The 144,179-nt window shown below is 39.0% G+C and overlaps 1 protein-coding gene, 2 long non-coding RNA genes and 1 pseudogene across 5 annotated transcripts in view; 1 reads left to right on the top strand and 3 right to left on the bottom strand.

The window, feature by feature from the left end:
• The first annotated feature begins 35,633 nt into the window (after window positions 1-35,633).
• On the top strand, window positions 35,634-104,534 carry LOC131278167 (uncharacterized). Of its 2 annotated transcripts, XR_011648935.1 has the most exons (4): window positions 35,634-35,900; window positions 41,036-41,199; window positions 69,574-69,688; window positions 103,865-104,534. It is a non-coding gene; the product is annotated as an uncharacterized lncRNA (long non-coding RNA). The 2 variants fall into 2 exon arrangements; XR_011648936.1 differs by lacking the exon at window positions 41,036-41,199.
• LOC101419432 (alcohol dehydrogenase S chain-like) lies at window positions 57,917-69,211 on the bottom strand (annotated as a pseudogene).
• Window positions 104,535-106,491: 1,957 nt separating the features above from the next.
• Window positions 106,492-116,071, bottom strand: LOC131278170 (uncharacterized). The gene is made up of 4 exons (XR_009185422.2): window positions 115,398-116,071; window positions 112,263-113,456; window positions 112,090-112,146; window positions 106,492-107,589 (listed from the first exon to the last, which is right to left on the bottom strand). It is a non-coding gene; the product is annotated as an uncharacterized lncRNA (long non-coding RNA).
• A 22,866-nt stretch (window positions 116,072-138,937) lies between these two features.
• LOC101415436 (all-trans-retinol dehydrogenase [NAD(+)] ADH1B-like) overlaps window positions 138,938-144,179 on the bottom strand; it is an 11,654-nt gene continuing 6,412 nt past the window's right edge. The window contains exons 6-10 of one of the 2 annotated variants that reach the window (XM_071215511.1): window positions 144,165-144,179; window positions 141,479-141,614; window positions 140,721-140,859; window positions 140,462-140,514; window positions 138,938-139,104 (exon numbers count right to left, since the gene is read on the bottom strand). The exon at window positions 144,165-144,179 is cut by the window's right edge and continues 246 nt beyond it. In XM_071215511.1, the coding sequence (XP_071071612.1) occupies window positions 139,088-139,104; window positions 140,462-140,514; window positions 140,721-140,859; window positions 141,479-141,614; window positions 144,165-144,179 (360 nt within the window). In that variant the 3' untranslated portion in view covers window positions 138,938-139,087. The remainder of the gene's footprint in view (window positions 139,105-140,461; window positions 140,515-140,720; window positions 140,860-141,478; window positions 141,615-144,164) is intronic. The other variant, XM_058295039.1, reaches the window with a different exon arrangement.

Below are 144,179 nucleotides of genomic sequence, written 5' to 3'. Positions count from 1 at the left end.
ATGATATTAATATAGCTATTTTTTGCCTTTTTTTGGTTATTGTTTGCCCGTAAGATTGTTTTCCATTCATTCACTTTCAATCTTCTTGAATCCCTGGGTTTATGATGTGTTTCTTGTAGACGGCATATCGATGGGTCAAATTTTTATCCAATCTTCCAGTCTTTGTCTCATAACAGCTGTGTTTATTTCCTTGACATTCAGTGTTATTACTTTCAATGAATTATTTATATTAGCCATAGTTTCTTGGGATTTATGTTTCTCATATGTTTTTTGATTTTTCCTCTTTTTTTCATTGTTTTAGTTGTTCTTACACTCTCCTCCAACTCTGCTCTCTTGTGTTTTTCTTTCTTCCTGCAGAACTCCCTTTAGTATTTCCTGAAGGGCAGGTTTCTTGTTGGCATACTCTCTTAGTTTCTGTTTATCTGTAACTATTTTGAACTCGCCATCATTTTTAAATGCTAGCTTTCCTGGATAGAGTAGTTTTGGTTGGAAATTCTTTTATTTTAGTACCTTGACTATGTCTTACCACTGCCTTCTTGCCTCCATGGTTTCAGATGAGAAATCAGCACTTAATCTTATGGAGCCTCCTTTGTATGTGATGGTTCTCTTTTCTCTTGCTGCTTTTAGTATTTTCTCTTTGTCTTGCACATTGGATAATTTGACAAGTATATGTCTTGGGGTAGGCCTGTTGGGATTTATGCTATTTGGTGTACATTGTGCTTTCTGGACATGTACATGCATGTCCCTCAATAAGTTTGGGAAGTTTTCAGCCATTATTTCTTCCAACACCCCTTCTGTCCCCTTTCCCTACTGTTCTCCTTCTCAGACACCTATAAAGCATATGTTTGTGCATTTTGTGTTGTTGTTCAGGTCCCTAAGTCCCTGCTGGATTTTTTCTATGTTTTTATCTATCAATTCTCCTATCTGTTTGATTTCTCATGTACTGTCTTCCACATCACTAATTCTTTCCTCTGCCTTTGCAAATATGCTGTTACTTGCTGAGAGTGTATTTTTGATTTCTTGGATTGTCCTGTTGATCCCCATCATATCCAGTAACTTTTTGGTGAATAATTACAGTTTCTTCTGAATGCTCTCCAAGTGTTTTCTTAATATGCTTAATCTCTTTGTTCACTTCATTGAATGTCCATGATACATGTTTTCAGATCTTTAACTAGTTGTTTGAAGTTCCACTCCACTTCCAGGTTTTTTGTTTGTTCATTGGATTGGACCATGCTTTCCTGATTATTGGTATCATCTGTTGTTGTTGTTTTTTTTTTTTGCGGTCTGGTCATCATGTTATCTTCTCGAGTTTATTCAGTTGATAAGCTTCTTCATCTTGGGGTTTAATTAGTTGTTGTTTGCATATGTGTGTGAAGTATTCTCTTTGTCACTTTGTTCTTCTTATTCTATTTCCTTGTTGTTGGCTAAGTTCCCTTAAAGGAAAATATTAGGTTCAGATATGGCAGTAGGGGTAAGGAAAGAAAAATACAATAGTATTATTGATAGTGAATGCTATCATAAGAACCATGTGAGATCTAGGAGAAGGAATATTGAACTCATATAAGTTGTGTAGAATTATAAAAGTAAAAAAGTACATTTTACTTTTATGTATAAAAGATAATAAACTGAACATGGGAAGGAATATAGCTTGAATTAAAAGGCCAGTGTGGTCATGAGAGAGGGAAAGGGAAAAGAATTGACAATAATATAAAGTCTGAATAAATGACAGAAAACAAAATAGAGGTATTAGAGATAAAAAGACAGGAATATTGGGGGCTAAACAAAGAGAGGTGGAAATGAAGAGAAACAATAAATGATGGAGGATAGAAATATGTAAAGGAAAGGGGATAGCATTGGTACAAAAATTAGTATATACAAAAATAGGAAATTGAGGATGAGGAAGTACAGCAAATAAGAAATGTTGCCAGCAGCACCTAATATAAAAAAATATAAAATAAGGGGGGGAAAAAAAGGAAAAAGAAAGTAAAAAAAAAAAAAGCTAGTAAGGAAAAGAAAAAGGAAAAAAGAAAAAACATGCCATGAGAGGATAAAGAGGATGGAAAAACAGGAAAACCAACCAACAAAAAAGACCAAACAAGGCCTCCATTAAGGAATCCTCTCTGCAGTTGAATAAACTGCTTAGGAGTCTGATCTTTCCCCTTTCTGCCTTCCTCATTTCCATCTCTCCCAGGGCAGGAAGAATGCTATGTGAGAGCTCCTGTAGGAGATTCAAATGGGTCCCTGTTGAGCCAACTCACCTCAGAATATAATGTCTCTTAATTTCTTGAGAGACAGCACCCACCCCTTGCAGGAACCCTAAATATGCTATTGGAAGACTGCAAAGCACATCCTACTATCCCTCTCCCTTAAGTGTGCTATGTGGCGGTGGGGATTAGTGAGTTTCTGACTCCACCTTCTTCCAGATCAAGTTTCCTATCCTGGGCGTTTAGGTAAATTGGACTCTCTCAGTAGATTCACCTCTCCTCTCTTCAAAGGCTCTCCCCAAGTCAGCTGATATACTCCTCCAAACTCACTAAAATGGGGGGACCAGAAAATTGAACCTGTACACCTTGGGCCAATCTGCACCTCCCACCTAAACCTTCCTACTCCTGGAGTTAGTCCAACAATGGAGGGGTATGGTAATGCCAGATTTCTGGGAGTGTTGGGATTGGGAAACAGAGGTCTGGAAGATGTGGACTTGGGATACATAGGGCTGTGAAATGTGGGTTGTGGGGGTTCAGGGAACACAGGCTTGGGATTCATGCATTTGGGGAACATGGGGCTTGGGTCAGCTGCCCTGTGACTGGCAGTTCTCGGGAACACTCTGGCCCTTAGCCCTGGGGGGAATAGATTTACCTTCCCATGGCTTCCAAGTTCAGTGTTAGAAACCCACACTTTTACCTGGGACAAGCAATATTTTGTTGCAGTCTCTCCCGATCGACGTCCAGACACCTCCTCTGTGTGGTCTTTATATCTTGTCCAAACAGAACTGCAGCAAATTGCCTAGTCTTTATATCTTCCACAGAAACTAATTCTATTTCTAATAATCATAATGTGAAGAGCGGTATCACAGGAGAAAAGGACATGTTTCCTTTAAAGTTTTAAAAATTATTTACAATTGTTTTCCAGAAAAGCATCATTCATATTTCCACTAGCAGTATAAGCTAATAGGTGAGTAGTAATACCTCATTTGGCTTTATTTTCTTTCACTGACCATTAACAAGGAGACTTATCAACTTTTCATATACTTGTTGTCCATTTTCATTTCCTCTGCTATGATCTTCCATCATTGCCCTGTTTCCTATTCAGTTTTCTTTTTCTTATCAAGATATTAATTCTTTTTTTAAAATATATTTTTAATTTATTTTTAAACAATATTTAGATTTCATAAAATGCTATGTAAATAAGTATAAAGGCAGGGGGTGGGGCAAGATGGTGGCTGAGTGAGCTTACCTGATATCTCCTGCAAAGAATCGGCTGGGCAGTGTTGGAGGTTCTTCGGGACCAGGCTGTTTCAGGATTTTTGCAGGATGGGAGGTGTCTGGACATTGATTTGGTGGGAAGGTAACAGAGAAAATACATCTATAAAATATAATTGAGACTCTTTACACGGAGGTCCGGGCTGTGCGTGGAATGCTCCCTCCTAGGGTGGGCAGAGCTGGGGCACTGGGAGCCGCTGCGGTGTTTTTTTTTTTTTTTTTTGGAAGCTCTGCAGTACTGGGGAATTCATAAGCCCTGAGTGGCCTATAGGGGGGTTAATAGGACAGGAGGCGCTTGCAGACTGATTTGGGGAGACAAACGGGAGTTTTATTGCAAAGTGGGGGAATTTTTGATTGCGGACACAAACAATAGTGCTTCTGCTTAGAGCCCCGCCCCACTCAAACCCAGCTGCTGATCTACAGTAGTGGACTTAAATTGATAGCAATGAAGAGATGCCACCAGGGTCTGGCAGGGTGGGAGATGTTTGGAAGCCAATTAGGGGAATATTTTGCGAAGCATGCAAATTTCGGGTTTGAACTCTGTTATTAGCATTTCTGGCTGGAGCCCCACCCCCGGCCTGGCTATTGATCTGCATCATTAAATTGGCTGCAGTGTAGAGGCACCCCCAGGTGGCTGTTCTGGGGGATCACAGGGTGGGAGGGGTCCTGAAGTCTAATTGGTGATACATCCACAGAATAGACCCCAGTGAGTGAGTGAATTGTGGGGTACAGACACACAGGATAGAGCTTGCGGATGTGACCTCACCCATAGGGCTGGCACCCAGCTGAGGGGATCCCTGAAGGCTGTGATGCACTGCGGTGCTCCCAGCCTCCCTGTTAACTGGACTTGAGGTTGCCAGGTCTGAGTCCCCTAAACCCTGGTGGCCCACACCCCAGAGACTCACACCTCTTGAGTCTTCAATATCTCAGACTTTCCATCCCTGAATCCATCATGCCCTGAGGTCCATCTGAGGTCCTTGAATGTCCTAGCCCTCAAAGTTTGCATTTTTTCTTTTTTGTTTTGTTTTTATTTTTATTGTATTTTATTTTATTTTTTTAATGTCCTGATTGCTAACATTGCATTATCCTCTAGTCTTTTCTCCCAGCGTATCCCCCAAAGTCTTTTTTTCAGTTATTTAGGTTTTTTAAAAATTGTTATTGTGGCTTTTGTGGTTGGTGTATATCTTTTTTTCTTTTCCCTACCTGTTCCCCGCCCTTTACCCACCCCCTTTTTCTTTCTTTCTTTCTTCTCTTTTTTTTTTTCTCTCTCTCTTGTCCCTCATTTTCTTCTTATTTTATTTTATCTTAACTATGCAATAGGTGCTGCAGGGAACACCTTGCATTTGCTGGGTTTCCTCATCTTCCACTGCCTCATATCTGTGTGAATAGATTTTGGCTACCTACACTATCCCCTTTCCACTACATCTTGATATCCTCCATCATCTACTGTCTCTCCTATATTCCACCTCCCTTTCTTTGATCCACAAAGTGTCTAACTCTTAATTTTTAATACCTTTGTTTTGTTTTCTGTCTTTTATCCACTCTTGAAACTATTGCCTTTCTTTTCTCTTTCCCTCTCTCACGAAAAGAATAGCTTTTTAATTCATACCATATTTCTCCCATATTCAGTCGACTACCTCATTATAGGTACTCTACCTACTGCTATAACTCTAAACAACTTACATGATTCTAACATCCATCCTCCCAGATCTCATATTGTTGCTCTGTTAACATATATCATTAATAATACTTTACACTTTTTCCTTGCTTACACAATTGCCTTTCCCTGGCCCTAATACTTTCCTTTAAAGTGAACTCAACCAGCAATAAGAAATTAGAATAAGAAGAACAAAGTGACAAAGAGAACATATAACACTTACGCAAAAACAACAGCTAATTAATCTCCAAGACTAGACAAAGAAGCTAAGGAACTGATAAACCCATCAAGATAAAATGATGACCAGACAGCAACAAAAATCTACAAACCAAACCAGTAACCAGGAAAACATGGCTGAATCCATTGAACAAACTGAAAATCAGGAAGGGGAGCAGAACTTCGTACAAATAATGAAAGATCTTAGAACATTTATCACCGACAGATTTAATGAAGTAAAGGAAGAGGTTAAAAACATGAAGACAACACTTGGAGGGGAAATTGCAGACATACACAAAAACATAACAGATATGATGGGAATGAACACCACAGTTCAAGAAATCAAAAATACGCTTGTGGCAAATATCAGCAGACTAGAAGAGGCAGAGCAGGGAATTAGTGATGTGGAAGACAGTACATCGGAAATCAAACAGATAGTAGAATTGGTCGATAAAAAGATAGAAAAAATCCAGTTAGGACTAAGGGACCTGAATGACAATGCAAAACGTTCAAACATACATATTATAGGCACCCCAGAAGGAGAAGAGAAGGGAAAGGGGTCAGAAGGAGTGTTGCAGGAAATAATGGCTGAAAATTTCCCAAATCTACTGAAAGAGACAGATGTACATATCCAAGAAGCACAGTGCACCCCACTCATCATAAACCCCAACAGGCCCACCCCAAGACATATACTTGTCAAATTATCCAATGCTCAAGACAAAGAGAAAATTCTAAAAGCAGCAAGAGAAAAGAAAATCATCACATACAAGGGAAGCTCCATAGATTAAGTGCTGATTTCTCATCTGAAACCATGGAGGCAAGAAGGCAGTGGTATGATATAGTCAAGGTACTAAAGGAAAAATATTTCCAAGCAAGAATACTCTATCCAGCTAAACTAGCATTCAAAAATGATGGAGAGTTCAAAATATTCGCAGATAAACAGAAACTGAAAGAGTATGCCAACAAGAAACCTCCCCTTCAAGAAATTCTAAAGGGAGTTCTGCAGGAAGAAAGGAAAAAGCAGGACAGGCAGAGTTGGAGGAGAGTGTAAGAACAACAAAAAAGACAAAAAGAGAAGGAAAAAAAGCAAACAAAATATGAGAAACACAAATCCAATCAAAATGTGACTAACACAAATAATTCCTTGAAAGTAATAACACTGAATGTCAACGGATTAAACTCACCTATCAAAAGATTCAGACTGGGACATTGGATAAGGAAATATGACCCATCTATATGCTGTCTACAAGAGACACATCTTAGACCCAGAGACTCATGGAGGTTGAAAGTGAATGGCTGGAAAACAATCATACAAGCAAACAATAACCAAAAAAAGGCAGGAGTAGCTATATTAATATCAGACAAAATAGACTTTAAATGCAAAACAATTGTGAAAGACAAAGAAGGATACTACATTTTAGTGAAATGGACAATCAGTCAAGAAGATCGAACAATCATAAATATTTATGCTCCTAACAAGGGTACCTCTAAATATGTGAGGCAAACGCTGGAAAAACTAAGTGAAAGAATAGATGGATCTACAATTATAATGGGGGATTTTAATACACCACTATCAACTCTTGACAGAACATCTCAAAAGAGAATCACTAAAGAAACAAAACATTTGAATAGTATATTAGAGGAGCTGGATCTAATAGACATATATAGATCATTACACCCAAACACAGCAGAATATACATTTTTCTGAAGCGCACATGGATCATTCTCTAAGATAGACCATATGCTAGGCCACAAAGAAAGGCTTAATGAATTCAGAAAGACTGAAATCATACAAAACAATATCTCTGATCACAGTGGAGTCTAGCTGGAAATTTGCAAGGGCCAGAGGCCCAGATTTCACACCACGATTTGGAAATTAAACAGCACACTCTTAGGAAAACAGTGGGTCAAAGTGGAAATCTCAAAAGAAATCAATGACTACCTTGAAACAAATGATAATGATAACACAACATACCAAAATTTATGGGATGCAGCAAAAGCAGTACTGAGAGGGAAATTTATAGCCATAAATTCATATATCAAAAAAGAAGAAAGAGCAAAAATTGAAGAAATAACTGCACATTTGGAGGAATTAGAAAAACAACAACAAAGTAATCCAACAGGAAGAAGAAGGAAGGAAATAACAAAGATAAGAGCAGAACTAAATGAAATAGAAAATAAGAAAGCACTTGAAAAGATAAACAAACCCAAGAGTTGGTTTTTTGAGAAGATCAACAAAATTGACAAACCTTTAGTGAGACTAACAAAGAAAAAAAGAGAGAAGATGCAAATACACAAAAGAAGAAATGAGAAGTGTGATATCACCACTGACCCCACTGAGATAAAGACTATCATATGAGGATACTTTGAAAAACTGTTTTCCAACAAAAATGATAATTGAGAGGAAATGGACAAATTCCTAGGAACACATAAGTAGCCCATATTGACAAAAGAAGAAATTGATGATCTTAACAAACCAATCACAAGTAAAGAGATAGAATTAGTCATTAAAAACCTCCCAACTAAGAAGAGCCCAGGGCCAGATGGCTTTACAGGTGAATTCTACAAAACATTCCAGAAAGGATTAACACCAATCCTGCTGATATTATTCCAAAAAATCAAAACAGAAGGAACATTGCCTAACTCCTTCTATGATGCCAACATTACCCTAGTACCAAACCCAAACAAAGACACCACAAGAAAGGAAAATTACAGACCAATTTCTCTAATGAACCTAGACGCAAAAATACTTAACAAAATACTTGCTAATCGTATTCAACAACACATTAAATGAATTATACACCACGACCAAGTGGGATTTATTCCAGGTATGCAAGGATGGTTCAACATAAGAAAATCAATCAATGTAATACACCATATAAACAGATTGAAGGAAAAAAAATCGCATGATTATATCTATAGATGCAGAAAAAGCATTTGACAAAATACAGCACCCTTTCTTGATAAAAGCACTCCAAAAGATTGGAATACAAGGAAATTTTTTGAACATAATAAAGAGTATATATGAAAAACCTACAGCCAACATTGTTTACAATGGAGAAATCCTAAAATCCTTCCCTCTAAACCCAGGAACAAGCCAAAGATGCCCATTGTCTCCCCTTCTATTTAACATTGTCTTAGAAGTACTTGCTCGAGCACTGAGGCAAGAACCAGATATAAAAGGCATTCAAATTAGAAAGGAAGAAGTCAAAATTTCATTATTTGCAGATGACATGATCCTATACATAGAAAACACTGAGAGGTCTACAACAAAGCTTCTAGAACTCATAAATGAGTTTAGCAAAGTCGCAGGTTATAAGATCAATGCGCAAAAATCAGTAGCATTTCTATACTCCAATAATGAGCAAGATCAGGAGGAAATCAAGAAACAAATACCATTCACAATAGTAAATAAAAAAATCAAATACTTGGGAATAAATTTAACTAAAGAGGTAAAAAACTTATACACGGAGAACTATACAAGACTCTTCAAGGAAATCAAAGAAGACCTAAATAAATTGAAGAATATTCCTTGTTCATGGATAGGAAGACTAAATATTATTAAGATGTCTATCCTACCAAAACTGATCTACACATTCAATGCAATCCCAATAAAAATCAGCACAGCCTTCTTTAAGGAACTAGAAAAACTAACTATGAAATTTATTTGGAAAGGAAAGAGGCCCTGCATACCCAAGGACATATGGAAAAAAGAAAAACGAAATTAGAGGAATCACACTACCTGACTTCAAAACATACTACAAAGCTACAGTAATGAAAACAGCATGGTATTGGCTTAAGGAGAGACACACAGACCAATGGAATTGAATTGAAAGTTCTGATATAGAACCTCATATATATAGCCATATAATATTCGCTAAAGCCACCAAACCCTCTCAACTGGGATAGAATGGCCTATTCAACAAATGGTGTCTGGAGAACTGGATATCCATATGTAGAAGAATGAAAGAGGATTACCATCTCACACCTTATACAAAGATGAACTCAAGATGAATCAAAGACCTAAATATAAGAGCCAAGACCATAAAGACATTGGAAAGCAGTGTAGGGAAGCATCTACAGGACCTTGTAATAGGAAATGGCTTCATGAATATCACACCCAAATCACGAGCAGCAAAAGAACAAATAGATAAATGGGACTTCCTCAAAATTAAAGCCTTCTGCACCTCAAAGGAGTTTGTCAAGAAAGTAAAAAGGGAACCCACACAATGGGAGAAAATATTTGGCAACCATATATCTGATAAGAGACTTGTAACTTGCATATATAAAGAACTCGTATATCTTGAAAATAAAAAGATAAACAACCCATTTAAAAAATGGGAAAAAGTTTTAAACAGACACTTCTCCAAAGAAGAAATACAAATGGCTAAAAAGCACATGAAAAAATGCTCCAAATCTCTAGCTATCAGGGAAATGCAAATCAAGACTACAATGAGATACCATCTTCCTCCCATAAGATTGGCAGCTATGAAAAAAACAGAAGAATACAAATGCTGGAAAGGATGGGAAGAAAGGGGAACTCTCATCCACTGCTGGTGGGAATGCGGAAGGATCCAACCATTCTGGAGGACAGTTTTGTGGTTTCTCAAAAAACTAACCATAGATTTGCCATATGACCCAGCAATACCACTGCTGGGTATATACCCATCAGAACTGAAAACAAGGACACAAACCGATATATGTACACCAATGTTCATAGCAGCATTGTTCACTATCGCCAAAAGTTGGAATCAACCCAAATGCCCATCAATAGATGAGTGGATCAATAAAATGTGGTATATACATACAATGGAATACTACTCGGCTGTAAGAACAAATACACTACATACACACGTGATAACATGGATGAATCTTGAGAACCTTACGTTGAGTGAAGCAACCCAGGCATTGAAGGACAAATATTGCATGACCTCAATGATATGAAATAAGCAAGCTGCCTCAGAGAGCTAGAGACTGGAAGATAGGCTTACAGGAAATCGGGGGGTGGAGGAAGGATGTGAGCTGATGTCTGCAGGGGTGGAATCTATGATGAGCTGGCGGTAAGTATGAGCACAAAGAAGAGATAAAATGGGGGCAAGGAGTTGCCTTTGGGTGGGGCTTTGCGGGTTTGAGGGTGGCTGTGGATGGGCGGATGGGTAACATTGCCCAAAAAATTGGGGGGAGGGAGGGGCAACATACGAACATAGGAGAGTGTCAGGTGTTGATTGAGAGTAAAATGCTCAGAAAATCGTATCAAAATTTAATTAGGAGGGTTACCTGTTTAGGATGCTCAGAGGGGATGGTCTGACAGGGGACAGACTCCTGGAGAATGTCTGAATGCTCATTTTGCCTGGGTGGGTTGTACCATTGTGTAGAGACCCAAGTAGTGAGAGTTGGGGTGGACCCACATCCTGGGGAGGACTAATGCCATCAAATAGAGGGAACTGTATCTCTCAAGAGAAAGGGTGACTCCCAGGGCATTAGGGCAGTTGAGCAAGTCAGGCCCTGAACACTGTTGCAAGTATCTCTGGATTTGGCTCCTCAGGAAATGGAGATTGGCTGTCACTGTGGGCCCCAAGGGCAGGGGAAAATGGATGTTGAATGGATGGAACAAAGGTAAATGTGGGGGTAAGAGAGGAGTTTTGCGAGAGTACACAAGGATGGATATAAAACATGTAATATTACACCAAAAACATATAGGGTATGACAGACTAATAATGTAAACCATAATGTAAAATATAGGATAACTAAAAATTTAGAAAACTGTATATCCTAAAGTATGGACCACAATGTAAGCACAGATGTCACCTTGTTTGAAAGCTATTGTCTCAGAGTCTGTTCATCAGTTTAAGTAAATATGACATGAATAAGTTATAAGATTATCGCTGTGGAAGGGAAAAGGTTTTATGGTGGATGTGTGGGAGTACTGTGTATTGTATAGATGAATTAATGTGATCTAAGGCTCTTGTGAAGAGAAGCTCAAAAAGAAAAGAAAAGAAAAGATAGGATGTAGAATTTTTCCAAATCAATACGTATTCTAGATCTAACCTTTAAACTCATTGCTATATTACATTTTACTAGTAAGGGAACCTGATATTATATTGGGCTTCACTTTTCAGGAAGTTTTGGATCACAGAGTGGTTCAGCAATGGCCGTAGAGGAATACTGGTATGGGATCTCATGGACAGGCGATATATGGTTGACAGGGAGTTATACAGGGCATATGTCCAAGGTGCATGGTAATGTTTGGATATACTCATAGTGGAAACAATTAAAAACAACAGCTGGGGGGGTACTGGGTCCCGGCCGGGGGTGCTCTGTCGTGGTCCCTAGGGGTGCAGCAGCAGTCCCCCAGGTGCAACGTTAAGAACCAGGAAGGAATGAGGGTCCAACAGTGATCCCCTGATACTAATGACTATGCTTGTGAGCCTATATGCCTGAAATAAGAACAAGGCCTAGAGCAGCACTGTGCCTGGGAGTTTCCTCCTGACAGCCTCCGTGTTACTCAAATGTGGCCAGTCTCGAAGCCAAACTCAGCATGTAGATGCAGTGCATTCCCCCCAGCGTGGGACATGACATGATGAGCCTCCCTGGCACTGAGGGATCACTACCAAATACCAGCTGATGATGCAACTAGAAAATGTCCTTGAATTAAAGGTTCAACATGGACCAACAGAATGTCCCTGTCTATATATAATAACAAGACTTTAAAATGCTGTTTGACCTAATGTAAGGGGGACATGGAAAGGATAAATGAGTTTATATGGCTATGAGTCTCTAAAAAAGAGTCTGGAGGTTGTCAGAAGGATTGCCCTTATGCACACCTGAGCAGAGTCTCAGAGACAAATAAAGTAGATACAACCCCAGGCATTGGTTCTTTTGAGGGCTAAAGAGACCCATGAGTTTTATGGTCATGGCAGATGGGGTTCACTGCCATGTCAGTTGGCCCTTCTTTGGAGCTGGTGTTTCTGCATGATGGAATTGGACTCAGAGGGGATCTCTTCTCACAAGACTTGCATGCTACTTTATTGGAATTATAGTTGGTGCTGGGGTTTAAGATATATCTAGGGGTTTTGAATCTCTGGACTGACAATATGATAGCCATGCCCTGAACCTCAACAGACTTCAGCTCCTACACTCTGATTTATTGGACTTACCCCACTCAGCTAACATGGAGTTGAAGAATGTCAACCACCACACCATGGAGCCTAGAGTGCCTACAACTGAAAGCAGGAGGATTGCATCAGTATCCATGTGGAATCTAAGCCCCCTCTTGACATAGAAGTGCAATGGACACAACCAATCCAATGTCCACAGAGAAAATGTGGCATTGGTGTGGGAAAAGTGGCCATGGTGGCTGCTGGGTGTGGGGAATGGGAGGAATGGGAGGAAGAGTTGAGATGGGGAGGGGTTTTCGGGACCTGGAGTTGTGCTGGGTGGTGCTTCACGGACAATTACGGGACATTGTAGATCCCCCCAGGGCCCACTGGATGGAACGTGGGAGAGTATGGGCTATGATGTGGACCATTGACCATGAGGTGCAGCGTTGCCCAGAGATGTACTTAGCAAATGCAATGGATGTGTCATGATGATGGGAGAGAGTGTTACTGTGGGGTGAGTGGGGGGTGGGGGTGGTGGGGTTTAATGGGACTTCATATTTTTTGAATGTAATATTAAAAAAAAAAATGAATAAAAAAAAAAAGAAAAAAATTAGTATAAAGGATTCCCATATGCCCCACACCCGCATTTCCCACCTTTCCCCACAATAGCTTGTTTCATTAGTGTCGTACATTCATTGCAATGGACGAACACATTTTGGATCATTGCTACTAATCATGGATTATACTTTACTTTGTAGTTTATACTCTCTCTCACTCAACCTGTAGGTAATAGCAGGATACATAATGGTATGTCATTTCAATACAATTCAGGACAGTTCCAAATCCTGCTAATGCCCATACATTATGTCTCTTTTTCCTTCCCCATGACTTCAGCATCTCCAGTGACCACATGTCCACATCAATGATATAATAATTTCTTCCATTGCTAGATCATGATAAGTCTATGGTAGAATACCAATAAGTCCACACTAGTTCATATTTTATTCCCAAATCCGAGGATTCCGGGATGGTGATGGCCACTCCACCTCTTTGTCTAAGAATATGTTGTTTAACCTGCATATTTTATATCTATTCTGATCCTCTGCCCCTTATAAATTTCCAGCTTGTTGTGGTCAGAGAAATTACTTTGCATAATTTCAAACTTTCTAATCTTTTCGAGACTTGTTTTTAACCTTAGCATGTTGTCTATCCAGGAGAATAATCCATGTGCACTCAAGAAGAATGTATATCCTGATGTATTTGTGGGTAAAGTTGTGTATATGTCTATTAGGTCTAGATCCTCTAATATATTATTCAATGTCTTTGTTTCTTTATTGACCCCCTGTTGAGAGGTCCTGTCTGATGATAATGATAATAGTATATTAAAATCTCCCACTCTAATTATAGCTGTATCTATTACGCCACTTAGTTTTTTCAATGTTTGTCTAATGTATTTTAGGGTTTCCCTGTTTTGGTGCATAAATGTTATGATTATTTTTCTTTTTGATAGATTAGGTGTTTTATTAATTTATAGTGTCCTTATTTTACTCTTACAGTAGTTTTGTACTTAAAGTCTATTTTGTCTGATGTATAGCTGTATCTATCCTTTTCAAAAATTGTTTGCATGCATTATCTTTTACTCAAAAGATGATTTCCATACATTCACTTGCAACCTCTTTGCATCCCTGGGTCTAAAGTGAGTTTCTTTAGACAGCATATAGAAGGGTTATATTTCCTTATCCATTCTTCCAATCTGTCTTTTCATTTGAGAGTTTAGGTTATTAATATTCTCTATTATTACTATAAAGGCAGTACTCCACTAGCCATTCTTTGGCTTTAGGATTATATATGTCTTATTTTGTTTTTATTTCTCTTTTTATCTCTTTATTTATTCTTACTAATATTCTTCATTCTTACACTAGCTTCCAGTCCTCATTCTTCTTTTTTGCTTTCAAATGCAGAACTCCCTTTAGTAGTTCTTGAACAGCAGGTTTTTTGTTGATAAACTCTTTTTAATAAATTTTTTTGAATTTTCATTTGTCTTTTTTTAAAGATACATAGATTACAATACATGTAACATTTAAAAATATAAGAGTTTCCCATATACCCCACACCCCTCCGCACCCTTCCCATGTCAACAGCCTCTTTCATCATTGTGGCACATCCATTGATTTTGGTGAATACATTTTTTTAAAATAAAGTTTTTGACATCTCTCTTAGTGAAACTCTTCCTGCAGAAGACCTCAGGACAAGGATTCTTTTTTTTAAAATTTATTTATTTATTTCTCTCTCCTTCCCCCCCACCCCCAGTTGTCTGTTCTCTGTGTCTATTTGCTGCGTGTTCTTCTTTGTCCGTAGCACAGGAATCTGTGTCTCTTTTTGTTGCATCGTCTTGCTGTGTCAGCTCTGTGTGTGTGTGGCACCATTTTTGGGCAGGCTGAATTTTCTTTCACGCTGGGCGGCTATCCTAAAGCATGCATTTGCACGCTGGGCGGCTATCCTAAAGCATGCATTCCTTGCATGTGGGGTTCCCCTACACAGGGGGCACCCTTGTGTGGCATGGGATTCCTTGTGCGGATCAGCACTGCACTTGGGCCAGTTCACTGATGGGTCAAGGTGGCCCGGGGTTTGAACCGCGGACCTCCCATGTTTTAGACGGACGCCCTATCCATTGGACCAAGTCTGCTTCCCGGTGAATACATTTTGGAGCACTGCTACTCCACTTGGATTATAGTTTACATTAGGTTTATCTGTGAATATTTTCACCTCTCCCTCCTTTTTAAATGTCAGCTTCGCTGGATAAAGAATTTTTGGCTATCAATTTTTCTTTTATCTTTCTTTTTAAATTTTATCAGCTTAACTATGCCATGCCACTGTTTCTCACGTCCATGGTTTCAGATGAGAAATCAGAGCCTAATCTTATTGAGTTTTCCTTGTATGTGATAGATCTCTTTTTTCTTGCTGCTGTTAGTATTCTCTGTTTTGTCTTGGTCATTTGACAATTTGATAATTATTACTACATGTCGTAAGGTATACTTGTAAAAATTTATGCTGTTTGGAATGCACTGTGCTTCCTGGACATGGACATCCATGTCCCTCAAAAGAGTTGGGATATTTTCAGCTGAAATTTCCTCCAACATTCCTCTGTTCCCCTTTCCCTTCTCTTCCCTCTCTGGATGCCTTCAACGCCAATGTTTGTGTGTTTCATGTTGTCCTTCAATTCCCTGAGTCTCTGTTGAGTTTTTCTTTTTATATTTGTTTTACCAACTGTGTGATTTCAGATGTACTGTGTTTGATGTCACTAACTTTTCCTATGCCTATTCAAATCTGCTGTTATGAGCTTACAGCATATTTTTCATTTGTTGCGTTGTGCCATTCATCACCATCAGATCTTTAATCTTTTGTGTATGTTCACCATTTTTTTTCTTTATGTTCCCCAGTGTCTTCTTAATATTGTTTATCTTTTCCTTCTGTTTTGTGTTAAGGTTCCTCTTTGACACATAGTTCCCATATTCTATATTCTTCTGGTCTGATGTGTTTTCAGTTTGTATTTGGTCTTTTTGTCTATCTGTTCCTCTTCTTTCTAGATAATGCACAGCACTCTCCTGGGCTGCAGATACAAAAGTAGCTCCCTTAGATAGCTGTTTGCCTTTCAATCATTGTTTTTTTGTGAGAGAATTCAGCCTTGCCTGAAATATTTTGTCCTGAAGGCATTCTCCACCTTTCTCCCCCATGCACACTGAAACATGATATCATTACGGAATATGCATTATTATATTCATAGACAAATAAATGCTTTTTTGGATAAAATTTGGATATGTACTAAACATTTTAAGTTACTACTTTCAGGGTGAATGATATTATTTAAATATCACACTTATATAAGAATTATCTGTTGATCTGTCTGAAGTGCTTTCATTCATAATCAGTATTCTGGATTATTTGATCATATGCCAAAGACCTCAAAGAACAAGCATTGTCAAAACACCAGACATGTCTCTCTCTCTAATTTCTTTGTGTGTGGTTGGTAAGCAACCTTTGGGTTTTGTATACTCCTTACAGCACTGTGCAGAAGGACATCTTGTCTTTAGTCCCAAGTGAATTAATTGAATGAATAAAGATCAGATATATGACCATTAATCCCACCAGAAGAGTTTTTGGCCCAAGCTATAGGGCTCATTCTATTTCTGGCTTATTATTGTCATAATTAACCAGTTTTGATTTCTTTCTTATGCAATGGACCACTTTCAGTATTTTGTGAAGTATATTTTAGACAAAGCATTTATCACACTTCAATGAAATTGTTATTTCAAAAATTTCAAAAAGTCACTTAGATTCCTTTTGTGCAATAATCATTTATTAATGGACTAAATATCAGGTATTTTGCATATAATTAGCAACTACAGTTCCTCCTTCACTCTGATTCTCAGTAATTATTTAATGATTCTGTCAAACGAACTTTCTTTCTGATCTCAGAGCATTTCATATGATTTATAAATTAGCAAAAACTATATCAAAAGTTCCTTTATTTCTCTTGTTTTGTTAATGGACTGTTGCTGAATTAGCAAATTCAGTTAACTAATATCAGAGCTCTTCATGTAAACATCAAGATGAAATTCTTCTCTTCAAACTTTCAAATTTTATTTACTCTGGCTTAGCTTTTTGGTGCTGGGTTGAAGTGGGCACAAGCTTTATGTACTTTATGTATTGTGGTGGAGGGATAGTAAATATAGAAAAACTTTTTTCTAGAGTCAAATTCATTGCTGAGAACCATAAGTATACAGGCTCTTTTGGATATCAGTTACTTTATGATTCCATTATAATTCTTTGACTTTAACCTGCCTCACCTCTTTCCCCAACAATGTTACTGAAAACAGAGATCCAGTTTGTGTATGGAAGTCACCTCAGCTCCCTGCCCTCCATGTCCCCTGGGAATCCTATGACTTTCTGTGAGAACACTCTCAGTGCCCACCTATTCCCCACATTTTCCTGTTCCTTACCATGTGGAGAAGGAGTCTGGGAGCTGGCCGTGGGCCTCTGAGGAAGCAGTGGGATTTAATTCACCAATATTAAAATCCCAAAGTTAGCAACAAAGATTGGAGTACCATGTTGTTATTTGAGGTGTCTTTAGATGTTGAAATTATCCTAAATATCTCCATCAGTGTCTTTGATAAATCAAACTGTTCCCAAAATTTTGTGTCACTTCACAGTTAATGAAGCCCTTCTACTCCCATCATCTGTTTACTGCTCATAAAGGTGAGACATGCTTAGAGCATTAGAATGACTTACTGAAGGCCACACGTAAATAGTAGATCATTTCACACTAATTTTGTAGTCCTCTCCACAATATCAAATAGATAAATGACATGGTACCCAATAACACCTCTTGGGATTACTACTATTCCTTGAAATAGGATACAAATTTCCATGACATATTACAGGAATAGGCAAAGGCATATCAAATTCCCATGATTGGGAAAGCATTAACCAATATGTACCATACGTTTTACCTTTTTGAAATCTTCAACTAATTACAGTGCTATACACTTGATTTAAAATATTGTAGCTAAAAGAAAAGTGGGAAACGGACTTTGGCCCAGTGGTGAGGGCGTCCGTCTACCATATGGGAGGTCCGCAGTTCAAACCCCGGGCCTCCTTGACCCGTGTGGGGCTGGCCATGTGCAGTGCTGATGCGTGCAAGGAGTGCCCTGCCACGCAGGGGTGTCCCCCGCGTGGGGGAGCCCCACGCGCAAAGGAGTGCGCCCGTCAGGAAAGCCGCCCAGCATGAAAAGAAAGAGCAGCCTGCCCAGGAATGGCGCCGCCCACACTTCCCGTGCCGCTGACGACAACAGAAGCGGACAAAGAAACAAGACGCAGCAAATAGACACCAAGAACAGACAACCAGGGGAGGGGGGGAAATTAAATAAATAAATAAATCTTTAAAAAAAAAAAAAAGTATATGCTCACCACATGCAAATAATATAAAACAATAGAAATCAATTCCCTTACCATATGAAAATGAGTAATATTTACAGTGAATTTTTCAGAAATTCACTGTATATAGAAGTCTGGCTATTCTCCACTTATAAAGCAGAGTGTACTGTATCATGCTGTAATTTTCACTCTAGTACTTTGGCTCATTTCAGAGGCAGTCAAATACAGAGAGTGGAAATACAGGTGTAAGTTGCTGACTTCATTCACAATGGCCATCATGTGTGTGCCAGTGGCACAAATCAGGAGTTTCCTTTACACGGGTCTTCTATGATTTAGGGTAACAAAAATACTCTACAAAAAGTGCCTGAAGTAATGAGAAATACCTTTGCTTAAAGGGAAGAAAACACACATAGAATGACTACAAAGGCTAGTTTCCTGACCTCTATCATCCAGGTGATATTCAGCTTTCATCTAGCTTCACTGCATTTTAAACATTTGCCTGCAGAATGATTTCATGGTACACAGGAGATCTTTTAGTGAAAATAAAATGAAACTATTCCATATGATACTCGAAAGCATAAAAGTGTTTTAAAATATATTTTATTTATTAAAATTCACAGTAGTGATTTTATATCAATTTTGTTTCTTACGTGTACTCCTGTTTGTATGTATTGGAAGCTTCTGTAAAGAGCTTGGCCAATGTTGTTGTTTGACTGGTGTCCTTGATGAGGAAATTTAGAGTATGTTGCTAAATGGGACCTTATGGGAACAGAGGCTCAGGCACAGCAGAACCTTCATCCCAACTTTCTGTCTTACACAGCACAAAGGGTGCAGAAGAGCAGCAGAATAGAAGCCATCGTGGCTGGCCTCCTGGGGAAGCCGATGACTTGGGGCAGTGTCAGTGGATGGCAGCTCAGCACGACACACTTCATGTCAGAGGAAAGAGACACCTGTGCTGCCTGAGAGTTGGTATTTATACCCCTGGGGGCAGGGACCCTGGCACTGACCAAATGCATGTATCAAGCAACCTTTGCACAGAGCGAGTTCCAATCCTGATAGAAGCTGGGGTTGGTTGTTCCTGGTTTGGGTTCCATTTTAGGCCAGGCCATTCTTTTAGCCATAACATTTCTCCTGGGCTAGGGAATAAAAAGATATTGAAATATCTGTACACAAGAGAAAAGGAGAGAAGGGTAGGTGAAGTGCTGGTTATGGTCACTTGATGTGTCCCTGACTTCCTCAGCATGAAGGCAGGGAGAAGTCTGAAGTCTTCTGGAAGTGAAGACATATGCATGGTCTCCAAGTGTCAAGATGGCATAGATTCTGAAATAGGAAATATAAGCTATTAATTGTTTTAAGACTAGATAGTCAACACTGTTCCATGTGAGTTTCCAAGGTGGTTTTGTAGTGCCTTAGTGGAACCTGTGTTACTAGCCTCTCCATTCTCATTCCTCTGCATATTAGAAAGGTAAAATAAAATGAATTCATCTTTTCATGGTTCTCTATCTTGTTTTTTTTTTAACTTTAATCTCACTCACCAGATCCTAAATATGACTTCCCTTTAGACTTCATTTTCAATTACTGAGGTGACTTGAAGTTGTGTGTATCTCAGGGAAACATTTTATTAAATCTAATCCATTCCTGTGATTGTGAAACCATTGTAAGCAGGATCTTTGACATGATTCCTTCAGTTAAGGTGTGGCTCAGCCTAATCAGGATGAGACTGAATCCTATTACTGGAGCCCTTTAAAAGCAGAATGAAATTGAGCCATAGAGAGAAAAAGCCACAGGGAGGAGCAGAAGCCAAAATTCAGTGGAATCTGGAAGAGTACAGAAAGGCATGGAGACACCTCCGTGTGCACTGCCATGTGATAGAGGAACTAAGGACCAAGGATCATAGTAGCCTGTCCTAGAATTCCACAGTCTTCAGGGAGAAAACATCCTCTTGATGATTCCTTGATTAAGACTTCTTTTAGTCTTAGTTCCCTGAGCAAATAAATTCCCATGGTTTTCCTGAGTCATTTCACGGTATTTGCTGAAACAGTCAAGAAAACAAAAACAATTCTCATTTTTCAAAAAACTGGGAAAGAAGTGAGATAACTCAGTAGAGAAGCTAGTGCTCTGAGAATACTTTTTCTCATTCCCCAAGAATGTTAGTCAGGATAAGCATCTAGAATAATATGCTGTGCTTGTGGGTGCCTAAGAAATAGTATTTAATTTGAAAACCTTTTGAGAAATATGGGATAGCAGAAAAAGCACTGAATAGGGGGTGGATCCAGAAGTTGTATGCTGGATATGCTGTTACTAGTTCTGCCATTTATACATGTAGGTGACAAAATTCGTCTTATTCTGTGGTTGGAAAAGTTAAAGTTCAGACTTGGCAAATTGAGTTGATATATTCTTAAGTTACATTTTTAAAATACCATTTTGTACCTGCCCCTTTCCAATACTTTTATTGGTGAAAAAAAATTTAAAAGTGCATAAAGAAACAAGAAGTTATTTTTTAAAAATGAAAATCTACTAATATTTGCACAGTAAACAATCCCAATGCAGCACCACCTACTTCCAATAATGCAAATTTAGAGACATCATCAATATGATTTAATTTTTCCAGCCATTAATGAGCTGCCTTCATCAGGAAACCATCCAGAGGCTGCAGGCGGTCCACTGTGTAGCTCTGACCATGATTCTGATGCTCTTTCTTTGCTGCGGAGAGTGTTCTGTCTAGATGGCTAAGTATCTCTGACCATTCAGGTTCACTCCAAGCAACAGCAGAATAGTGGATGTATAAGAATTGTTCTTAGCTTCTTACAATAAGATATTAAATGTTCTACATGCAAGGAGTGAGCTGGTAAGGGAAAAACCTAGACACTCTGATGCTTTTCTCATCCTCCTATCTTCTTTCTCATAGATAGGTGTAATCATTGAGCAACGAAGTTTCCTCTTTATGGAAGCCAACCCACCATTTAAAAGAAACTTAAAATCTACATCTTCCCAGAGCAAAACTAGTCAAATCCTTTATTTATTTTTCAAAAGGTAATGGACGTGGTGTGTATTACTCATCCCTGTGGGGCGGATGTAAAGTACCGGAATCCTGTTGGCTTTAAAAACACTACTTATTTGGGGTAGAAGCGTATAGTCCCAAGGCCCTAAAGAGTCCAAGTCACTGTACCATAAGGTACTTTCTCACCCAAAGTCTGTTGCCACATGTTGATGCAAGAATATGCACAATGACTGATGGGTTCAACCTTCCTCCTTCCTCTTAAGATTCTTAAAGTTTTTATAGCTCCGTGGACTTAGATACAGTCTGGTATAAGGCTTGTCTCTCTCCCTGGGGCTCATTTCTTTCTGAGGTCAGCTTCTCTGTTCTCTTCACAAAGTCAGCTATAGATTATGAGCCTCATCCTTCTTCCTAGGACCTCAGTGGTGTCTAATGAGCTGTCACTATTACTCTGTCTTCTACTCCTGTGTATATACCTCTGGTTCTTGATTGAGTGTCCATTGATTTAGCCTGAGTGGGCAGGGACTCATCCTTGCATGCCCTAATGATATGGTTGAATCAAAGTCCTATCTTGATTTACCAAAGTAAAAGTGAAACTTCTGAATTTAATATAAAAAAAGGGCACCAAATCCAGAGGAAAAGACCAGTTTACAAACATAATCAATATTTCTTTTTGTAATTTATCAATAGTATCAAACTGCCACATGATGGATATTTGTTGGCCATAAAATCAGCCAAAAATTTTGGGGAGAGGATCTTTACCCTGAAAACTGGAACAGAAAAAGACATCATTGTTAGGTTCAGGTAGGTATAAATAGGAGAATTGGAGAAGAGGAAGTTCACTGGAAGTGCTGCATTCTTAAAGCTGCTATACTGGAGTTAATAAAGATAATGTGCTCTCTGTAGTAATTTAAGGCAGATGATGATCCTGCAGGATCAGTAGACTCCTTAGTATCTGCTCTCTCATACAGAAATGACAGTACATATGTTTATGCCCAAACTCATGGAGGCTATTTAACAATTGTGTAAATTTAGAAAATGAGAGCAGACATGATTATCTGGGACATACTAGGTATTTATGAAATTAGCAATATCAAGAGTGGTTTTGCCTAAAGGTCCTAGTTAGTTTATAAGGGCACTATAAAGTCTTGGGATCTTCTCCTGTCTGCATTGGTTCCATATCTGGTTGACTTGGAGCCTACAGACAAAACAAGAATTTTAGTTCATTTTAAACAACACTGCTTTTCTAAACTTGGCCTCATCACTTATAAAAGGGGACAAATCCAGAGGTAAAAAGAATTTGACCCAAAAGCCTAGCTACATACCACCAAAATTTTTCCTTTCCAGATATGTTCTTTCACTAGTAAACTAGGGTTCATTGCGAGGTTTGGGGAAATAGGAAGTACCCCCCTAATGATGTATAAGACATATTCCTCCTGATAGCACGACAAGGTGTACACTTGAAATGAAATTTGTATTTTCCAATGTTAAAGTTAGTTTTCTGATAATTCCCTTTATGATACACAGGTAAAGTTCATGTAATATTAGCTTAGTTAATTGTGAATGTGTGGAGGTTAGCGATTATGACTTTTGCTTCTTTGTTCCCCCCTTGTTGCATGATTAAGAGAGGGATCGGAATGGGGTTGGTTGCTGGTTCCAACACCCCTCACTTATGAAAGCTGAAATCTCAGCAGCCCTTTGTTCTGCACTCGCACGGTAATCCTACCTACCCTATCTGGTTGCAGGACTAGTCTGTCATGATTCATTCTAATCAGCAAATGGCCAGAATTAGAGCTTCTGGACTGCTTTCCTTCCTTGTACACTGCTCAGTTCCACATATCTCCCTCCTAAATCTTTTTTTTACTAATCCAGGGAACCAGTCAACTCTCCTGAAGTCTCCTAGTGAATGTTCTAGTCACAGCAAGAATCCTGATGGCAGAACAACTATCGGCAGCACTACTCCCAGTAACTAACTGTAAGAAGGGCACACAAACCTGCTTTGAGGAGGAGTGACTAATTTTCCCAGGTGCTCAGCTTGTTTACCTTTCTGAGCTCCTCAAGCAAATACTTTGAAATGGGTCAGGTTAAACAATGGGAATGTATTTGTTCATGGTTTTAGGGCAAAAGAAAGTCCAAACTAAGGTGTCATCAGGTGATATCCTCCCCCAAAGATTGGCATTCTGGAGCTGGCTGCCTGTGAATACTGGTACTTAACTTGTCACACGGTAGGGAGTTGGTGGCATTTTCTGGACTCAACCTTCTCTTCTGAGTTCTATTGATTTCAGTTTGTTGATTCCCATGGCTTTCTCTCCCTATGTCGGTATTTCATTCTGCTTATAAAGGACTCCAATAATAGATTAAGATGTATCCTGACTGAAGTGTGCTACAACCTAATTAAAGGTCCTACTTACAATGGATCCACACTCACAATGTTTAGTGGGAAAATGCAATCCACTAAGAGAATGCAACAGTTTCAACCTACTTTCCTTTAGAATCCATCCTCAGAACTCCACTGATAGGGTGTTTACTAATGTCAATCTTGTACTTGTCCTTAGATTCACATACCACCTTGTTATGGGCAAGGTTCATAAATAACAGATCCACTCTAGAAAGTTTGGTTGTAGAAGGATTTTTGATTGATACAGAGAGTTCACAGAGTCATTGAGATGACTGATGAACTGCTTTATAGTCTGAACGTACATGAACAACTTTTAGAATCTATCTGCCAAGAAAACCCCATGTCACTATGGAGAAGCTGCCAAAACATCACAGCTATTGATTCCAGAGCAATACTGATTCTTCTTAGATATGCACCAGCAAGGGAATGTGCCATTCCTGGGGATATAAACCCATTGTAAGTACAATCTATTGATAAGGCTACTTCAGTTAAGGTGTGGCCCATCTTGTTGAGACTTAATCCAACTACTGGAGCCTTTATAAATAAAATTAATACAGAGAGAGTAAGAGAGAAAGACAGAGAAAGATAAAGGCAGAGAGAGAGAGAGACAGAGAGAGAGAGAGAACAGCAGATGCCTGCATGTGCCTTGCCATGTGTAGAGGAACAAAGGATCACCAGCAACCAGTCTTTGGGAAGAAACCATTGTTGTAGAAGATAAGAGAGGTTCAATTATTTATGTATAGAAAGGCCAGGACTCAGGAATGATTTTGAGAAGGAAAAAATGATTTATTGATGGCCGGCTGGACTCGGGAGCGTTCTCTTTCAAACCTGAGCACCAACAAGATTTTTGAGTTCCTTTTATACAGAGGAAGGGCCAAACCATTCTTTGTTTCAGTGCTCAATAGGCTTGAATTAGCATATATCTTCCACATCCTAGGGAAGCTTTTAGCATGGAGTTCATACATTCTAGATAAGTTTTTAGCACATTTGGTTTTCATTTTCCCTGAATATTTAAAGTTTCTAGAGTTTGCCTTGCTAAACTGTTTCTCTGGGACTGGAGTTGTTGCCATGGTCACCAAGGGCAGGGCTGCAGCCCCTTACTGACCCACACACAGGTCAGGACACATACAGCTTAGGTTATCTACAAAGAGATGAACAGCCTAGACCCATAGCCCACATCAGCATCACCCTGATGATGCACTGATTTGCACATTTTCCTGGACTCTAAATATAATGGGCAAAAATTCACATTGTTTAAGCTGACCCCATTTCATGTTGTTGTTTTGAGCAACCTAGGAAACTAAAACAGATTTTGATACCAGTAGAGTTAGAACGTTGCCTTTGCAAAGGCCAACAATGTGGACAATGCTTTGGAATTGGGTAAGGCTAAAGACTGGAAGAATTATGAGCCGTTTGATAGAAAGGGCCTAGATTACTGTGGAGAGACAGCTCTTAGAAATAAGGATTCTAAAAGTACTTCCAATAAGGCTTTAGAAGAAAATGATGAAGAGTTAACAGAAACTGGAGTGAAGGTGACCCTTGTTTTAAAGTGGCATAGAACTTGGCAAAGTTGATTTCTGATATCACATGGAAAGGAATTTGAAAGTGATGAGCTTGGATGTTTAGCTGAGGAGATTTCCAAGCTGAGTGTGAAAAGTGAAGTCTGGTTTCCCCTTGAAGATTATAGAAAAATGATAGGCTGAGCACTGAACTCCTGGGCACAAAGAAACCAGAAATGGATGGTTTGGAAAATTCTAAGCTTCCAGAAAGCAAGTCTCCAGACAATAATGCTCTATCTCAATGTTTAACTGAACATGGTAATAGTTAGCCATTTCAGTGCAAATCAGAATTGGAGGTGCAGTTATCTGGGAACCATTAATGGAAAGTCCTACTGTCTGATGATTTGGCCCCTGTATAGTACAAGAAAAACTGAGTTTTTTGCAAGATCAGTAAAAAAGGGAACTGCTACAAGCCTGGACTAACAGGGACAGATTAAAGGAAAAGTGACTTAAAAGTAAGAAAGATGGAAGTAGAGGTCTAGACTGGAAATTTTCTTGGGCCAAGAGTTTGGACACACTCATGTGTGTGCAAATGCTGAGTCTAGAGCATCTTGCCCTCCCCACCATTGTGCAAGAAGAGTGCTGCCACCCAAGACATCAGAGAGGGTTGAGCATACCCGTAGGGATTGCGGAGAGTCCAGTCACCACCCAAAAGTTCTGAGAATATTGTGCCTTGCACTCAAAGAATATGGAAAGTCTGGCAATGCTGGTTTTCTCAAAGGGTGGAGTCTGTTTCTGGGGGATTGTTGAGAGCCTGACAATTACCCTAATATTTGAAGTGTGTGGCACCTCCATCCAACTGTCTAGAGAAAGCATGAAAAACTGGAGAACAAAACATCATTCCTCTGATGATTCTCAGGCTTTGCAATTTAATGTAGTATTTCCTGCAGGGCTGTGGATTTTGTTGGGACACATGTCCCCTTTTTCTTTCCAATATCTCCCATTGGGAATGGAAATGGTTATCCTATGGCCATCTCTCCAATGCATGTTGGAAAACAGATAACTTTCTCTCTAGGTTTCACAGGTCCACAGATGGAAAACTGACCAAACCTATAGCTGATTTTGATGTGACTTTGTACTTAGCATTGTTATTGAAATGGCTTGAGTATTTTGGGATATTGTGATGGACTGATTGTATTTTGAATGTAGAAAGAACATGTTTTTTTGGATTCAGAGGATAGAGTATGCTCATTTGAAACTTTATGTAGGCAAGATTAGCAAAGCTTAAGTAATAAAAGATTACTCTTATAATTGATACAATATTGCTGAAAGAGTTCACCATAATCAGAGTTGCTGGTTAAATATTTAAATGAAGTTCTAACTCTTGAAACTTTGAAAAGTTCTTTATTCCAAATAGTATTGGTCTAATAATTAAATCTATGCTTCCTTTATTGTGTGGATGTATCTCGGTTCAGGTTCACATATCGGTAAAACTAGGGAGATGATATAATTAATTACCACAACTGGACCCCTACAGAGAGTGACATGTGTGCTACTTATAATTACTCTGGGACAGCAGTGGTTGACAGCAGAGCAAGATGTCACCCCAATGTAACCATTCAAACTATAGCCCAGGAGTTATGTGGACAATGAACTTAACATCTCAAAAATAGTGTCCATAATTTGTTAGAAGAAAAAAAAACTTGCAAAGCAAAAATTCAGGGACCTTATTACCATGAACATAAGGTGTGGAAATTCACAGGGTGAAAATTTGGGAAAGTTTAGGAAAAATGGAATTTTTGGACTCAAGTAAATTTTTCATTTCTCGGAGCCAATAGAGCACCCTGACTATTGCAGGCTTTTTTATAGACATTGGATTTAACCCATCTCCTTCCCTACCACTGTGAACAAAATTTAAGTACGAGTGCTGGGCTTGAAGTTATCTCCTAACCCCTTGGAGGACTCTACCTTAGTCTTTATATCTGGATTATTCCACTGTGCCAAGATCTGTACATACCTTAATTTATGAATAGGTGATGACAACTTCATTCATTCAAATAATGTTAATTGAGTACAAACTATGTTTGAGGCATAATGTTAGACAAAATAGCATGATGGCTACATAAACAACATAAAGAGTTGAGTCCCAGGCAAAGAGGAGTGGGAAATGGAAATACTAGTGAACTTGAAAAGATTACAAAGAAAGTATCTAAAATTAAAAAAAAAACAAAAAGATGAAAACATTACTGAGTGGTGGGACAACTTCAAGAGGAATGGTATATGTGTAGCAGTGGTCTTAGGAAAGAAAGAAAGAGAGAAAAGTCTATATTTGAGGATTAATGACTGAGAGATTTCCATACTTCATGAAAATTATGAACCCATAGATCCAAAAAGTTCAGTGAAACCAAAGCAGAAGAAAGATAGAAAACATTACACCAAGGTACACCATAAACACAATGCTCAAAAGCAGTGAGAAAGAGAAAGAGAAAACCTTGAAAGCAAACCGAGAATAAAAATTGATTAGGTAAAGAAGAGCAAACATAAGCAAGATTGCTGATTTCTTGTTGGAAACAATGCAAGAGGGAAGAGTATGGAGCAATATCTTTAAAGCATTTAAAGAAAATACCTTTTCTATAATTCTATAACCAGTGGAAATAACTTCCCCAAACATCAACAAACAAAGACTATTTTTTCCCAGCATAAAAAGGCTGACATATTCAGCATCATAAGATTTGCAGTACAAAAAATATTTAAAGAAAAAGAGATAGAAAGAAACTCTATAGTGACAAAAACAGCAGTCATGGTTGAATTGGGATAGGGAGAACAAGGTGGGGTGGGAAGGTAAGGTTGCTAAGGAGCACAGGGAAATCTTTTGGGGGTGATGGTGCTTATATTCTTGGTAGTTATATATCAGATTGTACCCAACTGTGTACTTCATATATGTGCAGATTGTTTGTGTCAATTATAATTCATAAAAGTTTTTCTAAAACTTGCCTTTGCCTTATGAGAGAAATCCAGAGGAATCTTACTTGGTTACTTTTCCAAGAGTCACCAGTTTATCCCTGAATTCAGGTGTTCTTTTCCAAGAGTCACCAGTTTATCCCTGAATTCAGGTGTTTTCATAGTCCTTTAGAAGAGCAAATAAAAAATGCCAAGTTGTTGTAATGAATTAAAGGCAGTGAGTCATTAAATCATCTTTTTAAAACATCATAAAATTAAACATAACAAAGGCAGTCTTCTTACCTCCTGCATAAAAGGAAGATTTCATTTGTTTTTTTCACATATGGTAATGCAATTTCTCTGAGAGGAAAAGTAGTTTGGTTCATACAGAGACATAAATGACCAATATCAGACCTATTCTCACGATAGGTATAAATCAGGTGAGGGATTAGAGATTTTGTTAAGCTAAGTGCAAAGTAAATAAATGTTTTCTTTCTCCTAGGATACTAATGGCTTGTACGTTTTGTCTCAGCATAATTATTAATAATGCTGTCTTTCATTTCTAAGACTGTATGAGTGAGGAGAATAAATTATATGAGCACCTACCTCGTGTATCTATGATATAGGGGATGGGAGACTCAAAAGACGGAGAAAGGAAACAGAAGAAAGAGAAGGTGTATGTGAAGAGCACACGTATGAAAGTCTTGTACATTTCAGAGTCCCCTCAATCACCTGCTTCCATATCACCCCATCAATTCTGAATTAGTTTCGTTTGATTTTAATTTTGGGTGCGGGTGTAGGTCAGCAATTCAATGGGAACCAATGCCACAATGCATGAGAAACGACAGAGATCCTAAAGAGCGAGGTGTTCCCTGCTCAGCTCAGATGGCTCAACCAGCAGGTGGGGAGCATAAGCAGAGCAAGAGGGACCCAAGGGCTTGTGATCCAGGGGTGGAGGTGTGCATTAATAGATTTCCTGCAGGAGTCAGGAATTGCTTAGTTTAAAGCAAACCTCTGTGGAAAGGGAAATGGAGTGAGGTCATAGGTTGGTGGGAATGCTAAGCTCATTATTTGGGATCAGGTGTGCATACTGAGTGAGGTGTGTGTGTTTGGCGTGGGTCTTGGCTACAGATGTGGGTTTGTGCTTCAAGGGAGTTTATGCACCAGGGCTGGAAAGCTGCTTATGAAGTAGAGGGAATTTCAGCATTGAGGCAAAGTAAGATGAATGCTGATGCAGCACACAAACCATTTTCTTGGTTATAACACTGCCTGTGGGGGTGTGCAGATTATTGGTGGGTATGGTATTAACCCTGAGTATTTCTCATGACTTATGGAAGAAGCCAGAGCCCTGTTAAGGAAAAACAAGCCCATTCACACAAGGAAGGAAATAGAAACAATAAACAGGGAGAACACTCTGAGCCTAAGTTCATTTCCTGGCTTTAGTATTTGCTGAGGTTCAAGTGCCTTCCCCTCTTTCATGGTTAGGTTTTCATCCTTCCTTGCATTCCAAAAGTTAAAGAAGTCACAATTTGTCATAGGCATCTATTATCATTGAATCTGGAGCAATCCATTATTCCTTCTTTGAAAATGAAATCCCCTTCAATTTGGAGAATTACTCTTCCCTGACTCCTTGTTTTTGAAATGGAACTGCCTCTGCAATACCCAGGCCATGGGTCGATCACATCCTTACTGCCAAAGTCATGTGCTCCAGATACAGACACATGACCCAAGAAAGGCTTGCTTGAGCTTCTCTTTGATTTTTAAACAAAACTCCTTAGAGAGGGAAGTTCTCTTTCCTTTGGCACTGCTGTGATCTGATGGCATGATACTCCAATCACCCACTGCAGAAAAAACATGTGTCTGTAGTGGGAGGAAATGCCTACAACATATGGAGACTTAGTAAACAGAGCCTAAGAGTGGATCTTCCTTTGCAATATTGTAACTGGAGAGAGTGCAACATATCAATAGATCAACACAAAAATGCTACGAGTCGTTATATTATGATCTGCCTCTACACAGAAGGAAATTTGAACTGAGAGACATTAAGTAACTCTTCCAAAGGTTTGTGTGATATATTCATTTATATATCCCATCAAAGACATTTTTAATCATAATTCTCAATCTTTTGGATGTGAGTCCATGTATAACTCGGACATCTGGAAAATTTTCTTTTTATTTAAGTTGTGGCCCAAATGAATCAGGGCAAGCCTTACTCAGTATTACTGGAGTTGTTTATAAACAGTTGAAATTTAGACATGGTTACTAAAAAAAAAAAGCCACACAGGAGAAGTCTGAAGTCAGTGTAAACCAGGAGAATAGACCTAAAGACAACATTGCCATGTGACAAGGGGCAGAGATGCAAGCCAAGGGAGCCAGAGGTTTGCAGCAAACCAGCCTCAGAATGCTACAGATTTAGGTACTAAAATAATGGTCTTTCCAACACCTCCATTGTGGGCATCGTGCCTCTGAAACCATAAATTCCTGTTTTAAGCCAGTTCATTGTGCAGTATTTTTGTCATAGCAGTCTGTCAAAATAACACAATTAGAGGTAGGTTGGGTTCTTTAACTCCAAAGGCCAGTCTTCCCTCCTTACCACTTTGTTTCCCAGAGTGAGTTCACTCAGGATAAACTGAGTGTGTAATATGTACAGACACCATTGTAGGAAAAGTTCCTGCATTTGTGTACCTGGCTTTCCAGTGAAGGTTACTTATTATTAATTTTCTAAACAAAACAAGCAAGAAATTACGTGATAATATAAGAAAGGCAAGAGCATAGTTTCCTGGGAAAATAGGTTAGAGAGAACAGTTCTAGAGAGAGCAGGGCTTGGGATGGAAGTAGAGAAAGACAGTTGACAGCCATCACCAACCATCTGAAGAAGTACTGGAATGTGGATAAATGGTCAGATCTGTTATATATGACACACTGTAAAGGCTTTGTCTTTGCCAGGGCAAATGTAAAGAGTTAGAAGGAGGCAGAGTTGGGCCTGATATCAATGAACAACTTCCCTAGAATGGCTCTTCTGCAATAGAATTTTGCACAGCAAAATCAACCACGCTGAGTCATGTCTGAGCAGAGGTTCCATAATTCCTTGGTAGATCATAGTGGAGAGAAGCCATTGCTAGAGGGGTGGGATTGTCATATCAGATGAATTATAAAGTCCTTCAGACTCAGAGATTCAATTTCTCTGGCTATTGTCCAACAAACATTATTCCCAGACCTTTTCACAACATAATGTAGAACAGTTACGTCCTTAGGAAGCTTATGAGAAAACACATGCTACTAAAATTGTAGTGCTCAAATTAAAGGGGTAGAAGAAACTACAATATCAAAAGCCCATTGTTTCCTATTCCTTCTTCGAACAAATCAGCTGGATGACTTTATCTTCCATATGACTCACCTAAAAAGTAATGGGTCTGAAGTTAGGCTATCATTGAGCTACTGTCAGGAGAATGCTGACCTGGAACATCATGAAAATTGTCTAATTGTTATCCTGGAAAACTCTCAGGGTTCACAGGGGATCATGCTTCTCTACTTCTCTCTGTATACCAGTCCTAGTTTTATATAACACTTCAATTCAAGCATCTATTAGTCAGAGATTTCAGATTCTCAAGAGAGAGGATATAATTGACTGAGCTTGGTCAGGAAATAGCTATGTATATGCAGATAATTGTGCCCCAATGGATCTGGGTCCTCATCCCTGGATCTTGTGAATGTGTCACCTTATAGGCAAAATGTCTTTTGTAGATGTGATTACCTTAAGACTTGAAAATATGCTGAGGATCCTGAATTAACCAGTTGAACCCAGTCTAATCATAATGGTCTCAAACTTGGAGAGTCATTCCAAGCTGTGATTAGAGAGGCAGATATGACTTGGATGGCAATGTTTGCATGATTTATTGTTCTATTGTTTCTGTGACAAATTACCATACTTCTCTCTGTAGTTTAGCTGGAAGAGAAGAAATGGCATCCAACATTGTCTGATCTATTTCAATTCTTAGATTTAATTTATGAGATTGATATGATCACAGCACAGATTTGATAGATGAAAACACTGATGTGTCCCTGTATTTCCCAAGGTAACACAGCTAGTAGGGGAGCCAGAATTTCAAGAGGTCTAACTTAGGAGTCTATGCCCCACCCATTATTCATCATCATAAGCACCATCTGCATCATAATCAATACCATTGTCACTCTTTCTATTTTACATACCATCTGATTGCTTTATATTTCTCAACTCGTTTACACTTTGCTTTATGTGCTATATGAGGTACATACAATATTATTCTTTTTTAAAGAGGATGTTATAAATAATGTCTTTGTCATCATTAAAGCCATTCTTTTGGTCTTCTAGCACAGATTTCTGGACCATGTCAACAATCCTTCCAATAGAGTGCTTCAGACACAATACATTTTCAATCAAGAGCTGATATATTTATTGGAAATTTTATACCCAGCTACAGAACTTTTCAAATCTATGACTTACTACAGTATTGCCTGGGTGTGACTGCTTCTGGGCACACATGCTGTCCTGGATGCATTCCAGGATTCTTGTGGAATCTCTACACTTTCTCTAGGGTGAGCAAAATCTTCCCAGCTACCATGTTTTTCTCTTTCCTGAATTAATTGATCAATTAGCAGCCACGTCTTCGGGAAGGTTTCTGAGAAATGGTGTTCTAAGTGATACATTTCTTTGGTAGTCTTTAAGTTTCTCTTGGGTTTTTATTTCTGCTATGGTAATTATTAATACCTAAGGACTGTTTGATACTGTAGGTTCAAGGCAACTGCTTAAATTTCTTGAATACAATTATTTCGTTGTCTCTTAGAGAAAATAAATAAAGCTTTTGTGAAAATGTTTTGTAATTAGGTTACAGATTTTTTCCCAATTTTTAAACTCATGTTTGTTCTCTTACTTTCATGTTAGAAAACTTGAATTACCTCAGGGGTCTGGTGATCTGATCATTTGTGCTTTTCTGCTTCTGTTAAATAGTCGACTTTAACAACCTATCAGTCAATGAATGTGTGGGTGCAATTGTTGTCAATGGTATCATCATAGAGTCATCAACTGGGCTTTATTGATGGAGAATCTGCAATATAGAGACATTAGGTCTTTTCTCTTGTGCCTGCTAGTTTTTTCAGAGGATGTTCCATTATCCAATGGGTAGTGTACATGCTCAGCTGCCAGTACTCTGAGGTCTAACTGGGATAGGGCAACAGTATAAGTTACAGAAACTTCTGCAACTTCCACAAGTTCTGTAAAGACAATTTCTGACAACAACTCTAAATAGTGGAGTCACACAATAAAACTCTGACTCTAACTATCCTTACTAGGCCAGATTCCAAAGGTTAAGGAGAATCCTCTACAAAATGCCTTTCAGGTATCAGTCCCACTTACTGGGGCTCAGGCCATGCACACTTTTGATCAACTAGCTCTAAATCAGGAATTTCCAGTATCCTATAGTGTTTGAAATTTTCTGGAATGACTCATGAAACTCTTTGAAATCACTATACTGACATATATAGCTTTATTACAGTAAAAGGATATAAAAGAGAAGAAGCCAAAGAAAAGACACATAGGAGGGTTTCAGTGGTAAGCTTCCATGTCCGCCACACCTGAAGTTAGAAGGCCTCCCCCTCTGGCAGAATATGTACTTATCCTCTTGTGGGCTCTGACTGTCCTGAATTTATGGGGGTCTCATCAAGGAGGCATGATTGATACAATCAATGACCATGTGGTTGCACTCAATCTGTAGCCTCCTCCTCTCCCAGAGGTATGGGCTCTGGGCTGATATGACCTGTCTCTAAGTCCCAACCCCCTAATCGCATGGTTGGCGTTTCATGCCTGGTCAGTCCTACCCCAAGACTAGAGTTTAGCCGGCCCCATCCTGTAACACTGTGTGTTCTCCTTGGCCCTTCTTAAAAAATAAAAGACCCTTCCTTCATAGAATATTCCAAAGAGGTTTCTTCCACAGGAATGGGGGACAAGGACCAGTTTAACTGTTTTTTGTACCACAGGGGTGCTTGGTGATTTAAATATAAATCATCTGGGAGAGAAGGTCAGAATTTGAGAGCTATCTAAATAAATCCAGAAAATCTGTTTTATTCATGTCTTAAAACTATTTGCCAAATCTAGAAACTATTTTAATAATCTTATGTTTTATAGCTGCCAGTGTTTCCTTTGAATATCTGTGAAAATTTTCATACATCTTGCCTTATATATCTGCCTTAGGTACACTCAGCTACGTCTGCCATGCTGGAATGACTTTCATTAAACATTTTCATGTGTCATGTTGGGATGTCTACCTTGGCCCCCCTCTCCTTCCAGGATGTCTGATAGAATAAGACTTTTCTGAGGTTCCTGCTATCCCTGAGATTCTGTGATTTTGAGGGAGAAGTTTGTTGCTTCAAAGGGCAGAGAAATATACCTAATAAGAGATGTATTGGGCGGCAGACTTGGCCCAGTGGTTAAGGCGTCCGTTTACCACATGGGAGGTCCGCAGTTCAAACCCCGGGCCTCCTTGACCCATGTGCAGCTGGCCCATGCACAGTGCTGATGCGCGCAAGGAGTGCCCTACCACGCAGGGGTGTCCCCCGCGTAGGGGAGCCTCATGCACAAGGATTGCGCCCCATAAGGAGAGCCACCCAGCGCGAAAGAAAGTGCAGCCTGCCCGGGAATGGTGCCGCACACATGGAGAGCTGACTCAACAAGATGACGCAACAAAAAAGAAACACAGATTCCCCTGCCCCTGACAACAACAAAAGCAGAGAAAGGAGATGCAGCAAATAGACACAGAGAACAGACAACCGGGGTGGGTGGGGGTGGTGGGGGGGGGAAGGGAGAGAAATAAACAAATAAAAATCTTAAAAAAAAAAAAGAGACATACTAAGTGTCCTACCATTATCTAAAATTTGAATCAGGATTGCTAATTCTTGAATCGTGCTACACAATGCTTTACAAAACTAGACCTCCAGAGTCACTGCCCATCCTTCAAATGAATCATAGGACAATAAGACTCCTCTCTTGCCAATTTCTTTTTCTTGCAGTGGCAAATTTTAGCAAATATTCATATTCCTTTTTAGAACCCGATAATTCACATTTCCATGAGCAGAATAAGCTAATAAGTGAACAGTGATGTGACAGTTTGAGGTTATTTTTGTGAATCCTAGAAAGAGAAAGATTGTTTGTGAATGAATTCATTCTTCTGGGTGAGATTATCTTTGATTATATTGGATTCAGTTGAGGGACCCATGATTAATCATCTCTTAATTTAGGGCTTTGATTTGATCAAGTCAGTAAGGCATGACTCAGGTTGAGTCCCTGCCCCCTTGGTGGGTCAATATAAGTGCACACTCACTCAAGAAGACAGGCAGGAAGAGAGAGAGCTCTGTCATTTTTTATTCTGGGGCGCTGGGGAGAGATGAACCGTTCCCTGATAGTTTGCTGCTGGCCTTGGGAAGAGAACAGAACAAATTGGGCTAAAATAAAAGACCTGGAAAAAAAAGAGCCCTATGCCAGGAGAGGAAGCCCTGAGGTACAATCACTATGCCAGCCAGCAGCTGAGAGAGAGGAAGCCAGATGGGAAGGCTGAACCCTCCCAGAGACAGTGAGCATCTTGCTTCCACATGGAGCAACTGACTGATGAAAAAGCAACCTTGGTTGGACTCTTTCAGGCTTTTTAACTGTAAGTTTTTAGCCCAATTAAATACCCTTTATAAAAGCTAACAGATTTCTGGTATTTTGTGTTGGCATCACTTTGGGAAACTAATACATGTAAATATCTCATTTGCCTTCATTTTCTATATCACTAGCTAGTACCAATGAGGATCAGCATCTTTTCTTATGGTTTTTGGCCATTTTAATTTCCTCTGCTATGCATGGCCTTTATTGACCATTTGTCTCTTGAGTTGTCATTTTCATATCAAGAGAAAGCTTTTTTGTCAATATGTGTTGCCAATATTTAAAAAAATACTTTTATGAGATTATTAGTAAGTCTCCAATTTCTTTTGAATTTTTATGTCTCATGAGAAGAAAAAGAACCAAAATAATATATTTTCACACATACCATACACATTTTCTTCCCTGTCTCTTCACCCTCAAAAACAATATAACATTTCATGATACTTGGTGAGCTCTGCCAAGTATTGATTACAGACCTAATGAATAATTTTTGTGCTATAATAGCTTTGCATATCAATGTGTATACTTAAATATTTAAACAATTTACCCCACAGTAAAAATTGCTCTGTCAAATATATCATTCTTTGGGTAAGGTAATATATAGAGAGACTTATACATGGAGTTGGCTTATGCAATTATGCGGCTAGCAAATTCAAAATGCATAGGGCAGGTCCACAGCCTGGAAACTCCTGGGCAGGGGCCAGTTTTGCAGGGTTGAGGTAGAATTTTTCCTTCCTCAGGGAAACCTCAGCTTTGCTCTTAGGCTTTGCAGCTGACTGAATCAGGGCTCTGCACATTATTGAAGTAATCTTTTCTTAAAGACAACTATTTGCAGATGTTAGCCACATCTATAAACCTTCACAGGAACATTTGAGTCGATAACTGGGTAATATAAACTAGCACAGCTGATGCATAAAACTAACCATTATATCAAGTATTCCTGAATGTCTTGAACACAGGCGTGGCTTTGAGTTGCTGTCAATCTCAAGCTTCAATACATTATAAGAGCCTTGCCTCATGGATTACCAGATATGAATTCTATTGCCATGGTGTGTGAGGCAGAATTCTAAGAGGACTCCCAAGGTGTTAACGATAGCTCAAGTTTTGTAGGTCCATTATTAAATTTCTCCACTCCCCAAATTCAAGGAAGTAACTGAAAATATCAAGTGAATTCTTCTGGACTCTATGATTTTCTTCTCCTTTCATGTTTGATTTTGGCACTGGCTAGGACATGTTGTTTCATGAATAATTTTCTAAATTACCCAGAGGTTGGGTTACTTGTTACTGAATGAAAAAATCACTTTCATTGTTATTATTCTTTTCTTTATATAAAATATTTTTAATTATGAACTACAGAATTAGACCTTTCTATTTTTTTAGCACTTGCCAAACTAACCACTTTGCAAAGTATATTGTAGAAAGTAAAATTTTAAGGCTTTTTCACTGGAATGATAGTACCTTTAATAATGTGTAGATAGCAGCAGAGTTGAATGGAAATAAGGATGCTGGTAGGCAATAAGGCTTGCTCAAGGCCTGAGTAACTTGTCCGGCACACTGACTCTCATGGCTCAGAATTCACATTCATCCTCACCTACATGGAAAATGCTATAAGCCCTGGACCTCCACAGCTTTCTTTGATAATCAAAACTTCTAAATATGCTAATACCAAGTTCGAAGGCATGTGCAACAATTTCAGTACACTTTGACCTTTCGATATTATGTATTTACATGTTTATTTTTTGCTGTGCTATAATAATATGCAAATACTGACTCATTTTAATTTTAACTTCTTTCTGTTTTATAAGTATGGAGGAAACTGATCCTATCTTTTTGGTTAGATTTCTGTTTTGTTGGGCCACCTCCATTTTAGGTATTGTTATTTGCATTAATGCCTTTTACCTATACAAAGTGAGGAGAATATTTCCTTCATCACCCTTGGGTTGATTGGTAAGGGTACTTGTTACTTTTGTTGTCCTAGTTTTCCTGATAAAGTTATAACCTAGGTGTGCTAGACAATGCAATTTGACTATTTTACAGTAATTTGTGAATTATTGCCGATTGCAATGTTAATCTGTCAAAAGATTAATTAAACGTCAGTATTTGTTGCCTCTCACAAGTATGTATGATACCATATTAGGTACTGGTGGAATCTGCAATGGCAATACACAAGGCATTGAAATGTAATGCAGTTCAAGACAGTATTAGAGGTGATGTGTTAGAGAACATTGAACATGTAGTCTGTAAACCATTAGGAGCTCAGAGAGAAGGAATCTCATGCTATTTTGCCTCTGATTTCAAATCCTCACTGTGAGGCAGCTAGGGCAAACAAAGCAGCTTTGGTTTCAGTTATGGAAATATTTTACTAGCTCACTTGTTTTCTTTAATGTTTTATTTCTACAAGAAAATACATGGAAACTAAATAATAAGAGCTATGATTTATCATTAATTTACTATGTGCATGCCGATTGCTGTGAGGTGGTAATGCGTGATACTTTAGGACAGGTATCGTGTATTAGGGAGGATTAGGATAGCTAATGTGCTCAAGTTAAAACTGTGGCATGGGAATTATGAAGACTAAATGTTAGCGGGAATTAAATTTAAAAGCATTCAAGGCGTTTTTGAAAGAAGCTTTCTCTCACCTCAAATTTGTGGACATTTTCCAGTCATTTGCTTTGAGATATACTCTCCATTTGGATTCTTTCTGCTATTTCTTTGTCTAGAATATTCACCCTATGTCCTGTGACATCTTGGACCTGAAGTCCTTGCTGCTTGCTGGACAGCTTTTCAGATTCCCTGTCCTACAAAGGTCCATGTTTCTGACACATAGTCCACTTCATTTTCTTTTTAAAGTGGTTTCTTTTCTTTGATGATCTATATATGTCAATAGCTTTGTACTTCCTCACCTATGCTCATCAACTTTTCTCACAAGACAGACACCAATTCTGATCTTTACTGATGGTTTTTTTCATCCCTCTCTTTTGATCTTAACTTTGTCATCTAAGTAATATCCAGTGATCATTTTTTTCCTAGTTGGTCTCCTTATCCAGTCTCAATCTATTGACCACTACTGGTATATTAACTTGCTGGGTTTGCACATATGCTACTCCTTTGATGCTTTTAAGTGTAGGAAAGAACAAAATCCCAAACCGAGGGTCCCCCAAGCCTGACAACTCTCCCTGTCCAATCACATCTCGTATTTCCCAGTCAGCAAGTTGCTCACGGCTCCACACACAATAGTGTGAACACTTCCTCCTTTGGGCCTGAGCCGTTTCTGTCTGCCTGACGGAAATGTCCCTTCTGATCTCCTTTATTTATCGCCTATCCTTTCTTCAAGGCCCAATTACACGTTTTCTCCTCCATATGGTCACCTCAGCCACAGGGTGAGTCTCATTCCTTACACACCTTAGCTCCTTCTATTCTTACCACTGTTACAGCCCTTGGTTGGCTGATTTCTCAATAGATTGTAAAGTCCTTGAAAGCAGCACTTGTGGTAAATCTGTTTATTCCCCAGAGATGTCAGTTGTGCTTTCCATACATAGATATTCAATAAAAACTTGTCAAAGACCATTAAGTGATAAGGGTGTGAGGAAAAATGGTAGATAATAATCTTATTTCAAGTATGCTTCATGTGTGACATAGTATCTTCGAGCATAGTTTCTCGACTATTGTGGCACTCTCAGCAGAATTTTAGAATATTTTTAAAGAGGTACCAAGGAATAAACCCAGGATCTCATACATGAGAAGTAGGCACTAAATCACTGAGCTGCAGCCACTCTCCTGTTTTCAACTATTTAATGGGAAGGTACAATCTATTAGGTGAAAATTATATTTTCAAAATGCTTCCACCTGTACTCCCACCTGAAAACTTCTTGAATATTTTTATTGCCTAGGCTACCAATGACACCTTGTTGCCAAACTCAGTGCATCTTTTTCTTTCCATATTTTACTTCTTTGCAACACTTAACCTTGGTGACTCTTTTTCTATCTTGAAAGCTATTTTTTTCCTTCATAGTAATCTCTCTTGGTTATCTTCTTAATTTACAAGTCACTTGTATTTCCTTGGTCTCTTTTGCAACATCCTTTATTTAAGGATGTCCTGCAGGTATTACATTCCCTCAGGGACCTATCTTCTGAATCCTTCCCCGGACATCCTATACTCTCTCCTTGAGCAATTGTTTCATTGCCCAGGAATTCAGTGAATGCATGGTGCTTTTAAAGTTCATTATTATAGACAACAGATTCCTTCCAGCATTAATGCCTTATAGGTAAACCAGCTGGAAGGAATCTGTTGTCTATAATAATATATATATATATATCTCACAGATTCTTTGAGATGGTTGAGAATCACTCTATGCTGAGCTTTCAGAAATAAAATTTAGCACCTGGTTTGCCAAGTTGGCTGAGCCTTTGCATTGGTAAGTGGGCTGCCCTTGCTTTCATTGTTCTAGAATGGGTGGTCCTTCCCAAGCGCATTCCTGGCAAAAGCAGTTCTGGATCATGGTCTCCCATGGGTGCATTGATTTGCAGGACTAAATCACACTTATGCATCTGTCAGTTTTTTAAAAAATTAAATTTAGGAAAAGAGGATTTATACTGTGCAGAATCCTTAGTATAAGAAGGGACCCAAAATCTATATATTTTGAGCTGAACACATTGCTTTTTTCTATATTTCATAGAAAACTCATTTGAACATTTTAGTCATTTCAAACTTGTCAATTTCATAACCAAAATTAATATATCCACTATAGAAACATGTGCTATGTATAGAGCCCAAGTTGGTGAATGTGTCTGTGATCTATACCCAGTGGACAAGACAAACTTACTGGAATCAAAGTAGATTCTTTGAACTCACCTTGTGCTTCTCACATAATGTTGATGCTAATTGTATAGCTCAAAATGAACACATCTTTACCTCTGAGTGGGTTAGTAATGTCAAATAGGTACCATAGCTTGTATATATTAAATTTTTCAATTAATTCCAGAATTACAGAAGGATGTAAGACAAGGCATTTAATTGACTCAAGCAAGTTGAGAGAAGAATGAGCACTTTCAAAGACTGTTGTGAAGTTCTTGACAACCTTCAGTACATTTGATCAAGTCCTCAGAAAACAGACCCAATTTTTCTTTGTACTGTGCCAGGTTGTCCATCGAGGAGCGGACATGCACCCTAATGGTGCCTGCATCCCCATTTGCTGCTTCCCTTAAAGAGTGGAGACCCTCAGTGGAAGGACTCTCCACTTTGGGTATGATCTGCTGGACTGGGCCTTGGGTATACAAGGGAGGTGCTGAAGCCCCTGCTGCAGGTGAGTTTAAATGCACTTCAGGTTCTGGAGCCTGGTCAAAGCAGGTGGGCCACTAAGAAGGGGGTCAGCTAAGATACCTTCTTTTATCTTGGAAGGGGGCTTAATTTGTCCTTTGTGGATTCCTTCTGCATAGCACTGCTGACAAGGACTCCTTAGGCTCTTATTATGACATAGGGGTAAAAAAAGCTGCGTATAGGAAAAGTCTACTCATTTTTCCTCCCTCTTTCAGAATAGGCCTATGTAAACTATTGGGTTTATGGCGCCCCCAACGTGGGGCAGCTCCTCCCCCGGCCCCTCTCTGCTGCTGCTGCTGCTGTAATCGGCGATCATCCTCCTCTCCAGGTAGGGACCCCTCGCCGTTGTCCCGTTCCTATCCCGTCATGGGCGCCTCTTTGTCGCTGCGTCAGGCGCCACAAGTCAGGGCCCTCGCTGCCCTGCTAGATGCCAATGGAGTCCGCATCTCTTTGCGGCAACTCCAAAAGTACTGGGACCTCTTACTCCCCTTTAATCCATGGCTCGCCACCTGCCAACTCTGGAGCCCGGACACATACTTGCGACTCATAGATCGAGTCACCTCCGCCATGGAGCATGAGAAACGCACCTTCCCAGCAGGCCTCTTACCCGTTCTCGTTGCCATTCGCGCCTGTCTCCTTGGCGCTCCGACCGAAGCCGTTTATGAAGCTTCTCCCAAACGGCCTCTAGACTGTGATCCCGATGAGCCCGCCGACACTGATTCTCTGTCTGACCAACTTGCTGCTGCTCTTGAGCGCGAACCTCCCCACCCGAGCTCCCCGCAGCCGACAGAAACCACTCCTGCCGCTCCCCAAGATGGCGGACTTCTGCCTTCTTCCCCCACTTCTGCCCAAGATGGCGCACATCCGGCTTCTTCTCCGCCGGTATCCTCCTCCTCCTGCCTCTACCTGCCTCTTCCTGCCCAGTCAGCATCCGGTTTGGGCCCGGAAGCTGCATGGTCGCCATCTTCCACTAAACCGGAAGCGCCCCTCGCGCCATTTTGTCCGCCACCGGATGTGGCTGCTCCACCATCTTGGCCGGCGCCCGGAAGGGTCCCGCCGCCATTTTGTTGTCACCCGGAAGCCGTTAAGTCGCCATTTTCTCACCCGTGTTCCGCTTATCCCTCGCCGCCGCCGTACGGCAATAGCCCTTCACCTGCCTTGGCTGCTCCATCAGTCCCCAGTGCCGCGCCTTCTCAAGCCCCCCAGCTATATCCGTTGAATCCTCAGCCCACACAGCAGCGACCCCAAACTTGGTTACCCTTTACAGCGGAAGAGGTCAGAACCCTCCGCAAAGCTGTAAAGGAAGACGGGATTGGCAGCCCTTATGCGCAGCAACTACTTGAGGAGTTGGGGACCCAACTCGTTCTCCCATATGACTGGATTGCACTAGCCCGTGCCATCCTGACACCGGGTCAATTTATTGAATGGCGCGCCCATTACCAAGCGTCTGTTGACCGGCAAATCGTGGAGAACGCCCAAGCCGGCGTCCTCGATCCCTCCGACGCCTACACGGGTACCAACAATTATGCAAACCCTCATTCTTATCTCGAAATTGACCCAGGGTTTTGGCATTGGGTAAAAGTCCTCGTCCAGCAGTCATTCTCTCTAGTTTCCACCAAGCAGCCCACCAAGCTCGCGCAGCTGCTTCAGGACCCCAATGAAACTTTCCCAGCGTTTGTCGCCCGCGTCCTGGAAGCTTGTCAGCGGAAGATTTCCAGCGAGGATGCCCAGTTTGCGCTGGCCAAAGAACTTATTATAGACGGGTGCCTTGCGCCGTTCTGGGCCGTAGTCCTTCCCATACGCGACAAAGCTCTGCACGAATGGGTCCTTGCTTGCCGTGACGTCGACCCACAAGTCAAAACACTCACCGCTGCCTTTGCCTCTGCCATGGCTGTTTCATCCGGCCCCACTTCTGTCTGCTTTCGGTGCGGCCAGCCCGGCCACTTTGTCCGCGAGTGCTCCCAGCCAGGCCCAGCGCCTCGCTCAGACCCGCCGTTGCGACGGCCAAGGGGCCCTCCTACACCATGTCCGCGTTGTGGGAAAGGATATCACTGGGCCCGCAACTGCCGTGCAGCCCAAGGTTCCCAGCAGCCTTTAAACTCCCAGCAGGGCAGGCCTCAGCCCCACCCTCAAGAGGCCCCCAGGAGAATTCCCAAGCCATAATGTGGACAATGCCCATCACACGCCGCCAGAAACCCTCATTAGAGCTTAAGATTAATGGGCAATGGCTTGATGGGCTTCTGGATTCTGGCGCTGAAGTCTCCTGTGTTCCCTTTGAGATCGCCGCATTCAATCACTGGCCCCTCGAAACCGGCCCTCAAGTCATCGGCGCCACAGGAGCCGCTGCCTCCTGGAAAACATCCCAGCCTCTGCATTGGAGCGACCGAGAAGGCCACGAAGGCCAAATTCGTCCACTTGTCCTCTCGTCAGTCCAGACCATCTTATGGGGGAGAGATGTTCTCAGCCAGCTAAAGGCCCGAATCACCACAGAAGCCTTCTCAGCTGCGCTGCCCCCCCCTTCTAGGGGCCACTGCTCCCATCTCAAAACCTGACCCTATCCCTCTGGAATGGGACACAGAGGAGCCCATCTGGGTCGAGCAGTGGCCCTTGCCAGCTCACAAACTGCAGGCTCTCTCTGCCCTCGTCGAAGAGCAGCTACAAGCAGGGCATATAGAGCCGTCATTCACGGTTCCACGCATCAACAACCAAGGCGCAGCTCAGCGATTTCAGTGGCGCGTATTGCCCCAAGGCATGCGCAACAGCCCGACTATGTGCCAACTGTATGTCAACCATGCTGTTGAGCCGCTGCGCTCCAAGTTCAATCCGGAGCACACATACATTCTCCACTACATGGACGACCTCCTTTTAGCAGCGAGCTCCAGTGCGCTCCTCAATGATCTGCTCTCAGCAATAATAACAAACCTCTCCAGCCTCGGGCTTACTGTGCAGTCTGACAAAATAAACCTCCAGCCTCCTTTTCAATTCCTAGGCTTTCATTTTCATCGGTTCATCCAACCCGCAAGCCCAAAAATCCACCTTTCTGATAAGATGACGCTAACCGAGCTCCAGCAACTTTGCGGGCAAATCAATTGGCTTCGCTCGGCGCTTCCCATCACAACAGCGCAAATGCAGCCCCTCTTCGAGCTCTTGCAGACCAAGGATAGCCCACCAACTGCAGTCACTCGCAGCATCACCATCACCCCCGCTGCCCGAGAAGCCGTCCAACAGGTCAGCGCCGCTCTGCAGCAATGCCGCCTAGAGCGGTTCTCCCCTGACCTTCCAATTTTGGCTTTAGTTCTGCCAACGCCGGTCACTCCCATGGGTCTCTTATGGCAAGATGGCCCCCTCCTCTTTCTTCATATGTCAAAAAGCAAGCTCCCAAAAATCTGCCCTTTCATAAGGGCCTGGATCGCGCTGGCCACTGACTTAGTACTTCTCTCCATACAAACGTATGGCATCTCGCCACACACCATTGTTTGGCCTTTAGATGCCAAGGAAGTTACCTACCTCATCATTAACAATGCCCAAATGCAGAGCCTGGTAGAGCTCTTTCGCGGCTCCTTTGACAACCACTATCCTCATCACCGATTGCTGCAGGGAATGTTTCAATTGGCGTTTTCCAACCCGTTCCGTCCATTGCCCGCACGGAACCCAATCCCTTCAGCCATCACTGCCTTTACAGATGCCTCAAAAACGGCGTTTGCTGCCATCATATACACTCCTGGAAATCCTGAGCCACGGCAACTGCTGTTCGCAAATGACTTTTCTGTTCAAGTGGGCGAGCTTCTAGCTGTCGCTGCAGTCCTTAACCTCCACCCAAACCAGTCTCTCAACATCTTCACTGACAGCCTATACACTCTTCAAGTGTGCCGCAGCCTCCCGCTTGCCACTTTCTTACCGGGTGACTCAAACATTGATTGAGCGCTCGCTTTCGTACAGCGACTTCTTGAAGCGAGGCAACAGCCCTGGTTCATTGCTCATATCAGAAGCCATTCTGGCCTACCAGGACCACTGGCTCAAGGGAATGACCTTGCTGATGCTTCTGTGTCAAGCCGCCAGATACCGCACCGTCAGATGATGCCTCCATACAGCCTCGCGGCCGTCTTCTTCGTCCTGGCTTCCCTCGTTCTCCCAGCCGCCGCCAACCCGAGTCACCAGCCCTTCAATTGGACGCTCTCCCTCTGGCAACAAAAAAGACTCCTCGCCTCGAACGTAACCGCCTCCGCCCCCTCTTTCACAACTGATGTCGCCAACCTCACTGGACGCACGAACCTTCCGTCTTATGAGTGGGGGGGACACAACCCCGCTGCCACAGGTTTCTACATGTGCCCATCCTCCGCCAGAGGATGCCATGACCCAGCGCACTATTACTGTCCTCTCCTTTGTACAAGTTCACTACCAACGCATCGCCACCGCTGAGTCCCCCCCCCCCCCCGCCGTCCACCACGCCCCTTCCGCCCGCGCCACCTACTCCAGACCGCAGGCCTATAGCTTCTTGTCTTCCTCCCCTCACTTCTCCCCAACTGTTCCTCCCCCTCGGGCGAGGGATTCAGGGGCATCACGGGCCCGTTTCGCTGGCAAGGCTCGGCGCGCGCCAGGCGCCGGCGTGCGCCGACCCTAATGACGGGCACATGCATCCTGGCCAGATGCTATGTCGTCCGCTCACGGCTGGCTGGTCCTCGTGGTCTCCCCCCACCCCTCGTCCTATTCCAGTACCCGTTCTTATAAACTCCTTTTCCTCCTCCTCCTCATAATCCTTGTCTTTTGTTGCTGCGCACACCGAGTTATTCACACCCACAGTGTGCACCAAAACTTGTTGCCTCTATTTCCTTTTAAAAACAAAAGGAGCAATTGTTGCCGCTTTTCTCCACCCCTCCTCCCCTTCCAGCCCCCGCCGTCCTTCCCGCCAGTCCCGCCCATATTGCCAACCCACAATCTGCCATCTTCCCCAGTAACTGCTTACCTCAGGTCTATCCATCAGCTTCAGCCTGTCCACAGCCGCCCCTTAGCCAACCCTCCCTTCATCACGCCCCTCCCTCTACCCAACCCTATATAGCTAAGTGTACTTCCGTAATAAAGCAGACCTGTTCCTGCGCTCAGGCGGTCTCCGTGGTTCTTTCCTAACCGCGCGTCCCCCACGCCTGGAGAGCCCCGGTGCTCTATCCCTGGAGCACCCCCCGCCGGTGGTTCGGTAGGAGCTGACCCCCCCCCCCGACTCTTCGGCCTGAGCGAGACTGAGACCTCCCCGCTCAGCAACAGGTTTAGATCGAGGATCCAACTTAGTGGCCATTCCTGGCCATCTTTTAACTTGTACTGCAGCCATATGGTGTTTCAGAGAGAAATATGCTTCTTCCTTTTTAGACCATCAGTGAAATGGCAGCTTGTCCAAGTTTCTGAGAAGGCACTCCAAGAGGGATTCTGCAGGAATTCTGGAAGAGCTGCCCATTTTCCTATGGGAGGATAAACAGGTTCCTCAGTCTGGGTGGTGTCTACCACTAGACCTTACTGAATGGATTGCTTACTCTCCTGAGATTGAGAGCCCTACTATTGAAAACTGTTTATTCAGGAATCAGGAGTTTCTGCTCTCTGAGCATCCTCAGAGCCTTAGCATTCTTGAGTACATCTGGTTCCAGCTTCCAAAATGAACACCTAAGCCGGACTGACCCTGTGAAAGGGAGTGGCTAGAGACCTTTCTTTTGCCTACTTTAAAGAGGTTTTAGAAGATGGATAGGAGCAAACTCACCTCATAGTAGCTCCCAGTGCCCATGTTCTCAGTTACAGGAGACATTAAAAGCCCATTACAAAAAACAAGAGTCTAATTGACCTGTGAATTGCCAGTAATCAGCCTCAGGGCCACCCCAGAGGCAACCTCAGGGCCTTCCCAGGATGAAAAGAAGCAAAGCCTCAGGGTGGTACTGAGGGTAGGACTCAGGTTTCCCAAACAAATGCATTTTCAGTTGCTAAGGCATTCTAAAGCATCTCACAGACCCAAAATGAGGACAGCAGTATTTGGAAGATGAAAGGCACTTCTAATTAAATGGAGTTAACTAGTGGCCTAATGATATATGATAGAGTAGGTCATAGGTATTCTGAACTCACAAATAGGGCCTGGTAGACTCCCAGACAACTCCTGCTAGACCTAGGCCACAGGCCCAGTTGGGCATTTAGACTCACCATCCTTGCTGGGTGTCTGGGAGGGTCACCTGTTTCTAGAACTCCTGGTTGATGCTCATGAAATTAGGCCGGGGAAGTGTTGGATTCCTCTTGGTTCTTGACTATGTTACATAACAGAATTTAAGACCATGCCAGTTCATTTAGGCCAGTAAAATAATTTATTGAGATGTGGGTGAAAGGAACAGAGCTAGCTGAGAAATGGGAGAGCTGGATGGAAATAGGCACTGAGATTTAATGCCAGCTCCTCTAGGCAGAGAGAGCAATTTGGCTCGTGTGGTTACATTTTAAGCTATTCGTTATCTGTCACTTTGCTAATGTTCAGTCAGGGGCCCCAGCTGTTTGCTGTTTTGATTGATTACCTACCGATCAATTCCCTAGTGATCCTAATTGTGAGGCCCCTTGAGGGTATCTAGGGCTTTCTCTCTTTCATTCTTTTTTTTATTTTAATTTTTTAAAAAAGGTATTTAGATTACATAAATGTTCCATAAAACATACAGGAGATTCCCCTATGCCCTGCTCCCCACACTGCCCGTATTTACACCCATTAACATCTTTCGTTAGTGTGGTACATGATTGCAAGGGATGAACACGTTTGGAGGCACTGCCATTAAGCACTGATAATGGAATACAGTGTAGTTTACACTCTCTCCCACACAATTTTTTAAGTTATAGTAATATACATATATAATGGCCTGTATCTGTCATTGCAATGTCATTCAGGACAATTCCCAGTTCCTGAAATGCCCTCGTATTACACCTGTCTTCCTTCTCCCTGAACTCTGATCCATCAGGGGCCACTGCCTCTACATCAATGATGTAAGTTCTCCCATTGCTAGAATCACAGTAATTCTATAGTAGAATACCAGTAAGTCTACCCTAGTGTATAGTTCATTCCCCAATCCTGAGGTTATTGAGATATTGATGCCTACTCCACCTCTAATTGAGAGGGTGCTTCTGTCCCATATAGCCAATGGATGAGACTCTCTTGCTTGCAGCTGTAGGCTCTCTTGCTTCCTTGGTATGTTTGCTGCCCATCATCACCTCCTTGTTGGTTGTCCTGGGTGAGTCCAATTAACTGGACAGTAGGCATTGCAACTCCACTGAGGCTTAGGGACCAGCTGTCACATGGATAGTCTGAAGATTCAATTCTCTTGGATGTAAACTTACCAACTCCAGAACTAATGGTTCAAATAAAAGTGGTTGAGGAGCCAAGTATAGGGAAACCACAACTGAGTCCAATTTTGTCACATTGGGGAACACAACCCCAAAAGTGGGCCAAATGGCCAGGTAACAATCTTAGGCACTATCTGCCCTGATCATATTGCCTGGGAATCTCCAAAGCCCTTAGGAATCCAGCTGTTTGGGTAATGTCTAATTTGGCAGTCAATGAGATCCTTCTGAGAATTGCATAATTGTAACATCTGGAATGACTTCCTGACTCAATTTGAAATGTCTTAGTCATACAAACTCATTTGTCTTTATTTTTCTCCCTTTTGGTCAAGGTCTTTTTTCAGTTGCATTTCTATTTTGTGCTTGGTCATGATACCTTGGGCCCAGGAAGCTCATCCCTTGCATTCATGTCCTGTGCTGGGGGGAATTATTGCATTTATATGCTGGTTTTGGCTTAGAGTGAGGCCACATTTGTGCATCAAGGAGGCTCTCAGGAGGTAACACTTAGGCACATATAATTCTATGCTAACTTTCAATTTCAAACAAAAAGGTTCGGAGACACAGTCATCAATATCAAGGGCCCATCAGTGGACCATCCTCCTTCACTAGCCATTTCCTCTGAATTTGGGGGACTCTTATTGTTCCATCAGAGAAAGTGGCAATACTCCCCAGGATGGAAATTCAAGATTCTTCCAGTTGCTGAGTTGCTCCACCCTTGGGTTTCTCTTAAACCTGGATAAGATCTTGTTCCAGTCTCCTTTCAAATGTGGTTCTCATGGCATCCTTATGGCAACTTTTTTTGTGGAAGCCCTTACCTTCAGGGGATTTCCAGGTGGGGTTCCATGGTCACGTGTTTCATGGCCATATTTTTCGGTGAGGTCTTAAACTCATCTTCCATTTTTCTAAACTACTGCATCACCTCATTCCATAGGGAATTCCAACAATTTAGAGTTTTCTTCCCTGGAAACTGGGGATAAAGCCTAGTCAACTCTTTCATTATACCAAAGGGGCTCATGAAGATCCAAATATAAGTTAGCTGGTTGAAAAAGTCAGAGTTGGTAATTCTGTTCTATTTATCTCTTAAGACAGTTATCCAAATCTAGAAGAGATGAAAACAATCTCCCATTTAATATTTCTAAATGCTTTCTTCTAAGATCTGTGAAAATTTCCATTCATCTTGCCTAATTTATCAGGTGTAGATAACCTCACTTTCTAAATTGATCTAGTGAGAAAATAAATATATGTCTTTGCCAGGTTTTCTATGGGTGTTTGAATCCTCCTAAGAATATGGCATGGAGAATTTTGACAATATTAGCATTTCAGTTCTGCCTAATCTCTCTGGTGAAGCTATTTCTCCTGGAGTTAAACAGTTCTTAGTCTACCTTTTCCCTTCTGTTCTCAGGTTGTCTGGTGGGACTAGACAATATGTCTACATGTTCTCCTCTATTCTCAGGTTGTCTGGTGGGACTAGACCTTTCTGAGTTTTCTGCTATTCCTGAGATTCTACAATTTTTGAGAAGGCAGCAGTTTATTGCTTCAAATGGGCAGTATTTAATCAGGAGACAGTTTTGAGAAACAGTGGTGACAGTCGGCATATTAGTCAGCCAAATGGGTGCTGAGGCAAAGTACCAGAAATCTCTTAGCTTCTGTAAAGGGTATTTATTTGGTGTAAAAGCTTGGAGACACAAGGCCATAAAACATAATTTACTCCCATCACCAAAGTCTTTTGCCACATGTTGGAGCAAGATGGGCTGCCAACATCTGCAAGGATTCTGCCTTCTTCTTCTTCCTTTTAAAGCTCTGTGGTCCCAGCTTCTTCCTTTCTCAACTGTAGGTTAGCGTAAGGCTTGCTCTTTCCCCAGGTCTCTTTTCTCTCCAAGCTCAGCTGCTCTGTTTTCTCCATAGTGTCAGCTGTAGACTATCAGGCTCTCTCTCTTCCCAGGGCCTCTGCCATATCTATGGAGCCACCTCTATTCCTCTGTGTCCTTCTCCTTTTGTTTACTTTCCAGGAATCCCACATCAAAAACTCTTACTCTCTCATCTGCCATGTGTTTTCTTTGTGGATCCCTGCCCACCAAGGGGATGGGAACTTGACATCTTACTGATGTGGCCCAATCAAAACATCAATCATAATTTAATCAAGTTGGAAGTGAAACCTCTGAACTTATTATAATTCCTGAGGAACAGACCTGTTTATAAACATAATTCAATATCTGATATTGGAATTCATAAACAATACCCAACAACCATAGTTGTCTTGTTCCTGATCTCAGAGGGAAAGCTTTTATTTTTTCACCATTAAGTAGAATAATAGGTGAGAGCTTTTTATATATGCCCTTTTTCATGTTAAGAGTCTTTCTATTCCTTGAGTTCTAAAATTTTTAAATTTTAATAAGAAAGGGAGTTGTATTCTGTCACAGTGCCTCTTCTGCAATTATTGAGATGATTCTGTGTTTTTATTCCTTTCATTGTGTTTATGTGTTGTATTACATTGATTTATTTTCTTATGTTGAACCAATTTTGCACGACCTAGATAGATCCCACTTGATCATAGTGTATAATTCTTTTTTGTTGTTGTTGTTTTAAGTTCCTAGTATTCTGTTGAGGATTTCTGCAACTACATCCATAAGATATTATGCTCTCTAGTTTTATTTTCTGTCTTGTCTGGCTTTGGTATGATTTGATGTTTGTGTCATCAAATGAGTTAGGGAGTGTTTCCTCCTCTTCAATATTTTAGAAGTGGATGAGCAGAATTGGAACTAAATCTTCTGAAATGTTTGGTAGAATTTCCCTATCAATCCATCTGGTGTTTCTTTATAGGGAAGTTGTTGATGACTGATTCAATTTCTTTACTAGTAAGTGGTTTTTTAAGATCTTCTGTATCTCTTCAGTCAATTTAGGTAGTTCCTGTGTTTGTAAGAAAATGTCAATTTCATGTAAGCTATCTAATTTATTGGCATGCAATTGTTCATAATATCCTCTAATTGTGCTCTTTATTTCTATTTGAATGGTATTAATGTAGCCCTTTCCATTTCTGATTTTTATCATTTGTATCCTTTCTCTTTGTTTTTCTTTTGTCAGTCTAGCCAAAGTTTTGTGTATTTTATTTATTCAAATAACCAACATTTTGCTTTTTTTATTTTCTCTGTTGTTTATTGTTTTCCGTTTCATTTCTCTCCACTCTAAACTTTGTTGTTTCCTTTTTTCTGCTTGCTCTGGGTTTAGTTTGCTTTACATTTTGTGTTTCTTCCAGTTTCTGATTTGAAACCTCTCTTCCTTTTTAAGGTAAATATTTATAGGTATAAATGACACTAACCATTCAGTGCATCTCTAAGTTTTAATATGTTGTATTTTCATTTTCAATGTTTAAAGGTATTTTCTAATTATATTTCTGACTTCCTCTTTAACTATGGGCTTTTTAGAGTATGTGGTCTAATATCCACATAGTAATCAATTTTCAAATTCTCACTCTGTTATTGATTTCTAGCTTATTCCTTTGTGGTAGGAGAATTAACACTGAATGATTTCAGTATATTTGAATATATTGAGACATATCGTTTGAGCAACATATGGTCTATCTTAGAGAATGATTCATACGCACTGAAGAAGAATGTGCATTCTGATTACATTGGATGCATTGTTCTATGGATGTCTGCTAAGTCTGGTTGTTTTAGTGTACATTAGTGTAACTTTAGTGTGAAGTTGTGTACCTCCTCATTGATCTTCTGACTTGAAATCCTATCTGTTTTGAGAATGGTGTTTTTATGTACTCTACTATTAATATAGCATCATCAATTTCTCCCTTCAAATCTTCAATATTTCCTTCACATATTTTGGAGCTCTACTGTTAGGTACACGTGTATATTTATAGTTGCTACATATTTATTTTGAATTGTACCCTTTATCAGTATATAACAATCATCTTTGTCCCTCAAAATTTTTGTGATTTCGGGTCTATTTTATCTATTATTTTAGCCACCCAGCTGCTTTTGTTGCTATTTGCATGGTATATATTTTTCCATCCTTTCACCCTCAAGCTACCTGTATCTTTTACTTAAAGGTAAGTGTTCTGTAGACCTCATACAGTTGAGTCTTGCTATTTTATCCATTCTGCCCATCTCTGTCTTTTGAATGAAGAGTTTAATTCATTTGCATTTACAGTCACTACTGAAAATATAACACACTCTGATGATGCCTTGATTTTTATATTTTCCAGGCCTTAAACTTGTGAGTAAAGAATTCCCATTGTTTAACCTTATCCATTTCATGGTATTGGCTTTAAGCAGTCTAAGAATGAAGAACACCGACTCAACACACATTTGAATGTCACTATCTCCTGTGTAGGAATGATCCCAATGGAGGAAAAGGATTGGAATTGAGCATAGATGACCAGTATCTACTCTCAACTTTTTCAGCTACTCATTATGGATTGAAGATTTTAGAAAGATAAAAACAAATACCTCCATATTTCCTTCTATTTTTAATGGAATTTACTTCATTTCAGCTTTCCCTTCGTATCTAGTTCCCTAAAGATTTAATTCAGAAATACTTCATCCTGAATGCTACCCCCTCCTCTCTCTCCAACCCACACAGAAATATGCTGTCACCTGGATCATATTTATTTTAATTTAGGATAAAGTAAAGGGTTTTTTTGAAAGTATAATTATATCCCTTAAGACAATTGGGTACCTCAGTAAACACTGTGAATGACTGATTTCTCAATGAATGGTAGTTTTCAATCTTGATAATTAGATGCAAATGATCTGCTTCATTCATAATTAATCTACTGAATTATTTTATGACTGGCTACCTAGCTCAAAAGGCAGATTGGAGAGGAACTAGGTATTTTTCTCTCCAGTTATCTTTGAGTGCAAGGTAGTAAATGACTTCTGGGTATTCTTGATTTTGTGATATCACTTAGCAGATGTTTCTCTTCCCTCTGGCTTGCAAATCAATGAATTGAGCCAAGTCCATGTGTATGACCAGCAGTCTCATCATTAGGCTGTCCAGTCACAAATATAGAACCTCTTCTCTATTTTGATTTTATTTTTGTCCCACCAATTATTTCTCTCCTTAAACAATTGCTTTCATTTCTCTCCTTAAACAATTGCTCCTTCCTAAATATTGTGAGGTATTTGATAAATAGAATATAACCCACTTCAACACAATTGTTACTGTTAAATTTTCATAGAACACTGAACAGAGTTAATTTCTTCAATAATCATTTGCTAAAGAAGTAAATGTCAGGAGTTTTGTTATGAAATGACCAAATATAGACTTTTCCTCACTCTATTTCAATTTCTGTGTAATTTTTAACTTATTCTCCCAAATTGATTTTTAATGCAAGATCAGCTTATGTGATTTGTAAAGCAGCTAAGAATATTCATAGTTCCCCAGTATATCTATTTCTTGTTTATATTCTTCTGCTGGATAGATTTAGTCAGTGTTTCAGGGATATTAGTTAAACCATCTACATGTAATTCTTCATCATCAAACTGTGAAAGCTTCTTCCCTCTGCCTAGGTGCTCCATGGAGTCTAGGACTAAAAGCTGAATGCACATTCACAGAGTTACATATTTTTGTGTAGACCAGTAAATATGAAAGTTCTCTATTTTAGAATGAAATAAAATTCTAAAATAAAAATAAAATTTTGGGACGTCTCAAGGACACCCTGAATGTATACACTATTATAGACCCAAAGAATTTATACTACACTAGGATTCCCCTTTGACTTTGACTTTAACCTGTGTTCTTCTCTAAAAATGTTAATGACAATATAGAGTAATGTTTGGGTGTAGAAGGGACTTATGATCCCACCCTGCACAGCCCATGGAGGCCTTTGCCAGTCTGTGATAACATTGACAGTGCCTTTCTACTCTCCAGTCTTATCCACCTCCCACAATTTATGAGGGAGGGGGGTTGGAGCTGGATATAGCCTTTGAAGAAGCAGAAACATTTTCTGTCCATTGGCTCTCCTGTGCTTTTAGAAAACTCTCTACTTTCTCTGGGTCCCACTTCATCACCACTACTGTGAAACTCATGGAGAACCCAGCAATAGGAAGTGTCCCGTGATTTAATTCAGGGATGTTCTGAAGTCTGCTCAACATCTCCTTCAGCATATTGGGCAGCATAATTAAACTATTCCTAAGTTTATATGATGATTCATTTTACACAATTCTTGTACCAGCATTATCTCCACAATCTTCATAATAATGTCCTGTGTTGGTACTCTATTTTCTTTTTTTAAATGATAAAACAGGCTCAGAATATTTGAATGGCTTACTGAATGTTACACAGTAAGGAGTAGGTCATTTTGTCTAAATGTTTTATCAAGTAGTAGATATGGCAACAAATAGTGACTTTTGAAATAAATATGTAACTGAAACTAAACTTTTCATGACACCTTAAAGATAAAGCAAAATTTGCAAATCTTTCCCTGAGTGCCATAGGAATATCAAACAGGTGCCATGTGTTTCATATATTCACTTCATTCAACTAATTCCAGTGTTCTTGAATAATTTACAACATGGCAGTTAATAGATGAAAGTATTGCAAAAATGTACCTCTGTATGTGTGTGGATATCCTTTTGCCTAGAAGTTTGTGCCATTTCTTCCTTTTTTTTTTTTTTAACATATCACTTATAGTGATACATTTTAATAAAGCATAAATCCATCCAAAGTGCCTAATCAGTGGAATTTTTTATAATCACATAGATGTGCATTCATCATTTCAATCATTAGTAGAGTTTGTTCATTATTCAAATAGTAATAATAAATAGAGAAAAAACAGACAAAGGAGCTCATCACCTCACAATCTCTGTTTCCTCTGCCATACATAGCTGTTATTCTGTTTCTATCTCTATAGTTTAGTTGTGTTTATATTTGGAAAAACAATCTTATGTTTGCAATATTACACTTAACATATATTTTACATGAGGTCTCACTCTTATACATTTACCTGTTGCATTTTTAAGCTTTCCTTCTAGTAATATATATGACTTTAGATTTTCCCTTTCAACCACATAGTTTTATTCTTTTTTTTTTTTCCTGGGATGATCAGTGTATGAGGTTGTTTATTTTTTCATCCATACTTAGATTACATAAGTGTTACATCAGAAATGTAGGGGATTCCCATATGCCCCGCTCCTTACATCTCCCACACTTCCCACATTAAAAACGTCTTTCATTCATGTGGTACATTCATTACAATTGATGAATACATATTGGAACACTGCCCCTCAGCATGGATTGCAGTTTACATTATACTTTAAACTCTCTCTTGCACAATTTCCTAAGTTATGAGAAGACATATAATAGCTTGTATCAGTCATTGCAATGTCTTTCAGGACAATTCCAATGTCCAGAAAATGCCCGCATGTTACACTGACTTTATCCCTCTCCTTCCCCTCAGAATCTCCAATGGCCCCTGCCTCCACATCAGTGATAAAGTTCTTCCATTGCTGGAATCACAATAAGTCTATAGTAGAATACCAGTGAGCCTACTCTACTCCATCGTTCATTCCCCAATCCTGAGGATTCTGGGATGGTAATGCACACTCTGCCTCTAATTGTGAAGAGGCTAAGATCCCATGGGACAGATGGATGGGACTATCTTGCTCTCATTTGCAGACTCTGTTCCTTGGGATGGGTGTTGTCCTGGGTGAGTCCAGTGAACTGGAGAGTAGGTATTGCAAATCTTTTGAGATTCAAGGCCCAACTGGCACATGACAAGCCCAGAGATTTAAGTCTTTCATACATAAACCTATCAATTCTATTAGTAACTATAGGTTCAAATATAAGGGGCAGAAGACACATGTATAGGGAAAGCATGACTGAGTCCAACTCTGTCGCACTGGTGAGCGTAAATTCCAAAGTAGGGCCCACTGGCAGGGTGTCAAACTCCTGAGCTATCAGCCTCATCTATAATGTCTGGATGTCTCTAGAGCCGTGAGGAGTCCTGTCATTTGAGGCAATATTAACCGTGTCAGTCAATGAGATCCTGCTGAGACATGCATAAATGTTACCTCTGGAATGACCCCAGACTCACTTTGAAGTTTCTTAGGCATATAAACTTATTTGTCTTTACTCTTTCCTCCTTTTCGCCAAGATCTCTTTCCAGTTGTGCTATTTCTTACTAATTCCGTTTACATGCTGAGTTCACTATCCCTGTTCTTTAATTTCCTATATTTCAATGACCTTCTACCTCAATTGTTAGTCAGTTGTAATTAGGAAAACTAACTGTTTAATTTAATTGAGTAAGGATTACAGATATTTTGAGTACAGTCCTAGAAATAGCTCAGTGTTCCCTTGAATATCCAAAATCACTTCCCATTTGGCAGTAAACCTGCCTTTATTTCAAGCGAATATCCTATATTCACTGTAAGCAAACAGTATAAACAGTAAAAACCAATTCCATTTCTTTAGGAAAATGGATACAACTCCCAGGATTTAGATCTGGATCTTCTCCGCTTTTAAATCTGAACCATACAGTCTCATGCTACAGTTTTTACCCCAGAGCTTTTGAATATTTCATAAGATGCAAAACACAGGTGGAGTTTATAGAAATAGAAGTCAATGGCTACAAGCAAAATAGGCCATCAAGTGTGTGTTGGGGGCACAAATAATGAATGGTCCCATCCCTGGGCTGCATTGACCAAAGGAAGCAAAGATTCATTAAGGCTTTAAAGTACAAGAAGTATCCCTACTCAATGGCAGAGAACATGTATAGAATGATCAATAAAGAAATTTTATTTGCTTCCATTACTCAGCTGATTTTCAGTTCACCTTTTTCTCTCTTGAAGTTCAGACAATTGCTTGAGAAGTGATTTCAGGGAGCACAAAGACTTTTTTGGGCAGAGAAAAAATTTTGTATGATATTGTAATGGTAGATATATGAGATTATGCATTTTTAAAAATCCACAGAACAGTGCAACACAAAGTGTGAACCTAAAATAACTGGTGGGGTAAGCAGCTGCGGCTCAAGCAGTCGAGCTCCCATTTACCATATGGAGGAACTGGTTCAATCCTGGGACCTCCTGGTAAAAAAATAAAAAGGCATCCCTGACCTGTGTGGTGAGGAGAGGCAGAGATCCCCATGCAGTGTAGAGATGCACCAAAAAGACAATGATGTTAGCAGATTAAAAAACAAATAAAGTAACCTGTGGACTTTAGTTAATAATAATAATGTATCAATATTGTGTAAAACGTATCCCACTAATACAAATGATGGAAATAGGACAAATTGCTCATAGATGTAGTGGAGAGTGTATATGGAGAGAATATTCTGTGCAAATTTTCTGTAAATCTAAAAGTGTTCTAAGAATAATTTATATTTAAAACACACACAAGTTTTCCAGTGATTTCTGTTTCTCTGGGAATGCTCCCACGTGTATTTATTGATAACGTCTCTCAAGGGCAGAGTCGATGCTGTTTGGTTGGTGTCCTAGGTGATGCGGGCCTGGGGCCGTCAGAAGGCGGGTATAAGTGAAGGCGTCCACGTGGATCAGAAGGTCAGCACTGTACGGATACTGATATAGAAAAGAAACATATCAATTACTTTCACACAAGATATTTGATACTCCTTTTCATGAGAGTTCAAGATGTATTTGAAGTTTGTCTTGTAGCAACCTGGCTGTGTTTCAGCCACTCAGTTCCCATCTCTATACATTCACATGCAAGCACTTAAAAAGGAAGCTCATTTTTAATCCTTCTCTCTGAGTTTTCTTAACCATAAGCTGTTGGCCTCCGCTGCGGCACTGCAGGCGGGTCACTGCAGGCGAGTCGCTGCCGGGGATCGGGCCTACGCCACGGCCTGACCGGGGCGGCAGCGGGCGGCTCAAGGCTTGGTGGGGACGCGCGGTTCGATGGAGGAAAAACCACGGAGACGAGGTCTATGCGCAGGTCTGATTTTATTCGGGAAGTACATGGGGTTTTATAGTGTCATGGAGGCGGGGAGGTTGTGGGAGGGGCATGTCCGCGGGGCAGCTGAGGATTGGCTGCAGAGGCAAGGGCGGACCTGCGGTTTATGACGTAAGCCATTGATGGCAGAGGGGGTTGTTTCCGAGGTTGTGCCGGGGCGGATACGGGATGAGGGCGGTTGAAATGAGGCGGGGAGAACAGCAATCGGCTGGGAGGGGGAAGATAACAGTGGCTGGGAGGAGGGGCGGAGGGAGGCAGCAGCACAAACTGCTGCTGAGAAGGGCCATAATACAGGGAGGTTACGAGGAACAGGCGGGCAAAGTATAAGGAAGCGAAAGGCAGGGTGGGAGCAGGGGACAATAAGCCTCACTCATAACATTGTAACATGCCTTCCTTTGGACTTCATTCTATAGCAACATATTCAAAAATCATTTTTGAAATCGCTAGTGACTGGCATATTAATATATAAAATGGTAATGGGTAGTAACTTGCAATAATTTCTTGCTCTCTGCCATGTAGTTTTTCGATGCTTTTCATGGGTTATCCCATTTAAACCTCAGCCTAAACAAAAATGCCAAGAAAACAATGATAAGATTTGTTGGCTATGGTGTACCACATTACATATATACACACACACACACACAAAGTGTGTTTATCTGTACATATATATTTGCCTCTTTGTATGCATGTCTGAGTTCTTGTGCACTTGTGCATTGTAATATAAAATAAATAGGCTTTGTTAAGAAATAGGTGTAACTTTGAATACTCTCTTTTTTACTAACTGCATGTCCTCTCTGAGTCTTGTTTTCTCCATTCTTATATAGTGAAATGAAGACTAGATATCTGCATTAATTGGAAATCACATGAGGTAATGCAGGCAAGACACTTTATATTTTGGCTGGTGCTTTGTAGATACACGTTTCTTTGCTTTCTCAAGATTATATACATACTTGCATATATAATTGCATGTAGTGTTTTGTACAATACTATATGCCTCTGGTTGCCTAAGATATAGTTTTTATTTTATTTATTTATTTATTTATTTATTTTTAAGATTTAGTATTTAAACTGAGACCCTCACGAGAAGCAGTGCCAAGCTGCAGAAAAATATGGCCTGTCGCACTAGATGGTGAAGTTTGAGAAAACTGCTTATTACTAGTTGTGCCTCATATCAATCCAGGCAACAAAATTCATCTTATAAGGTGAAAGTAAAATTTAAATATTAGAAATACAAAATGTTATGGGCTTATATTCCTAAGATATTTTTAAAAATAGGATTTGGATGCTACACCTTTTCAGTACTTTCATTTGTGAAAATACCTTTGAATACATCAAAAAGAAATAACAATAGCAGGTGGTGTCTTTTATGAAAAACCACAAAGAGTTGTAGGGACAGCAACTTCAGTGTAGCTCCACCTCCTCCTATAATAAAAGTTCTGGGCATCCTGATCATAATCTAAATCTCCATCCATTGAAGGTCAGCCTTTATTAGGGGCCCTGCAGAGGCTGTGGGGGCTCCATGGTCTGAGGGTGACTGGGTGAATCTGATCCTCTTTCCTTTCAGAGTGAGTGCCCACCTGTCCGGAGGCTGGAGTGCTCTGTCAGGCAGGTTTGTGGAAAGCCACAGAATCTGGTTTTAGAAGAACAGGAAAAGCAAAGCAACTACTCTTGGAGTCTCCCAATAAGTTAAAATGTTCTACATGCAAATGAACTCATAAGGGACAAGCTTACTTTCCACCTTCTCATAGATATGTCATATCTCTGAGAAAAATATTTTTTCATGATAGCCTAATTCCCACCGTATACATACATACATACATACATACATATATCTACCTTTTTCCAGATCGAAGAAGCTCAAATCCTTCATTTATTTTTTCAAATGGCAAAACATGGGTTATTAATGGATCCAGTGGAAACTTGTTGTCCAAAAAGTCAGCTACTAGTTTGGGGATAGAATCTTTACCCTTAAAACCTAGAAAATAAGAAGACATCATAGGTAGATCCAGGAAGTGTTAAAGAGTAGAAGTGGCCGGAGACATTTCAAAGAGAATTAAAATCGAAGTGTATAAAATGAACTCTATTCCACATACTGCTGTTACTCTGGTTAATAAGAGATCATGTGCTTTAACATACTGTTGTAGTGATTTTACCTTAAATTAGGGTCCTTCATTATCAGCTCTCTCACTGAGGAATTCTAGTACAGATAATTATCCCCAAATGCAGGGATCAATTTAGCAGTTGTCTAAATTTGAGCAAAGGATGCAGAAATGGACTGTTGCTATGGAATTTTTCTCTTGTACAGGATATTTCAGTATATATATATATTACAACCTCCAGTATCTAAAGAATTTTTGCTATAGGCCCTAGGTAGTTAATTGGGATATCAGAAATTGTGTCTTGAGAATTTCAATGAGCACTAGTTCCACATCTATGTAATTGGAGACCAAAAATGTATCAGGACTTCTGATTTATCCTCAACCACATTGTTTTTCAAAACCAAATATTGTCATTTATAAAACAGAACAAAACCTGAGTGTAATACTAATTAATAATAGTTAAGCTTAACTACATACCACCAAAAAATGCCCCTCTCCAGGTACGTCCAGTCAACAGCAAAATAGGGTTCATGGAGAGATTTTGGGAAGATGGAGGCACCCCAGTAATGACACTCATGCCATATGCCTCATGAGAGCATGACAGAGCCTCAAGCTAGAATGAAATTATTTTTAGCACTGTTAAAATAGGTTCTCTAATAATTTCTGTTTATGATACACTACAAGAATTCATACAGTATCGATCTAGATTTTGGTACTTCAAAGACAGGTTATGTCTTTTGATTCTCTGTTCACCTTTTTTGCGTGTATTAGTGGCTGTGATATGAGGGAAGACACAGAAATTATTTTTGGGTGAGAAAACTTATGGTTGTAATTATCTGTGCACACTTTTTTTCTTAAAATGTATTCAAGAGGCAAATATCATTAAACATAGATGAAGTTGCTTCCTCAAAAAGGGAAATATTTCATCATCATATGAACCTTAGGACAATCCATGAGGAGGTTAATCATTTCTTATTTATTTATTTAGTGGGGAGTGTTGACCTTGTACTTAGCTCAGGTATTTTGATGGTGTACAAGGTGTTTCATCAATTGTGTCATTAAAATTTGCCTCTTGTCCAATGGATGCACTTCTTTATATGGGATTCTTATTTCATTGTTCATCTCTAAATTGTACTTTTTGTACATGTTATTTTTATCTCCCGAAAGTGTATATTGGTTTTATTTTAAACTTCACCTCTTCTTCTAGTATCTTAAAAGACAGTCCAGTAGTTCTTGTCCTCTAAAGTCTTGAGTACACTCTGTAGAGAGAAAATGGTTTAGGATTCCACAGGAATGTGGACTTCTCAATCCTTCAGGTTTGGCATATGATTTAGAAGATCAGACATCCATAGAACTTGTGGTTATCAGACATTTGTCACCATCAAAGAAAGTATGATCTATGTCCATGTACGAATACTGGAGAAAAACAATTGAAAAGATCCCTAGGAAACAAACTGCCATCTTACAGAAGTTGGATTCTCTTGGAAGTTCAGTTGTCAGTGGGATATTGTCCCAGATCAAGACTGCAAAGATCAGTACTCATAGGGCATTCCTGCTCAGCAAGAACGCTGCTGCAGCTTACTGGGGAATCTCAACTTTGTCAGTAGGTTCTAGAGAATTCTGGTTATGTGAGATGTATTTGGAGACATGGTAGCCATCACAATAGATGATACTTGTATTTATTGAAAGTAATATTATGAGCATTACAAACATAATGTAAGCACTTCAAGATTGGAAATAGTGTTTTATTATAGCACCCAGTGAAATTAACTGAGTTTTACCCCTACCCAGGTGGCTCAGTTTTCACATGCATGTAATAATACATAATGCCATTTTATGCTTGTACTGATTGTGAGAAATGTATGCCTTTTAACGTTATAGTACATGCTTGTATTGCTATTAAATATGTTTGCATTAAATTTGTTTGATAGGAAAATCTGTCAGTCCTTTTTAGGTTTCAGTCCCACACATGGAGACTGGATGCCGATTAAATGACAAGCCCTAAGATACCTGCTTTGGGAATATCTAGCGATGCATTAAATGGTAATTTTTTGGAGCATATATATATTTAAAAACGAAATGATTTATTTTTGGTATATTTGTTCATTATTCCATTAATCACTGTATTCTTGTATAAGGAATATATTTATTAAACAAAGTTTATTACAACATTTTTGTTAAGTATATGGGGAAAATAAGGACTCAGTTTGATAATAGATTTTGTATTGTTTATATTATCTTAAGTTTGAATTTTTATACTAACATTTTATAAGAATATATTTATAATGACTTAATATATAATAAACTTTACATGGAAACAATGATGTGAGACATGTTTGCTGAACTGCAGCAATGAAAAGTTCCTTTCACAGCAGTTTGATATTATTTATGAATTTAAAAAAAAAGATATTCATTTTGTTTGTAAATCTATCTGTTCTTCTGGGCATGATATCCTTTGTTTGTATTAAATTTAAAGAGTTAAAATTGATAATACTCAAATAAATCAAATTAGGGTTTTGATTCCACCATGTCAGTAGGGCATAACTCAGGGTTGAGTCCCTGACCCCTTGGTGGGCTGAAAGAAACAGACACATGGAAGATACAGAAAAGGAGAGAACTTAGTCATTTTGGTCCTGCCTTGTGACAGAAAGGAGAAGGCTCAAACAGCTAAAGCCTTGGGGAGAACTGAGCCATTCACCTGACAGATTGCAACTGAGGAGACCAGAGCCCTGTGCTGCAGAGAAGGCCACACAAAAAAAGGAATCCTCCAGCCTACAGCTGAGATAGGAAGAACTTAGGCCCATGGAACCTTGAGAGGAAGGCTGAACTATTGCAGAAATCAGGAATCGACTTGCTTCAACATGTGGCAACTGACTTTGGTGAGAAAGTACCTCTTACTATACCTTGAGTTGGACTCTTTAGGACATCATAATTGTAAGCTTTTACCCAAATACTTACCCTCTATAAAATCCAACAGATTCCTGGTACTTTGCATCAGCACCCCTTTGGGTGAGTAATACACTTTAAATAATGAATAAAGTAATCATAGATAAGAAACAGGAGATAGAATATTGCAATTCATAATTTAATAAGAGTACTTTTAAGTAATATTTATATTCTGTTGTTTAAAAATATACCCTTGATTACAGAAGCACAAATCAACGTTCGTCATGTACCTACCACAGTGTCATCTGACCAACGGCTTCAAATGAAAAGTCCACACCACCCCCGGTCATTTCCTTCAGCACCTCATGGATGGGTTTCTTGAAGTCCTGAGGCCTGATGCACTCAGTGGCCCCCAGGTCTTTGGCCTTTGCAAATTTGTCTTTGTTGATATCCACCCCAATGATCCTCACTGCTCCAGCTGCCTTACAGCAGATGATGGCAGACAAGCCGACTCCTCCAAGGCCAAACACAGCACAGGTGGAGCCTGGGGTGACCTTTATTTTCAGACAGGACAAGAATGGATTAAGTAATGATTGTTAGCAACAGTCTAAGCTGGATAAAGTGTCAACCCTTGGTGCTTATCAAGAAGTATTTGGACTTCTCTGTCCACCCTGCTGTAGTATCAGCAGCTTACAGCTATTTTGTCTCTGATAACTTGGTCAGTTTCTTTAGGACGTGCTCTCAATTCCTCTGGGGCCATTTTACCCATAATCATATCCCAAATTCTATATATTATATCAGTACTCTTACGGTTTTAGGAGGAAATCTGTCTTTAATTTAGGGGCATTATTCACGATTCCTGGAAGAAAAGGTTTTTGACAATCTAATTATATGTGAAATTATTGCTTGTTGTCATTCTTACTTTGGCAACATTGACCGCAGTCCCATAACCAGTAGAAAATCCACAGCCAATGAGGCAGACTTTTTCTAATGGTGCAGCTGCATCAATCTTGACCACAGAAGTCTCATCCACCACTGTGTACTCAGAGAAGGTGCTGGTGCCAAAGAAGTGGTGGATGGGCTTCCCTCTGCAGGTGAACCTGGTGGTGCCATTCCGCAGGGTCTGGTGGTGTTTCGTCATACTAGTCAGTGTGACAGAGAGACAGGAGCAGATGGGCATGAGACAGGAGCTCACCTGATGTGTTACTTAATTGCCTCTACATGAAAATGATAAAAGACCTACTCCATTTACCTGCAGTAGTTGGCTTCTGGGTGTTTACAAGCGGCATATTTTCCACACTGGGGAAGACCCACTGGGATGACTTTATCATCTGGAGGAAGATAAAGCAATTTAATATTAAATTTCAACCCAAGAATTAATAGAACAGGAAATGAAGGATAAATGTATATATTAGAGGCATATGTTTCCCAAGAAATAGAGTGAAACCACCACTATGTCATTGGTGATTTTGTTACCAATTTTTTTTTACGGTCCTGAAGATTCCCAAAGAAGAATGCAGATATTGAAAACAACATGAATTAGTACTATTTTACATGGTGAATAATTATTTTTTACCACGTGTAAACTGCTGTTAGGTCTTTATCCACTTCATCTCACCTCATCTTTAATTAATACATAAATACTCTCACTAAAAGCGTTAATACAAATTTTAGTTGCGTGATGACCATCATAATGGTGATATGATATTTTGTAATAATTTGGGATATAATAATATTGAGGGTTTAATAACAATGAATTATAAAATCTCTTGTTTATCTTACTAGGAATTGAATGCTTAACTTTTGTTTAGTACTTTTAAAGGAATACTAAAACGTAAGAGAAATAGGAGAAATTTGTGAAATTTCTTTGAATACTTCTATCATTCCTAAGAGAGGCACTTTCTTGTAGAAGAAGAAACCTTGACTTACATTTAGGCAGATAATTAAGTTTGTGAATTATCTCTTTTTTCCTATGGTCGAGGGAGCAGGGGAGAAAGGAATGGTGTCATTTTATTATGTGTATTTTTGTAAACAGGGAATATTAAAAGTTCAAACTCAAACCAGACAACACCATTTTTTCTATTCATAGGTCTGTTAAATATTTGGTAAGGAAGAGATTATATATACTGGATAAATAAATTTTAAAAATTTAACATAAATTTTATTTTTAATCAACCATGCAACCTCTTCCATACAATCAAAATAATGATTGGACTAAACACATTTAATAATCTTTAGGTGGATTTGATAACATAGAAATTTTCTATTGAATTCGCCCTTACCTCTAAATTATTCATCTGCATCAATACAAAATGCAATTAGTATAAATTAAATGGTAAAAATAAATATTTAGTCAGTATTCATAATCAGACATTTTTAGGTCTGGTTAAAGTAATAAAATAGACACTCTTCCGGCAGGATTCTTTCTCTAGTCTGTTTCATTTGTTCCATGTTCAAGAAGGGAGGCCACATAGGAAGAGGAATCAGTGGACAGGCTCCACTGCTGGGGTCTTGTGCAGATCTTTTTCTTCCCCCTGCCTCAGTTTCCTCATTCACGAGGTACGACCCTGTGGGACCTGAACAAAGCCCCCTCTCAAATTAGAGGTGTAGTGGACATCAACATTCCAGCGTCCACAGGATGGAGGAATAAAATATGGATCAGAGTGGACTTACTCGTATTCTCCAAAGAACTACTGTGACTAGCAATGGAAGAAATTGTAACATTGATGTGAAGAAAGTAGCCATGGAGTTGCAGGGCAGGAGAGGGGAGAAGAGATGTGATGTGGGGGCATTTCCAGGACTTGGAGTTGTCCTAAATGATACTGCAGGAAAGATGCTGCGTATTATATATCCTGCCATAACCCACTGAATATACTGGGGGAGAGTGTAAGCTAGAATGTAAACTATTATCCATGTGGTACAGCAGTGCCCAAAATGTATTTACCAAAGGCAATGAATGTGCCACAATAATGAAAAAGGTTGTTAACATGGGATTAGTGGGGTGGGGTGGTATGTGGGGTAAATGGGAAACTTATATTTTTTAATGTAACTTGTTTTGTGACCTATATATCTTCAAAAAATACAATTTAAAAAAAAGACACATTCCCTGACTGTGATTTCTTTACCTGGTTTGACTGCAGTCACCCCTTTGCCAATGCTCTCCACGATGCCAGCTGCCTCATGGCCTAAAATCACAGGAAGTGGAGTGAGAAGATCCCCGTTTATCGCATGGTCATCTGAGTGACAGATCCCCGTGGCCACAGTCTGTCCGGGAAAAGTAGAGTAATTCGATTAGGATAAATAAATGTATGGTCCACAGAGAGACTTAATGCATCCAATTCCCTGAAGTTGGATTTCTGGAGTTTTCAGATTTTTGCTAATGCCTACTCTTCCCAAATGAAAAAATTCATTTAATCGCTGAGATTATTTAGTCTGAAATTATCATTACCTTTCTTTTCTTACATTAGACAATTTGGTATAATTGCAAAATAATTGTTTCTGTAACATGTTAAGTCTTATATAATATACACTAACGCATGCTTTCTATAGAAATTTCATATTATCACCCAGAAAATAGTCCTTTATATTTTAACATCAACCATTATGAAATATTGATATATATCTTTTTATACTTAATGTCTCTACAAAGACACACATGCTTTTTATAGTTTCAGAATAGCACTCTTCCTTTTTACTGGGCTCACACTGATCAACTTAAGAATTTTAATGACATGTATTATTTATATCTTTCCTGATAATAAATGTAGTTCCATTGTAATGATTACCATAATTTATATAAAAATCTTCTCAATGGGTTCTAAGTTGTTCTACGTTTAATATACTTAGACTTTCAAGAACATAAAACACATAGAGACAGAAAGTGGTTTCACCTTAATACGAACTTCATAGGCCTTGGGGGGTGCGACCTCCACCTCCTCAATGGACAAGGGTTTCTTTAGCTCCCAAAGCACAGCTGCTTTGCATTTTATTACCTGGAAAATCAAACACAAGATAATACCTGTTTTCACCGAAACTTGAAGTCACGGACTTTGTCTTTCCTTCTTTGTATTGCCACATTTACCCCTTGTGTAGAACAAAGAACTGCTATGTTGAAATGAATAAACTCTGGTAAGGAAAGTAATAAAAATCATTTAAAAAAATTGTAAAGGGAAAGGGTACTTGGCCCAGTGGATAGGGCGTCCGTCTACCACATGGGAGGCCCGTGGTTCAAACCCTGGGCCTCCTTGACCCGTGTGGAGCTGGCCCACGCGCAGTGCAGATGGGCACAAGGAGTGCCCTGCCATGCAGGGGTGTCCCTGCGTGGGGGAGCCCCATGCTCAAGGAGTGCACCCCGTAAGGAGAGATGCCCAGCACGAAAGAAAGTTCAGCCTGCCCAGGGATGGCATTGCATACACGGGGAGCTGACACAACAACATGACGTAACAAAACGAAACACACAGATTCCCATGCCACTGACAACAACAGATGCAGGCAAAGAAGAACACACAGCAAAAAAAAAAAAAAAAAAAGAGAGAGAGAATAAAAAAAAATTGTAAAGCATTAACATAGGGAAATGGAAACAGGATTAGACATAATGAGACAGTGAGGCAAATTTGAATTAATTGTTTGATTCTAGACGCACAATCTTTGGTTTGTGTATGAATTTCTGAGTCCCTGTTATTTCATTGATGTTGCAGAAGGTTGTCTATTCATTAAAATCTACTACACTCTTGCTCAACTTTTTGCTTATGGCAAATCAGTCTGAGTTTATGATAACAGGTAATATATGTTTCCTGCACTTTGGAAATCTTTTTTCTTTTTTTTGATTCGCTGTTTCCCTGTTTGCCTTTTTATTATTAATATTATTATTTTTCCCTTCTTACCTCTTGTGTGTGATTCTAGTTACTTTATTCATTTGGGACACTGCTTTTGCCTATCTGTTTTATTATCTGATTTATGTATAGCATCTGCTTTCAGAGATATTTGAACCAAAAATACACGGGTTAAAACAAAAATGGCACATGCAAACCCACTTGCATATGAACACATAAATAACTCAAAATCAGGAGAACTGTGCTTGTTTGAATAGCAAGCGCAGATAGCTTAATTTGAGAAGTTCTTCAAGAGTTAAACACATATTTTCACTGTTATGAATGGTCCTTAAACTATGTTTTCACTGTGGCAAAGTGTACAGATCAAGTGCTTCTGTACTAGTTAAATGACATACCTGCAAATATGATTGAATCAATTCAATGGGAATTTTTTCATTTGAAATTAATTTCCATTATTTATTTCTCAAATATTGCCAATTTTCAGGCTTTGTGCTATGGGCGATGCCACGATAACAGAGGAATTGGAAAATGGGCACTGATTATAGTAAGTCCTGTGTATTGGTTCCTATGTGTTAACAGCCTCTGTGTGGTTTTTTCATGCACTTCTATACCTGACATTCAACCTTACATGGATGGAAATATTTAGAGTAAGTAGACTGATTATGGAAATAGCCTTTTCTTCACTATAGTTTAGGATTTCATATTTTAGTATTTATTGCTTCTAATTGATATATAAAATTTAAATTATGGATTAAAAACTATATCCATTTATTTATTATGCGATAAATTAAACCATTTATATTTATTTATTATAAAATAGAGAAAATATTTCAAAAAAATATTTTTTACTTACTTTTCCTGCTGTGCTCATGTTGATTCTTTCTTTGCAGGCCAGGGACTGGGGAACTCTTGTGGACTTCCTCCCTATTTGAGGACACAGATAGATACATTGCCAGATATTTTGTTTGCATTAGTAACTCTTAATTCTGTACATATGACCTGGGTTTTAAAAGACATACCTACCAGTTCTTTCTCGAACCAAGTTGAATAATTTGTGAAGAACACAGAACCCATATTCAAAACTGAACTTTGTTTACAATAAGGCAATTTCCAAAACAGTATTTTGATTGCATAAGGTTCAATATTTCCACACAAATAAAATATAATCACTCTCTCTTCAATCTACTTCATCTTTCTCCCTCCCCAAACTCACAAATGTAGTTTAGAGTTCGGGCTTCTCTTATCTGCATTAAACTCCATTTTCCAACCTATTTGTTGCAGGTAGACATGGAGGTGAAGAAGCAGGACGGATGAGGCAGGGCAGAGAGAGCCAGCTGAAAAAGGTGCTGGATTCAGCAGTCTCCTCTTCAGAGCAGAGAAGTTTTAAACCCAGAAGGTAAAAGCAAAGGGGCTCTCTGTCCTGGTATTTCTGCCCTAGGCAATACCAGTAAGCACTGACTTGATGGCCTCCCTGTGTGGGGCAGTAATCCAGGTACTAAGGGGAAGGCAATTGTGATGAAGAGGAGAAATCTACCCAGAGCCAGAGGCAGTGTGGGGCAGTAGCTGTGTTCATGGCCTTTGGGTCCAGGCAGACCCTGTTCCTTAGAAGCCTTCTGAACAAGGACACAGTGTTTATTTGTTTTGTGTCTTGGATTCCTTATTTCAAGATGAGCATGAATATTAGTATACCCATCTCACCGGACTGTTTGTTGAATAAATGAGAAAATCCTTAAAGCACTTTTTATCAAGTCCAGCAGAAAGGAAAACTCTCAATAAGTGTAGGCTACAATTATTATTCCTAAAAGAAAGGCCACAGTCTATTGGCAATAGTACAGACCCGCAACTAAGTCTTTTCATGTCAGCTGCCTAGAAAGTACTGTGTAGTAGCTAAAAGGTAGCAGTTTGGTAGCAGAGGGGTGGGAAGTTGTTGCTGTGCTCAGAATAAAGTAATCTTCGTTTTAAAAGGAGGCTTTTTAGAGGAGCAGGCATTCAAACTATGCTTTGCATTATCTTGCAAAACAGAGAAAAGTCCACACTTTGGCATTTCTGTTGTCTTAGATTCCTAGTAACTGGAATGTTTAGGATGTGCAGAGAGTCGGACTTTGAATTCTTTTATCAATACTTAGAAGTGCTGTAACACATAGTACATACAGTTATTTGATTGAATATTATCTGTCTCATGGATATTTTAACATGGCAGGACAAATCTCACTATTATCTTACTGGGAACAATTTCATGGGTTGCTCATGCAAAGTCAGGAATGTTTTATGACATAGTTGTTGCAAGTTACACAAAAACTGTAAACCTTTTCCGCAGCATAGAGGCGAGTGAGGTCCTATGATTTCAGGGTGTTGCTAATTAGGGAAGGTTTGAGGAAAGTGGAAAGTCCCTAACCTGGGTCTGGCTTTCAAGTCCCTTCACCACCTTACTCTAAACGGCTCATTTACCTAGCCCGTCTTTATTATCACATTATTAAGAAATGTGCATCTTCAATCTCCACTAAATCTGACCCCATCAACTGTAGACCTTGCTCACCCTGTTCTTTCTACCCAATTTTTCATCCCTCAAATCCACTAAATTTGACTCAAACTGAGACCCAGGTCAAGACCTGCTCATGGAGATGTGTCACTCCACTCGCAGTCACCCCTGCCTGCATCCCTTTAGCACCAGCATCCCTTTCCTGGCACTGGGACCCCTTCCCTTTTGTTGCTCCCTGTGTTTGCTGTGGAGATCAATCTCTCAATCTCTTCTGGAAATTTCTGGTCAGAGGCCTTATATTTAATATGTATACTTTGGAGAGATGTCTATTCAAATATTTTCCCAGTTTTATATTTGTTTGTTGTCTTTATGTTGTTAAGTTAAAGACTTTATTTACTCTGGATATTAAGCCTTTTAGGACCTGTGATTTCCAAATATTTTCCCTAATTCTGTAAGTTGTCATTTTACTTTCACAATTAAATATTTTCAAGGATAAACATTTCTAATTTTGATGAGGTTCCAATTTCCTATTTTTTCTTTTGTTGCTGGGCTTTAGGTGTAAACTCTAAGAAACCATTAGCCAAACACAAGGTCCTAAAGAGGCTTTCTTATATTTTCTTCTCGCAGCTTGACAATTCTGGCTTCTATGTTTAGTTTCTGGCCAATTTTGATAATGTTTTTGTGTATGGTATGAGCCAGGTCCTTCTTTTTCGTAAATTGATAACCAGTTTTCCCAGCACCATTTGGTGAACAACCATCTGATTTTTCATTTCTTGTGTCTGTAAACACTACAGGTTTTGGGTGTTGCTCTTGTGCCCCACCTATCTGATGAATTCATTTATTAGCTCTAGGAACTTTGTTGCTGCTTTTTCTGGATTTTCTGTGGATAGGATCATATCATCAGCATATAGGGAACGTTTTATGTTTTCATCTCCAGTGTGGATCTGTTTTAATTTTTTCTTTCCTAGTTGCTCTGGGAAGAACATCGAGTACAGTGCTTATTAACAGTGGCAATGATGTGGGCTATGGGTCTAGGCTGTTCATCTCTTCATAGATAACCTAAGCAGTCTGTGTCCTGACCTGTGGGTGTGGGACTGTGAGAGGCTGCACCCTGCCCTTGGTGACCATGGCAACGACTCCAGTTCTGGAGAAACAGTTTAGCAATGCAAACTCTAGAAACTTTAAATATTCAGCGAAAATGAGAACCAAATGTGCTAAAAACTTATCTAGAATGTATGAAATCCATGCTAAAAGCCTACCTAGGATGTGGAAGATATATGCTAATTCAAGCCTATTGAGCACTGAAACAAAGAACGGTTTGGCCCTTCCTCTGTGTAAATGGAACTCAAAAATCTTATTCTGGGCTCAGGATTGAAACAGAAAGCTCCCGAGTCCTGCCGGCCATCAAGAAATCATTTTTTCCTTCTCAAAATCATTCTTGAGTCCTGGTCTTTCTATACGCAAATAATTGAACCTCTCTTGTCTTCTACAACAGTTACAGTGGGCATCCTTATCTTGTTCCTGATCTTAGTGAAAGCTTTCCTTCTTTCATTGTTAAGAAAGGATGTTAACTGTGGGCTTTTCATATATGCCCTTTGTCATGTTAAGGAAGTTTCCTCCTCTTGTTCTAAGTGTTTTTATCAAAAAGGGGTGATCTATTTTGCCAAATACATTGTCTGCATCAATTTTGATGTTCATGTGCTTTTCCCCTTTCTTGTTTTAATGTGATGTGGTACATTAATTAATTTTGTTACACTGAACCGACCTTTCATATGAGATGGAAATCCCACTTCAAAATGGTGCATAATCCTATTAATACAGTAGTTAAATTCAGTTTGCTAGTATTTTGTTGTGGAATGTTGCATCTATATTCATAAGAGATATTGATCTGTAGTTTTCTAGTTTTCTGTTCTTGTAGTATCTTTAACTGGCTTTGATATGAGGATGATACTGGCCTCATAAAATAAATAGGGAGTGTTCCATTTTCTTCAATTTTTGGGAAGAGTTTGAGTAGAATTGGAGTGAAGTCTTCTTGGAATGCTCAGTAGACTTCACCTATAAGCCGTCTCGTCCTTGGCTTTTCTTTCTTGTGAGGTTTTTGATGACTGTTTTAATGTCTATTCTAATGACTGATTTATTGAAATATTCTATTTCTTCTTGCATCAACTTAGGTAGTTTGAGTGTTTCTAAGAATTTGCCTATTTTATTTAGATCATCTAAATTATTGAAGCACAGTTTTTCATAGTATTCTTTTCCTCTTGTAGCCCATCTTATTTCAGTGGGATTGGTAGTAATGTCCCACTTTTCATTTTTGATTTTCACTATTTGTACTTGTTTTTCTTGGTACTTTAACCAAAGGTTTTTTAATATTATTGCTCCTTTCAAAAAGCAACAGTTTTGTTGATTCTATTGTGTTTTCTTTCTGTTTCATTTATTTCTGCTCATCTTTGTTATTTCCTTCCTGCTGTTTGCTTTGTGTTTATTCTTTTTTTCTAGTTCTTACAGTTTTGAGGTAAGTAGTCTGATTTGAATTCTTTCTTCAATTTTAATGTAAGCATTTAGCCCTTTAATTTTCCCTGTTAGCACAGCCTTTGCTTCATCCCAAAAACTTTGGTACGTTGCATTTCTATTTTCATTAGCTCTACTGCTTGCAGTGAGAATGGGTCAATGGGCACGGGTAGGCACTGTGCCGAGAGAGTAATTTTACTGTTCTTTACCAGACTTCATCAGTCTCTTTCTCCTGCTATTCCCTGTGTGCTGTAGAGGGTTCTTTTGGTCTTAGGAGTTCTAAGATAGTTGTTTCAGACAGATCCTGCCTGTATAATAGTTGTTTTGGTGGAGTGACTGTGTCTGGGAACTCCCTACTCCACAGTCTTCCTACAATCCTCTTCTTGGGATCATTTTTCATAAGCTTCGTTTGCTGTTTCCACAATTTTTACTTTTTCACTGGTGTATTCCTGATTTTTATTCTCTTCCTTTGGATAGGTCATCATTTCCTATTTCTTTGTCTTTTACTTGTTTGTTGCATACTCTAAATTTTATATTTTAGAATGTCCACTCTGGTACTTATTCCATGAGCTATCCATGTTTTGATAATATAATCTCCTAGTGATACTACAGAGATTTTCTTGTGCTTTAGTCCTCCCTCTTACCAGAAGTGTACAGGGGTCTCCCTGTTTCTGGGCCTGTGTCTTGTCTGGATGCTTGCTTGCTTGTTCGTCATTTGGAGATCTCATGTTTACAGGTGTTTGCCTGTCTCCTCTGTTATCCAGGAGGCAGGATTCAGTTCCCAAGATTTTGAAGCTGACAATCCTTTGTCCCAGATTTTTCACCTCTGTAGTTTCTTCATCTGTTTTCTTATGTCAAACTATTTTGCCTGGAGAAAAATTCTGACAGGAAGGGCATGCAAGAGAAGTTTTGCCCAATATTGTTTCTCATCTGAGTCAGGGCCAGGGGTGCAAGACGCGGGCAGGGACCAACTCCTGAGTTCAGTGAGGATGAAATCAGGAAGCCTGCCAAGAGCTTCTTCCATGGGTCCCCACAGCTGGGCTTTCTCGGCCTGTCCATCAAATCAAATACAGTCCTTCAATGCTGTGTCCTCTGCCATCCTAAGGAAGCATAGAGTGTCTAAGTCCTTTCTGCCCTAGCCTTTGTCTGATATGTTGAAACAATAGACACTGTCGCCTTTGTGTGGGCAGATTGAAAGCATGGCCACACTCAGTGCCAGTCACCAAGTTATATGAAGATGCTGATCAGAAACTGTGGTCGGTGATTGACAAGATCACCTTTGGTCTTGGGGATAAGATTATTATATCTTCTTCTGTCGGGTCTAGGCTCCATGGTGGCTTGCCACAAGAGTGAGGGATGGGCCAGTAGGCACCACATGGAGACAGCAATTTACTGTTCTTTAACATAATTTATCAGATTTTCCTCCCTTTATTCCTTGGATGCTGGACTGTGTTTTAAAAAGAGTTGTTTAAGAGAGTTCCAGCCTGTTTGATAGTTGTTCTGGTAGAAGGTCTGAATCCTGGAGTTCCCAACTCCAATTTCTCCTCCTAATCCTTCATTCTTTATAGCCCCTATTCTTACTTCAAGAATTCAAGATCATTTCATCTCTGATAATGTATTTACAGATTTTTGAAGTTTTAAAAAATTTCCTTTCTCACATTATTTCTCCTACTATTTCTCTATTTTTTAAAACTTTTTTTCAGTATTTTATATTATAAATATGAAATAAAGAAATATACTCTGCCCAGTAGGGAAGCATCTACATTACCTCATAATAGAAAACAGCTTCATGGACTTCACACCAAAAGCACAGGCAGCAAAAGAACAAATAGATAAATGGGACTTCCTTAAAATTAAAGCCTTTTGCACCTCAAAGGAATTTGTCAGGAAAGTGAAAAGAGAGCCTACCCAATGGGAGAAAATAATTGGTAACCATATATCTGATAGGAGACTTATATCTTGCATATATAAAGAATTCCTACATCTCAAAAATAAAAAAAACAAACAGACCATTTAAAAATGGGGAAAAGATTTGAAAAGATATTTATCCAAAGAAGATATACAAATGGCTAAAAAACACATGAAAAAATGCTCAAAATCACTAGCTATTAGGGAAATGCAAATGAAAAAAACAATGAGATACTATCTTACTCCTGTAAGTTTGGCAGCTATCCAAAAAACAGAAGGCTACAAGTGCTGGAGAGGATGTGGAGGAATGGGGACACTCATCCACTGCTGGTGGGAATGGAGAAGGATCCAGCCATTCTGGAGGACAGTTTGGCATTTTCTCAAAATCTAGCTATAGATTTGTCATATGACCCAGCAATTCCACTGCTGGGTATATACCCAGAAGATCTGAAAACAAGGACACAAACTGATATATGCATACCAATGTTCATAGCAGCACTATTCACTATTGCCAAAAGTTGGACTCAACCCAAATGCCCATCAACAGATGAACAGATAAATAAAATGTTGTATATACATACAATGGAATGCTACTCAGCTATAAGAAGGAATACAGTACAAACACATGTGATAACATGGATAAGTCTTGAGAACCTTATGTTAAATGAAGCAACCCAGGCATTGAAAGACAAATACTACATGATCTCTGATATGAAATAAGTAAACCAAGGTGTCTCAGAAAGCTAGAGACTGGATGATAAACTTTCAGGTAGTTGGATCGTACAGGAAAGTTGTGAGCTGACAGCTACTTGGGTGAAATCTATGATAAGCGGGAGGTAAGTATTTGTACAGGGAAGGGATAAAATGGGGGCATAGGGATAACTTATGGTGGGGCTGCATGGGCTTTAGAGGTGCTAGGGACAGGAGGATGGATCAGATTGCCCATAAAATTGTGGAGAGGGTGAGGGGAATATTTGATCATGGGAGATTGTCAGGTATGTAGTTGAAATTGTGGTGCAGAGAAAACTCATTAGAGAATGTAATATGGAAGGTTGCCTGTTTGGGATGCTGAAAGGGGTGGTGCCTGACACAGGGCAGGCTTCTGGGGAGTGTGTGAGTGCTCATTTTGTCATAGTGGATTATATCATTGGGTGAAGACCCATACAATGAGAGTGAAGGTAAACCCACGTCCTGGGGAGGACTAATGTTCTCAAACAGAGGGCATTGTACCTCTTGAGAAAATCGGTGGTTCCCAATGGGTTAAGGCAGTCAAGTATGTGAAGCCCTCAACAATTTTGCAAGTATCTCTGAATATGGTCCCTCAAGTAATGAAGATTGATTGTCATGGTGGCCCCTAAGGGGAGGGGGAAAGAGGTGTTGTATACATGGAATCAGGGTAACTGTGGGGTAATGGAAGTGTTCCACAGGATCATGCCATGATAGATATAGGTGATGTTAAATTACACCAAAAATGTATGAAAGTCTACTAGCTAAAATGTAAACCATAATGTGAAATGTAAGATAACTAAAAATTTAGAAAATTGTATAGTCTAAAATATAAACCATAATGTAAACCTAAATGGAACCATGTTTGAAAGCTATCATTTCAATATCTGTACATTAGCTGCAGCAAATATAATATGAACATGTAAAAAGATCACAGTTGGGGAAGGGGCAAAGAGTTTGATGTTGGATATGTGGGAATACCATATATTGTATATGTGAATTACTGTGGCCTAAAACTTATGTCAAGAGAAACTTAATTATCAGGAAAAAAAGAAAGAAAGAAAGGAGGTAGACACTGAGGAAGAAATGGAAGAAATTGCCTTTCCGCTGTACATACAAGGCAACACCTGTAGCAGTGATGAAAGGCAAAATGTCAAAAACAAAGCTTTTTATTTTTTCATTTCTTTGATACTCCAATTTACTTTTCCTTTATTTAATTTTTCTAAATTTCTGTGTATTCTATATCTAACCTTTAAACCCCTCACTATATTCCATTTTTCTATGAATGGAACCTGGCAATATATTGGGCTTCCTTTTTAAAGAAGTTTTGGACTACAGAGAGGTTCAACTATGGTGGGGAGGAGCACTTGTGTGGGGTGTCATTGGTGGAATGCACACAGTTGGGAGGAACTTCTCCAGGGCATGTATACAGGGTACATATAAAAGTTTGGATATTTTCATAGTGGTTTCAGTTGGAAACAACAGATGAGAGAGTGCTGAATTCCTGACCAGGGGAGCTCTATCACATTCCCCAATGGAACAATAACAATCCCCCAAGTGCAATGGCAAAGACCAAAAAAGATGGATGGTCCAATGATGAGCCCTTGATATACTGATGTCTCTGATTATGAGCCTGAAATATGAACTAGGCCTATATCTGTGGGGTGCCTAAGAGTTACCTCCTGAGAGCCTCCATGTGCTCAAATGTGGCCCCTCTCTAAGCCAATCTCAGCATATAGATGCTTTACCTTCCCCCTAGTTGGGACATGACTCCCAGGGATGAGCCTCCCTGGCACTGAGGAATTACTACCAAGCACCAGCTGATGATGACCATTAACAAAGAGATCAACTCAGACTGGCAGAATATCTCAGGCTACATGTAATACCAGGTGTTAAAACCTGCATTTTGACTTTGGATAAAAAGGGGAAAATGGAAAGGACAAGTGAGTGTTTATGTCTAAGAGTCTCCAAAAAAGAGCCAGGAGGTCATCTGAGTGTGATGCTTATGCATGCCTGAGCAGGGGACCAGGGACAGCCAAGGTAAATGGAAACCCAGGTGCTGGTTCTCCTGAGGGCTGCAGCAACCCACAGGTTCTATGGTCAAGGGAGATGGCTCTGGAGTTCAGGGCCATGTCAGTTGGCCCTACTTTGGAGTTTGTGTGCCTGAATGTGATGGAGTTGGACTCAGATATAACCTTTCTACACATGCCTCTTCTGTCACTTTTACCAGACCTGTGGTTGGCATTTGGGTTGGTGTATACTCAGGAGACCTAAATCTCTGAACTGTCCATGTGATGGGCAGGCCCTGGGCCTCAGCAGACTTGTGGCTCCTACCCTCTGGTTTGCAGGACTTACCGTGGCCAGCTGACAGGGAGGCGAAGAGGGTCAACCACCACACCAGGGAGCCAAGAGTGCCTAGAGCTGCAAGCAGGAGAATTGCATCCATCATCCATGTGGAATCTAAATCCCCTCTTGATGTAGAGGGGGATTGGACATAGCCATCCCAGGTCCACAAGATGGAGGAATAGAGTATGAATTAGAGTGGTCTTACTGGTGTTTTGGTGGGGAACTATTGTGATTAGTAAGGGAAGAAATTGTAGTAGTGATGTGGAGAGGGTGTCCATGGTGGCTGCTGATGTTTGGGAGATTGAAGAAGAGATATGATGTGGGGGAAATTTCAGGATTTGGAGTTGTCCTAGGTGGTGCTGCAGGGATGGATGGTGGATGTTGTGTGTCCTGTGATGGCGCACTGGGTTGACTGGGGGAGAGTGTGGACTACAATGTGGACCACTGTCCATGTGCTGCAGCGGTTCTCCAGAATGTATTCACCAGGTACAGTGGATGTGCCACAATGATGGAAGAGTTTGTTGATGTGGGAGGGGTGGTGTGGGTGGGGTGGGGAGTATATGGGGACCTCATATTTTTCGAATGTAACATTTAAAAGAAAAGTAAAAAAATGAAAAAAAAGTGTAAATCCAAAATCTATTGGAGTTTTAATAATTTCATGTTAATTGCTTAAAATATTTTAAGTCCTGTGAAAATTTTCACATATCCAGCCTTATACAGGTGTCCTACATAACTTGAGGTTCTTAAATGACCCATTAATAAAATAAACTTCCCTAAAACTTTAAGAAATGTGCAAAATGTAAAAGAGGTTTGAAAGTCTTACCAAGTCTATAGAGGGAAGCAGATGTGGCACAGCAATTGGGCTTCCGTCTACCATATGGGAGGTCTAGGTTCAATACTGGGGCCTCCTGTTGAAGGCAGGGTAGACTGTGTGGTAATCTGGCTCCCAGCGAGTGTTGCCCCATGCAGGAATGCTGGTCCATGCAGAGAGCTGACATAGGAAGATGATGCAACAAAAAGAGACACAGAGGAGAGACAATAAGACACAGTAGAACAGGGAACTGAGGTGGTACAAGAGAACTTTCACTTAAAAATCTGAGGTAGATGGACATAACAATTCTTGAAAAAGGCTAGTGGAAGAAACTAGGAGAAAAATAAAATATATATTAAAAAATGCTATTGAGACTGCTGAATTCAGTTTATGTTACTTTGTTGTTTATTTGGTATTTGATCAGTGGGCTTATTTCGCAAGAATGAAAACAAGTTTCCCACTATATTTATACCACCATTAAATATGAGCAAAGACAATGTAAATCTTTATTTTATTTCTTTACAGTTTCTTTATAAATGAAGAAAGTACTAATGTAATAAAGCTAATTATAAATCTCATCATAAGTGATACAAATATTTTTTTCGCTAACAGTTAACATGTTAACATTGATTCTTCAGGTCCCATCGGTCACAGTCGCCTGAAGTAATTAGCTTGTTTTGTACATTTCTACACCTTTTTCCATGCTCATACAAAATTTTATAAAACAATGGAAATATAAATTTGTTTTTTTCTTCATAAATATTTTATCATAAAATACACATTGCTATGAGCTTTGCTGTTCATACTTAATGATACATCATGTCCATTCCTTTTGAAAGATATAATCTGATTGTTAAAATATCCACTGATGTAATCTGCTCTTTTAAATACCCACTGAATGTTAAAAAATAATGATGCATTATTTTTTATTCGAAAGATGTATGTCAATCAATTAGATAGTTTAAAGCTTTTTTTTTTTTTTTTAAGTTTTCCTCGTCCAAATAGGACTGCAGCAAATAGCCTGGTCTTTTTTTTTTTTAATTCCATTGTAAACTTTTAATAATAACTTACATCTGCGTACCATTTATATTGTATTTTGTAATATAGAAAGCATATTTGCTTATTTGAGCCACAAATACACAAAGGCTGTGAACAAGTAACGAACTCAGAGAGGTTAAGTGGCTGATGCCAGGCCACACAGGCACAGATGAGGTTCAAACTCAGATCTTCTGATTTTTAAATCTGTGCTAAGGAGGTGGGATTTTTTTGTTTTGATTTTGTTTTTGGGTTTATTTCTTTGTATTTAATATATATATTTATTTATTTAAATTAATAGATCACAAAGAACATTACATTAAAACACATAAGAGGTTCCCATGTAACTCACCCCCCACCTCCCCACCTTCATCATTTTTGTAAATTGTATTTTTTTGAAGATACATACATCACAAAAACTGTTACATTAAAATACATGAGGTTCCCGTATAAGCCCCATCCCTCCACTCACTTCTCCCACACCAACAACCCCCCCCCCCCAATCATTGTGGCACATTCATCATACTTGGTGAACACATTTGGAACACTGCTGTACCAAGTGGATAATAGTTCACCCTGTAGTTCACACTTTCTCCCAGTACATTCAGTGGGTTATGGCAGGATATATAAAGTCCAGCATCTGATCCTGCAATACCATTTAGGACAACCCCAAGTCCCAAAAATGCCCCACATCACATCTCTTTTTCCATCCTCCTGCCCTCAGCATCTACTGTGCCCACTTTCTCCACCTCAATGCTGCAATTTCTTCTATTACTAGTCACAATAGTGTTGTAGTAGAATATCAGTAAGTCCATTCTACCATATTTTATTCCTCCATTCTATGGACCCTGGGATGGTGATGTCCACTCCACCTTTTCATCAAGAGGGAGCTTAGATTCCACATGGATGTTGGATGCAATTCTTCTGCTTGCAGTTGTTGGCACTCTTGATTCCCTGGTGTGGTGGTTGACCATCTTCACCTCCCTGTTAGCTGACCTGGGTAAGTTCAACGAACCAGAGAGTAGGGTTTGCAACTCAGGTGGGGTTCAAGGCCCAGCTGGTACCTGGGCAGTCCGGAGATTCAAATCCCCTGAGTATACACCATCCCTAGATCCAACCACAGGTTCAGTAGAAGTGACAGTAGAGGCATGTGTAGAAAGGTCACATCTGAGTCCAGATCCATCACATTCAGGAACACAAATTCCAAAGTAGGGCCCTCTGACATGCACAGAACTCCAAATCCATCTGCCATGACCATATATCCTGTGGGTCTAGATAGCCTGCAGGAGAACCAGTACCTAGGGTTGTATATATTTGTTTTTTTCTGGGGTCCTGCTGGGGTGTGCATAAGCACGACCCCTCTGATGACCTCCCAACTCTTCTTTGAAGATTGTTAGCAATATAAACTCATTTGTCTTTACCATTTCCCCCTTTTATTCAAGGTCAAAAAGTGGTTTTTAACACATGGTCCTACATGTAGGCTGAGATATTCTGCTGGTCTGAGTTGACCCTTTTATTGAAGGTCTCTTTCTAGTTGCATCATCAGTTAATGACTGGTAGTAATCTCTCAGTGCCAGGAAGGCTCATCCCTGGGAGTCATGTCCCATGCTGAAGAGAAGGTAATGCATTTACATGCTGAGTTCAGCTTAGGAAGGTGGCCACATTTGAGCAACATGGAGGCTCTCAGGAAGTAACTGTTAGGCACCCTGCAGCTCTAGGCCTAGTTCGTATTTCAGGCACACAGGGTTATAAGCATTGTTATCAGTATCAAGGACTTTTTATTGGACTATCCTTCCTTATTGGCCTTTGCCCTCGTACTTGGTGGATTATTGTTCTTCCATTGGGGAATGCGACAGAGATCCCCTGGGTAGGAACTCAGAATTCCCTCAGTTGACACTTTTAACTGTAACTACTATGAAAATACCCAACACATATCAGAACATTTTTATGTACCCTATATACATGCCCTGGAGAACTCCCTTCCACCCATGTATCCCCCAACAATAACCCCCCACACCAGTGTTTCTCCCCTGCCATAGTTGAACCTATCTGTGGTCCAAACTTCTTCAACAATGAAGCCTAATATATCGCCAAATTCAATTAACAGGAAATTGAAATATAGTGATGGGTTTAAAATTTAGAAATAGAATGCATACTAATTTAGAAATACTAAAATGAAGTAAAAATAAATTGGTATATTAAAGAAATTAAAAATATAATGTTTGTTTTTCACATTTTGCCTTTCATCACTGTAATAGGTGTTGCCCTGTACATACATTGGCAAGGCACTTTCTTTCATTTCTTTTTTTTTTTTTTCTAATTTTTAATTTTGTCTTCAGAATAGTTTTAGATCACAGTAATTCACATATACAATATAGAGACTCCCATATATCCAACATCAAGCCCTTTCCCCCTTTCCCCAGTGATGATCTTTTAACATGTTCATGTTATATTTGGTGCAGTTGATGTACAGATTTTGAAAAATAGCTATCAAACATGGTTCCATTTTGGTTCGCATTATGGTTTATACTGTACACATTTAAAAATTTTTAGATTCCTTATGCTTTACATTATGGTTTACATTTTAGCTTATGGGCTTTTATACATTTTTGGTGTAAGTTAACATGTCCTATATCCTTCATTACATGATATTGTGGAGCACTTCCCTTGCCCCTCAGTTGCCCTGATTCCATCTATTCTATACCTCTCTCCCCCTCCCCTCAGGGCCCACAGTGACAATCAGTCTTCACTACTTGAGTGACCACATTTACAAATACTTGCAACAATGCTGAGGGCTTGACATACTAGACTGTCCTAACCCATTGGGAGCCACCGATTTTCTCAAGAGACACAATTCCCTTTGTTTGAGAGGATCTGGTCTCCCCTGGATGTGGGTACACCTTCCCGTTCATTGTATGGGTCTCTACCCAATGGTATAGCACACTATGATAAAATTAGCACTCACACACTCCCTAGAAGCTTGCCCCTGCACCGAATGCTCCCCTTATGTGGCTTAAACATGTAATCCTTCCTTATTATATTTTCTAATGTGTTTTCTCAACAGTATAGTTTCAACCATATACCTAATAGTTTTCCATATTCAACTGTTCCCCCCAGTCCTCCCCTCAATTCCTTGGGCCCTCTGACCCATCCTCCCAAACCTAGCTCCCCCCAAGCCTGCAAAGGCCAACCCAAAGGTATCCCTATGACCCCTTCTTATCCTGTACTGTTTATACTCTATTCCTTCTTATAGCTGAATAGTATTCCATGGTATGTATATACCACATTTTATTTATCTATTCATCTGTTGATGGGCATTTGTGTTGATTCCAACTTTTGGCATTAGTAAATAATGCTGCTATGAACATTGGTGTGCATATATCAGTTTTTGTCCTTATTTTCAGATCTTCTGGGTATATACCCAGCAGTGGAATTATATGGGTTATATGACAAATCTATAGCTCACTTTTTGAGAAATTCCAAACTGTCCTCCAGAATGGCTGGATCCTTCTGCATTCACACCAGCAGTGGATGAGTGTTCCCATTCCTCCACATCCCTCCAGCACTTGTAGTCTTCTGGTTTTTGATAGCTGCCAGTCTTATGGGAGTAAGATGGTATCTCATTGTAGTTTTGATTTGCATTTCCCTAATAGCTAGTGATTTTGAGCATCTTTTCATGTGCTTTTTAGCCATTTGTATTCTTCTTTGGATCAGTGTCTGTTCAAATCTCTTTGCCATTTTTTAAATGGGTTGTTTGTCTTTTTATTTTCAAGATGCAGGATTTCTTTATATATGCAGGATATAAGTCTCCTGTCAGATATATGGTTACCAAATATTTTCTCCCATTGGGTATCCTCTTTTTTCACTTTCTTGGCAAACACCTTTGAGGTGCAAAAGGTTTTAATTTTGAGGAAGTCCCATTTATATTTTTGTTCTTTTGTTGCTTGTGCTATGGGTATGGAGTTTATGGAACCATTTCCTATTACAAGGTCCTGTAGATGTTTCCCTACACTGCTTTCCAAGGTTTTTATGGTCTTGGCTCTTACATTTAGGTCTTTCATCTATCTTGAGTTAATTTTTGCATAAGGTCTGAGATGGTAATCCTCTTTACTTCTTTTGCATACGGATATCCATTCTTTAGGCACCATTTGTTGAAGAGGCCATTCTCTGCCTGTGAGTGGGCTTGGTGGCCTTGTTGAATATCAGATGACTGTATACATGAGAATCTATCTCAGAACCTCAATTAGGTTCCACTGTTCAGTGTGTCTATCCTTGTGCCAATACCATGCTGATTTTACTACTGAAGGTTTGTAGTATGTATTTAAGTCAGGTAGTGTGACTCCTCCCGTTTCATTTTTCTTTTTCAATATGTCTTTGGCTATTTGGGGCCTCTTTCCATTCCTAATAAATTTCCTAATTCCTTAAAGAATGCTGTGTTGATATTTTTTGGGATTGCATTGAATGTGTAGATCAGCTTTGGTAGGACAGACACAGTAATAATATTTAGTCTTCCTATCCATGAACAGGGAATGTTCTTCCATTTATTTAGTTCTTTGATTTCCTTGAACAGTGTTTTATAGTTTTCTGTGTATAAGTTTTTTACATCTTTAGTTAAATTTATTCCTAAATATTTGATTTTTTAATTTACTATTGTGAATGGTATTTGTTTATTGATTTCTTCCTGATCTTACTCATTATTGGTGTACAGAAATGCTACTAATTTTTGCGCATTGATCTTATAACCTGCGACTTTACTAAACTCTTTTATGAGTTCTAGAACTTTGTTGTAGACCTCTCAGGGTTTTCTACATATAGGATCATGTCATCTGCAAATAATGACATTTTGACTTCTTCCTTTACAATTTTTTTATTTATTAAAATTATTTATTTTTTAAAATTACATTAAAAAAATATGAGGTCCCAATCAACCCCACTGCCCCCACCCCCCACTCCCCCCACAGCAACACTCTCTCCCATCATTGTGAGACATCCATTGCACCCAGTAAGTACATTTCTGAACATCACTGCACCCCGTAGTCAATGGTCCACATCATAGCCCACACTCTCCCACGTTCCATCCAGTGGGCCCTGGGGGGATCTACAATGTCCTGTGCTTGTCCGTGAAGCACCACCCAGGACAACTCCATGCCCCGAAAACGCCTCCACATCTCATCTCTTCCTCCCATTCCCCAAACCCAGCAGCCACCATGGCTACCCTTCCCACACCCATTCCACATTTTCTCTGTGGACATTGGATTGGTTGTGTCCATTGCACATCTATGTCAAGTGGGGGCTTAGATTCCACATGGATACTGGATGCACTCCTCCTGCTTTCAGTTGTAGACACTCTAGGCTCCATGGTGTGGTGGTTGACCTTCTTCAACTCCATGTTAGCTGAGTGGGGTCAGTCCAATAAATCAAAGTGTAGGAGCTGAAGTCTGTTGAGGCTCTGGGCCTGGGTGTCTTATTATCAGTCCAGAGATTCAAATCCCCTAAATATATCTTAAACCCCAGCACCAACTACAATTCCAATAAAGTAGCATGCAAGTCTTGTGAGAAGAGATCCCCTCCGAGTCCAATTCCATCATGTAGAAACACCAGCTCCAAAGCAGGGCCATCTGCCATGGCAGTGAACCCCATCTGCCATGACCATAGAACCCGTGGGTCTCTTTATCCCTCAAAAGAACCAATACCTGGGGTTGTATGTACTTTATCTGTCTCTGAGACTCTGCTCAGTTGTGCATAAGGGCATTCCTTCTGACAACCTCCAGACTCTTTTTTAGAGACTCATAGCCTTATATTCTCATTTCTCCTTTCCATTTCCCCCTTACATTAGGTCAAACAGCATTTTGAAGTCATGTTATTATATGTAGACAGGGATATTCTGCTGATCCGTATTGAACCTTTAATTCAATGTCATTTTCTAGTTGCATCTTCAGCTGGTATGTGGTAGTGATCCCTCGTTGCCAGGGAGGCTCATCCCCAGGTGTCATGTCCCACGTTGGGGGGAATGCACTGCATCTACATGCTGAGTTTGGCTGTGAGAGTGGCCACATTTGAATAACATGAAGGCTGTCAGGAGGAAACTCCCAGGCACAGTGCTGCTCTAGGCCTTGTTCTTATTGCAGGTGTATAGGCTCAAAAGCATAGCCATTAGTATCAGGAACCCACTGTTGGGCCCTCCTTCCTTCCTGGTTCTTGCTGTTGCCCCTGGGGGACTGCTGCTGCTCCCCCAGGGTCCATGACAGTCACCCCCCGGCCAGGGGCCCAGTACCCCCCCAGATGTTGTTTTTAATTGTTTCCACTATGAGTATATCTAGACATTACTATATACCCTGGGCATATGCCCTGTATAACTCCCTGTCAGCCATATATATCCTGTCAATAACATCCTATATCAGTATTCCTCCGCTGCCATTGTTGAACCACTCTGTGATCCAAAACTTCCTGTAAAGTGAATCCCAACATAATGTCAGCTTCACAAGAGTCTTAGATCACCGAAATTCATATATACAATATACAGTACTTCCCCAGATCCACCATAAAACCTTTTCCCTTCCACAGCGATAATCTTTTAGCTTATTCCTATCATATTTCCTGAAACTGATGTACAGATTCCGAGACAATAGCTTTCAAACAAGGTGACATCTGTGCTTACTATGTGGTCCATACTTTAGATTGTACAGTTTTCTAAATTTTTTAGTTATCCTATGTTTTGCCTTATGGTTTACATTATTAGTCTGTTGTCCCCTATATGTTTCTGGTGTAATATTACATGTTTTATATTCATCCTCATGTACTCTCACAGAACTCCTCTCTTGCCCCCATATTTACCTTGGTTCCATCCATTCCACATCCATTTTCCCCTCCCCTTGGGGCCCACAATGCCAGCCAATCTCCATTTCCCAAGAAGCCATGCCCAGAGATACTTGAAGCAGTATTTAGGACCTGACTTTCTCAAATGCCCTAATGCCCTGGGAGCCATCCTTTCTTACGAGAGATACAGTTCTCTCTATTTGATGGCATTAGTCCTCCCCAGGATGTGAGTCCACCCCAACTCTCACTTCTTGGGTCTCTTCCCATTGGTACAACCCACCGTGGCAAAATGAGCCTTCAGCTATTCCCCCGGAGTCCGTCCCGCATCAGACCATACCCCCTGAGCATCCTAACCAGGTGTCCCTCCTACTTATACTTTGATACAATTTTCTCAACATTTTGTTCTCAACGGACACCTGACACTCTCCCATGTTCATATGTTGCCCCTCCCTCCCCCCAATTTTTGGACAATATTACCCCTCTTCCCATCCCCAGCCCCCCTCAAATCCACAAAGCCCCACCCGAAGGCAACCCCTTGCCCCCATTTTGTCCCTTCTTTGTGCTCATACTTACCACCAGCTCATCACAGATTCCACCCCTGCAAACGTTAACTCACATCCTTCCTCCACCCCCCGATTTCCTATAAGCCTCTTTTCCAGACTCTAGCTCTCTGAGGCAGTTTGCTTATTTCATATCATTGAGGTCATGTAGTATTAGTCCTTCAATGCCTGGGTTGCTTCACTCAACATAAGATTCTCAAGGTTCATCCATGTTATCACATGTGATTGTAGTGCATTTGTTCTTACAGCCGAGTAGTATTCCATTGTGTGTATATACCACATTTTATTGATCCACTCATCTGTTGATGGACATTTGGATTGATTCCAACTTTTGGCGATAGTGAACAATGCTGATATGAACATTGGTGTGCATATATCAGTTTGTGTCCTTGTTTTCAGTTCTGATGGGTATATACCCAGCAGTGGTATTGCTGGGCCATATGGCAAATCTATGGTTAGTTTTTTGAGAAACTTCCAAACTGTCCTCCAGAATGGTTGGATCCTTCTGCATTCCCACCAGCAGTGGATGAGTGTTCCCCTTTCTTCACATCCTCTCCAGCATTTGTATTCTTCTGTTTTTTTCATAGCTGCCAGTCTTATGGGAGTAAGATGGTATCTCATTGTAGTTTTGATTTGCATTTCCCTGATAGCTAGAGATTTGGAGCATTTTTTCATGTGCTTTTTAGCCATTTGTATTTCTTCTTTGGAGAAGTGTCTGTTAAAATCTTTTTCCCATTTTTAAAATAGGTTGTTTATCTTTTTGTTTTCAAGATATATGAGTTCTTTATATATGCAAGTTATAAGTCTCTTATCAGATATATAGTTGCCAAATATTTTCTCCCATTGTGTGGGTTCCCTTTTTACTTTCTTGACAAACTCCTTTGAGATGCAGAAGGCTTTAATTTTGAGGAAGTCCCATTTATCTATTTGTTCTTTTGCTGCTTGTGATTTGGGTGTGATATTCATGAAGCCATTTCCTATTACAAGGTCCTGTAGATGCTTCCCTACACTGCTTTCCAATGTCTTTATGCTCTTGGCTCTTATATTTAGGTCTTTGATTCATCTTGAGTTCATCTTTGTATAAGGTGTGAGATGGTAATCCTCTTTCATTCTTCTACATATGGATATCCAGTTCTCCAGACACCATTTGTTGAATAGGCCATTCTCTCCCAGTTGAGAGGGTTTGATGGCTTTATCGAATATTATATGGCTATATACATGAGGTTCTATATCTGAATTTTCAATCTGATTCCATTGGTCTGTGTGTCTCTCCTTATGCCAATACCATGCTGTTTTCACTACTGTAGCTTTGTAGTATGTTCTGAAGTCAGGAAGTGTGATTCCTCCTATTTCGTTTTTCTTTTTCAGTATGTCTTTGGCTATTTGGGGTCTCTTTCCTTTCCAAATAAATTTCATAGTTAGTTTTTCTAGTTCCTTAAAGAAGACTGTGTTGATTTTTATTGGGATTGCATTGAATGTGTAGATCAGTTTGGGTAGGATAGACATCTTAATAATATTCGGTCTTCCTATCCATGAACAAGGATTATTCTTCCATTTATTTAGGTCTTCTTTGATTTCCTTGAACAGTCTTGTATAGTTCTCGGTGTATAAGTTTTTTACCTCTTTAGTTAAATTTATTCCTAAGTATTTGATTTTTTTATTTACTATTGTGAATGGTATTTGTTTCTTGATTTCCTCCTGATCTTGCTAATTATTGGTGTACAGAAATGCTACTGATTTTTGCGCATTGATCTTATAACCTGCGACTTTGCTGAACTCATTTATGAGTTCTAGAAGCTTTGTTGTAGATCTCTCAGGGTTTTCTATGTATAGGATCATGTCATGTGCAAATAATGAAATTTTGACTTCTTCCCTTCCAATTTGAATGCCTTTTATATCTGGTTCTTGCCTCAGTGCTTGAGCAAGTCCTTCCAAGACAATGTTAAATAGGAGCAGAGACAATGGGCATCCTTGTCTTGTTCCTGAGTTTAGAGGGAAGGATTTCAAGATTTCGCCATTGTAAACAATGTTGGCTGTAGGTTTTTCATATATACTCTTTATCATGTTCAAAAAGTTTCCTTGTATTCTGATCTTTTGGAGTGTTTTTATCAAGAAGGAGTGCTGTATTTTGTCAAATGCCTTTTCTGCATCTATAGATATAATCATGTGATTTTTTCCCTTCAATCTGTTTATATGGTGTATCATCACATTGATTGATTTTCTTATGTTGAACCATCCTTGCATACCTGGAATAAATCCCACTTGGTCATGGTGTGTAATTCGTTTAATGTGTTGTTGAATATGATTAGCAAGTATTTTGTTAAGTATTTTTGCGTCTAGGTTCATTAGAGAAATTGGTCTGTAATTTTCCTTTCTTGTGGTGTCTTTGTTTGGCTTTGGTACTAGGATAATGTTGGCATCATAGAAGGAGTTCGGCAATGTTCCTTCTGTTTCGATTTTTTGGAATAGTTTCAACAGGATTGGTGTTAGTTCTTTCCAGAATGTTTTGTAGAATTCACCTGTGAAGCCGTCTGGCCCTGGGCTCTTCTTAGTTGGGAGATTTTTAATGACTGATTCTATCTCTTTGCTTGTGATTGGTTTGTTAAGATCATCAATTTCTTCTTTCGTCAATATGGGTTGCTTATGTGTTTCTAGGAATTTGTCCATTTCCTCTAAATTGTCATTTTTGTTGGAATATAGTTTTTCAAAGTATCCTCTTATGATAGTCTTTATTTCTGTGGGGTCAGTGGTGATATTTCCTTTCTCATATCTTATTTTGTGTATTTGCATCTTTTCTATTTTTCTTTGTTAGTCTCGCTAAAGGTTTGTCAATTTTGTTGATCTTCTCAAAAAACCAGCTCTTGGTCTTGTTTATGTTTTCAAGTGCTTTCTTATTTTCTATTTCATTTAGTTCTGCTCTTATCTTTGTTATTTCCTTCTTTCTTCTTCCTGTTGGGTTACTTTGTTGTTGTTTTTCTAATTCCGTCAATAGTGCAGTTAGTTCTTCAATTTTTGCTCTTTCTTCTTTTTTGATATGTGAATTTATGGCTATAAATTTCCCTCTCAGTACTGCTTTTGCTGCATCCCATAAATTTTGGTATTTTGTGTTATCATTATCATTTGTTTCAAGGTAGTCATTGATTTCTTCTGAGATTTCCTCTTTGACCCACTGTTTTTCTAAGTGTGTGCTGTTTAATTTCCAAATCATAGTGTGAAATCTGGGCCTCTGGCCCTTGCAAATTTCCAGCATCACTCCACTGTGGACAGAGACATTATTTTGTATGATTTTGATCTTTCTGAATTCATTAAGCCTTTCTTTGTGGCCTAGCATATGGTCTATCTTGGAGAATGATCTATGTGTACTTGAGAAAAGTGTATATCCTGCTGTGTTGGTGTAATGATCTATATATGTCTAGTAGATACAGCTCCCATAATATACTGTTCAAATATTTAGTTTCATTAGTGATTCTCTTTTGAGATGTTCTGTCCAGAGTTGATAGTGGTGTATTAAAATCCACCAGTATAATTGTAGGTGCATCTATTCTTTCACTTAGTTTTTCCAGTGTTTGCCTCATGTATTTAGAGGCACCTTCTTAGGAGCATAAATATTTATGATTGTTCGATCTTCTTGACAGATTGTCCCTTTCACTAATATGTAGTATCCTTCTTTGTGTCTCACAATTGTTTCACATTTAAAGTCTATTTTGTCTGATATTAATATAGCTACTCCTGCCTTTTTTGGTTATTGTTTGCTTGTATGATTGTTTTCCAACCATTCACTTTCACCCTCCATGAGTCTCAGGGTCTAATATGTGTCCCTTGTAGACAGCATATATAGGTGGGTCATATTTCCTTATCCAATGTCCCAGTCTGAATCTTTTGATAGGTGAGTTTAATCCTTTGACATTCAGTGTTATTACTTTCAAGGAATTATTTGTGTTAGCCATATTTTTATTGGACTTGTGTCTGTCATATTTTTTTTTCCCCTTCTCTTTTTGTCTTTTTTGTTGGTCTTACACTCTCCTCCAACTCTGCCTGTCCTGTTTTTTCCTTTCTTCCTGCAGAATTCCCTTTAGAATTTCTTGAAGGGGAGGTTTCTTGCTGGCATACTCTTTCAATTTCTGTTTATTTGTGAATATTTTGAACTCTCCATCATTTTTGAATGCTAGTTTAGCTGGATAGAGTATTCTTGGTTGTAAATTTTTTTCTTTTTGTACCTTGACTATATCATACCACTGCCTTCTTGCCTCCATGGTTTCAGATGAGAAATCTGCACTTAATCTTATGGAGCTTCCCTTGTGTGTGATGGTTTTCTTTTCTCTTGCTGCTTTTAGAATTTTCTCTTTGTCTTGAGCATTGGATAATTTGACAGGTATATGTCTTGGGGTGGGCCTGTTGGGATTTATGATGAGTGGGGTGCACTGTGCTTCTTGGATATGTACATCTGTCTCTTTCAGTAGATTTCGGAAGTTTTCAGTCATTATTTCCTGCAACACTCCTTTTGACCCCTTTCCCTTCTCTTCTCCTTCTGGGATGCCTATAATACATATGTTTGAGTGTTTTGCATTTTCATTCAGATCCCTAAGTCCTAGCTGGATTTTTTTCTATCTTTTTATCGCTCAATTCTACTATCTGTTTGATTTCCGATCTACTGTCTTCCACATCACTAATTCTCTGCTCTGCCTCTTCTAGTCTGCTGATACTTGCTGCAAGTGTATTTTTGATTTCTTGAACTGTGGTGTTCATTCCCATCATAATTGTTATCTTTTTGTGTATGTCTGCAATTTCCCCTCCAAGTGTTGTCTTCATGTTGTTAACCTCTTCCTTTACTTCATTAATTCTGTCAGTGATAAATGTTCTGAGATCTTTAATTACTTGTGCGAAGTCTGCTCCCCTTCCTGGTTTTTAGTTTGTTCATTGGATTCAGCCATGTTTTCCTGATTACTGGTTTGGTTTGTAGATTTTTGTTGCTGTCTGGTCATCATTTTATCTTGACAGGTTTAATCAGTTCCTTAGCTTCTTTGTCTAGTCTTGGGGATTAATTAGCTGTTGTTTTTGCGTAAGTGTTATATCTTGTCTTTGTCACTTTGTTCTTCCTATTCTAATTTCTTATTGCTGGTTGAGTTCACTTTAAAAGAAAGTATTAGGGCCATGGAAAGGCAATTGTGTAAGCAAGGAAAAAGTGTAAAGTAGTATTGGTGATAAATGTTAACAGAGCAACAATATGAAATCTGGGAGGATGGATATTAGATTCATGTAAGTTGTGTAGAGTTATAGCCGTAGGTAGAGTACCCATAATGAGGTAGTTGACTGAATATGGGAGGAATATGGTATGAATTATAAACCTATTGTTTTCGTGAGAGAGGGAAAGAGAAAAGAAAGGCAATAGTTTCAAGAGTGGATAAGAGACAGAAAACAAAACAAAGGTATTAGAAATTAAGAGTTAGACTCTTTGAGGATCCAAGAAAGGGAGGTGGAATATAGGAAAGACAGTAGATGATGGGGGATATCAAGATGTAGGGGAAAGGGGATAGTGTAGGTAGCCAAAATCAATTCACAGAAAAATGAGGCAGTGCAGGATGAGGCAACCCAGCAAATGTGAGGTGATCCCTTCAGCACCTATTATATAATTAAGATAAAATAAAGTAAGAAGAAAATGAGGGACAAGAGAGAGAAAAAAAAAGAGAAGAAAGGAAGAAAGAAAAAGGGGGTGGGTAAAGGGCGGGGAAAAAGTAGGGAAAAGAAAAAAAGATATAGAACAACCACAACAGCAACAACAACAACAAAAACCCCTAAATAAGTGAAAGAAAAAAAAAGACTTTGGTGGATATGCTGGGAGAAATGACTAGGAGATAATGCAATGTTAGCAATCAGGACATTAAAAAAATAAAAAATAAAATAAAATAAAAGTAAAAACAAAACAAAACAAAACAAAACAAAACAAAAAAACGCAAATGTTGAGGGCTAAGGCATTCAGTGACCTCAGATGGCCCTCAGGGCGTGATGGATTCAGGGATGGAAAGTCTGAGATTTTGAAGACTCAAGAGGTGTGAGTGTCTGGGGTGTGGGCCACCAGGGTTTAGGGGACTCAGACCTGGCAACCTCAAGTCTGGTTAACAGGGAGCCTGGGAACAGAGCAGTGCAACACAGCCTTCAGGGATCCCCACAGCTGGGTGCCAGCCCTATGGGTGAGGTCACATCTGCAAACTCTATCCTGTGTGTCTGAACCCTGCAAATCACTCACTCACTGAGGTCTATTCTGTGGGTGTATCACCAATTCGACTTCAGGACACCTCCCACCCTGTAAGCCCCCAGAATGGCCACCTGGGGTCGCCTCTACACTGCAGCCAATTTAATGACGCAGATCAGTAGCCAGGCCAAGGGGGTGGGGCTCCAGCCTGAAACGCCCACAACAGAGTCCAAAACCAAAATTCCCACGCTTTGCAAAATATTACCCTAGTCGGCTTCCAGACGTTTCCCACCCTGCCAGACCCTGAAACAGCCTCCTGAGGGCGTCTCTTTACTGCTATCAATTTAAGTCCGCTGCAGATCGGCAGCCGGGCTTGGGGGGGTAGGGCTCTAGGCAGAAGCGCTATTATTTGTGTCCGCAATCAAAAATACCCCCCTTCACAATAAAACTCCCGTTTGTCTCCCCAAATCGGTTGCAAAAGCCTCCTGTCCTGTTAACCCTCCAATAGCCCACTCAGGGCTTATGAATTCCCCAGTACCGCAGAGCCTCCAGAAATTGCCACTGCAGCACCGGTGTCGCAGATCCACCCACTCCAGGAGGGAGCGTCCAGCGCGCAATTCCCACCTCCGTGTAATAGAGTCTCAAATATATCTTATAGACGAATTTTTTCTATTACCTTTCCACCAAATCGATGTCCAGACACCTCCTGCTCTGCAAAAATCCCGAAACAGCCTGGTCCCGAAGTACCTCTGATGCTGCCCTTCTGCTTCTTTGCCTTGATCTTCTTCAAATCCATGGGTTTATGACACATTTCTTGTAGATGGCATATCAATGGGTCAAATTTTTATCCAATCTTCCAGTCTGTGTCTCATAACAGCTTTGCTTATTTCCTTGACATTCAGTGTTATTACTTTCAATGAATTATTTATATTAGCCATAGTTTCTTTGGATTTGTGTTTGTCATATTTTTTTTATATTTCTCCTCTCTTTTTGTGGTTTTAGTTGTTCTTACACTCTCTTCCAACTCTGTCTCTCCTGTGTTTTTCTTTCTTCCTGCAGAACTCCCTTTAGTATTTCCTGATGGGCAGGTTTCTTGTTGGCATACTCTTAGTTTCTGTTTATCTGTGAATATTTTGAACTCTCCATCATTTTTAAATGCTAGATTTCCTGGATAGTGTATTCTTGGTTGGAAATTCTTTTATTTTAGTACCTTGACTATGTCATACCACTGCCTTCTTGCTTCCAAGGTTTCAGATGAGAAATCAGCACTTAATCTTATGGAGCCTCCTTTGTATGTGATGGTTCTCTTTTCTCTTGCTGCTTTTAGTATTTTCTCTTTGTCTTGTACATCGGATAATTTGACAAGTATATGTCTTGGGGTAGGCCTGTTTGGATTTATGCTATTTGGTGTGCATTGTGCTTTCTGGACATGTACATGCATGTCCCTCAATAAGTTTGGGAAGTTTTCAGCCATTATTTCATCCAACACCCCTTCTGTCCCCTTTTCCTACTGTTCTCCTTCTCAGACACCTATAAAGCGTATGTTTGTGCATTTTGTGTTGTCATTCAGGTCCCTAAGTCCCTGCTCGATTTTTTCTATGTTTTTGTCTATCAATTCCCCTATTTGTTTGATTTCTGATGTACTGTCTTCCACATCACTAATTCCTTCCTCTGCCTTTGCAAATATGCTGTTATTTGCTGAGAATGTATTTTTGATTTCTTGGATTGTGCTGTTGATCCCCATCATATCTGGTAACTTTTTGGTGAATGATTACAGTTTTTTCTGAATGCTCTCCAAGTGTTTTCTTAATATGCTTAATCTCTTCCTTCACTTCATTAAATGTCCATGATACATGTTTTCAGATCTTTAACTAGTTGTTTGATGTTCCACTCCACTTCCAGGTTTTTTGTTTGTTCATTGGATTGGACCATGCTTTCCTGATTATTGGTATCAACTGTTGTTGTTTTTTTTTTTTTGCTATCTGGTCATCACGTTATCTTCTCGAGTTTTTTCCGTTGATTAGCTTCTTCATCTTTGGGTTTAAATAGTTGCTGTTTGTGCATGTGTGTGAAGAATTCTCTTTGTCACTTTGTTCTTCTTATTTTATTTCCTTGTTGTTGGCTAAGTTCCCTTGAAGGAAAATATTAGGGCCAGAGATGGCAATAGGGGTAAGGAAAGAAAAATACAATAGTATTATTGATAGTGAATGTTATCAGAAGAACCATGTGAGATCTAGGAGAATGGATATTGAACTCATGTAAGCTGTGTAGAATTATAACAGTAAAAAAGTACTTTTTACTTTTATGTATAAAAGATAATAAACTGAACATGGGAAGGAATATAGCTTGAATTAAAAGGCCAGTGTGGTCATGAGAGAGGGAAAGGGAAAAGAAATGACAATAATATAAAAAGTGAATAAAAGATAGAAAACAAAATAGAGGTATTAGAGATAAAAACACAGGAATATTGGGGGCTAAACAAAGAGGTGGAAATGAAGAGAAACAATTAATAATGGGGCATAGAAATATGTAAAGGAAAAGGGATAGCATTGGTACAAAAATTAGTATATACAAAAATAGGAAATTGAGGATGAGGAAGTACAGCAAATAAGAAATGTTGCCGGTAGCACCTAATATAAAAAAATATAAAATAAGGGAAAAAAAGGGAAAAAGAAAGTGGAAAAAAAAAAAAAAAGCAAGCCAATGAAAGAAAAATCAGGCCATGAGGGGATAAAGAGAATGGCAAAACAGGAAAACCAACCAACAAAAAAGACCAAACAAGGCCTCTATTAAGGAATCCTCTCTGCAGTTGAATAAACTGCTTAGGAGTCTTACCTTCCCCCTTTCTGCCTTCCTCATTTCCATCTCTCCCAGGGCAGGAAGAATGCTGTGTGAGAGCTCCTGTAGGAGATTCAAATGGGTCCCTGGTGAACCAGCTCACCTCAGAATATAATATCTCTTAATTTCTTGAGAGACAGAACGTACCCCTTGCCAGGAACCCTAAATATGCTATTGGAAGACTGCAAAGCACATCCTACTATCCCTCTCCCTTAAGTGTGCTATGGGGGGCAGGGATTACTTAAATTTCTGACTTCACCTTTTTCCAGACCTAATTTCCTCTCCCGGAGCATTAAAGTAAATTGGACTCTCTCAGCAGATTCACCTCTCCTTTTCCAAGGCTCTCCCCAAGTCAGCTGATATACTCCTCCAAACTCACTAACATGGGGGGACCAGAAAATTGAACCTGTACCCCTTGGGAAAATCTGCACCTCCCACCTAAACCTTCTTACTCCTGGAGTTAGTCCGACAATGGAGGGGTATGGTAATGCCAGATTTCTGGGAGTGTTGGGATTAGGAAACAGAAGTCTGGAAGATGTGGACTTGGGATACATAGGGCAGTGAAATGTGGGTTGTGGGGGTTCAGGGAACACAGGCTTGGGGTTCAAGCAGTTGGGGAACATGGGGCTTGGGTCAGCTGCCCTGTGACTGGCAGTTCTTGGGAACACTCTGGCCCTTAGCCCTGGGGAGAATAGATTTACCTTCCCATGGCTTCCAAGTTCAGTGTTAGAAACTCACACTTTTACCTGGAGCAAGCACTAATTTCGTTGCAGTCTCTCCAGATTGACGTCCAGACACCTCCTCTGTCTGGTCTTTATATCTTGTTCAAACAGAACTGCAGCAAATTGCCTAGTCTTTATATCTTCCACAGAAAATAATTCTATTTCTAATAATCATATTGTGAAGAGTGGTATCTCAGGGGAAAAGGACATGTTTGCTTTAAAGTTTTATAAATTATTTACAATTGTTTTCTAGAAAAGCATCATTCATATTTCTGCTAGCAGTATAAGCTAATAGGTGAGTAGTAACACCTCATTTGGCTTTATTTTCTTTCACTGACCATTAACAAGGAGACTTATCAACTTTTCATATACTTGTTGTCCATTTTCATTTCCTTTCCTATGATATTCCATCATTACCCTGTATCCTATTTAGTTTTCTTTTTCTTATCAAGATATTAATTCTTTTTTTAAAATATATTTTTAATTTATTTTTAAACGATACTTAGATTACATAAAATGCTATGTAAATAAGTATAAGGGATTCCCATATGCCCCACTCCCCGCATTTCCCACCTTTCCCCACATTAATAGCTTGTTTCATTAGTGTGGTACATTCATTGCAATGGACGAACACATTTTGGAGCATTGCTACTAATCATGGATTATACTTTACTTTGTAGTTTATACTCTCTCTCACTCAACCTGTAGGTAATGGCAGGATACATAATGGCCTTTATCTGTCATTGCAATGCAATTCAGGACAATTCCAAATCCTGAAAATGCCCTTACATTATGTCTCTTTTTCCTTCCCCATGACTTCAGCATCTCCAGTGACCACGTGTCCACATCAATGATATCATAATTTCTTTTATTAAGGGATCACAATAAGTCTATAGTAGAATACCATAAGTCCACACTACTTCATATTTTATTTCCAAATCCTGAGGATTCTGGGATGGTGATGCCCACTCCACCTCTGTTTGTCTAAGAGTGTTTTGCTTAACCTGCATATCTTATGTCCATTCTGATCCTCTGCTTCTTATAAATTTCCAGCTTGTTGTGGTCAGAGAAATTACTTTGTATAATTTCAATCCTTCTGGTCTTTTTGAGACTTGTTTTTAACCTAGCACGCTGTCTATCCAGGAGAATAATCCATGTGCACTCAAGAAGAATATATATCCTGATGTATTTGTGGGTAAAGTTGTGTACATGTCTATTAGGTCTAGATCCTCTAACATATTATTCAATGTCTATGTTTCTTTATTGACTCCCTGTTGAGAGGTCCTGTCTGATGATGGTGATAATGGTATATTAAAATCTCCCACTCTAATTGTAGCTGTATCTATTACTACACTTAGTTTTTTCAGTGTTTGTCTAATGTATTTTAGGGTTTCCCTGTTTTGGTGCATAAATGTTATGATTATTTTTCTTTTTGATAGATTAGCTGTTTTATTAATATATAGTTTCATTATTTTACTCTTACAATAGTTTTGTACTTAAAGTCTATTTTGTCTGATGTATAGCTGTATCTATCCTTTTCAAAAATTGTTTGCATGCATTATCTTTTACTCAAAAGATGATTTCCATACATTCACCTGCAATCTCTTTGCATCCCTGGGTCTAAAGTGAGTTCTTTAGACAGCGTATAGAAGGGTTATATTTCCTTATCCATTCTTCCAATCTGTCTTTTCATTTGAGAGTTTAGGCTATTAATATTCTCTATTATTACTATAAAGGCAGTACTTCCACTAGCCATTCTTTGGCTTTAGGATTATATATGTCTTATTTTGTTTTTATTTCTCTTTTTATCTCTTTATTTATTCTTACTAATACTCATCATTCTTACACTAGCTTCCAACCCTCTTTCTTCTTTTTTCCTTTCAAATGCAGAACTCCCTTTAGTAGTTCTTGAACAGCAGGTTTTTTGTTGATAAACTCTTTTTAATAAATTTTTTTGAATTTTCATTCAATTGTCTTTTTTTAAAGATACATAGTTTACAATAAATGTGACGTTTAAAAATATAAGAGTTTCCCATATACCCTGACCCCTCTCCACCCTTCCCATGTCAACAACCTCTTTCATCACTGTGGCACATCCATTGCATTTGGTGAATACATTTTTTTTAAATAAAGTTTTTGACATCTCTCTTAGTAATAGTCTTCCAGCAGAGGACCTCAGGACAAGGATTCTTTTTTTTTTTTAATTTATTTTATTTATTTCTCTCCCCTTCCCTGCCCCCCTCACACCCAGTTGTCTGTTCTCTGTGTCTATTTGCTGTGTGTTCTTTGTCCGCGGCATGGGAATCTGTGTCTCTTTTTGTTGCATTATTTTACTGTGTCAGCTCTCTGTGTGTGCGGCACCATTCCTGAGCAGGCTGAACTTTCTTTCGCGCTGGGTGGCTCTCCTTATAGCATGCACTCCTTGCATGTGGGGCTCCCCTATGCGGGGGGCACCCTTGTGTGGCATGGCATTCCTTACGCGGATCAGCACTGCACGTGGGCCAGCTCACCACGGGTCAAGGAGGCCCGGGGTTTGAACCGCAGACCTCCCATGTGTTAGATGGATGCCCTATCCATTGACCAAGTCTGCTTCCCAGTGAATACATTTTGGAGCACTGCTACTCGACTTGGATCATAGTTTACATTAGATTTATCTGTGAATATATTCACCTCTCCCTCCTTTTTAAATGCCAGCTTCACTGGATAAAGAATTCTTGGCTATCAATTTTTCTTTTATCTTTCTTTTTTTAATTTTATCAGCTTAACTATGCCATGCCACTGTTTCTCACATCCATGGTTCAGATGAGAAATCAGAGCCTAATCTTATTGAGTTTTCCTTGTATGTGATAGATCTCTTTTTTCTTGCTGCTGTTAGTATTCTCTCTTTTGTCTTGGTCATTTGACGTTTTGATAATTATTACTAAATGTCTTAAGGTATGCTTGTAAAAATTTATGCTGTTTGGAATGCACTGTGCTTCCTGGACATGGACATCCATGTCCCTCAAAAGAGTTGGTATATTTTCAGCTGAAATTTCCTCCAACATTCCTCTGTTCCCCTTTCCCTTCTCTTCTTTCTCTGGATATCTTCAACGCCAATGTTTGTGTGTTTCATGTTGTCCTTCAATTCCCTGAGTCTCTGTTGAGTTTTTCTTTTTATATTTGTTTTACCAACTGTGTGATTTCAGATGTACTGTGTTTGATTTCACTAATTTTTTCCTCTGCCTGTTCAAATCTGCTGTTATGAGCTTCCAGAATGTTTTTGATTTGTTGCATTTTGTCATTCATCACCATCAGATTTTTAATCTTTTGTGTATGTTCACCACTTTTTTTTCTTTATGTTCCCCAGTGTCTTCTTAATATTGTTTATCTTTTCCTTCTGCTTTGTGTTAAGGTTCCTCTTTGACATTTAGTTCCACATATTCTATATTCTTCTGGTCTTATGTGTTTTCAGTTTGCATTTGGCCTTTTTGTCTATCTGTCCTTCTCTATCTGTCCTTCTTCTTTCTAGGTAATGCACAGCACTCTCCTGGCCTGCAAATACCAAAGTAGCTCCCTCAGACAGATGTTCGCCTTTCAATCATTGTTTTTTTTTGTGAGAGAATTCAGCCTTGCCTGAAATATTTTGTCCTGAAGGCATTCTCCACCTTTTTTTCCCGCACACACTGAAACATGATATCATTACGGGATATGCATTATTTCATAGACAAATAAATGCTTTTTTGGATAAAATTTGGATATGTACTAAACATTTTAAGTTACTACTTACAGGGTGAATGATATTATTTAAATATCACACTTACGTAAGAATTATCTGTTGATCTGTCTGAAGTGCTTTCATTCATAATCAGTATTCTGGATTATTTGATCATATGCCAAAGACCTCAAAGAACAAGCATCGTCAAAACACCAGACATATCTCTCTCTCTAATTTCTTTGTGTGTGGTTGGTAAGCAACCTTTGGGTTTTTATATTCCTTACAGCACTGTGCAGAAGGACATCTTGTCCTTAGTCCCAAGTGAATTAATTGAATGAATCAAGATCAGATACATGACCATTAACCTCACCAGAAGAGTGTTTGGCCCAAGCTATGGGGCTCATTCTATTTCTGGTTTATTATTGTCATAATTAACCACTTTTGATTTCTTTCTTATGCAATGGACCACTCTCTGTATATTGTGAAGTATATTATAGACAAAGCATTTATCACACTTCAATGAAATTGTTATTTCAAAAATTTCAAAAAGTCACTTAGATTCCTTTTGTGCAATAATCATTTATTAATGGACTAAATAGCAGGCGTTTTGCATATAATTAGCAACTACAGTTCCTCCTTCACTCTGATTCTCAGTAATTATTTAATGATTCTGTCAAACGAACTTTCTTTCTGATCTCAGAGCATTTCATATGATTGATAAATTAGCAAAAACTATATCAAAAGTTCCTTTATTTCTCTTGTTTTGTTAATGGACTGTTGCTGAATTAGCAAATTCAGTTAACTAATATCAGAGCTCTTCATGTAAACATCAAGATGAAATTCTTCTCTTCAAACTTTCAAATTTTATTTACTCTGGCTAAGCTTTTTGGTGCTGGGTTGAAGTGGGCACAAGCTTTATGTACTTTATGTATTGTGGTGGAGGGATAGTAAATATAGAAAAACTTTTTTCTAGAGTCAAATTCATTGCTGAGAACCATAAGTATACAGGCTCTTCTGGATATCAGTTACTTTATGATTCCATTATAATTCTTTGACTTTAACCTGCCTCACCTCTTTCCCCAACAATGTTACTGAAAACAGAGATCCAGTTTGTGTATGGAAGGCACCTCAGCTCCCTGCCCTCCATGCCCCCTGGGAATCCTATGACTTTCTGTGAGAACACTCTCCATGCCCACCTATTCCCCACATTTTCCTGTTCCTTACCATGTGGAGAAGGAGTCTGGGAGCTGGCCGTGGGCCTCTGAGGAAGCAGTGGGATTTAATTCACCAATATTAAAATCCCAAAGTTAGCAACAAAGATTGGAGTACCATGTTGTTATTTGAGGTGTCTTTAGATGTTGAAATTATCCTAAATATCTCCATCAGTGTCTTTGATAAATCAAACTGTTCCCAAAATTTTGTGTCACTTCACAGTTAATGAAGCCCTTCTACTCCCATCATCTGTTTACTGTTCATAAAGGTGAGACATGCTTAGAGCATTAGAATGACTTACTGAAGGCCACACGTAAATAGTAGATCATTTCACACTAATTTTGTAGTCCTCTCCACAATATCAAATAGATAAATGACATGGTACCCAATAACACCTCTTGGGATTACTATTATTCCTTGAAATAGGATACAAATTTCCATGACATATTACAAGAATAGGCAAAGGTATATCAAATTCCCATGATTGGGAAAGCATTAACCAATATGTACCATACGTTTTACCTTTTTGAAATCTTCAACTAATTACAGTGCTATACACTTGATTTAAAATATTGTAGCTAAAAGAAAAGTGGTAGGTTGAAAATAATCTTGTAAATGTACATCTGCATATGTATATATATCCTAATGCTTTGCATGCTTACTAATTTGATGCCATTTTCTTAGTAACCTATTGTTCATGCTGAGATTAGAGTGGCTGCATCCCCATCTTTACATTTAAAATTACTAAATTTCTTTTTAATTACCTCATACAGCATTTCTCAGTCAATTGCGAGCTTTAAGACTATTTAACAATAAAACTTTAATGAGCAAAAATTACAGATTTTAATATATACTTTATCAATAATTCAGTTTTCTCAGTTTTGTGTCTGAACCTCATATTTATCAGATGTAGCATGAAATATGATTTTATTTCATATCAAAAGTATATGCTCACCACATGCAAATAATATAAAACAATAAAAATTCCCTTACCATATGAAAATGAGTGATATTTACAGTGAATTTCTGAGAAATATAGAAGTCTGGCTATTCTCCACTTATAAAGCAGAGTACACTGTATCGTGCTGTAATTTTTACTCTAGTACTTGGCTCATTTCAGAGGCAGTCAAATACAGAGAGTGGAAATACAGGTGTAAGTTGCTGACTTCCTTCACAATGGCCATCATATGTGTGTCAGTGGCACAAATCAGGAGGTTCCTTTACACTGGTCTTCTATGACTTAGGGAGCAAAAATACTCTACAAAAAGTGCCTGAAGTAATGAGAAATACCTTTGCTTAAAGGGAAGAAAACACACATACAATGACTACAAAGGCTAGTTTCCTGGCCTCTATCACCCAGGTGATATTCAGCTTTCATCTAGCTTCACTGCATTTTAAACATTTGCCTGCAGAATGATTTCATGGTACACAGGAGATCTTTCAGTGAAAATAAAATGAAACTATTCCATATGATACTTGGAAGCATGAAAGTGTTTTAAAATATATTTTATTTATTAAAATTCACAGTAGTGACTTTATATCAATTTTGTTTCTTATGTGTACTCCTGTTTGTATGTATTGGAAGCTTCTGTAAAGAGCTTGGCCAATGTTGTTGTTTGACTGGTGTCCTTGATGAGGAAATTTAGAGTATGTTGCTAAATGGGACCTTATGGGAACAGAGGCTCAGGCACAGCAGAACCTTCATCCCAACTTTCTGTCTTACACAGCACAAAGGGTGCAGAAGAGCAGCAGAATAGAAGCCATCGTGGCTGGCCTCCTGGGGAAGCGGATGGCTTGGGGCAGTGTCAGTGGATGGCAGCTCGGCACGACACACTTCACTTCAGAGAAAAGAGACTCCTGTGCTGCCTGAGAGTTGGTATTTATACCCCTGGGGGCAGGGACCCTGGCACTGACCAAATGCATGTATCAAGCAACCTTTGCACAGAGCAAGTTCCCATCCCGATAGAAGCTGGGGTTGGTTGTTCCTGGTTTGGGTTCCAGTTTAGGCCAGGCCATTCTTTTAGCCATAACATTTCTCCTGGGCTAGGGAAGAAAAAGATATTGAAATATCGGTACACAAGAGAAAAGGAGAGAAGGGTAGGTGAAGTGCTGGTTATGGTCACTTGATGTGTCCCTGACTTCCTCAGCATGAAGGCAGGGAGAAGTCTGAAGTCTTCTGGAAGTGAAGGCATATGCATGGTCTCCAAGTGTCAAGATGGCATAGATTCTGAAATAGGAAATATAAGCTATTAATTGTTTTAACACTACATAGTCAACACTGTTCCATGTGTGTTTCCAAGGTGGTTTTGTAGTGCCTTAGTGGAATCTATGTTACTATCCTCTCCCTTCTCATTCCTCTGCATATTAGTAAAGTAAAATAAAATGGATTCATCTTTTCATGATTCTCTATCTTGTTTTTTTTTTAACTTTAATCTCACTCACCAGATCCTAAATATGACTTCCCTTTAGACTTCATTTTCAATTACTGAGGTGACTGGAAGTTGTGTGTATCTCAGGGAAACATTTTATTAAATCTAATCCATTCCTGTGATTGTGAACCCATTGTAAGCAGGATCTTTGACATGATTCCTTCAGTTAAGGTGTGGCTCAGCCTAATCAGGATGAGTCTGAAACCTGTTACTGGAGTCCTTTAAAAGCAGAATGAAATTGAGCCATAGAGAGACAAAGCCACAGGGAGCAGCGGAAGCCAAAATTCAGTGGAATCTGGAAGAGTACAGAAAGGCATGGAGACACCTCCGTGTGCACTGCCATGTGATAGAGGAACTAAGGACCAAGGATCATAGTAGCCTGTCCCAGAATTCCTCTTGATGATTCCTTGATTAAGACTTTCTTTTAGTCTCAATTCCCTGAGCAAATAAATTCCCATGGTTTTCCTGACTCATTTCATGGTATTTGCTGAAACAGTCAAGAAAACAAAAACAACTCTCATTTTTCAAAAAATTGGGAAAGAAGTGAGATAACACAGTAGAGAAGCTCCTGCTCTGAGATTACTTTTTCTCATTCCCCAAGAATGTTAGTCAGGATAAGCATCTAGAATAATATGCTGTGCTTGTGGGTGCCTAAGAAATGATATTTAATTTGAAAACCTTTTGAGAAATATGGGATAGCAAAAAAAGCACTGAATAGGGGGTGGAGCCAGAAGTTGTATGCTGGATATGCTGTTACTAGTTCTGCCATTTATACATGTAGGTGACAAAATTTGTCTTATTCGGTGGTTGGAAAAGTTAAAGTTCAGACTAGGCAAATTGAGTGGATATATTCTTAAGTTACATTTTTAAAATACCATTTTGTACCTGCCCCTTTCCAATACTTTTATTGTGAAAAAAAAATTTAAAAGTGCATAAAGAAACAAGAAGTTATTTTTTAAAAATGAGAATCTACTAATATTTGTACGGTAAACAATCCCAATGCAGCACCACCTACTTCCATAATGCAAATTTAGAGACATCATGAATATGATTTAATTTTTCCAGCCATTAATGAGCTGCCTTCATCAGGAAGCCATCCAGAGGCTGCAGGGGGTCCACTCTGTAGCTTTGACCATGATTCTGATGCTCTTTCTTTGCTATGGAGAATGTTCTGTCTAGATGGCTAAGTGTCTCTGACCATTCAGGTTCACTCCGAGCCACAGCAGAATAGTGGATGTATAAGAATTGTTTTTAGCTTCTTACAATAAGATATTAAATGTTCTACATGCAAGGAGTGAGCTGGTAAGGGAAAAACCTAGACGCTCCGATGCTTTTCTCATCCTCCTATCTTCTTTCTCATAGATAGGCTTCCTATCTTATGGAAGCCAACCCACCATTTAAAAGAAACTTAAAATCTATATCTTCCCAGAGCAAAACTAGTCAAATCCTTTATTCATTTTTCAAAAGGTAATGGAGGGAAACGGACTTTGGCCCAGTGGTGAGGGCGTCCGTCTACCATATGGGAGGTCCGCGGTTCAAACCCCGGGCCTCCTTGACCCGTGTGGAGCTGGCCATGCGCAGTGCCGATGCGCGCAAGGAGTGCCGGGCCACGCAAGGGTGTCCCCCGCGTGGGGGAGCCCCACGCGCAAGGAGTGCGCCCGTGAGGAAAGCCGCCCAGCGTGAAAAGAAAGAGCAGCCTGCCCAGGAATGGCGCCGCCCACACTTCCCGTGCCGCTGACGACAACAGAAGCGGACAAAGAAACAAGATGCAGCGAATAGACACCAAGAACAGACAACCAGGGGAGGGGGGGGAAATTAAATAAATAAATAAATCTTTAAAAAAAAAAAAAAAAAAAAACGTAATGGACATGGTGTATATTACTCATCCCTGTGGGGCGGATGTAAAGTACCGGAATCCTGTTGGCTTTAAAAACACTATTTATTTGGGGTAGAAGCGTATAGTCCCAAGGCCCAAAAGAGTCCAAGTCACTGTACCATAAGGTACTTTCTCACCCAAAGTCTGTTGCCACATGTTGATGCAAGAATATGCACAATGACTGATGGGTTTAGCCTTCCTCCTTCCTCTTAAGATTCTTAAAGTTTTTATATCTCCATGGACTTAGATACAGCCTGGCATAAGGCTTGTCTTTCTCCCTGGGGTTCATTTCTTTCTGGGGTTAGCTTCTCTGTTCTCTCCACAATGTCAGCTATAGATTATGAGCCTCATCCTTCTTCCTAGGACCTCTGCATTGTCTAATGAGCTGTCGCTATTTCTCTGTCTTCTGCTCCTGTGTATATACCTCTGGTTCTTGACTGATTGTCCATTGATTTAGGCTGAGTGGGCAGGGACTCATCCTTGCATGCCCTAATGATATGGTTGAATCAAAGTCCTATCTTGATTTACCAAAGTAAAAGTGAAACTTCTGAATTTAATATAATCAAAAAGGCACCAAATCCAGAGGAAAAGACCTGTTTACAAACATAATCAATATTTCTTTTTGTAATTTATCAATAGTATCAAACTGCCACATGACGGATATTTGTTGGCCATGAAATCGGCAAAAATTTTGGGGAGAGAGTCTTTACCCTTAAAGCCGGAACAGAAAAAGACATCATTGTTAGGTTCAGATAGGTATAAACAGGAGAATTGGAGATGAGGAAGTTCACTGAAAGTGCTGCATTCGTAATGCTGCTATCCTGGAGTTAATAAAGATAATGTGCTCTCTGTAGTAATTTAAGGCAGGTGATGATCCTGAAGGATCAGTAGACTCCTTAGTTTTCTGCTCTCTCATATAGAAATGACAGTATGTATGTTTATGCCCAAACTCAAGGAGGCTATTTAACAATTTTGTAAATTTGGAAAATGAGAGCAGACATGATTTTCTGGGACATACTAGGTATTTATGAAATTAGCAATATCAAGAGTGGTTTTGCCGAAAGGTCCTAGTTAGTTTATAAGGGCACTATAAAGTCTTGGGATCTTCTCCTGTCTGCATTGGTTCCACATCTGGTTGACTTGGAGCCTACAGACAAAACAAGAATTTTAGTTCATTTTAAACAACACTGCTTTTCTAAACTTGGCCTCATCACTTATAAAAGGGGACAAATCCAGAGGTAAAAAGAATTTGACCCAAAAGCCTAGCTACATACCACCAAAATTTTTTATTTCCAGATATGTTCTTTCACTAGTAAAATAGGGTTCATTGCAGGGTTTGGGGAAATAGGAAGTACCCCCCTAATGATGTATAAGACATATTCCTCCTGATAGCATGACAAGGTGTACACTTGAAATGAAATTTGTGTTTTCCGTTGTTAAAGTTAGTTTTCTGATAATTCCTCTTATGATACACAGGTAAATTTCATGTAATATTAGCTTAGTTAATTGTGAATGTGTAGAGGTTAGCGATTATGACTTTTGTTCCTTTGTTCTCCCTTTGTTCCATTGTTAATGAGTGGATTCAGAATGGGGTTGGTTGCTGGTTCCAACACCCCTCACTTATGAAAGCTGAAATCTCAGCAGCCATTTGTTCCGCACTCGCAGGGTAATCCTACCTACCCTATCTGGTTGCAGGACTAGTCTGTCATGATTCATTCTAATCAGCAAATGGCCAGAATTAGAGCTTCTGGGCTGCTTTTCTTCCTTGCTCTCTGATCCGTTCCACATATATCCTTCCTAAATCTTTTCTTACTAATCCAGGGAACCTGTCAACTCTCCTGAAGTCTCCCAGTGAATGTTCTAGTCATAGCTAGAATCCTGATTGCAAAACAACAATGGGAATGTATTTGTTCATGGTTTTAGGGCAAAAGAAAGTCCAATCTAAGGTGTCACCAGGTGATATCCTTCCCCAAAGACTGGCATTCTGGAGCTGGCTGTCTGTGAATACTGGTACTTAGCTTGTCAAACGGTAGGGGGTTGGTGGCATTTTCTGGCTTGAATTAGCATATATCTTCCACATCCTAGGTAGCTTTTAGCATGGAGTTCATACATTCTAGATAAGCTTTTAGCATATTTGGTTTTCATTTTCCCTGAATATTTAAAGTTTCTAGAGTTTGCATTACTAAACTGTTTCTCTTGGACTGGAGTCATTGCCATGGTCACCAAGGGCAGGGTGCAGCCTCTTTCTGACCCACACCCACAGGTCAGGACACATACAGCTTTGGTTATTTGCGAAGAGATGTAAAGCCTAGACCCAAAGCCCACAACAGCATCACCCTGATGATGCCTTGATTTGCACATTTTCCTGGACTCTAAATGTAATTGAAGAAATTCACATTGTTTAAGCTGACCCCATTTCATGTTGTTGTTTTGAGCAACCTAGGAAACTAAAACAGATTTTGATACCAGTAGAGTTAGAATGTTGCCTTTGCAAATGCCAACAGTGTGGACTATGCTTTGGAATTGGGTAAGGTTAAAGACTGGAAGAATTGTGAGCCGTTTGATAGAAAGGGCCTAGATTACTTTGGAAAGACAGTTGTTAGAAATAAGGATTTTAAAAGTATTTCCAATAAGGCCTTAGAAGAAAATGATGAAGAGTTATCAGAAACTGGAGTGAAGGTGACCCTTGTTTTAAAGTGGCATAGAATTTGGGAAAGTTGATTTCTGCGGTCACATGGAAAGGTATTTGAAAGTGATGAGCTTGGATGTTTAGTTGTAGAGATTTCCAAGCTGAGTGTGAAAAGTGAAGTCTGGTTTCCCCTGGAGCACTGAACTCCTGGGCACAAAGAAACCAGAAATGGATGGTTTGGAAAATCCTAAGCTTCCAGAAGGCACGTCTCCAGACAATAATGCTCTATCTCAGTGTTTAACTGAACATGGTAATAGTTAGCCATTTCAGTGCAAATCAGAATTGGAGGTGCAGTTATCTGGGACCCATTAATGGAAAGTCCTACTGTCTGGTGATTTGGCCCCTGTATAGTACAAGAAAAACTGAGTTTTTTGCAAGATCAGTAAAAAAGTGAACTGCTACAAGCCTGGACTAACAGGGACAAAAAAGGGACCAATTGAAAGAAAAGTGACTTCAAAGTAAGAAAGATGGAAGTAGAGGTCTAGACTGGAGATTTTCTTGGGCCAAGAGTTCGGACGCACTCATGTGTGAAAATGGTGAGTCTAGAGAGATCCTGCCCTCCTTGCCATTGTGCAAGAAGAGTGCTGCCACCCAAGTCATCAGAGAGTGTTGAGCATACCCCTAGGGATTGCGGAGAGTCCAGTCACCACCGAAATGTTCTGAGAATATTGTGCCTTGCACCCCAAAGAATATGGAAAGTCTGGCAATGCTGGTTTTCTCAATGGGTGATGCCTGTTTCTGGGGGATTGTTGAGAGCCTGACAGTCACTGTAATGCATGAAGTGTGTGGCACATCCACTCCAGTGTTTAGAGAAAGCATGGAAAACTGGAGAACAAAACATCATTCCTCTGATGACTCTCAGACTTTGCAATTTAATGTAGTATTCCCTGCAGTGTTGTGGATTTGTTTGGGACCTGTGTCTTTCCAATATCTCCCATTGGGAATGGAAATGCTTATCCTATGTCCATCCCTCCAATGTATGTTGGAAAACAGATAACTTTCTCTCTAGGATTCACAGGTCCACAGATGGAAAACTGTGACCAAACCTACAGCTGATTTTGATGTGACTTTGTACTTAGCATTGTTACTGAAATGACTTGAGTTTTTTAGGATATTGTGATGTAATGACTGTATTTTGAATGTAGAAAGAACATGTCTTTTTGGGTTCAGAGGATAGAGTTTGCTGGTTTGAAGCTTTATGTACGCAAGATTAGCAAAGCTTAAGTAATAAAAGATTACTCTTTTAATTGATACAATATTGCTGAAAGAGTTCACCATCATCAGAGTTGTTGGTTAATCATTTAAACGAAGTTTTAACTCTTGAAACTTTGAAAAGTTCTTTATTCCAAATAGTATTGGTCTAATAATTAAATCCATGTTTCCTTTATTGTGTGGGTGTATCTCGGTTTAGGTTCACATATTGGTAAAACTAGGGAGATTATGTAATTAATTATCACAACTGGACCCTTACAGAGAGTGACGTGTGTGCTACTTATAATTACACTAGGACAGCAGTGATTGACAGCAGAGTAAGATGTCACCCCCTATAACCATTCAACCTGTAGCCTAGGAGTTATGTGGACAATGAACTTAACTTCTCAAAAATAGTATCCGTAATTTATTAGAAGAAAACAAACTTGCAAAGCAAAAATTCAGGGACCTTATTACCATGAACATAAGGTGTGGAAATTCACAGGGTTAAAATTTAGGAAAGTTTAGAAAAAATGGAATTTTTTGACTCAAGTAAAATTTTTCATTTCTCGGAGCCAATAGAGCACCCTGACTATTGCAGGCCCTTCTGTAGACATTGGATTTAACACATCTCCTTCCCTACCACTATCAACAAAATATAAGTACCAGTGCTGGGCTTGAAGTTATCTCCTAACCCCTTGGAGGACTCTACCTAAGTCTTCAAATCTGGATTATTCCACTGTGCCAAAATCTATACATGCCTTAATTTCTGAATAGGTGATGACAACTTCATTCATTCAAATAATGTTAATTGAGTACAAACTATGTTTGAGACATTATGTTGGACAAAAAGCGTGATATCTAGGTAAACAACATAAAGAGTTGAGTCCCAGGCAAAGAGGAGTGGGAAATGGAAATACTAGCGAACTTGAAAAGATTACAATAGAAAGTATCTAAAATAAAAAAATAAAAAAATGATGAAAACATTACTGAGTAGTGGGACAACTTCAAGAGGAATGATATATGTGTAGCAGTGGTCTTGGGAAAGAAAGAAAGAGAAAAATCCATATTTGAGGATTAATGACTGAGAGATTTCCATACTTCATGAAAATTATGAACCCATAGATCCAAAAAGCTCAGTGAAACCAAAGTAGAAGAAAGATAGAGAACATTACACCAAAGTACACCATAAACACAATGCTCAAAAGCAGTGAGAAAGAGAAAGAGAAAACCTTGAAAGCAAACAGAGAATAAAAATTGATTAGGTAAAGAAGAGCAAACATAAGCAAGACTGCCGATTTCTTGTTGGAAACAATGCAAGAGGGAGGAGTATGGAGCAATATCTTTAAAGCATTTAAAGAAAATACCTTTTCTAGAATTCTATAACCAGTGGCAATAATTTCCCCAAACATCAGCAAACAAAGACTGTTTTCTCCCAGCATACAAAGGCTGACATATTCAGCATCATAAGACTTGCAGTACAAAAAATACTTAAAGAAAAAGAGGTAGAAAGAAACTATAGTGACAAAAACAGCAGTCATGGTTGAATTGGAGTAGGGAGAACAAGGTGGGGTGGGAAGGTAAGGTTGCTAAGGAGCACAGGGAAATCTTTTGGGGGCGATGGTGCTTATATTCTTGGTTGTAAGATATCAGATTGTACCCAACTGTGTACTTCGATATGTGCAGATTGTTTTTGTCAACTATAATTCATAAAAGTTTTTCTAAAACTTGCCTTTGCCTTATGAGAGAAATCCAGAGGAATCTTACTTGGTTACTTTTCCAAGAGTCACCAGTTTATCCCTGAATTCAGGTGTTTTCATAGTCCTTTAGAAGAACAAACAAAAAATGCCAAGTTGTTGTAATGAATTAAAGGCAGTGAGTCATTAAATCATCTTTTTAAAACATCATAAAATTAAACATAACGAAGTCAGTCTTCCTACCTCCTGCATAAAAGGAAGATTTCATTTGTTTTTTTCACATATGGTAACACAATTTCTCTGAGAGGAAAAGTAGTTTGGTTCATACAGAGACGTAAATGACCAATATCAGACCTATTCTCACGATAGGTATAAAATCAGGTGAGGGATTAGAGATTTTGTTAAGCTAAATGCAAAGTAAATAAATGTTTTCTTTCTCCTAGGATACTAATGGCTTGTACGTTTTGTCTCAGCATAATTATCAATAATGCTGTCTTTCATTCTTAGGACTGTATGAGTGTGGAGAGTAAATTATATGAGCACCTACCTCGTGTATCTAAGATATAGGGGATGGGAGACTCAAAAGACGGAGAAAAGAAACAGAAGAAAGAGAAGGTGTATGTGAAGAACACACATATGAAAGTCTTGTACATTTCAGAGTCCCCTTAATCACCTGCTTCCATATCACCCCATCAATTCTGAATTAGTTTCGTTTGATTTTAATTTTGGGTGCAGGTGTAGGTCAGCAATTCAATGGGAACCAATGCCACAATGCATGAGAAACGACAGAGATCCTAAAGAGCTAGGTGTTCCCTGCTCAGCTCAGATGGCTCAACCAGCAGGTGGGGAGCACAAGCAGAGCAAGAGGGACCCGAGGGCTTGTGATCCAGGGGTGGAGGTGTGCATTAATAGATTTCCTGCAGGAGTCAAGAATTGCTTAGTTTAAAGCAAACCTCCGTGGAAGTGAGGTCATAGGTTGGTGGGAATGCTAAGCTCATTATTTGGGATCAGGTTTGCATACTGAGTGAGGTGTGTGTGTTTGGTGTGGGTCTTGGCTACAGATGTGGGTTTGTGCTTTGAGGGAGTTTATGCACCAGGGCTGGAAAGCTGTTTATGAAGTAGAGGGAATTTCAGCATTGAGGCAAAGTAAGATGGATGCTGGTGCAGTACACAAAACATTTTCTTGGTTATAACACTGCCTGTGGGGGTGTGCAGATTCCTGGTGGGTATGGTATTAACCCTGAGTATTTCTCATGACTTATGGAAGAAGCCAGAGCCCTGTTAAGGAAAAACAAGCCCATTCACACAAAGAAGGAAATAGAAACAATAAACAGGGAAAACACTCTGAGTCTAAGATCAGTTCCTGGCTTCAGTTTTTGCTGAGGTCCAAGTGCCTTCCTCTTCTTTCATGGTTAGGTTTTCATCCTTCCTTGAATTCTATAAGTTAAAAAAGCCACAATTAGCCATAGGCATCTGCTATCATTGAATGTGGAGCATTCCATTATTCCTTCTTTCAAAATGAAATCCCCTTCATTTTGGAGAATTACTCCTTCCTGACTCCTTGTTTTTGAAATAGAACTGCCTCTGCAATACCCTGGCCATGGGTCAATCACATCCTTACTGCCAAAGTCATGTGCTCCAGATACAGACACATGACCCAAGAAAGGCTTGCTTGAGCTCATCTTTGATTTTTAAACAAAGCTCCTTAGAGAGAGAAATTCTCTTTCCTTTGGCAGTGCTGTGATCTTACAGAATGAATCTTGAGTTGTTTATATCCCAATCACACACTGCTGAAGAAATATGTGTCTGCAGTGGGAGGAAATGCCAACGAAATATGTAGACATAGTAAATAGAGCCTGAGAGAGGATTTTCCTTTGCATCATTGTAACTAGGGAGTTTAACATATCAATAGATCAACACAAATATGCTATAAGTCGTTACATTATACTCGGCCTCTACACAGAAGAAATTGAAACTGAGACACATTAAGTAACTTTTCCAAAAGTTTGTGTTATATATTCATTTATATATCCCATCAAAGACATATTTTTAATTGTAATTCTCAACCTTTTGGATGTGAGCTCATGTATAACTCGGACATCTGGAAAATTTTCTTTTCATTTAAGGTGTGGCCCAAATGAATCAGGGCAAGCCTTAATTAGTATTACTGGAGTTGTTTATAAACAGTTGAAATTTAGACATGGTTATCAAAAAAAGGAACATAAGAGAAGCCTGAAGTCAGTGTAAACCAGGAGATTAGACCTAAAGACAAGATTGCCATATGACAAGGGGCAGAATGTAAACCATGGGAGCTAGAAGATTGAGGCAAGCCAACCTCAGAATGCTACAGATTTTGATACAAAAATAATGGTCTTTCCAACACCTCCATTGTGGGCATCGAGACTCTGAAACCATAAATTCCTGTTTTAAGCCAGCTCATTGTGCAGTGTTTTTGTCATAGCAGTCTAGCAAAATAACACAATTAGAGGTAGAATGGGTACTTTAACTCCAAAGGCCAGACTTCCAACCTTAACCACTTTGTTTCCCAGAGCAAGTTCACACTGGATAAACAGTGTGTAATATGTACTGGGCACCAATGTAGAAAAATCCCTGCAGTTGTGTAACTTGCATCCCAGTGAAGGTTACTTATTGTTTATTTTCTAAGTGAAACAAGTAAGAAATTACGTGATAATATAGGAATGATTAATCTTTCAAGGAAAATAAGGAAGGCAAGAGCACAGTTTTCTGGAAAAGTAGGTTGCAGAGAGGAGTTGGAGAGAGAGCAGGGCTTGGGATGGAAGTAGGGAAAGATAGTTGACAGCCATCACCAACCATTTGAAGAAGTACTGGAATGTGGATAAGTGGTCAGATCTGTTCTCTGTAGTCTATGACATCTGTAAAGGCTTTGTCTTTGCAAGAGCAAAGGCAAAGAATGTGAAGGAGGCAGAGTTTGGCCTAAAATTAATTAGCAACTTCCATAGAATGGCTGTTCTGCAATAGAATACATTTGTTCGCACAGCAAAATCAACCACGCTGGGTCACGTCTGAGCAGAGGTTGCATAATTCCTTGGTAGATCACAGTGGAAAGAAGCCATCGCCAGAGGGGTGGAGTTGTCATATCAGATGAATTTTAAGGTCCATCAAACTCAGAGATTCAATTTCTCTGGCTATTGGCCAACAAACATTATTCCTAGACCTTTTTACAACATAGGGTGAAACAGTTACTTCCTTAGGAAGCTTATGAGAAGACACATCTGCTGCTAAAATTGTAGTGCTCAAATTAAAAGGGTAGAAGACACTACATTATCAAAAGACCATGGTTTTCTAGTCCTTCTTTGAACAAATGAGCTGGATGACTTTATTTTCCATATGACTCACCTGAAAAATAATGGGTCTGAAGTTAAGTTATCATTGATCTATTGTCAGAAGAATGCTAGACCTGGAACATCATGAAGATTGTCCAATTGTAATCCTGTAAATCTCTCAGGGTTCACAGGAAATCATGCTTCTCTCCTTCTCTCTTTATCCCAGTTTCATTTAACATTTCATCTCAAGCATCTATTAGCCAGCGATTTCAGATTCTCAGGAGAGAAGGTATAATTGGCTTAGTCAGGAAATAGCCATGTGTATGAAAGTAATTGTGCCCCAGTGTATCTGATTCCTCATCCCTGGATCTTGTGACTGTGTCACCTTACATGCAAAATGTCTTTTGTAGATGTGATTACCTTAAGACTTCAAAATATGCTGAGTATCCTGAATTAACCAGGTGAAACCAGTCTAATCATAATGGTCTCAAACTTGGAGAGTCATTCCAAGCTGTGATTAGAGAGGCAGATATGACTTCGATGGCTATGTTCGCATGATTTCTAGTTCTTTTGTTCCTGTGACAAATTACCACACTTCTCTTTGTAGTTTAGCTGGAAGAGAAGAAATGACATCCAACATCTTCTGATCTATTTCGATTCTTAGATTTAACTTATGAGATTGATACCATCACAGCACACATTTTATAGATGAAAACATTGATGTGTCCTTGTATTTCCCAAGGTAACACAGCTAGTAGAGGAGCCAGAATTTCAAGAGCCCAACCTAGGGTTCTATGCTGCATCCATTATTCATCATCATAAGCACCATCTGCATCATAATCAATACCATTGTCACTCTTTCTACTTTACATACCATTCTGATTGCTGTATATTTCTCAACCCGTTTACACTTTGCTTTATGTGCTATATGAGGTACATACTATATTATCTTTTTTTAAAGATGATGTTATAAATAATATCTTTGTCATCATTATAACCATTCTTTTGGTCTTCTAGCACAGATTTCTGGACCATGTCAACAATCCTTCCAACAGAGTGCTTCAGACACAATTCATTTTCAATCAAGAGTTGATATATTTATTGTGAATTTTATACCCAGCTACAGAACTTTTCAAATCTATGACTTACTACAGCATTGCCTGGGTGTGACTGCTTCTGGGCACACATGCTGTCCTGGATGCATTCCAGGATTCTTGTGGAATCTCTACACTTTCTTTAGGGTGAGCAGAATCTTCCCAGCTACCATGTTTTTCTCTTTCCTGAATTAATTGATCAATCAGCAGCCACGTCTTCGGGAAGGTTTCTGAGAAATGGTGTTCCAAGTGATACATTTTTTTGGTAGCCTTTAAGTTTCTATTGGGTTTTTATTCCTGCTACCTAATACCTAAGGACTGTTTGATACTGTAGGTTCAAGGCAACTGCTTGAATTTTTGAATACAATTATTTCATTGTCTCTTATAGAAAATGAATAACAGCTTTTGTGAAAATATTTTGTAATTAGTTTACAGATGTGTTCCCAATTTTTAAACTCATGTTTGTTCTCTTACTTTCATGTTAGAAAACTTGAATTACCTCAGGGGTCTGGTGATCTGATCATTTGTGCTTTTCTGCTTCTGTTGAATAGTGGACACTAACAACCTATCAGTCAGTGAATGCGTGGGTGCAATTGTTGACAATGGTATCATCATAGAGTCATCAACTGGGCTTTATTGATGGAGAATCTGCAATATAGAGACATTAGATCTTTTCTCTTGGGCTGGCTAGGTTTTTCAGAGGATGTTCCATTATCCAATGGGTAGTATACATGCTCAGCTGCCAGCACTCTGAGGTCTAACTGGGATAGGGCAACAGTATAAGTTAGAGAAACTTCTGCAACTTCCACAAGTTCTGTAAAGACAATTTCTGACAACAACTCTAAAATAGTGGAGTCACACAATAAAACTCTGACTCTAACTATCCTTAAGTAGGCCAGATTCCAAAGGTTAAGGAGAATCCTCTACAAAGTGCCTCTCAGGTATGAGTCCCACTTACTGGGGCTCAGGCCATGCACACTTCTGATCAACTAGCTCTAAATCAGGAATTTCCAGTATCCTGTAGTGTCTGAAATTTTCTAGAATGACTCATGAAACTCTTTGAAATCACTATACTGACATATATAGTTGTATTTCAGTAAAAGGATATAAAAGAGAAGAAGCCAAAGAAAAGACATATAGGGAAAGGATTAGGAGGGTTTCAGTGGTAAGCTTCCCACCTGGAGTTAGAAGGCCTCCCCTCTGGCAGAAATGTACTTATCCTCTTGTGGGCTCTGACTGTCCTGAATTTATGGGGGTCTCATCAAGGAGGCATGATTGATAGAATCAATGACCATGTTGTTGCATTCAATCTGTAGCCTCCTCCTCTCCCAGAGGTGTGGGCTCTGGGCTGATATGACCTGTCTCTAAGTCCCAACCCCCTAATCACATGGTTGGTATTTCATGCCTGGTCAGTCCTACCCCAAGAATACAGGTTTGGCCGGCCCCATCCTGTAATACTGTGTATTCTCCTTGGCCCTCCTTGAAAAATAAAAGACCCTTCTCTAGTAGAATATTCCAAAGAGGTTTTTTCACCAGGAATGGAGGACAAGGACCAGTTTAACTTTTCTTTGCATGACAGGGGTGCTTGGTGATTCAAATATAAATCATCTGGGAGAAAAAGTCAGAATTTGAGAGCTATCCAAATAAAACCAGAAAATCTGTTTTATTCATCTCTAAAACTATTTGCCAACTCTGGAAAATATTTTAATAATCTTATGTATTATAGTTGTCAGTGTTTTCTTTGAATATCTGTGAAAATTTTCATGTATCTTGCCTTATATGTCTGCTTTAGGTACGCTCAGCTTCATCTGCCATGCTGGGATGATTTTTATTAAACATTTTCATGTGTCATGTTGGGATGTTTATCTTGGCCCCCCTCTCCTTCCAGGATGTCTGATAGAACTAGACTTTTCTGAGGTTCCTGCTATCCCTGAGGTTCTGTGATTTTGAGGGAGGAGAAGTTTGTTGCTTCAAAGCACAGAGAAATACACTTAAGAAACATGCTAAATGCCCCACCGTTATCTAAAGTTTGAATCAGGATAGGTAATTGTTGAATCTTGCTACACGATGCTTTACATTAGACCTCCAGAGTCACTGCCCGACCTTCAAATGAATCATAGGAGGACAACATGACTCCTCTCTTGTCCATTTCTCTTTTTTTTATGGTGGCAAATTTTAGCAAATATTCATACTGCTTTTTAGAACCCTATAATAATTTGCATTTCCACGAGCAGTATAAGCTAGTAGGTGAGCAGTGATGTGACAGTTTGAGGTTATTTTTGTGAATCCTAAAAGGAGAAAGATTGTTTGTGAACTAATTCATTCTTCCGGGTGTGATTATTTTTGATTATATGGGATTCAGTTAAGGGACTTGATTAATTACCTCTTAATTTACGGCTTTGGTTCAATTAAGTCAGTAAGGCATGACTCAGGTTGCGTCCCTGCCCCCTTGGTCCGTCAATATATGTGCACACTCACTCAAGAAGAGAGCTCCATCATTTTTGATTCTGGGGCCCTTGGGAGAGATGAACCATTCTCTGATAGTTTGCTGCTGACCTCGGGAAGAGAACAGAACAAATTGGGGTGAAATAGAAGGCCTGGAAAGAAAAGAGCCCTATGCCAGGAGAGAGAGGAAGCCCTGAGAGACAGTCACTATGCCAGTCTGCAGCTGAGAGAGAGGAAGCCAGATGGGAAGGCTGAACCCTCCTAGAGACGAGTGACCATCTTGCTTTCACATGGAGCAACTTACTGATGAAAAAGCAACCTTGCATTGGACTCTTTCAGGCCTTTTAACTCTAAGTTTTTAGGCCAAATAAATACCCTTTATAAAAGCTAACAGATTTCCGATATTTTGTGTTGGCATTCCTTTGTCAGACTAATACATGTAAATGTCTCATTTGCCTTTATTTTCTATATCACTAGCCAGTACCATGGACGATCGGTGTCTTTTCTTATGGTTTTAGGCCATTTTAATTTCCTCTGCTATGCATGGCCTTTATTGGCCATTTTTCTCTTGACTTGTTATTTTCATATATATGTCAATAATATGTGTTGCCAATTTTTAAAAAATACTTTTATGAAATTATGAGTAAGTCTCCCTGTTAATCTGAATTTATATGTCTCATGAGAAGTAAAAAAACCAAAATAATATATTTTCACACACAAAATGCACATTTTCTTCCCTGTCTCTTCACCCTCCAAAACAATATAACATTTCGTGATATTTGGTGATCTCTGCCAAGTATTGATTACAAACCTAATGAATAATTTTTGTGCTATAATAGCTTTGCATATCAATGTGTATACTTAAATATTTAAACAATTTACCCCACAGTAAAAATTGCTCTGTCAAATATATCATTCTTTGGGTAAGGTAATATATAGAGAGACTTATACATGGAGTTGGCTTATGGAATTATGCGGCTAGCAAATTCAAAATGCATAGGGCAGGTCCACAGCCTGGAAACTCCTGGGCAGGGGCCAGTTTTGCAGGGTTGAGGTAGAATTTTTCCTTCCTCAGGGAAACCTCAGCTTTGCCTGTTAGGCTTTGTAACCGACTGAATCAGGGCTCTGCTCGTTATTGAAGTAATCTTTTCTTAAAGACAACTGTTTGCAAATTTTAGCCACATTTATAAACTTTCACAGAAACATATGTGTCTATAACTCGGTAATACAAACTAGCACAGCTGATGCATAAAACTAACCATTATATCAAGTATTCCTGAATGTCTTGAACACAGGCGTGGCTTTGAGTTGCTGTCAATCTCATGCTTCAATATGTTATAAGAGCCTTGCCTCATGGATTACCAGATATGAATTTTATTGCCATGGTGTGTGAGGCAGAATTCTAAGAGGACTCCCAAAGTGTTATAATAGCTAAAGTTTTGTAGGTCCATTACATAAATTTCTCCACTCCCCAAATTCAAAGAAGTAATTGAAAATATCAAGTGAAGTTTTCTGAACTCTATGATTTTCTAATCCTTTTGTATTTGATTTTGGCACTGGCTAGGACATGCTGTTTCATGAATAATTTCCTAAATTACCCAGAAGTTGGGTTACTCGTTACCAAACGAAAAAATCACTTTCATTGTTATTATTATTTTCTTTATGTAAAAGAGTTTAATTAGTGAACTAAGGAATTAGACCTTTTTATTTTTTTACCACTTGCCAAACTAACCACTTTGCAAAGTATATTGTAGGAAGTAAAATTTTAAGGTTATTTCACTGGAATGATAGTTCCTTTAATAATGTGTAGATAGTAGCATAGTTGAATGGAAATAAGGATGCTGGTAGGCAGTAAGACTTGCTCAAGGCCTGAGTAACTTGTCCGGCACACTGACTCTCATGGCTCAGAATTCACATTCATCCTCAGCTACATGGAAAATGCTACATGCTCTGGACCTCCACAGCTTTCTTTGATAATCAAAACTTCTAAATATGCTAATACCGAGTTCAAAGGCATGTGCAACAATTTCAGTACACTTTGACCACGTTTTTATATTATGTATTTACATATTTATTTTTTGCTGAGCTATAATAATATGCAAATGCTGACTCATTTTCATTTTAGCTTCTTTCTGTTTTGTAAGTATGGAGGAAATTGATCCTATCTTTTTGGTTATATTTCTGTTTTGTTGGGTCACCTCCGTTTTAAGTATTGTTCTTTGTATTAATGCCTTGTTCCTTTTAAAAGCGAGGAGAATATTTCCTTCATCACCTTGGGCTGATTGGTAAGGGTACTTGCTCCTTCTGTTGTCCTAGTTTTCCTGATAAAGTTATATAGCCTAGGAGTGCTAGATAATCCAATTTGACTATTTTACAGTAATTTGTGAATTATTGCCGATTGCAATGCTAATCTGTCAAAAGATTAATTAAAAGTCAGTTATTTGTTGCCTCTCACAAGTACATATGATACTATATTAGGTACTGGTAGAATTTGCAATGGCAATACACAAGGCATTGAAATGAAACGTAGGTCAAGACAATATTAGAGGTGATGTGTAAGAGAACACTGAACATGTAATCTGTAAATAATTTGGAGGTCAGAGAGAAGGAATCTCGTGCTACTTTGCTTGTGATGTCATATGCTCACTGTGAGGCGGCTGGGGGCAAACAAAGCAGCTTTGGTTTCAGTTATGGAATTATTTTACTAGCTATTTTTTTTTAATGTTTTATTTCTACATGAAAATACATGGAAAATAAATTTCCATATAAATTTTCCAATAAAAGAGGGAGAGGGAGAGTTATGATTTGTCATTAGCTTACTATGTGAATGCCATATGCTGTGAGGTGGTAATGGGTGATACTTTAGGGCAGAAAGCTCATATTAGGGAGGACTGGGAAAGCTAGTGGTGCTCAAGTTAAAATGTGGCATGGGAATTATGAAGACTAAACATTAGAGGGAATTTAAGTTAAAAGAATTCAAGGGCGTTTTTGAAAGAAGCTTCCTTTCACCTCAAATTTGTGGACATTTTCCAGTCGTTTGCTCTGAGATATACTCTCCATTTGCATACTTTCAACTGTTCCTTTGACTGGAACGTCCACCACATCTCCTGTGACATCTTGGACTTGAAGTCCCCTTGCTGCTTGCTGGACGGCTTTTCAATTTCCGTGTCCTATAAAAAAATCCATGTTTCTGACACAGAGTCCACTTCCTTTTCTTTTTAAAGTGGTTTTCTTTGATGATCTGAATATGCCAATAGCTTTATTCTTCTTCACCTTTCTTCTGATCTGTAGAGCTATGCTCATCAACTTTTCTCACAAGACAGACACCAATTCTGATAAATCTTTCCTGATGGTTTTTTTCATCCCTCTCTTGTGGTCTTATCTTTGTCAGCTAAGTAATATCCGGTGGTATTTTTTCCTACTTGGTCTCCTTATCCAGCCTCAGTCTATTGACCACGACTGGTATATTAACTTGCTGGGTTTGCACATGTGCTACTCCTTTGATGCTTTTAAGTGTAGGTAAGAAGAAAATCCCAAACCGAGGGGCCCCCGAGCCTGACAACTCTCCCTGTCCAATCACATCTCGTGTTTCCCAGGCAGCAAGTTGCTCACGGCTCCACAGACAATAGTGTGAACACTTCCTCCTTTGGGCCTGAGCCGTTTCTGTCTGCCTGACTGAAATGCCCCTTCTGATCTCCTTTATTTATCGCCTATCCTTTCTTCAAGGCCCAATTACACGTTTTCTCCTCCATATGGTCACCTCAGCCACAGGGTGAGTCTCATCCCTTACACACCTTAGCTCCTTCTATTCTTACCACTGTTACAGCCTTTGGTTGGCTGGTTTCTCAGTTGTAAACTGCAGATTGTAAACTGCATGAAAGAAGGACTTGTCATAAATCTGTTTATTCCCCAGAGATGCCAGTTGTGCTTTCCATATATTGATATTTAGTAAAATCTTGCCAAAGACCATTAAGTGATAAGGGTGTGAGGAAAAATGGTAGATAATAGTCTTATTTCAAGTATGCTTCATGGGTGACATAGTATCTTTGAGCAGATTTTCTTGACTATTGTGGCACTCTCAGCAGAATTTTAGAATATTTTTAAAGAAGTACCAAGGAATAAACCCAGGATCTCATACATGAGAATCAGGTACTAAATCACTGAGCTACAGCCACTCTCCTGTTTTCAACTATTTAATGGCAAAGTACAATCTATTAGGTGAAAATAATATTTTCAAAATGCTTCCACCTGTACTCCCACCTGAACACTTCTTGAATATTTTTATTGCTAAGGCCAGCAATGACACCTTGTTGCCAAACTCTGCATCTTTTTCCTTCCGTATCTTACTTCTTTGCAACACTTCACCTTGGTGACTCTTTTTCTATCTTGAAAGCTATTTTTCCTTCATAGTAATCTTTCTTGGTTATCATGTTAATTTATAAGTCACTTGTATTTCCTTGGTCTCTTTTGCAACATCCTTTATTTATAGGATGTCCTGCAGGTATTACTTTCCTTCAGGGACCTATCTTCTGAATCCTTCCCCTGACATCCTGTACTCTCTCCTTGAGCAATTGTTTCAATGACCAGGAATTCAATGAAGGCATGATGCTGGTAAAGTTCATTATTATAGACAACAGATTCCTTCCAGCTGGCTTACCTATAAGGCATTTACTGAGGGATATATATATCTCTCTCACAGATTCTTTGCGATGGTTGAGAATCACCCTATGCTGAGCTTTCAGAAATGAAATTTAGCACCTGGTTTGCCAAGTTGGCTGAGCCTTTGCATTGGTAAGTGGGCTGCCCTTGCTTCCATTGTTCTAGAATGGATGCTCCCTCTCGAGCTTATACTTGGCAAAAGCAGTTCTGGATCATGGTCTCCTTGGGTGTATTGATTGCAGAACTAAATTACACTTATGCATCTGCCAGTTTGTTTGTTTTTTTAATTAAATTTAGGTAAAGAGGATTCATACTGTGCAAAATCCTTAGTATAAGAAGGGACCCAATCTATATATTTTGGCATTGATGTGGAGAAAGTGGTCATGGTGGCTGCTGGGTGCAGGGACGGGGAGGAAGAGAAGAGATGTGGAGGCGTTCTCGGGGCTTGGAGTTGTCCTGGGTGGTGCCCCAGGGACAATTGCCGGAAGTTGTAAGTCCTCCCATGGCCCACTGGATGGAACGAGGGAAAGTGTGGGCTATGGTGTGGAACACGGGACATGGGGTACACCGATGCCCGGAGATGTACTCACCAGACGCAATGGATGTGACATGATGATGGGGGAAAGTGTTATTGGGGGTGGAGTGGTGGGGTGGGGGCGGTGGGGGCGAATGAGGACCTCATATTTTTTTAATGTAATATCTTTTTTAAAAAATGAATAAATTGAGTAGAATTTGGAAAAAAAAAGGCTAGTGATAAGAAAAAAAATAAAATAAATGAAACTTCTTTGAACACAAAATGAAAAAAAGTAAGACACCTGTGGAAAAATGAAAGAAAATGTCACTGTACATACATGGCAACAGAAATTATCATGATGAAATGCAAAACAAAAAAAAATAAAAAGATAAAAAAATCATTAAAGGTCTCCTTGTTTTCCTACCTTCCAAACAAATACATTCCAGTCCTCCTGGATCTTGGCATCATCAGTCTTAGCACATTTTATTTTGAATTGACTTTAAACAACTTGTTACTTCATTAAAAAATAATGCATCAATTCCTATATTATAAATCAGGTCTTTAATTTATTTTATGCTTATTCATACTATTCAATTTTTTTTTTCCTTTAGGAGACTAATTTGGAATTTTTCACTACAAATTAACCATGGTTTAGATTTTAAACTTTTTCGTATTGTACTTACTGAGTTTAAAAAAAGGTTTTTAGTCTATCACTCACTACCTTTTAAACTGAAATCCTGAAGATTGTCAAGAGATGATTTTGACTGAGATTTTGTTTAATTTTTCATTATATATGTGAACCTCTCATGGAATATTAGTGTGTATGTGTGTGTATATATATTTATACTTATATATATATACACGCATACAACATTTTTCCTTCTTTTAATCTACATGTTTAGTCTGGATCTTAACAGACAAAATGAAGCTTAGTAGGGAAGTGGAAAACTCACCTTCATTATTGTCCCAGTAGCTCAGATAAAATAGTCTGAACTTCCTCTCCACCTTGAGCATTTAAGTCATTACTTTTGACTGTTCTTATTCACTTGAAAAGAACAAGCTACTATTGAAAAGGAACAATTCTTTCAAATTGACTTCCTTGAGAGATCATTGAAAAAATTCCAGGTTTTCTCAACCCTATTGCATAGTTACTATAAAAATAAACAACTGACTTGTAAAATCAAAGAGAAACAAAAGAAGATTAGATTATGTGATATCACTGAATGGACAAATCTTAGATCGCCAGTGGCTAATTTGTTTAAATTTCAATAAACAGGTCTTTAGGGGATCTATAATGTAATACGATATAAGCTTTAATTTTACATTTTAAACGTTCACTCCTTTTTAGGTAAATGATTTTATGCTTCCAACCAGATGTGCCTGAATATCTACACTTTATTTAAATCTTGCACTCTTGCTTTACTCAATATTTAAAGCATTGTCTCTGTCTCTGAAAATAACTCAGACACATTATTCTTTACTAATGGAAATTATAGAACTACAAGTAACCTCAGTGATGTTATGGAACTACTCTGAGTATCATTTTCCTTATTTGCAAATTTGAGCTAATAATATCAATATGAACATGTGATGATATTTGTATATATAAAGATTATAGCATATATATGATATTAATAAATTGAGAAAGACAGAAACCATATTTTCTGCTTCTCTGTCGTACCAGTTTTAAACTTGAAACCTATCTGAAATCAGGAGTTTCTTCTTAAAATAGAATATATTTATGTACCAAAGGGGAGGAAAGCACTAAACAAAGTCCTGTTAACTCCAATTTTGTAAATGATAACTTATTTGTACAGATGTCTCTAAAAATATGCTCATGGATCATGTTGATGAAAAGATTGTGGACAGTTGTATTTTGAGTTTGAGAGAAAGCAAAAGAGAGAGAAGAAACATTTGCGTTACATTAAAACATGTGTTTGGGGAAAGCGGATGTGGCTCAATGGATTGGGCTCCCATCTACCATATAGGAGGCTTTGGGTTTTCTTCCCAAGGGCCTCCTTGTGAAGCAAGCTGACTTGCACCCATGGAGAGCCGACAGCCCACGCCCGCAGAGAATTGATGGCCTGTGTCCGCAGAGAGCTGGTGCAGCAAGATGATGTAACAAAGGGAGACAAACAGACACAGAAGAACACACAGCAAATGGACACAGCAGACAGCAAGCAAGTGGCAAGGGGGAAGATAAATAAATAAAATAAATCTTTTAAAAAAAATGTATTTGGAATGTTATCCATTTACCATGGAGAAGAATGAATTTTTAGACTCTATCTGTCTCAGATGCCCCAATATGTACATTTAGAACATTTTAAGGAAAGTATTAGGTTGGTGCAAAAGTAATTGCAATTTTGCATTGTTGAAATTTGTTGTTTGCTATTGGAATACATTCTTAAATAAATGTGGTAATGTTATACATCAAAAAAAATCTATATATTTTGAACTGAACGCATTGCTTGTTTCTATATTTCATAGAAAACTCATTTCAACATCCTACAGTCATTTCAAAATTGTCAATTTCAATAACCAAAATTAAAATATCCACTATAGAGACATGTGCTGTTGTATAGGCCAAGTTGGTGAGTGTGTCTGTCATCTATACCCAGTGGACAAGACATACTTTTTGGAATCAAAGTAGATTCTTTGAACTCGCTTTGTGCTCCTCACTCACATGATGTTGATACTAATGGTAAAGCTCAAAATGAACACATCTTTACCTCTGAGTGGGTTAGCAATGCCAAATGTACCATAGCTTGTATATATTAAAAATTTTCAGTTAATTCCAGAATTATAGAAGGATGTAAGACAAAGCATTTAATAGACTGAAGCAAGTTGACAGAACAATGTGTACTTTCAAAGACTGTTGTGAAGTTCTAGACCCCCTAAGTATATTTGGTCAGGTCCTCAGAGAACTGACCCAACTTCTCTTCGCACTGTGCCAGGTTGTCCACTGGGGAGGCGACATGCACCCTAATGGTGCCTGCATCCCCATTATCTACCTCCCTTAAAGGGTGGAGACCCTCAGTGGAAGGACTCCCCACTTTGGGTATGATTTGGGGCCTTGGGTATCCAAGGGAGGTGCTGAAGCCCCTGCTGAAGGTGAGTTTAAATGTGCTTCCAGTTCTGGAGCCTGGTCAAAGCAAGGTGGGCCACTAAGAAGGGGGTTAGTAAGACATTTTATTTTTTTTGAAAGGGGGCTTACCCTGTCCTTTGTGGATTCCTTCTGCATAGCACTGCTGACAAGCACCCCTAGGCTCTTATTATGACAGAGGGCTACAAAAAGCTGTATATAGGAAAAGTCTACTCTTTTTTCTTCCCTCTTACAGTGTAAAGTATAGGGTTTAGATTGAGAATCCAATTTAGTGGCCATTCCTGGCCATCTTTTAACTTGTACTGCAGCCAAGTGGTGTTTCAGAGAGAAATATGATTCTTCCTTTTTAGACCATTAGCTAAATGGCAGGTTGACCAAGTTTCGGAGAAGGCACTCCAACAAGGATTCTGCAGGAATTCTGGAAGAGCGGCCTATTATCCTATGGGAGGATAAACAGGTTCCTCAGTCTGGGTGGTGTCTACCACTAGACCTTACTGAATGGATTGCTCACCATCCTGAGATAAAGCCCTACTCTCCAAAACTGTTTTTCCAGGAATCAGGAGTCTCTGCTCTCCGAGCATCCCCAGAGCCTTAGTGTTCTTGAGTACATCTGGTTGCAGAACCAGACCTAAGCTGGTCTGATGCTGTGAAAGGGAGTGGCTAGAGACCTTTCTTTTGCCTACTTTGAAGAGGTCTTAGGAGATGGATAGGAGCAAACTAACCTCATAGCAGCTCCCAGTTCCCATGTTCCTCAGGTTATAGGAGACCTTAAAAGCCCATTACAATAAACTGGAGTCTAATTGACCTGTGACTTGCCAGCAATCAACCTCCAGGCCACCCCAGAGAAAACCTCAGAACCTTCCCAGGATGAAAAGAAGCAAAACCTCAGGGCAGTACTGAGGGTAGGACTCAGGTGTCCCTAACAAATGCATTTTCAGTTGCTAAGGCATTCTAAAGCATCTCACAGACCCAAAATGAGGACAGCACTATTTGGAATTGAAAGGCACTTCTAATTAAATGGAGTTAACTAGTGGCTTAATGAAATGATACAGTAGGTCATAGTTATTCTGAACTCACGAATGGGGACTGGTAGATTCCCAGTGAATTCCTGCTAGACCTAGGCCACAGGCCCAGTTAGGCATTTAGACTCACCATCCTTGCTGGGTGTCGGGAAGGGTAACACGTCTCTAGAACTCCTGGCTGATGCTCATGAAATTAAGCCGGGGAAGTGTCGGATTCCTCTTGGTTCTTAACTATGTTTACATAATAGAATTTAAGAAAATGCCAGTTTAGTTAGGCCAGTAAAATAATTTATTAAGATATGGGTGAAAAGAACAGAGCTAGCTGAAAAATGGGAGAGATGGATGGAAATAGGCTACTGAGATTTAATGCCAGCTCCTCTAGGCAGAGAGAGCAATTTGGCTCGTGTGGTTACATTTTAAGCTATTCGTTATCTGTCACTTTGCTAATGTTCAATCAGGGGTCCCGGCTGTTTGCTGCTTTGATTGATTACCTACCGATCAATTCCCCAGTGATCCTAATTTTGAGCTCCCTTGAGGGTATCTAGGGCTTTCTCTCTCTCATTTTTTTATATTTTAATTTTTTAAAAGAGGTATTTAGATTACATAAATGTTCTATAAAACATACAGGAGATTCCCCTATGCCCTGCTCCCCATACTGCCCATATTTACTGCCATTAACAACATCCTTCATTAGTGTGGTACATTCATTGCAAGGGATGAATACATTTGGAGGCATTGCCATTAAGCATTGGTTATGGAATACAGTGTAGTTTCCACTCTCTCCCACACATTTCTATACATTATAGTAATATATATATATTGGCCAGTATCTGTCATTGCAATGTCATTCAGGTCATTTCTCAATTACTGAAATGCCCTCGTATTACACCTGTCTTCCCTCTCCCCAACCTCCAAACCACCAGGGGCCACTGCCTCCACATCAGTGATACAAGTTCTTCCATTGCTAGAATCACAGTAATTCTATAGTAGAATACCAGTAAGACCACTCTAGTTTATAGTTCATTCCCCAATCCTGAGGATATTGGAATGTTGATGCCTATTCCACCTCTAATTGAGAGGGTGCTTCTGTCCCATATGGCCAATGGATAAGACTCTTGCTTACAGTTAGGCTCTCTTGCTTCTTTGGTATGTTGGCTGCCCATCATCACCTCCTTGCGGGTTGTCCTGGGTGAGTCCAATTTACTGGACAGTAGGCATTGCAACTCCATTGAGGCTTAGGGCCCTGCTGTCACATGGATAGTCCAAAGATTCAATTCTCTTGGATGTAAACTTACCAACTCCAGAACTAATGATTCAAATAAAAGTGGTTGAGGAGCCATGTGTAGGGAAACCACAACTGAGTCCAAGTTTGTCACATTGGGGAACACAACCCCAAAAGTGGGCCAAATGGCCTGGTAACAATCTTAGGCACTATCTGCCCTGATCATATTGCCTGGGAATCTCCAAAGCCCTCAGGAACCCATCTGTTTGGGTAATGTCTAATTTGGCAGTCAATGAGATCCTGCTGAGATTTGCATAATTGTAACATCTGGAATGATTTCCTGACTCAATTTGAAATCTCTTAGACATACAAACTCATTTGTCTTTATCTTTTCTCCATTTTGGTCAAAGTCTTTTTTCAGTTGCATTGCTATTTGGTGCTTGGTCGTGATACCTTGGTGCTCGGGAGGCTCATCCCTGGGAGTCATGTTCTATGCTGGGGGGCAGTGATTGCATTTACATGCTGGGTTTGGCTTAGAGAGAGGTCACATTTGAGCATCACGGAGGCTCTCAGGAGGTGACGCTTAGGCACCTATAATTCTATGCTAACTTTCAATTTCAAGCAAAAAGTTTCAGAGGCACAGTCATCAATATCAAGGGCCCATCAATGGACAATCCTCTTTCACTAGCCATTTCCTCTGAACTTGGGGGACTCTTATTGTTCCATCAGAGAATGTGGCAATACTCCCCAGGATGGAAATTCAAGATTCTTCCAGTTGCTGAGTGACTCTCCACCCGTGGGTTTCTCTTAAAACTGGACAAGATCTTGTTCCAGTCTCCTTTCAAATGTGGTTCTCATGGCATCCTTATGGCAACTTTTTTTGTGGAAGTTCTTACCTTCAGGGGATTTCCAGGTGGGGTTCCATGGTCACATGTTTCATGGCCATATTTTTCGGTGAGGTCTTAAACTCATCTTCCATTTTTCTAAACTAACCTGCATCACCTCATTCCATAGGAAATTCCAACAATTTAAAGGTTTCTTTCCTGGAAACTGGAAACAAAGACTAGCCAATTCTTTCATTAAACCATAGGGAAGCATGGAGATCCAAATATAAGTTCGCTGGTTGAAAAAGTCAGAGTTGATAATTCTGTTCTATTTATCTCTTAATATTGTTATCCAAATATAGAAGAGATGAAAGCAATCTCACATTTAATATTTCTAAATGTTTTCTTCTAAGATCTGTGAAAATTTTCATTCATCTTGCCTCGTTTATGAACTTTAGATAACCTCACTTTAATTGATCCAGTGAGAAAATAAATATTTGTACTTGCCAGGTTTTCTATGGGCGTTTGAGTCCTCCTAAGAATATGGCACAGAGAAGTTTGAAAATATTAGCATCTCAGCTCTGCCTAATCCCTCTGGTGAAGCTATTTCTCCTTAAGTAAAGCAGTTCTTAAAGCAGCTGTGTCAGCCATGCCAATATGACTACTGGTTCCCTTCTTTTCTCAGGTTGCCCGGTGAGACTAGACAATATGGCTACATGTTCTCAGGTTGTCTGTTGGGACTAGACCTTTCTGAGTTTTCTGCTATTCCTGAGATTCTACAATTTTTCAGAAGGCGGCAGTTTATTGCTTCAAATGGGCAGATTAAAATATTTAATCAGGGGCCAGTTTTGAGAAACAGTGGTCATGGTGGACATATTAGAAAATGGTTGCTGATGCCAAGTACCAGAAATCTGTTGGCTTTTGTAAAGGATATTTATTTGGCATAGAAGCTTGGAGACACAAGGCCATAAAGCATAATTTATTTCCATTACCAAAGTCTTTAGCCACATGTTGGAGCAAGATGGGTTGCCAACATCTGCAAGGGTTCTGCCTTCTTCTTCTTCCTCTTAAAGCTCCATGGTCTCAGCTTCTTCCTTTCTCAACTGTAGGTTAGCCTAAGTCTTGTAAGTCTTGTCTCTTTCCCCAAGGTTCTTTTCTCTCCAAGCTCAGCTGCTTTGTTTTATCCATAATGTCAGCTGTAGACTATCAGGCTCTCTCTCTTTCCAGGGCTTCTGCCATATCTATGGAGCCACCTCTATTCCTCTGTGTCCTTCTCCTTTTATTTACTTCCCAGGACTCCCATATCAAAAACTCTTACTCTGTCATCTGTGATGTGTTTTCTTTGTGGATCCCTGTCCTTCAAGGGGATGGTGACTTGATATCCTACTGATGTGGCCCAATCAAAACATCAATCAGAATTTAATCAAGTTAGAAGTGAAAACTCTGAACTTAATATAATCCCCGAGGAATAGACCTGTTTATAAACATAATCCAATATCTGATTTTTGAATTCATAAACAATATTCAACTGCCACAGTTGTCTTGTTCCTGATCTTGGAGGGAAAGCTTTCATTTTTTCACCATTAAGTAGAATATTAGGTGAGAATTTTTCATATATGCCCTTTATCTTGTTGACAAAGTGTCTTCTAGTCCTTGAATTCTAAAATTTTTAAATTTTAATTAAGTGAGGGGAGTTGTATTTTGCAATAATTACAATAATTGAGATCATCTGTGTTTTTTCCTCCCTTCATTGTATTAGTGTGTTGTATTATATTGATTCATTTTCTTATGTTGAACCAACTTTGCATGACCTAGATAGAACCCACTTGATCATAGTGTATAATTCCTTTATTATGTTGTATTCAAATTCCTAGTATTCTGTTGAGGATTTCTGCATCTACATTCATAAAATATTTTGGTCTCTAGTTTTATTTTTTGTCTTATCTGGCTTTGGTATGATTCGACGTTGGCCTCATCAAATGAGTTAGGGAGTGTTTCCTCTTCTTCATTATTTTGGAAGTGTTTGAGCGGAACTGGAACTAAATCTTCTGGAATGTTTGGTAGAATTTCCCTATGAATCCATCTGGTCCTAAGATTTTTTTTTAGTAAGGAAATTGTTGATGACTGTTTCAATATATTTACTAGTAATCGGTTTGTTGAGATCCTCTATTTATCCTTGAGTCAATGTAGGTAGTTCCTGTGTTTGTATGAAAATATCAATTTCATATAGGTTATCTAATTCATTGGCATGCACTTGTTGATAATATCTTCTTATTGTGCTTTTTCTGTTCCTTTTGAATGGTAGTAATGTCAGCCATCCAATTTCTGATTTTTATCATTTGTATCCTTTCTCTTTTTCTTTTGTCAGTCTAGCTAAAATTTTGTCTATTTTAGTAATTTTTTTCAAAGAACTGACTTTTGGTTTTGTTGATTCTATTTTTTTTCCCTTTCATTTCTCTTCACTCTAAACTTTGTTGTTTCCTTTTTTGCTTGCTCTGTGTTTAATTTGCTTTACATTTCCTATTTCTTCCAGTTTCTGATTTGAATCCTCTGTTCCTTTTTAATGTAAATATTTATAGGTATAAATGACAATAACCTTTCAGTGCATCTCTGAGTTTTGGTATGTTGTATTTTCATTTTCATTTGTTTAAAGGTATTTTCTAATTTTGTTTCTGACTTCCTCTTTAACTATTGGTTATTTTAAAGTATGTGGTCTAATATGCACATATTTGTCAATTTTCCATTTCTCACTCTGTTATTGATTTCTAGTTCATTTCTTTGTGGCTGAAGATAAACACTGCATGACTTCAATGTATTTGAATATATTAAGACATATTGTTTGAGCAACACATGGTCTATCTTGGAGAATGATCCATATGCACTGAAGAAGAATGTGTATGCTGATTACCTTGGGTGCATTGTTCTATAGATGTCTGTTAAGTCTGGTTGTTTTAGTGTACATTAGTGTAACTTTAGTGTGAAGTTGTGTACCTCCTCATTCATCTTCTGACTTGAAATCCTATCTGTTTTGAGAATGGTATTTTTATGTGTCCTACTATTAATGTAGCATTATCAATTTCTCCCTTCAATTCTTCAATATTTCCTTCATATATTTTGGAACTCTGCTTTTAGGTACACATATATATTTATAGCTGCTACATATTTATTTTGAATTGTACCCTTTATCAGTATATAACAATCATCTTTGTCCCTCAAAATTTTTGTGACTTTGGGTCTATTTTATCTGATATTATTTTAGCCACCCAGCTGTTTTTATTGCTATTTGCATGGTATATATTTTTTCATCCTTTCACCCTCAAGCTACCTGTGTCTTTTACATAAAGGTTAAGTGCTTTGTAGACCACATATAGTTGAGTCATGCTATTTTATCCATTCTGCCAATCTCTGCCTTTTGAATGAAGAGTTTAATCCATTTGCATTTATAGTTACTACTGAAAATACAACACACTCTGATAATTTTGAATTGTACCCTTTATCAGTATAAAACAATCATCTTTGTCCCTCAAAATTTGTGTGACTTCAGGTCTATTTTATCTGATATTATTTTAGCTTTGTATTTGTATATTTTCCAGGCCTCAAACCTGTGAGTGAAAAATTCCCATTGTTTAACCTTACCCATTTCATGGTATTGGCTTTAAGCAGCCTAGAAATGAAAAACACCCACTCACCACACATTTGAATGTCACTGTCACTTGTGTTGGTATGATCCCAATGGAGGAAGATGAGTGGAATTGAGCATAGATGACCAGCATCTACTCTCAACTTTTCAGTTACTCATTATGGATTAAAGATTTTAGAAAGATAAAAACAAATGCCTTCATATTTCCTTCTAATTTTAATGGAATTTACTTCATTTCAGCTTTCCCTTCATATCCAGTTTCCTAAAAATTTAATTCAGAAATACTTCATTGTGAATGCTCTTCTCCACCTCTTTCTCCCACCAACACTGAAATATGCTGTCACCTAGATGATATTTATTTTAATTTAGGATAAACTAAGTGTTTTTTGGAAAGTATAATTATATCCCTTAAGACAATTGGATACCTCTGCAAACACTGTGAATCACTGATTTCTCAATGAACAGTAGTTTTCAATCCTTATAATTAGATGCAAATTATTGGTATTTTTCTGACCTGCTTTCATTCATAATTAATCTACTGAGTTATTTTATGACTGGCTACCTTGCTCAAAAGGCAGATTGGAGAGGAACTAGGTATTTTTCTCTCCAGTTGTCTTTGAGAGGAAGGTAGTTAATGACTTCTGGGTGTTCTTGATCTTTGTGATATCACTTAGCCAGATGTTTCTCTTTCTCTTGCCTTGTAAGTCAATGAATCGGGCAAAGTCCATGTGTATGACCAGCAATCTCATCATTATGCTGTTTAGTCACAAGTATAGAAACTCCTTTCTATTTTGATTTTATTTTTGGCCCACCCACTTTCATTTCTCTCCTTAAACAATTGCTTCTTCCTAAATATTGTGAGGTATTTGTTAAATAGAATATAACCCACATCAATACCATTGTTACTGTTAAATTTTCATAGGACACTGCACAGAGTTAATTTCTGCAACAATCATTTACTAAAGAAGTAAATGTCTGGAGTTTTGTTCTGAAATAAGCAAATATAGAATTTCTTCATTCTATTTCAATTTTTAACTTATTCTCCCAAATTGATTTCTAATCCATGACCAGGTCATGTGATTTGTAAAGTAGTTAGGGAATATTCAGAGTTCCCCAGTATATCTATTACTTGTTTATGTTCTATTGCTGCATAGGTTAATCAGTTTATCAGAGATGCTAGTTAAACCATCAACATGTATTTCTTTATCTTCAAACTGTGGAAGTTTCTTCCCCCTGGCTAAGTGTTCCATGAAGTCCATGACTCAATGCTGAATGCACATTCACAGAGTACAATTTTTGCATTGACCAGTAAACTTGAAAGTTCTCTATTTTAGGATGAAATAAAATTCTAATATAAAAGTAAAATTTTAGGGAGTCTCTTGAACATCCTGACTGTATACACTGTTATGGAACCAATGGATTAGAGCTACTCTAGAATTCCCCTTCGACTTTGACTTTAACCTGTATTTTTCTCCAACAATGTTAATGACAATATAGAGTAATGTTTGGGTGTGGAAGGGACTTATGACCCCACCCTGCATGGTCTATGGAGGCCTTTGCCAGTCTGTGATAACATTGACAGTGCCTTTCTACTCTCCAGTCTTATCCACCTTCCACAATTTCTGAGGGAGGTGGGTTGGAGCTGGATATAGCCTTTGAAGAAGCAGAAACATTTTCTGTCCATTGTCTCTCCTGTGCTTTTAGAAAACTCTCTACTTTCTCTGAATCCCACTTCATTACCACTAATATGAAACTCATGGAGAACCCAGCAATAGGTAGTGTCCTGTGATTTAATTCAGGGATGTTCTGAAGTCTGCTTAATATCTCCTTCCACATAACGGGCAACATAATTACACTATTCCTAAGTTTACATGATGATTCATATTTACGCAATTCTTCTACCAGCATCATCTCCATAATCTTCATAATGATGTCATGTGTTGGTACTGTATTTTTTTTAAAAAGTGATAAATAGTCTCAGCATATTTGAATGACTTACTGAATGTAACATAGTAAGGAGTAGGCCATTTTCTGTAAATCTGGAGTATTGTCCATTTTATCAAGTAGGTAGTAGATATGGCAACAAATAGGAACTTTTGAAATAAATATGTAACTGTAACTAAACTTTTCATGACACCTTAAAGATAAAGCAAAAATTGCAACTCCTTCCCTGTGAGCACCATAGGAATATCAAACAGGAGCCATGTGTTTCATATATTCACTTCATTCAACTAATTCCAGTGTTATTGAATAATTTACAACATGATAGTAAATAGATGAAAATATTCTTGCAAAAATACATCTCTGGGTATGTGTGTGTATATCCTTTTGCCTAGAATCTTGTGCGATTTCTTTTTTCTTTTTTTTTAACATATGAATTATAGTCATATATTTTAATAAAGCATAAATCCATTGAAAGTGCATAATCAGTGGTATTTGTTATAATCACATAGTTGTGCATTCATCACTTCAATGATTATTAGAGTATTTTAATTATTCAAATAATAATAATAAATTTAAAAAAACAGACAAAGGAGATCATCACCTCCCAATCTCTGTTTCCTCTGCCATATATAGCTGCTATTCTGTTTCCATCTCTATAGTTTATTTGTATTTATATTTGGAAAAACAATCTTATGTTTGCAATATTACACTTACATATATTTTACATGAGGTCTCACTCTTACACATTTACCTGTTGCATTTTTTTAAGCTTTTCTTCTAGTAATATATATGACTTTAGATTTTTCCTTTCAACCACGTAGTTCTATTCTTTTTTTTTTTTTGGATGACCAGTGCATGAGTTTGTTTATTTTGTATCGATACTTAGATTAAATAAATGTTACATCAGAAATGTAGGGGATTCCCATATGCCCCACCCCCTACATCTTCCACAATTCTTACATTATAAACGTCCTTCATTTGTGTAGTACATTCACTACAATTGATGAATATTGGAGCATTGCCGCTAAGAATGGATTGCAGTTTATGTTATACTTAAACTCTTTCTTGCACAACTTTGTAAGTTATGAGAAGATATATAATAGCTTGTATCAGTCATTGCAACATCATTCAGGACAATTTCAATGTCCAGAAAATGCCCGCATATTACACTGACTTTATCCCTTTCCTTCCCCTCAGAATCTCCAATGGCCCCTGCCTCCACATCAGTGATAAAGTTCTTCCATTGCTGGAATCACAATAAGTCTATAGTGGAATACCAGTGCGCCTACTCTACTCCATCGTTCATTCTCCAATCCTGAGGATTCTGGGATGGTAATGCACACTCTGCCTCTAATTGAGAGGGGCTAAGATCCCATGGGACAGATGGATGGGACTATCTTGCTTGCATTTGCAGACTCTGTTCCTTGGGATGGGCGTTGGCCCCGGGTGAGTCCAGTGAACTGGAGAGTAGGTATTGCAAATCTTTTGAGATTCAACGCCCAACTGGCATATGGCAAGCCCAAAGATTTAAGTCTTTCATACATAAACCTATCAATTCTATTAGTAACTATAGGTTCAAATATAAGGAGCCGAAGACCCATGTGTAGGGAAACCAGAGTGAGTACACTCTGTCACACTGGGGCACATGAATTCCAAAGTAGGGCCCACTGACAGGGTGTCAAACTCCTGAGCTGTCAGCCTCAGCTATAATGTCTGGATGAGAGCCGTGAGGAGTCCTGCCATTTGAGGCAATATTTACTGTGTCAGTCAATGAGATTGTGCTGAGACATGCATAAGCATTACCTCTGGAAAGACTCCCAGACTCACTGTGAAGTCTCTTAGCATATAAGCATTTGTCTTTACTCTTTCCTCCTTTTCACCAAGGTCTCTTTCCAGTTGTACCATTTCTTAGTAATTCAGTTTACATGCTGAGTTCACAATGGCTTCATTACTATCCCTCTTCTTCAAGCTCCTATATCAGTTTTCAATGACCTTCTACCTCAATTGTTAGTCAATTGTAATTAGGAAGACTAACCATTTAATTTAATTAAGGATTACAGATATTTTGAGTACGGTCCTAGAAATAGTTTAATTTTCCCACGAAAAACCACACTTGCTTCCCATTCGCCTTTATTTCAAGCAAATAGCCTATATTCACTGTAAGCCAACAGTATAAACGGTAAAAACCAATTCCCTTTACTTTAGGAAAATGGGTACAACTCCCAGGATTTAGATCTGGATCTTCTCCACTTTTAAATCTAGACCATACAGTCTCATGCTACAGTTTGTACCCCAGAGCTTTTGAATATTTTATAAGCTGCAAAACACAGGCGAAGTTTATAGAAGTAGAAGTCAATGACTACAAGCATAATAGTACATCAAGTGTATGTTGGGAGCACAAATAATGAGTGGTTCCATCTCTGGGCTTCATTGACCAAGGGAAGCAAAGATGCATAAAGACTTTAAAGTACAAGAAGTATCCCACTCAACCAGAGAGAACACGTATAGAATGAGCATTATGGGAATTTTACTTGCTTCCATTAATCGGCTGATTTTCAGTTCACCTGTTTCTCTCTTGAAGTTCAGACAATTGCTTGAGAAATGATTTCAGGGAGCACAGACACTTTTCAGGCAGTGGAAAATTTTGTATGATATTGTAATGGTATATATATGCGATTATGCATTTGTAAAAATTCACAGAACCATGCAACACAAAGTGTGAACCTAAAATAACCTGAGGGGTAAGCGGCTGTGGCTCAAGTAATTGAGCTCCCATTTACCACATGGAGGAACTGGTTCAATCCCGGGACATCCTGGTAAAAAAAGAAAAGGGCATCCCAGACCTGTGTGGTGAGGAGAGGCAGAGGTCCCGGTGCAGTTAAGTGACGCACCAAAATGACAATGATGTTAGCAGATTAAAAAACAAATAAAGTAGCCTGTGGACTTTATTAATAATAATAATATATCAATATTGTGTAAAATGTATCCCACCAATGCAAAAGATATGAATAGGAGAAAATGCCCATTAATGTATTGGAGGGTGTATATGGAGAGAACTTTCTAGGCAAATTTTCTGTAAATCTAAAAGTGTTCTAAGGATAATTTATATTTAAAACACATACACACACACACAAGTTTTCCAGCAATTTCTGTTTCTCTGGGAATGCTCCCACGTGTATTTATTGATAACGTCTCTCAAGGGCAGGGTCAATGCCGTTTGGTTGGTGTCCTAGGTGATGAGGGCCTGGGCAGTCAGAAGGTGGGTTTAAGTGAAGGTGTCCACGTGGATCAGAATGTCAGCACTGTACGGATACTGATATAGAAAAAAAACATATCTATTACTTTCACACAAGATATTTGATACTCCTTTTCATGAGAGTCCAAGATGTATTTGAGGTTTGTCTTGTAGAAACCTGGCTGTGTTTCAGCCACTCACTTCCCATCTCTGTACATTCACGTGCAAGCACTTAAAAAGGAAGCTCATTTTTAATCCTTCTCTCTGAGTTTTCTTAACCATAAGCCTCACTCATAACATTGTAACAGGTCTTCCTTTGGACTTCATTCTAGAGCAACATATTCAGAAATTATTTTTGAAATCGCTAGTGACTGGCATATTAATATAAAATGGTAATGGGTAGTAACTTGCAATAATTTCTTGCTCTCTGCCATGTAGTTTTTCGATGCTTTTCATGGGTTATCCCATTTAAACCTCAGCCTAAACAAGAATGCCAAGAAAACAATGATATGATTTGTTGGCTATGGTGTACCATATTACATGTATATACACACACACAAAGTATGTGTATCTGTACACATATATTTGCATTTATGTATGCATATCTGAGTTCTTGTGCATTGTAATATAAAATAAATTGGCTTTGTTAAGAAACAGGTCTAACTTTGAATACTGTCTTTCTTTTTTACTAACTGTATGTCCTCTCTGAGTCTTGTTTTCTCCATTCTTATATAGTGAAATTACGACTAGATATCAACATTCATTTGAAATCACATGAGGTAATGCAGGCAAGACACTATATATTGGCTGGTGCTTTGTACATACATGTTTCTTTCCTTTCTCAAGATTATTTACATACTTGTATATATAATTGTATGTAGTGTTTAGTAAAATATTATATGCCTCTGGTTGCCTAAGATAGAGTATTTGAACTGCAACCCTCATGAGAAGCAGTGCCCGGTTGCAGAAAAATATGGTCTGTCGCGCTAGATGGTGAAGTTTGAGAAAACTGCTTTTTACTAGTTGTGCCTCGTATCAATCCAGACAACAAAATTCATCTTATTATGTGAAGGTAAAATTTAAATATTAGAAATACAAAATGTTATGGGCTTATATTCCTAAGATATTTTTTAAAAAAGGATTCTGGATGCTACCCTTTTTCAGTAACTTTCATTTGTGAGACTATCTTTAAATACATCAAAAAAGAAATAACAATAATAGGTGGTGTCTTTTATGAAAAACCACAAAGAGTTGTAGGGACAGCAACCCCAGTATAGCTCCACCTCCTCCTAAAATAAAAGTTCTGATCATAATCTAAATCTCCATCCATTGAAGGTCAGGCTGCATTAGGGGCCAGGCAGAGGCTGTGGGGGCTCCATGGTCTGAGGGTGACTGGGTGAGTCTGATCTTCTTTCCTTTCAGAGTGAGTGCCCACCTGTCCGGAGGCTGGAGTGCTCCATCAGGCAGGTTTGAGGAAAGCCACAGAATCTGGTTTTAGAAGAACAGGAAAAGCAAAGCAACTACTCTTGGAGTCTCCCAATAAGTTAAAATGTTCTACATGCAAATGAACTCGTAAGGGACAACCTTGCTTTCCACCTTCTCATAGATATGTCATATCTCTGAGAAAAATATTTTTCCACAATAGCCTAATTCCCACCGTATACATACATACATACATACATACATATATCTACCTTTTTCCAGATCGAAGAAGTTCAAATCCTTCATTTATTTTTTCAAAAGGCAAAACATGGGTTATTAATGGATCCAGTGGAAACTTTTTGGCCAAAAAATCAGCTACAAGTTTGGGGACAGAATCTTTACTTTTAAAGCCTAGAAAACAAGAAGACATCATTGGTAGATTCAGGAAGTGTTAAAGAGTATAACTGGTGGGAGACATTTCAAAGAGAATTAAAATCAAAGTGTATAAAATGAGCTATATTCCACATACTGCTATTACTCGGGTTAATAACAGATGATGTGCTTTAATATACTGTTGCAGTGATTTTACTGTTTTTGTTGTTGCTTAACCCCCTTAAATTAGGGCCCTTCATTATCAGCTCTCTCATTGAGGAATTCTAGTACAGATGATTATGTGCAAATGCAGGGGTCAATTTAGCAGTTGTCTAAATTTGAGCAAAAGTTGCAGAAATGGACTATTGCTATGGATTTTTTTCAGTCCTACAGAATATTTCAGTTTATTTTACAGCCACCAGTATCTAAAGAATTTTTGCTATAGTCCCTACCTAGTTAATTGGGATATCAGAAATTGTGTCTTGAGAGTTTCAGTCTGCACTAGTTCCACATCTATTTGATTGGAGACCAAAAATGCATCAGGACTTCTAATTTATCTTCGACCACATTGTTTTTCAAAACTGAACATTGTCATTTATAACACAGAACAAAAGCTGACTTTAATAGTAATTAATAATAATTAACTTTAACTACATACCACCAAAAATTGCCCCTTTCCAGGTACGTCCAGACAACAGCAAAATAGGGTTCACGGAGAGATTTTGGGAAGATGGAGGCACCCCAATAATGACACTCATGCCAAATGCCTCATGACAGCATGACAGGGCCTCAAGCTGGAATGAAATTATTTTTAGCATTATTAAAATAGGTTCTCTGATAGTATCTCTTCGTGATACCCTACAAAAATTCATACAGTATCGACCTAGCTTTTGAGTACTTCAAAGACAGGTTATGTCTTTTGATTTTCTGTCCACCTTTTTGCATATATTAATGGCTGTGACATGAGAGAAGACACAAAGTATTGTTGGGTGAGAGAACTTATGGATGTAATTATCTGTACACACTTTTTTTGTTAAAATGTATTAACGAGGCAAACATCATTAAATATAGATGAAGTTGCTTCCTCAAAAGGGGAAATATTTCATCATCATATGAACCTTAGGACATCCATGAGGAGGTTAATCATTTCTTAATTATTTATTTAGCAGGCAGCTTTGACCTTGTACTTAGATCAGGTATTTTGATGGTGTACAAGATGTTTTGTCAATTGCGTCATTAAAATTTGCCTCTTGTCCAATGGATGCACTTATTTATATTGGATTCTTATTTCATTGTTCATCTCTAAATTGTACTTTTTGTACATGTTATTTTTATCTCCCGAAAGTGTATATTGGTTTTACTCTAATCTTCACCTCTTATTCTAGTATCTCAAAAGACAATCCAGAAGTCCTTGTCCTCTGAAGTTCTGAGTATACTCTGTAGAGAGAAAATGGTTTAGGATTCCACAAGAATGTGGACTTCTCAATCCTTCGGGCTTGACATATGATTTAGAAGATCAAACATCCGTAGAACTTGTGGTTATCAGACATTTGTCGCCATCAAAGAAAGCATGATCTATGTCTATGTGCGAATACAGGAGAAAAATAATAGAAAAGATCCCAAGGAAACAAACTGCCATCTTACAAAAGTTGGATTCTCTTGGAAGTTCAGTTGTCAGTGGGATATTGTCCCAGATCAAGACTGCAAAAATCAGTACTCTTTGGGCATTCCCGCTCAGCAAGAACGCTGCTGGAGCTTACTTGGGTAGCTCAACTTTGTCAGTAGGTTCTAGAGAATTCTGGTTATGTGAGATGTATTTGGAGACATGGTAGTCATCACAATAGATGATACTTGTATTTATTTGAAAGTAATATTATGAGCATTATAAACATAATGTAAGCACTTAAAGATTGGAAATAGTGTTTTATTATAGCACCCAGTGAAATTAACTGAGTTTTACCCCTATCCAGGTAGCTCAGTTTTCATATGCATGTAATAATATGTAATGCCATTTTATGCTTGTACTGATTGTGAGAAATGTATGCTTTTTAACGTTATTGTACATACTTGTATTGCTATTAGATATGTTTGCATTAAATTTGTTTGATAGGAAAATCTGTCAGTCCTTTTTAGGTTTCAGTCCCACACATGGAGATTGGATGCCGATTAAATCACAAGCCCTAAGGTACCTGCTTTGAGAATATATAGTGATGCATTACATGGTAATTATTTTTGGGCTTATATGTTTTTACAACCTATTTTATTTTTACTGTATTTGTTCATTATTCCATTAGTCAAAGTATTCTTGTAAAAAGGAATATATTTATTAAACAAAAAAATTATTGTAACATTTTTGTTAAGTATGTGTGGAAAATAAGAACTCAGTTTGAGAATAGATTTTGTATTGTTTATATTATCTTAAGTTTGAATTTTTTTACTAACATTTTATAAGAATATATTTATAATGACTTAATATATAATAAACTGTACATGGAAACCATGATGTGAGATATGTTTGCTGAACTTCAGCAATGAAAGTTTCCTTTCAAAGCAATTTGATATTATTTATGAACTCCAAAAAAGATACTAATTTTGTTTGTAAACCTGTCTGTTCTTCTGGCATGTTTGTATTAAATTTAAAGAGTTAAAATTGATAATACTCAAATAAATTAAATTAGGGCTTTGATTCCACCATGTCATTAGGGTGTAACTCAGGGTTGAGTCCCTGACCCCTTGGTGGGCTGAAAGAAACAGACACATGGAAGATACAGAAAAGGAGAGAACTTGGTCATTTTGGTCCTCCTTGTGACAGAAAGGAGAAGGCATAAACGCTAAAGCCTTGGGGAAAGCTGAGCCATTCACCTGATAGTTTGCAGTTGAGGAGACCAGAGCCTTCTGCCGCAGAGAAGGCCACACAAAAGCAGGAATCCTCCAGCCTACAGCTGAGACAGGAAGAAGCTGGGCCCATGAAGCCTTTAGAGGAAGGCTGAACCATTGCAGAGATCAGCATCAACTCACTTCAACATGTGGCAATTGACTTTGGTGAGTAAGGTACCTCTTATGGTACCTTGAGTTGGAGTCTTTAGGACATTGTAACTGTAAGCTTTTACCCAAATATATACCCTTTATAAAAACCAACAGATTCCTGGTACTTTGCATCAGTACCCCTTTGGGTGAGTAATACACTTTAAATAATGAATGAAGTAATCATAGGTAAGAAACAGGAGATAGAATATTGCAATTCATAATTTAATAAGAGTACTTTTAAGTGATATTTATATTTTGTTTTTTAAAAATATACCCTCGATTTCAGAAGCACAAATCAACGTTTGTCATGTACGTACCATAGTGCTGATCTG

The sequence above is a fragment of the Dasypus novemcinctus genome, chromosome 1, assembly GCF_030445035.2.
Source record: "Dasypus novemcinctus isolate mDasNov1 chromosome 1, mDasNov1.1.hap2, whole genome shotgun sequence".
NCBI classification, from domain to species: Eukaryota; Metazoa; Chordata; class Mammalia; order Cingulata; family Dasypodidae; genus Dasypus; species Dasypus novemcinctus.
This window is presented reverse-complemented; position numbering and strand designations above follow the sequence as displayed.